The sequence below is a fragment of the Cynocephalus volans genome, chromosome 3 (genome assembly GCF_027409185.1).
Source record: "Cynocephalus volans isolate mCynVol1 chromosome 3, mCynVol1.pri, whole genome shotgun sequence".
Lineage (NCBI taxonomy): Eukaryota > Metazoa > Chordata > Mammalia > Dermoptera > Cynocephalidae > Cynocephalus > Cynocephalus volans.
Window position 1 is genome coordinate 33,497,810 of NC_084462.1, and position 122,417 is coordinate 33,620,226.

Genomic DNA, 122,417 nt, shown 5'->3' on the forward strand with positions numbered 1-122,417 from the left:
AACCAGTTGCCTGAGGACTCCAGGCAGTTGGCCTGGCTCACAGAGGACAGTTCCAGAAATGAAGGCCATGGCTCAATATGGAAAGCAGCTTCCCTGTGTCCAGCAGATGGCAAAACTCTCACAGAAGAAGAAAAGAAGAAACCGACCCTGTAGGCTGTGTTCCTGGCAGTAAGAGAAGAACTAGACACAGATAAAAGCCCCATTTGTGGGACAGATGCTCACGCCAATAGATTCACAACGTGGTTTAAGTGGTTCTTAGATAACTGGATAATAAAGAGGGTCCCTGTGTGGACTACTGCTCTTGGGAAATCTCTATGGGAATTTCAAAGGCAAATCAAAGCAGGGCACATTGACACTCACCAAAGAAAAAGCCATATGCCAGGGTCCGAAGGTGGCCGGAATCAGTGAAGTCATGCCCTGGTTCAATCTCATGCGGTGGCCCCTTGGGTCCCTATGAAATGAGGGGACTGGGGGCAGCTCAAGCCCGGCAGTGATGGGCCCAACAATGTCACCTAGTACTGCCCTGCTGAAGCTCACACTGTTCATAAAAACTGCCCTGTTCACCAACAGAACAGGCAACGTTTGCAGTTAAGTTAGCTCTGGAGATTGACAGCTGCCTACGGCCCTCCTGCAGTGTGTTTTGCAACATAACAGGACAAGGACTGCGGTGGGTCTCTGTTGGACACATGTTCATGCTTTCATGGTGGAACTGGGGAGGAGGGAGGGCGATGAGAGAGAATCTTCTGCGAGTCTTCCCTGCTTTACCACAGTTTGCTTTCTCAACACGGGCGTGGTGGTCTCCGAACTGGAACTGCCACAAGGGCTCCAGAGGCTGGTGACGATCCGCAACAAGACAGTGCACCTACTCATTTGAGCCTAATCACGAGGATTCCAAAGGATTGACGGGACTGTTGTCCTTTCCCCCAACCCGCCACGTTGGAGCTGACCGTCAGAAATGTTTTGCTGCCTAGCGGACGGGATAGTCGTATTTCTCTGCAGTGAACAGAAGGAGAAGCCCTCCCAGGCCTCACGTTACTATCAACAACATGGACTAGCCCCATGGCTGCACCAGAGGGTCCTACTCTCGAGGGAAAGGGTTGGATTAAAATTAATGACACATGGAAGAAGGTGAGACTACTGCAGAGTGGAAGGGAGCCAATAAATCACTGTTAAATGGAAAATCTACCATAAGCTTGATGCCTCCTGGATGCCCACAGCAAGAGAATGAACATGTTCTCTTAGCTTTGACCCAGAGGTCCCTTGGGGAAAATGGCTCTTTGCCAAAACCTCCTTTCTTTTGAAGAGCCAGGAAGTAAGCTGACTGCAGTGGAAAACACTTCGGCAGATCCTCAAAGAGTTGAACACAGAATTACCATATGATCCAGCCTAGGCCACTGAAGCACTTGAAGACAACTGCAACATCAAATACAGTCAAAGAAATCACATGGAGGCTACACTAGTGTGCTCACACAGAACCAAACCTTAAGACACCCTCCTCAACTGACACTACAGAACACATCCATAGGAAAGAGTCTCTCCCTTCAAAAGCTACACCAGAAAATTAGAAAAAGAAACTGTTGCACCAGATGCCCAGAAATCAACATAGGGATACAAGAAACATGAAAACTCAAGGAAATACAACATCCCTAAGTAATATAATAATGCTCCAGTACCAGACCCCAAAGAAAAGAAAATCTATGAAATGCCCAAAAGTAAATCAAAACTCGGTGAGATGCAAGAGAATGCAGATAGACAATTCAACAAAATCAGAAAACAATTCATGATCTGGCTGAGAAATTCAACAAAGTCACAGATATCATAAAAAAAGAACCAAGCAGAAACCTTGGAACTGAAAAATTCATTAAATTAAATAAAAAATACAACTGAGAGCTTAACCAACAGGCTAGAATAAGCAGAAGAAAGAATTTCTAGACATTTCTCAGTAGAAGACGTTCAAATGGCCAACAGGTATATGAAAAAACGTTCATCATCTGTAATCATCAGGGATATGCAAATCAAAACCATGACGAGATATCAGCTCACCCCAGTTAGAATGACTATTATCAAAAAGACAAAAAATAACAAATGCTGGTAAGGACGCAGAGGAAGGGGAACTCTTACCCACTGCTGGTGGGAATGTAAAAATTAGTACAGCCATTATGGAAAACAGTATGAGGTTTTCTCAAAAAACAAGAATACAACTACCATATGATCTAGCAATTCCATGCTGCGTATTTATCCAAAGGGAAGGAAATTAGCATACCAAGGAGATATCTGCACCCCCATGTTTACTGCAGGACTCATAGCTAAGATATGGAATCATGGCCATATAACACCAAGCTCAAGGGTTTGGATCCCAGTACCAGCCAGCCACCAAAAAAAAAAAAAAAAAGATATGGCATCAACCTAGATGTCCGTTGACAGATGAGTAGATAAAGAAAATGTGATATACATACACAATGGAATACTACTCAGCCATAAAAAGAATGAAATCCTGTCACTTGTAACAACATGGATGAGCCTGGAAGACGTTGTGTTAAGTGAAATATCAGACACAGAAAGAGAAATACTGCATGTTCTCACTCATACGTGGGAGCGTAAAAAAAAGTTGAACTTTTAGTAGTAGAGAGTAGAATTGTGGTTACCAGAGGCTGGGAAGGGGATTGGGAGAGTCGGTTCATGGGTGCAAAATTACAGCAAGATGGTAATAATAAGTTCTAATGGTCTACAGTAGTGCTAGGCATCCATAATTAACAATAATTTATTGTATGTTCTGAAACGGCTACAAGAGTGAAGTGCAAATGCAACTTCTATGTAGTTCTAGAATTCTCCAATATGACATTGTAATTCTTGTACTTGGCAGTTAAATGAGAACTCAGTGTCTGTCACTTCCTATGTATCTTGCAGTCATCTAAGTCTGGAGCTATTCAACTTTGCATGTGTTTACACCCTCCCATTTCTACTGGATTGTAAATAAGCTGAAGGCAAGGTTCAGGACCTGTGCACATTTACAGAATCTCCAGCACTATTCTTCATATGCAGCCTGGATTCAACAAATATTTAGGGCACAGAATTAAAATGGTTTGAAAGGAAGAACTTTCCTCAGACCACCTAATCCAGCCCCCCAACTGTTCATCTAAACACACAGAAAAAGAGGGAGTTCAGAATGAGCTGAAGTGATAAGGGAAAGTTTGCATTTGAAATATTTGTCACGCCCATTCATCCATCTGATGTTTCAAATCAGAAGACAGTGACCAGGGCACTGTCAACCACCACATAGCAGGTGTCTCTCAGTGCTTAGGGGAGTCTCCTGCATATTTATGAAAGCTACCCAGTCTTCTGGCTGCCACCCCAAATCCAAGCAACTAGACTTCTTTCAGTTTCATTGACCTTTTTTTTTTTTTTTTAAAGATGACCGGTAAGGGGATCTTAACCGTTGACTTGGTGTTGTCAGCACCACGCTCAGCCAGTGAGCGAACCGGCCATCCCTATATAGGATCCGAACCCGTGGCCTTGGTGTTATCAGCACCACACTCTCCTGAGTGAGCCACGGGCCGGCCCTAGTTTCATTGACTTTTTCTTAAGGGAGCAAGCAGTTCTCTTCTGGCAGTGAAACTGTTCAGCAGTGCGTAATTCTATAGAGGAAATGTAAACCAGACACCTACCCTTGCAGACAGCTCATTATTCTTTTAAAGACGGAGCAGCCCTCAGAACGTTCCAAGAGGGTGATTCCACCCCTATAGGTAGCATTCTGTGTTGGCTACCACAGAGAGGTCGCCTGGGAAACCCTATTCAGAGGCAGCTGAGTCACTTAAAACAAACTTCTCTAAGCACTAATATGTACTATTACAATGCTGTGTTGTGCTGTGGTTTGAATAGCTTTTGTTTTTATATTCTTAGAATAATTTCTTCCATTTTCTGATTATAAAATAACCATGGTTTCTATAAAGTTAGAAAAATTTAGAAATTATTAAAAAGGAAAATTAAATCCACCTATAATCCTTAAGCTATTGGGTAACTACTGCTAAGATATCTCTAGCCTGCCAGCCTGCCTTCTTTCTTTCTGTATACATTGCATGGGGTTTTAAAACAAATTTAGAACCATGCTTAACATTATGCTAGGATAGTTTTCTACATAATTATTATTTAAAAACTTTAAAATTTTGTTTTTTGTTATTGAATTATTTTCTATGCCTTTGATTGCTGATAAGATTGGATATTTCTCACCTGCTGTTGGCCATTTGCATGTCTAAATACCGAACTGTTTGTTCATGTCCTGTATGCATTTTTTTAATGTTTTAAAAGTTTTTTATTGTTTGGAAAAGTTTTTGCATGTGAAGGTTATTAACCCTTTATCTGCCATGTGTAGTTTATCATTTGTCTTTTGTTCATTTTGGTTTTGTTTTTGTCTGTTCTTTATTTTGTAAAAACTGTTTATTTTCTAGATGGGCATTACTGCTTATTAAACCACTGGTAACGTATGTGAGGTGCAGTCATACATTTAAAACATGGGAAGTCCACTGACACCTTGATGTATATGAAGACAAACTTCAGGAGACAAATATTAAACACACAGTACTCAACTTACCCAAAAGGATCCAGATTTAATTACAAATTGCTTCACTGGGAAAAGAATTAGTGTTTAGAAAATGTTTTTGCTGGTGTGAAAATAAGTTTAACAAAACCAGCATGTAAAGACATACTGATTTACAAAGCCAAAATATCTCTTAGTTCAAATTCTTACATTCCCACAATGAGATTCACATTAAATGAAAACAAAATGTTAAATGTCCATCAATATGTAAGAAAGGAATTTAATCAAGTAGTAGATTCAACTTCATATTCATTTTTTATCATTTATTAACCCTCACCTAAGGTTATTCACAGTAACGATATTATCACTGAACATGCTATGTCATCTGCTTCTGCTATTGCTTTTATCACTACAGTACAATATAAAATTTCCAACCCAATATTTTATGGCCCTGTTTTCAAGCTAATTAGTACCTTAAAAAATTAAGTTCTAGATATAGAGTTGGTGTCCTAAGGCTCAATTAACAGTAATCAAACAAACATGATAGATTTTCCTCATTAAGGGAATCTGACAGCCAAAGGTTTTTTTCTTTTCTTTTTCTTTGTATGTGTGTGGAGGGGTGGGCGGGGGGGTGGGTGAGAGTTTGTTTCATATTAGTGTATTCTGTCCAGTTTTTTTCCAGTAAGAAAATCGCAAAGAGATATAAGGATGGTAAATGGCCTCCAAGCCATTGTTATGGGTTTGTTTTTATTTTTTAAGCCAAAAACCTTTGAAAATAGGTCTTTAGGGGCTGGCCCGTGGCTCACTTGGGAGAGCGTGGTGCTGACGACACCAAGTCAGGGGTTGGGATCCCCTTACCAGTCATCTTTAAAAAAAAAAAAAAAGAAAGAAAATAGATCTTTAGTTCTGGCAGCTAATTTGAACAAATTCTCAAAATTTCACATTTTCTTCAAAAAATTTTAAATGCTGAGTTTTCATTCATACAACCTACAGGTCATATGCTTTTCACCCACGTGGCTGCAAACGTACCTCTCTCTCCAATTCACTCTCCTCTTCCAAAAGATCACACAGCTGCTGGCAAAGCCGAACCCTCAGGCCCCAGGTTCGGTCCATCTGGAGACCTCAGCTATCCTGATCTCTTGAGAATGCGGCCCGGGCGGACGGCGCACTCTCAAATGGAGCTCCTCTCCCTCTTCTGCTGCTTTCCCATGAAGCATATGTCCAAGGAAGTTTGAATTCTTTGTATTTTATTTTATTTTTTTAATTGACACATAATAATTGCATATATTTATGGGGTACATGGGATATTTTGATAACTGTGTAATGATCAAATCAGGGATATTAGCATATCCCTCACCTCAAACGTTTATCATTTCTTTGTGTTGGGAACATTCAAAATGCTCTCTTTTAGCAATTGGAAAACATAGAATAAACTGTCGCTAAGTATAGTCACCCTATGGTGCTACAGAATGCTGGAACTTACCCTCCTATCCAGCTGCAGTTTTGTATCCATGGCCAACCTCTCCCTCTTCCCTGCACCCCCAGCCTCTAGTAACCACTACTCCACTCTCTGCTTCTAAGACCAACCTTCTTAGTTCTCACATATGAGTGAGAACATGTGGTATTTCTCTTTCTGTGCCTGACTTGTTTCACTTAACATAATGTCCTCCAGGCTCATCCATGTACAAGATTTCATGACAAGATTTTATTCTTTTTTTGTAGTAAATGATGGGATTTCACTCTTTTGTAGCTGAGTGGTATTCCATTGTGTAAACATAGCACATCCTCTTTATCCATTCATGGCCGAGGGACCCCTAGGTTGAGTCCATGTCTTGGCTACTGTGCTGCAATAAACACAGGGGTGCGGATCTTTCCATGAGGTTTGAATTCTTTTTTTTTTTTTTTAAGATGACCAGTAAGGGGATCTTAACCCTTGACTTGGTGTTATCAGCACCACGTAGCCACAGGCCGGCCCCTCATGAGGTTTGAATTCTGACCCTGGTTTGGTACTGGGAGATCTTCGCAGCTCTCTTTAGAGTCCAATTTCAGGGTCTGAGTCACCAGTTGTACAAGTCACACATTTCATTGGTCTGGTCTTTCTGTGGGAGGAGCCCTGGGGCCCCCATCCGACTCTGAGCTGAACTTGCAGAGGACCTCAGCTGGTCCTCAGACAGCGGCTCAGTCCCCACTCCTGAGGGCCGTCTCTTGCCGTGCCTGCTTTAGATGATTTCTCACTGCTCCTGCGGGGAGCTCTCGGCCGGGGTCTTCAGTGTCATCCGACAGTGGAAGGACTGGGCGACGTGAGGAGCAGCCCCTGGGAACTCTTCCCGCTTTTCTTCCACCCTCACCGTGGAGACCAAGAAGGCTCCGACCAGAGTTGGCCCCGGGCACCTGCAAAACTGGGTGGATTCTGTCCTGTTTTTCTATCTCACGTCCACCAGCAAGTCGATCCTGGTCCTGCGGCCTTTGGTATTTGCTTAGGGACTGCAGAGGCTTCCCAAGGTCATTCCTGTCCCCAGTGACCGCATCAGAGGACTACGTGGGAATGAGGTCTGCCAGCTGAGCTCTGCACTGTCCTGCAGTCTCTCCCCCATTGCTGAGAAATTCAGTATCGCCTTTGCCTCCAGTTCATCAGAGGCACCCAGGTGTCTCGGGGATCCTCCGGCCCGAAGCCATCACTCAGTCCCTCCTTTCTGCAGAGAAGTGGGTACCCACCCTGCTGATCCTGGCGGGTGGCTCGCTGCCTGGCTCAGGTCTGGTTTGTAGGTGTGGCCTTTCAGACTGACAGGTGTCTTCAAGGAGCTGAGGACGCTGGTTTCTCCTGGGACAAACCCTTGTCTTCACCCATTGCCTATGTCTCAGGGCCCTAGGGAGAGTGGCTGGGAGGGGGTTACTTTATCATTTGACTCAGCCTCTCTCGAAACCACTGCAGCAATAGCCTTGGGTGGAGAGTCACCATTTTAAATATGAGTTTTGGAGGTTTTTGCCACTGCCCCCCAAGACAAGGAGACTGGGCAATTTATGCAAGCCTGGCTCGGGTGCTACTCACAGAGGCCTTTCTTCAGGCCTTTTGCTCTGCGATGTTCTCAGCAGCTCCCCCAGCGCCCGGCTGGAATCTTTCGGCATTGGGAGCAGCTTTGCTTCAGTAATCGATAAAGAATTCCTGTCTTCTGCACTGAATGGAGCTTCGGGGTGGCCATTTCTTAAGCTCAGCATCCCAGAGCCCAAGCGTCAGACTCGGGGTTGCAGGGTTAGTTTGAGAACAATTCAGGGATCATGGGATAGGCCACTGGCGAGCAGCTGGCCGGGTCACAAGGGCTCCTCAGCACTCTGCAATCCCTGGCTCACCCTCTTTGTTGATTGTTCTTGTTGGGGAAACATTATGCATTTTCAGATCTTGGTTAAAAATGTGTCATTCATGTAAATACGGCACATCCATGGCAGTCACAGCAAACTGCTGCACCCCTGACTTCCTCTGCCTGAGCTTTCTACACAGGTCGCCTTCTCTACAGAAGCCAGGATGATGTCCCTCCCATGACTCCTTGCAGGTGACAAAGTTGGGCTGCTTCAGCCGAGACAGAGCTGAGCTTCCTGTCCAGCAGGAGGCATTTTGGAGATTCAGTTTCTGTTTGTTTTTTAATTTATTTATTTGTTGTTATTTTTTTTTTAACATTCTAAGATGTTGCAGAGAAGTTGGGGTGGAGGGGGAGCGGGGTAGGGGGAAGGGGCATGGTTGAGGCCCATGGTACCCCCTTCATTCCAGCAGAGGAGCCCAGGGGGCTTCCAGCTGCAGCTGGGTCATGGCTAGGCTGGATGCAGACATCGGGGCAGGGAGGTGGGTGCATAGCTGAGGCCCTCAGCCCCCCCCCCAAGATTCAGTTTTTGATGCTACACCACCTGCCAACCCAAGGGTGCCACACAGGCATCCCCTCCAGCAGCTGCACCTACCTACCACTGCAGGTAGCAGCAGACAGCCAGGGGCCTGCTCCCGCATGGCCCACGGTTGGGATGCAGGCTGGCCCACAAGGACCACCAGCATACCCATCCATCTGCCTTTTAATCTGATACAAATTTGATGTGCAAAAGTACTATACTTTTATACATCCAGTGTAGTAGTTTCCTATCGCTGCTATAACAAATTACCACAAACTCCGTGGCTTTAGTATCTGAGTTCACAAATTTCATATCTTACAGTTCTGGAGGTCAGAAGTCCAAAATGGGTCTCCATGGGTGCTATGGACTAAATGAGCCCCCAAAGTTCATGTATTGAAAACTTGACCCCCCCATACTTACCTGGCAGGGGAGATACCATGATCACGAAAACTTGACCCCTGTTGTAACAATGCTAAGAAGGTGAGAAATCCGATTATGGTATTTGAAAGGTAGGATCTTTAGAAGGTGATTAGATTGTGAGGACTGTGCCCTCCTGAACTGATCGATCCATTCATGGAGTAATGGGTGTGGTTCTGATGGTTTTATAAGGAGAGCCAGTGAGTAGGTCAGTTCTCTCTTGCTCAGCCCATTCTCACCATGTGACACCCTGCATTGCTGTAGAGCCACCACCAGGAAGAAGCCCTTCACCGGATGTGTTCCCTGGACCATGGACTTCCCAGCCAAAACTAAGAAATAAATTTCATTTCTGTATAAATTACCCACTTTCAGATGTTCTGTTATAAGCAACAGAAACGGATTAACACAGGGGCTTAGAACAAGGGCCGCCTCCCCTTCTGCAGGTGCTAGGGGAGCACTGGCTTCCTGGACTCAGGGCCACTCCCTGCACTTTCAAGCCGGCACCTGGGGCTGGCGCCTCTCCCGCTGCCATCTCTGACTTCTCTCGCCTGCCTCCCTCTCCCACTCTGAAGGGCTTTGTGATTGCATCGGTTCCACCCAGACCGTCCAGGATAGTCTCCCTTAACTCCCCTTTGCCACGTGGCCTCACATGTTCACACATTGCAGGAACGAGGACAGGAACATCTTGGGATGGCCATTATTTTGCCTGACACAGCCAAGTTGAATAAAAATTTCCTTTTGTTTTGCCTTTGGTGTTATACATAGAATGAACGTTCACTAACACAAGGTAAAGGAAACATTTACATTTTTTTCCTCTTTGGAACATACATTCCACCAATGCAAGGTAAAGAAAACATCTTTAGTCCAACAGAAGTTAAAGGAAATATTTTCATATATTTTACTCTAGTTCTTTTACCATTTTATGTTTTAACATTTGTCTCTTTAATCCATCTGGAATTGAATTCATGATAGTGTGAGATGAAGCTACCTTTATTATTTTCCGAAAATTGGTACTTCCGTGGTGTACAATTGAGGACAGGGTGGCAATCACTTGTGAGAAAGGTCGAGAGCCAGGGAGCTGGCTGGGACTGTATCCCCTCCCCAGCCATTCTTATCTGGACTTCATGCTACCATTAAAGCCAGCTCTACCTAAGAGCATTGCACCTGGGCACTTGTCACATTGACAAGAAGCTGTGAATCACTGAAATAATATTTAACATTCTTTTCAAACTTTTAATTTTAAAATAATTAATGATTCACGAGAAGTTGCTAAAAACATTTGAGGGTGGTCTCCTATACACACCTTCCTCCAGGGGTAATGTTGCACGTAACTAGGGTACAACATCATAACCAGAAAGTCAACATTGGTACAATCTACAGACCTTATTCACATTTCACCATTGTTACCTGTGCTGTGCACACGCGCTTGTGTGCTGTTGTATGCAATTTATCACATGCATGAATTTGTGTGACCATCACCAAAATCAAGATCCACTACCACAAAACAGCTCCCTCGTGCTACCCTCCACCCTGTCCCTGACCCCAGGCAGCCACTGTTCTTGTCATTTTAACAATGTTATATAAATGGGGTCATACAACATGCCACTTTGTGAGACTGGATTTTTTTTTCACTCAGCCTATCCATCCAAGTTACCGTGTGTCAAGAGTTCTTCCTTTTGTATGCTGCATCGCATTGCATGTGTATTAGTCCACTTCTGTTGCTTATAACAGAATACTTGAAACTGGGTAATTTATTTAAAAAAATGGAATTTATTTCTTACCGTTTGGGAGGCTGGAAAGTCCAAAGTCCAAGGAATACATCTGTTGAGGGCCTTGGTGGTGGCTCTACAGCAATGCTGGGTGTCACACAGCAAGGAATGGCATGAGCAAGACAGAGCTGAGTTTCTCACACACTGACTGTCCTTATAAAGGCATCAGAACCATGCCCATTACTCCATGAATGGGTCAATCCATTCAAGAGGACACAGTCCTCACAATCTAATCACCTCTGAAAGGCCTCACCTTTTAATTACCAGAATAGGATTTCCCACCCTCTTAACATTGTCACAGTGGGAATTAAGTTTCAATGAGTTTGGGGTGACATTCAATCCACGGCACCATGGCATGGATGTACCACCATTAGTTTATCCATTCAACCATGGAAGGACATACGGAATGTTTCCAGTTTGGGACTATTCAAAATAAAGCTGCTATTAACATTTGTACTCAGGTTTTCACATGAACATGATTTTTCCTTTCTCTGGGATAAATGCTCAGGAGCATGGTGAGTGTACATTTTATAGGAAACTACTGAATATTTTCCGGGGTAGCCATAGCATTCTACATTCCACCAGCAATGTAGGAGAGATCTAGTTTCCTTGTATTACTTTATCCATTCTAGTAGGTATGTAGCAGCAGCTCACTGTGGTTTTAACCTGCATTTCTGTAATGGCTAATGATGTTGCATGTCTTTTCATGTGCTTATTTGCCTTCCATATAGATTCTTTTTTGATAGCCAATTCGTGTTTTTTATTTTATTTCCACAGCTATATAGTTGTTTATTACATGTTAGTTTTTGAGAAAGCAATTTATTCTATTAACATTTTTTTATTTTCTGATTCTGTGTTACTATTTATGGATTCATTTTCCCTGCTGTTTATTAAGCCTAGTTCCTTTTATGTCTTTTTTATATTTATTGTTAGATTTTCAAAAGTGGTGGCAAAATATGCATAACATAAAATTTACCATTTTAACTATTTTTAAGTGTATAATTCAGTAGCATTAACTATATTCAACATGTTATGCAACCATCAGCACCATCCGTTTTGAGAACGTTTCCATCTTCCCAAACAGAAACTCTGTGTCTATTGAAGAATTACCCCCCATTCCTCCTTTCCCCAACCCCTGCTAACCTTTATTCTACTTTCTGTCTTTGTGAATTTGCCTATTCTCGTTAACTCATTGTCAGGCTGGATCACAGATGCCTCTGTCCCATCCTGTGCAGGTTGCGAGTCAGGTAGTTGAAAGAAGATTCTGGCAGCCTTAGGCACAACAGATGTGCTTTATTCCAGATACAAGCTCTGCTGGCTCTTCCTGCTCTGCTGACCAGCAATTCAGAGCAGTTGTCTCTTTTATATCAAAAGTACACAATAGTGGCAACAAGCCAAGGAGTACATGGGCACACATGCACAGTTAAACTTCTCTTATATAACTTGTTCACAGCAAATGTGCTGAATCATGTCCTGCCTGATAAGAGGGGAGAGAGCCTGACTAAGCTGTTTCTATTTTCCTTACACTCATGTAAGTGGAATCATACAAAATTTGTCCTTTTGTGTCTAGCTTATTTCACGCAGAATAATGTTTTCAAGTCTTATCCATGTTGTAGCACGTATCAGAATTTCATTCCTTTTTATGGTTGAATAATATTCCATTATAAGGATATACCACATTTTATTTAGTCATTCATTGATGGACATTTGGATTGTTTCCACCTCTCAGTTACTGTGAATAATCCTGCTACAAACATTGGTATTCAAGTGTTATGGGCTGAATTGTGTCCCCACAAAAATTTATATGTTGAAGTCCTAACCCCTCGTACCTCAGAATGGGACCATATTTGGAGGTAAGATCTCTTTACAGATGTAATGAAGTTAAAATGAAGTAATTAAGGTGGGCTCTAATCCAATATAACTAGTGTGCTCATAAGGGGGAATTTGGACATAGACATGCCTAGAGGGCTCACCATGTGAAGACACAGGGAGAAGATGGCCATCTACAAGCCAAGGAGAGAGGCCTCAGAAGGACTTATTGACATCTTGTATCTGTCTAAATCCCTGCTTTCAATTCTTTCAGGTGTTATACCTAGAAGTTGATCATGTACCAGATCATATGCTCATATTATGTTCACCCTTGTGAGGAACCACCAAACCTTCTTTCAAAGGGACATTTTACATTCCTAACAGAAATAGACCAGGATTCCAATTTTTCCACATCTTTGCCAACACTTGCTATTTTCTGCTTTTTCAACAACAGCCATCCTGAAGGGTATGAAGTAGTATTTCATTGTGGTTTTGATTTGCATTTCCCTAATGACTACTGATGTTGAGTATTGTTTCATGTGCTTATGGGCCATTTGCATATTCTTTTTGGAGAAATATCCTTTCAGGTCCTTTGCCCATTTTTGAACTTATTTTTTTAGTTTTATTTGTTGTTGAGTTGTAGGAGTGCTTTATATATTCTGTTTATTGGACTCTTATCAGATATATGATTTGCAAATATTTTCTCCCAATCTGTGGATTGTCTTTTCACTCTTTTGTCAGTGTTTTTTTTTTTTTTTTTTGGTCTTTTTGTGACCGGCCGCACTGCGCTCAGCCAGTGAGCGCACCAGCCATCCTTATATAGGATCCGAACCCACGGCGGGAGCACTGCTGCGCTCCCAGCGCCGCACTCTCCCAAGTGCGCCATGGGGTCGGCCCTTGACAGTGTTTTTTTCTTATCCATTAGGCCACTGGGGCAGCTCTTGACAGTGTTTTTTGATGCACAAAAGTTTTAAATTTTGATGAAGTCCAGTTGATCTACTCTTTCTTTTGTTGCCTATGCTTCATATCCAAAAAGTTATTAGCATATCCACTGTCATGAAGACTTTCCAGTATGTTTTCTTCTAAGAGTTTCATAGTTTTACCCAGTTTCCCCAGCACCATTTGTTGAAAAGACTGTCCTTTTGAATGGTTTTGTCTACATCTTCTTCAATGAAGTTACTGTTCACATCTCTTGCACATTTTCTAATGGAATTCTTTTTTAACTGTTGACAAAGTTCTTTACATATAATGGATTAGTCCTTTGTTGGATATGTGATTTGCAAACATTTTCTCATAGTCTCTATCTTGTCATTTCATTCTATTAACAGAGTCTTTCACAGAGCAAAAGTCTTAAATTTTGATTAAGTGATTTTTTATTGATTTTTTTCTTTTATGGGTTATGCTTCTGGTGTCAGGTCTAAGAACCCTTGACCTAATACTAGGTCCCAAAGACTTTCTTCTCTGTTTTCTTCTAAAAGTATTACGGAAATTATAATACTTATAACTTAGTTGGGTGGAGGGGTTTTGGGTTTTGTTTCTGATTTTTGCCTATGGATGTCTAGTTGCTACAGCACCATTTCTTGAAAGTTTGTCCTTCTTCCACTGAGTTGTTTTTGTACCTTTGTCAAAAATCAGTTGGTAAGGCTGGTCAGTTAGCTAAGTTGGTTAGAGTGTGCTGCTAATAACACAAAAGTCCAGGGTTTGATCCCCGAGCCAGCCAGCAAAAAAAGAAAAAGAAGAAAAAAAATCAGTTGGTCATTAGTATCCGTGTCCATTTGGGGTTCTTTATTCTGTTCCATTAGTCTATGCGTCTGTCCCTCCACTAACACCGTACTATCCTGATTTCTGTAATTATATAGTAAAACTTGAAATTGGGTAGCTTGATTTCTCCCATTTTATTTTTCTCTTTCAAAATTGTTTTAGCTGTTCTAATTCCTTTGCCTTTCCATTTGAGCATTAGAACATTCTCATTACGATCTACAAAATAATCTTGCTGGGATTTTGATAGGAATTTTATTAAACCTACAGAGAATTATCTTTACTATGTTGAGCCTTCCAATCCATGAACACAGTCTGTCTCTCCATTTGTTTAGTTCCTTCTTGATTTCTTCATCAGTATTTTGTAGTTTTCAGCATAGATGTTCAGTACATGGATTGTTATATTTATACACAGGGGTACTTCAAAAAGTTCATGGAAAGACTATCTTCTTTTTTTTTTTTTTTTAGATTTCCACCATGGCTTACACATTGTCTTTTAATTCTATTTTCCTCCAAACTTTTTGAAGTACCTTTGTATAAAAAGTATTATATAGTATAAATTATTTCTTGAGAATTTGTACATAGTATTATATTTTATATTTAGTTTCCATCTGCTCGTTGCTAGGATATAAATATGCAATAGATTTTTTTGTGTGTATACATAATTTTATTTTGACTTAAGCAAAAGAGGAACAAATATTTAGCATTCCTTACTGCAGAGTACCTATTTACATTTCATTTATATTTGTATTCTTTGCTATACATATATATGTGTATATACATATACATATATTTGCAAATATTTACTCCTATATACATCTTAGAAAAATTACCAGGAGAACTTTAAGAAAACAAAAGGAAAGCTGTTAAATCATGTGTGGTGCATAGTCCTTAAAGCAAGTCAACTTTAAAAAATAATATCTTTGAAATAAAGACAAAAAACTTATAGTAATGCCACAAATCAGCCTGGACAATTTGCCTGGAAAATTTCAGAAGCTAAAAATGAGTTCCACAGCTGCTCTGATATTTTTAAAGCATATTGAAATGTAACTCACCTGAGCTGGCCAGTTAGCTCAGTTGGTTAGAGCATGGTGTTGCCAACTCCAAGGTCCAGAATTCGATCCCTGTACTCGCCAGCTGCCAAAAAAAAAAAAAGAGCCCTGTGTAGGTTAATTCTAGATGTCAACTTGGTTAGATGAAGGAATGCTGAGAAACCTGGTAAAGCTATCTTTTTAGGTGTGTCCGTGTAGGTGCTTCCAGCAGAGATTAGTATGAGAGTCTGAGTGAACTGGGTGGGGGAGACCCACCCTCACTGTGGGTGGAACCATCCAATCCGCTGGGGGTCCAGAGAGAACAAAAGACAGAGGAAAGAGGTGAAGCTCTCTCTCGATCCGCTGGAGCTGGGATTCACTCTTCTTCTGTCCTTGGACATCAGAGCTCAAGACTCTTCAGCTTTTGGGTTCCAGAACTTATACCAAGGACACCATCAGCTTCCTTGGTTTTGAGGCCTTTGGACTTGGACTGAGCCACGCTACCAGCATCCAGTTTATAGATAGCCTATCATGGGACTTTTCTTCATAGCCACGTGAGCTAATTCCCTAATAAATCCCTTTCATATAATTATAACATATCCTGTTGATTTGGTTTCTCTGGAGAACCCTGACTAATACAAGCCCCTCTGCCTGCAAGCAGGTGAGAGAGCAATGTCCAGTGTAATGGATTGAATTATGTCCCCCCAAAACTCACCAAACCTTGATTTGTGTTCCCCAAGTTTTATGTATTGGAAACTTACTCCCCACTGACCTTGGTAAGAGGGTGGGAAATCCTATTATGGTCATTGTAAGGTGGGGCCTTGAAGAGGTGATTGGATTGTAGGACCATGCAGTAGTGAATGGATTTAAAATGGTGGTCAAGGGCGTGGTTCTGAGAGCTTTAAAAGAAGAGGAGAGTCTCTCTTTTGCTTTCTCTGCTCTCTCTGCTTCCACCATCTTGCAGTGTGAGATCCCTGGGTCATTGTTGCCACCACCAGATGGATTTTGGACTTCCCAAGCTCAGAAACTGTAAGCAATACATTTTGCTTTCTTATAAATTACCCAGTTCCAAGTATTTTGATATAAGCAGCAGGAATAGACTAATATACCCAGGGTCCTAGGCAGGAGCCAAGGGCAGACACCCCCCCACATCCAACCCAGAAACATGCAAGAGAGCAATGCACAGGGTCCTAGGCAGAAGCTAATAAGGGCAGCCCTCTCTGCACCCGGAAGCAAGCAAAAGAGCATGCCAAAAACACCGCTGCTGCATGGGTGGCCCACCACATCCACTGCCACAGCCACAGTTGCCACAAAAGTTGCTTGACACCACAGCAGTAGCCACAGCCATTGTGCAGGCAGCGCACCAGACACTTGACTGCATTGACACAAGAAGAGTCACCAGCAGAGCCTGGAAAAAGAAGAGCACATCTCTCTCCTCAAAGCCCACTCCAGAGTAATAGAAGAAGCAGCTGCTCTACCACATCACCAGACATCAACACAGAGACACTAGAAGTACAAAAACCCAAGAATATATATTGCACCACACCACCAAAAGAATACAGTAATTCTCAGACCCTATCAAGCAGTAAAACATTGAAAAATGACTGAGAAGGAATTTTGAGCAACAATTTTAAGGAAACATACTGAGATATGAGAAGACGCAGTTAGACAAAAAAAAGTCCAGGATATGAAGGAGGAAATTTTCAAAGAGGTTAAAACCTTAAAAAAGAAGGTAGCAGAACTCATGGAACTGAAAGATTCACTCAATGAAATAAAAATCATAACTGATAGCTTAAACAGCAGGCTAGAAAAAGAGGAAGAAGGAAATTCTGATCTTGAAGATAGTCTTTTCAAAATAACCCAGATGGGCAAAAAGAAAAAAAAAAGAATTTTTAAAAAATGAAGAAAATCTAAGAGAGCTGGCAGACAACCTTAAGCCCAGAAACATTCAAATCATAGTTGTTCCAGAAGAGAAGGAGAAAGGAAAAGGCATGGAAAACCTATTCAATGAAATAATAATAATGAAAACAATAATAATAATAATGAAAGTAATAATAATGGAAAACTTCCCAAGTATAGGGAGAGACATGTACCTTCAGATCCAGGAGGCTCAAAGATCCCCAAACAGATTCAACCCAAAAAGATCCTCTCTAAGATGGATTATAGTCAAACTGGCAAAGCTCAAAGACAAGGAGAGAATCTTAAAAGAAGCAGGAGAAAAGTTTTAAGTCACCTGTAAGGGAGCCCCTATCAGACTAACAGCAGACTTCTCAACAGAAACTCTACAGGCCAGAAGAAAATCGGATGATATAGTCAAAATACTAAAAGAAAAAAACTGCCAGCCAAAAATACTATACCCAGCAAGGCTATCTTTCAGAAAAGAGGGAAAAAATAGCATATTTTCTAGACAAACAAAAGCTGCAGGAATTCACCACCACACAACCAGCCTTACAAGAAATCCTCAAGGAAGTCCTGCATCTGGAATCTGAAAAACAATATTCATTACCATGAATACACAAGAAAGAACAAAATCTACTGATAGAACAAAAATGTGAATGAGAAAGAGAAAGAAACGAAATCTTACCACCAGAAAAACCATAATGGCAATGTAATGATGTCCCTGCCTTATTTCTGATTTTAGCAATTTTGGTCTTCTCTCTTTTTTTCTTGGTCAGTCTAGATAAAGATTTGCAAATTTTGTTGATCTTTTTAAAGACTCAACCTTTGATTTTGTTGGTTTTCTTTATTGTTTTTTTAGTTCCCTATTTCACATATTTCTGCTGTAATATTTGTTATTACCCACTTATATTTGCTTTTGGTTTAGTTTGCTCTTCTTTTTCTATTTTCTTAAGGTAGAAGTTTACATTACTGATTTGAGATTTTTCTTATTTTTAATACAGGTGTTTACCAGTGTAAGTTTTCCTCTAAACACTGCGTGAGCCCTGCATCCTATCCATGTTGACATGCTGCACTTTGATTTTTATCTCAAAGTGCTCTCTAATTTCTCTATGATTTTCCTTTTCATCCATTGTTTATTTAGGAGAGTGTTGTTTAATTTCCACATGTTTGTGAATTTTCTAAATTTCCTTTTGTTGTTGTGGTCAGAGAACATATTTGCTATGATCTTAGTCTTTATAAATGTATTAAGACTTGTTTTGTGGCCAGAAAAAAACCAAAAAATATTACTCACCATGAAATTCACCTGTGTAAAGTGTACAATTTAGTATTTGGAGTATATTCCCAAATTTGTGAAACCATCATCACTATCTAATTCTAGAACATTTTCATCACCCCAAAAAGAAACCTGGCAGGCCGGCCTGTGGCTCACTTGGTAGAGTGCGGTGCTGATAACACTAAGGCCACGGGTTCGGATCCTATATAGGGATGGCCGGTTTGCTCACTGGCTGAGCGTGGTGCTGACAACACCAAGCCAAGGGTTGAGATCCCCTTACCGGTCATCTTTAAAAAAAAAAAAAAAAAAAAAAAAAAGCAAAAAGAAACCTGGTATCCATTAGCAACCACTCTTCATTCCTCTCTATCCCCAGCTCCTGGCAATGACTAATTTATTTTGTTTTTATAGATTTGCCTATTCTGGACATTTTATATAAGGAGAATAATAATATAGTATGCGAGCTTGTGTGTCTGGCTTCTATCAATTACCATAATATTTTCAAGTTTTATTCATGTTTTAGCATGTATCAGTATTTCATCCCTTTCTATGACTGAATCCACTTTATGGATATACCACATTTTGTTTATCCATTCATCACCTGATGGGAATTTGGGTTATTTCCGCATGATTTAATAAGTTTTTAAATCAAAATTTTTATTTTTAAATATTTGTAGATTAGCATGCCTCAGTAAGAAATGATACATACAGATCCCATGTACCGTTCACCCAGTTTTCCTCAATGGCAACATCTTGACATAACAATGATACAATATCACAACCAGGAAATTTACACTGATGAAATATACTGATTTTATATAGATTTATCCAGTTTTACATACAATCATTTCTGTGTTTGTGTGTGGCTTAGTTCTATACAATTTTATCACCTGTGAATTTGTGTAATCACCAGTCATGATACAGAACAGTTGCACACCTCGTGTCCATGCTGCTGCTCCTTTATAAAAACACTCAGCCCCCTCCACACCCTATCCTGGATGCTGTAAACCTCTAATCTGTTCCCCATCTCTATAATTTTGTGATTTCAAGAATATTATATAAATGGAATCATACTATGTAACATTTTGGGATTGGATTTTTTCAGTCAAGAAATGTCTCTTGAGATCCATCCAAACTGTTGTGTGTATCAATAGTTCATAACTTTTTTTATTGAGTGGTATTCTGTTCTGTGAATGTACCATAGTTTAACTATTTTCCTGTTGAAGAACGTTTGGGTTGTTTTTCAGCTTGGGGATATTATGAATATAACAGTGCTATGAACATTTGTGTACATAATTTTGTATGAACGTTAAGTTTTCATCTCTCTGGGAGAAATACCCAAGAATGCAACTTCTGGGTGGTATGATAATTGCATATTTAGTTTTATAAGAAACTGCCAAACTATTTTGCAAAGTAACTGTACCGTATTACATTCCCATCAGGATTGTATAAGTGATCCACCCCCTCCACATCCTTGTCAGCATTTGTCTGCAGATATTTTTATTTGGGACAACAGGGAGGAGGGGAAATACTACTGTCACTTAATTGGTAGAGGCCACGGATGCTGGTAAGTATCCTCCAATTCACAGGACGGCCCATTCCCCACCCGCCAACGTAACAAATGATTCTCTGGACCAATATCAATAATGCTGAGGCTGAGAAATCCTGCTGTTCCTACTGAGATAACCACATCAATCAATGTTATAATTTTTGCTTCAACTGTAAAGCATAATTTAAAAACTAAAGAGAAGGGCCGAGCCTGTGGCGCACTCGGGAGGGTGCAGCGCTGGGAGCGCGGCGACGCTCCCAGCGGCCGCGGGTTCGGATCCTATATAGGAATGGCCGGTGCACTCACTGGCTGAGTGCCGGTCACGAAAAAGAAAAAAAGAAAAAAAGAAAAAAAAAAGAGTAAAAACTAAAGAGAAGGGTAGTGTGTAATATTTACCCATATTTGTAACTGTTCCCTTGTTATTTCTTCATTCTGAATGTCCAGGTCTCCTTCGTTTGTCATTTCTTTTCTGTCTGAAAGAACTTCCTTTAAGCCATTCTTTTGGGGTAGGTCTTCTGGTGACAAATCCTCTTGGTTTTTCCTTCATCTAAGAATGGCCTTATTTCATTTCATTTTTAAAGGCTATTTTTGGTGGTTGTTGTAAGTGCTTGAAAAAAATGTTATTCCACTTCCTTCTGGTCTCCATGGTTTCTGAAGAGAAATCTAGTCATTCAAATCATTGTTCCACTACAGATATATCATTTGCTGTCTAACTACTTTCAACATTTTTTGTCTTTAATTTTGAGAAGTTTGATTATGACATGTCCTTGCATGGAGTTCTTTGGTTTTATCCTGTTTGTGATTCACTCACCTTCTTGAATCTGTAGGTTTCTGACTTTGGACAAATTTAGGATATTTTCAACTGCTATTTAATATTTTTTTTATCCATACACTCTTTCTCTTCTCCTTCTGGACTCCAATGACAAGCATGCTAGATCTTTTGTTATTGTCTCACAGGTCCCTGAGGCTACCTTTTAACATTTCAGTCTACTTTCTCTCTGTTGTTCAGATTGGGAATTGCTATTGACCCATCTCCCAGTTCACAGATCCTTTCCTCTTTTCCCTATTCTGATATGGAGTCCATCAGTAAGGTGGTTTTTTGTTTTGTTTCATTTTGTTTTTAATTTCAGTTTTTGTAGTCCTAAAATTTCCATTTGTCTCTTTATATCTTCAATGGTTTTTCTGGGACTTTTTCATTTGTTTCAAGCATGTTTGTCTTTGCTCATTGGTGCATTTTTACAAATGGCTTCTTTAAAAATCTTTGTCAGATAATTCTAACATATGTGTCATTTTGGTTCAGATATCATGAGTGATTTTTTTTAATTGTATCTTGAACATTGGGGGTATTAAGTTATGAGACTCTCAATCTGATTTGAATAATCCTTTTCAGAATATTTAAGACTCTGCCAACACCACTCTGGTGGGGAAAGGAAGGTGCTACCTCTTTACCATCAGGTGGACGTAGAAGTCCAGGCTCTGCACTCAGCCTCCACTGACACTACCCCACAGGGCACAGGGAGGTACACTTCATTCTCACCTATCACTCAACCTCTACTGACACTGTGGAGAGAGAAGCACCCCACATTTCCACTGAGCAGGGTTGGAGTTCCAGGCTCCCTGTTCAGCCTTCTTTAAGACCAGAGAGACAGAAGGGTGCCTCATTACCACTGGGCCAGTGTGGAAGTCCAGGCTCCTATATATTCCAGACTGGGTGTAGAAGAAGCCCACAACCCAAAACTGCCCACAGGAACCAACAAAGGGAAAAGGATGATCTACCAAATCAGAAGACATTATGACTACCCCACACTCCTCCAACCAAACACCATAGGAAAAACAAACAAACTATTCCCCATCGGCAAGACTATTATGAAGGGTCTTTGAAAAGTTCATGGAAAGATTCATAGTATCTTTTAACTGCATTTTTCTACAAACTTTTTGAAGTACCCTCATATTACCCCTAAAGATAGTAAAAATGTACTAGTATCATACAATGTACAATTCATACTCAAATTTACAAAGTTGTCCTCAAATTCTCTTTTATAGCTATTTTTTGCCCTCATTGGTTACGTCTCTTTAGTCTGATTTTAGAACAGTCTTACTTTTTTTTCATTACATTGACTTTTTTAAGAGACCAAGGGCAATTATCTTAGAAAATGTCACGTATTTGTTTTTGCAGTTGGCAGGTATAGGGATTCGAACCCTTGCTATAACACTGCACTCTAACCAACTGAGCTAAAAGTCCAGCCTGTCACATATTTTGGACTTGTGTCCACATTTTTTTCAATTTTCTGTAAACTGGAAGCTAGGTTTAAAGACTTGATTAGATTCCAGTTAAATATTTTGGCAACAATGCTTCATAAAAGGTGCTGTGTACTTCATGTACCTAACGTACTTCACATTAGACTTGTGATGTCTGCCCTGCTATTCATGATATTGTTTGATCTCTTTAAATTTATCATGTAACGTGGGGAATACTCTAGCACAGTAAGAATATCATTTTCTGCAACAACTTGCACCTCTGAATCTCTTGACCATTTTCACTCAAATCAATTTCATTGAAGATTGCCAATGTTTTTTTAAAAGTTCTTATTATAATTAAATACACATAACATAAAATGTACCATCTTAACCATTTTTAACATAGAGTACAGTGGTGCTAAGGACATTCATATGGATAACCATCACCTTATCCATCTTCAAGCATTCTTTTCACCTCCCCAAACTGAAATTCTCTATCAACTAAACACGAACTCCCTACCCCCTTCCCCAGCCCGACAACCACCATTCTATTTTTTCTGTCTCTATGAATTTCACTCTTCTAATTTCATGTAGGTGGAATAATAGAGTATTTGTCTGTTTTGGACTGGCTTATTTCACTTAGCATGGTTCACCTTAAGGTCCATCCATGTTGTGACGTGTCGGGATTTCCTTCTTTTTAAGACTGAAAAACATTCCATTTTATGTGTTTACCGCATTTGGTTTATCCATTCATCCACTGATGGACATTTCAGTTGCTTCCACCTCTTGGCTATTGTGAATAATGCTGCTGTGAACATTGGTAAGCAAATATTTCTTTGAGACCCCGTTTTCAGTTCTTTTCGGTATATATACAGAAGTAGGATTACTGGACCATATGGTAATTCCATTTTTATTTTTATTATTTTACTTTATTTTGGCGGCTGGCTGGGACACGGATCAAACCTCAACCTTGGTGTTATCAGCCTGATGCTCTAACCAACTGAGCTAACTGACCAGCTGTGGTAATTTTTTAAAATTTTTTGAGAAATGGCCATATTTTCATAGGAGCTGCACCATTTTACATTCCCACCAACAATGCACAGGAGTTTCAATTTCTTCACATCCTTGTCAACACTTGTTACTTTCTGTTTTTTGTTTTTATAATAGCCATCCTGAAGGGTGTGTGAACTGGTATCTCACGGTGGTTTTGATTTGTATTTCCCTAATGGTTAGCAATGTAGAGCATGTTTTCATGTGCTTATTGGCCATTTGTAGATCTTCTTTGGAGAAATGTCTATTCAAGTCTGTGGTTTAATAAATGTATTTGGTCTTTGTCCCCAGTTCCTGGCACAGAGCTCCTAAAACTTCCTCAGTGATAGGAGTGTCTTTAGTTATTCACAAGGCCCTTTAGATCACACCTGAGTTTATACTAATGAGATGACTTAGGATGGAGCGGGTCACCAGAAAGACCAAGTTAACTAGAGGGTTGGAACTTTCAGCTCCACTTCTGACCTCCTGTAATTGACTCCCAATCGATGGGCAGCTCTCAGCTGCCACTTGCCCACGGCAGCACTGGCCAACGTCATGCCCTGTCCCAAGACACCACCACAGGCATGCACACTCAAGCACAGCCATTCCTAGGTGCCCAGGCTCTGGCTAGAGAGGTCACAGGGTACCTGCTCTGGGCAGGTGGCAGAAGACAAGACCAGGCATGTGCCAAGGCTCCAAGCTCCCACTGCATGCTCCATTACCCCATCAGATTTCACTGACACAACAGAAATTCAAAGATGAAATTATTAACAATTTCAAGGTGGCAACCACAGAGCATTGCTATCATTTGTTCTATGTCATTTAATCCAGACAACAATCCCTTGAAGCAGGTACTATTATTAACACATTTCTCAGCTGAGGTACTGAAACATGAGAAAACTGCTCAAGGCCAAGAGCTAACAAGTAAGAGGCAGAATCAAAGCTGAAAACCAAATCCAAGCCTTCTAGCTCAAGTTCATGTCCTCACCACCAAACTATCTCTGTAATGATCAGATTAAATCCTTTTTCCTCTACCTTTATTTCTGTTTAAAGACTTAGTATCTTGGATAAAACTTTCAGAACAATGTTAATTGTGGTGATAGCAAATATCCTTACCTGGTTTTTAATTTTAACTGGAAAATGTCTCATTACAATGTTTCATTTTTAAGTATGATAATGATGGTTATAGCTTGAAAAGGAAACCTTTGAAAAATAAGAATATTAATGTATATTCTCTTAAAGAGCTAAAATCAATCTATTTGTTCGAGGAATAGATCATGAAACTTTAGTAATATGAACTTCTGTTCCAAAGCTTTATTCCAATAACATTTATAATCCATAAAATATTAACACTTTCTTTTGAGAAAACAGAAACTCTGGCCATTGTATTGATGCTGACTTAAGAGAAATATAAGCCTCTACATAAGGCAAGAGTCCATATCTGAAGAATTAGACCAATATGAGCTATCTACAAAAAATCAACACGACAACTTACTTTAAAAATATGTAAGAAATCCAAAGAAGCCAGCTTTTGCAGGAGGCTGATATGCACATATTATTTAACAAATATAATGTACAACAACTAAAAGAGCTGCATATTTCTAGGAGAATTAAGACTATGCATACCTAAATTAGCACCTAGAAAGTACACACAAAAAAGGGGAAGCTTTCTACTAAAATCATTTGGGCCAAGGTTGTTCTACAAGAAAATTCTTCCTGGCATGTGATAGTAACTCATCACCTCCCATGTGCACTTGTTGACAAGCTGACTTGGCTAACTGCTTCATGTCTTCGGTGCTTTATGACATTAGATGTGCCATACTTGATAGATTTTATATGTAAATTTAAATAAAGCATAAAAAGTTTTATAACTACCCTAGTTTTATTCCAAAATTACTACTCTACAATTTTGTGGTACACGTACACTCTTAGGAAGATCATGGGAAAGCCAGAGAACCTTTCAAACTGCTTGTGTGATGTGGCTCTGTTCAAGAACGGTGCCCGGGGAGTTACCATTTCACACGTACACAGATCACCTGCAGAGGTCCCTGACTGGAAGAAGCATCATCAGTGGTATATTTAGGCTATGAAGGCTCTATTAGCATTAGAAAAGTTTCCACACTGCAGGTAGCTGTAGGGCCTCACTGAATGAGGTATCAGTTAACACTGTAACTGTGCATTTGATGCCATGTTCTTTGGTTACATCATATTAACTACCAGGAGGATCATTCCCTCACTAACCAGAGATCAGTGGTTCTTAACTGGGGGCAATTTCACCCCCAGGAGACATTTGGCAATGTCTGGAGACAATTTTTCACAACTGTGGGGGCTGCTACTGGCATCAGGTAGAGGGCAGGGATGCTGTAAACACCTTACAGTACACAGGACAGCCGCCACCACAAGAATTTCTCAGGGCACAAATGTCAACAGTACTGAGGGTAAGAAACTCTAAAAAGGAGGGCTGGTCGGTTAGCTCCGTTAGAGCACAGTGTTATAACACCAAGGTTGAGGGTTCGGATCCCTGTACTGGCCAGCCACCAAAAAACAAACAAACCCTGAAAGAGGTTTATATGACATGTGTCTGGGTTGCCCAAAAGTTCACATTGGAGGCTGCAAGGCACCCCTGCACTCTACAGCTCTGAGGGAACCCCATCAATCCTCACCAGCAGAGCACCCTACTGCCATCTTCCACCCCACACCCAGAGCCAGCTCCTTTACATCAAAGAACGCAATAAAGAATTGCTGAATGAATGTAGAAAAAAGATGCTAGAAGTATGGTTCAAAGTCTTCAAACGATTACACTGAGAACAGCAACTTTACATGACCAAAAAATTATCCTGAACCTTAATGGTGTCATAGTCTCTGACTGTACAGGATCTCAAAGTTAGGGCTAACATACTGTTATGATGGAGTCCACATTTTAAGGGAGTAAGTCTAAACACTTCTGGATTCATTTTAGTAGGGTAAACCAAATAATATGGTGCTAAGGACAAACATTCAATATATTTCATTTTAAACTAAAAAAAAATGAATACATGAAATGCCATGCACAGCAGACACCATTTTTTAAAAAAATATTTACAATTTTACATATTTACTTATCAATATATCTTCTGTCTTTACAATTATAAAATTATTTCAAACTGTGGAACAGTGGTACCATTTAATTCCCTCAAATACACACTTTGTAACATTCATTTGTTTTATCCTTTAAAAGGCAATTATTTACCCAAAACCAAACCACAGTGAATGCCACAGAGGAAGTGCATAGGAAAATCATGGAGGAAAAAAAAGATTTAGACAAAATTTTCACACAAGCCTTAAATGAATCTATCTCAGCAACTCAAATAAATAGTAGCTTATTAATTACTAAGCTTCCCCTGCCAAGAAAAAAACAAAACAAAACAACCCCCACAAACTGTACCTTTAACAACATTCTGACCTTTACAAGCAATTAAGTTATATTCTACATCCCAATCAAGGGACTGTGGTAAGGGCTACCTACAATTTAGGCCCAAATAAATACTATCTGTGTCAATTTTTATCATCCTGCATAAACTTGAGGTTGCAATGGCGGAGGAAGTTTGTCATTTTCAACATTTTCAGAGTCAATAGCTGCTAATGACTGATTTGGAGGCTTAATTTCAAGCGGATATTTCTCAACAATGTCTTGAACCTCTTTTGCAATTCCATCCGTCCAATCAATTAGGTCCTTTTCAAGTTTCTTGGCCTCATTCATGATCCTTTCCTGTCTCTCATTCAATTGAGACAGGAGATCCAAGTTCTTATACATTTGCTTAACACCTAAACAAACATCAGGAGACCAATTCTCAGATTCTTGCTTCCTGGGAGAGGTCTGGCCAGACATGTAGCGGTCAAAATCTTCCTGACTCAAATTCAAAGACTGGGCATCTAATTTCTCAATGAAAGCCACGGCACAGCACTACAAAAAGAAGACAATGTTGTTATACTTATATTCGGAAAGTTATAAATATTCAAATAGATTTTTAAAAATCTTTTTATTATCGAGAATTTAAAACAGAAGCAAAAGTAGACAATGCAGTCTAAACACCATGCACTTCAGCTTCAAAAATTACCAATACACAGCCAATCATGTTTCCTTATAACCCCATCTGAAATAATACTTTTCTTCCTTTACAGCTATAAAAACCACTTAGTTAAATCCAGCTGCTAACCCCCACTGAGTCAGACTGTCAGGAATTCAGTCCTCTCCTTGGCTTGTTCAAAGGTCCTCAGGTCTTGTATAGGAGGTGCCTTTGCTGCTGTTCCACACTGGTAACTACAGAGCCACCCGTGCACAAGAACCAGATGTGTCCTTGAATTTGGCGGCTCTGCTTCTCTGCCGAGCTGCAGGGCAGAGGAACCACTGCTGTGGGTGGGCTTGCCAGGGCCCAGCATCTGGGGCAGCCTCCCTTCCAGATGCACCGTAAAGCCATTCCCTTTGGAGGGCCTGCCAGACCCACCCCATTGGCCTGCAGTGGGCAGGTGTCCTTGAGGGACTGGAGTGGCACACAGGCCTCAGAAAGATTTTAACATCAAATAAGAAAAAATAACAGCTTTGAAATCAGAGCACCTGAATTAACTATCACCTCCATCACATAACAGCATCAGTAGTGTGACCCTAGGAGAGTAGCACAAAGCACACATCCTCAACCATGCTGAGCCCTCACTCAGGAGTATAACCTAGCGCAGGCCAGTGTATGATACGCCACATCCCTAAAACACACAACTTCCTGGCTCTTCTCTATAAAACTGAGAAATGAAACCCTCACCAGGTTGGTGAAGTAGTAGCCATCCTCTCCAGTCATCAGTCGGCTCGGGTTGCAGAAGCGGGTGATATACTGGATATTGGACTGGAGGCGCGGCGGGTTGCCCTTCAGCACGATATAGATGAGAGTAGGCAGGAAGTCATCCGCGGAGGCGGGTTCGTTCTTGGTGATCTTGATGGCGTTGAAGATGTGCTTGCTGCACCTGGTGATGCAGGCCAGCTTATCACGAGGCACACGCTTCGAGTCCATTTCAATGATATCTATAAAGCAGAAAAGCCAGTGCTTCCCATGAAGACATTATCACAAAGAGAAGCAATAGAATTATCGTTCTTTAGCTATTAGGTTATAGAGGTACCCTCACTAACCTCTTCCCCAGCAGTTAACCTAGTGTATGAGAAACTTAGACCACCAACAGGAAATAGGAACTCACACTCGCAGGACACAGAGCCATGAGCCAGGCACTCCACAGCATGCTCTGAGAGTGTTTTCCTTTTAATCCTCAGATTATGTGATGGATACAATTATTATCCATCTTCTAGATGAGGGAATTGAAATTCAGAGAGGTTAAATGACTAGCCCAAGATGATCCAGACAGCAAGTGACGGAGCAGGAAGATGAAACCAAGGCTAAATGACTGTAAAGCCCATGCTCCTGATCACAAGGGCAAAGCGCCTCTAAGCTGCATGGAGAAGGAAGTAGCTTTAAAAGTAGCTTTTACTGCTTCTGTTCCTCTAATACATTTTAATACTACGTTTAGAAAGTCTCAATTTGCATATTGCTTTTTAGAAACATGGCTACCACACAAAGCAGTGGATACTGCCACTGAAATCCAACACACTTAGATCTGCAGTGGCCTGTCCTTGTAGCATGTAAATCCCACTAAATACAGACATCTACAGAACCTTTATGACACTTATAACTTGATGGTTAGCAGAGGGGATAAAGGAAGAGTATAAATTTAATCTCAAAATAACGTTTTATTTCTTTCAATGAAAAATTGCTTCACTGCCCTTCACTACCACTAAGTCCAACAAGTGGGCTCTTTCAAATGCATACCCTCTGTCAAAAAGACTAGGAGACACTGAAGAATGGTTAAGTACACACTGTCAGCACTGCTAGAATAACACAAGAGGAGGAGGGAATGTGCCTGTGGATGTACACGTCTGCTTTTTTCTGGGACATCATGAAAGAAAATAGCTGAGGCAGCTTAATTTGACAGCAAATTCTTGCCACCAGTAGGAATAAAAGTTTCAGACAGGCCAGATAGTGGTGCATGCCAAAGGGTTCTTTCAGCTCTCAGCAATCCTCTCTGAGGTCAGCACCCTGGGGAACCCTCCCGGGACCACCAGCATGGAAGACAGATGTGTGGGGGACAAATGCTAGACAGCGTGGCGGCCGTATTCACACTTTTATTCACCTACTTGTGAGTCCATTGTGTGAATTAGATAACTTTTGCATATTTTATTGTTTCCTTTAATTTTTTACTTCTTGGTTGTACTTACTGTTGCTATATCTCAATCTATTTCTTTTTCTACTTAAATAGAACTTATTACAAGAAAGGATTAGGTAAGATATTTTTAACCATTTTTACTACTTTTATTTATCCTATTTAGACTTCTAACATTTTATTGTTGATTTTTATTCTCTATTTTATTCCTAAATTTTTGGGGGTGGCTGGCCGGTATGAAGATCCAAACCCTTGCCCTTGGTGTTGCTGGCACCACACTCTGCCAAGTGAGCTAACCAGCCAGCCTTACTCTCTATTTTAAACTTTTAGCTACTTTCTCATTCGTCTTTATTCTTTACGGTTTTTTGAGTGAATGAAAGGTGAATTACTTCTTATCTGGATGCCGGTGTGGCTGCCACTGCTGTGGACAGGGCTGGATGTAGAAAGGGAGAGAAGGGAAGGGGGAGAAGGAAAGAGAAAAGCCCAGGTGTCCTCCCACGCCCTTCATCCTGCAGAGGCCCCTTCTGAGTGTCCTCCCGCCTGAAGGAAGTTTTTTGGGAATTCTTTTGGACCCCTGCCCAATGTGTAGTTCTATGATTTGCACCACCCTGAAGTCTAAATGGAGGATATGGGAGAAGAAAAAGCAAAAAACCAAAAAACTTGTGCTGTGTTAGTTGCTTTTTGAGTAATGATCTCCCTCCCTAACTTGTCTATTATTTACTTTTCAGAGTCCTCAGATAATTGCTTTATGTCTTCTGTCCAGGGCTTTAGAATGTATGCAACAGGAAAGATGGGGTTGAGTGTGTTCTCTATCTCAGCTGGATCCAGATGTCTTATTCTTAACAGAATTTTGAAAACAAAGTAGGTCTCGACATTGGCACTATGGACATTTTGGGCTGGATAATTCCTTGTTATGGGGCTGTCCTGTGCACTGTGGGACGTTTAGCAGCATTCCTGGCCTCTACTCACTAGATGCCAGTAGCATCTCCGTAGCTGTGACATTCAAAAATGTCTCCAGATGTTTCCAAATGTCCCGTGGGGGGCAACTAGTGCCTGGCTAAAAACTAGTGCTCCACCTGTGCAACTTCTGTCTGGCCGCAGCCCATGGCACAAAGCACATGGACACCTGACCAGAGACACTTGACCAGACATTGTGCTACTCTCCGGAGAGATGGCTCCTGGGGCCAGACAGGTGGAGCAAATGAGAAAAGGAAACTTCCACCACTGACTACAGGTCTTGACACTCACTAAACTACTGGAGTGCAGAGAAACTGACCATGGGATTCTCTGACTCATCTTTCCTTTAAGAAGCCATGAGGAGTGTCCTCATTCAATCTCATGGCAGAGGACATGGTGGTTGTCCCAATTTTATGCAGCCTAGAAAATGAGTCCCCTGCCCTAGAAGAATGTAGCCTACACTGCACAACGTGACTGGCAACACCTCCTTTATGGCCCCCCTGTTCACTGAAAACAGCTACACTTCCTGATCCCTTGGGCTGCCAACATTCACCGCCCACGCCTGCTCTCACCACTGGTCACACCGACACTCACCACCAAAGATGTTCCAGTGAACTGTGCCCTACCCAGGTGGAAGAGTTCAGAAAGCCTGGAGAAACCCCCATCACCAAAAACTGGATGTAAAGGCTGTCTTGGTTGGGAGGAAACTGGTTTCTCAGACTCAAGTTTGACGGCTTCTAGATCTGGTAGCTTCCTTGGAAAGAGTCTTCCAATGAGTAAGATTTTTTTCTCCTTGAATTTGACTAAAAGGTAAATCTTATTGTTTTAGCATCTCTCAAAGGGTTTTAAGATCATATCTGCAGAACTAAGATTTCAAAAATATATTTTTCTATATTCAAAGTTTTAGACTTTCCTCTAGCCATCAGAGACAAAATATAGGGGTGAACTGGTCATTACTCTCTGTGACTTCAGAGGACCCCTCACTCCTCCAGTGGGAATTTGTTTCTTCAGATTTTGACTCCACCCTGCATATGCTACATGGGATGTGTTTTAACCCCATGGCCATCTTCTCTAACATATGGAGCTAAATGTCAGCTTAAATGTCTCAAAATCTTTATTCATTGTATGTCTCCCACAATAGAGATAATTTTTGAAACCCCAAATGCCAAGATTGGGGTCTTTCTTGAAATCAAGAGGAAACAGATGACTCTTTTCCCATGGATCTTTCCTCTAGAGACAGATGTCAACTGAAACGGAAAATACCTCATTCAGTATATTTATAAGCAAAACTGTCAGTGCTTATTAGTAGCACATGAAATTATTTGGGGAAATTTAACTGGCATCTCCATATTTAAGACCACTGTTACAGGTTAGTATCCTCTCTGATTACTCTTGTACATAGGCTGATAATTTCAGATTAGAAATAAAGTGATCATGTAACCTTCAGTCCTCACAGAGCCCAGGATGTATCTACGTTTGGATGGACGAGATTAGGGGGCTAAGATGGGAGAGAGAGAAAGACGGCTTTTCAAATTTTGTTGCTGAATTTCTGCTGTCAAAAGATCTCTTGGACTGGCTGGTCAGCTCACTTGGTTAGAGCGTGGTGCTGTGAACACCAAGGTCAAGGGTTCAGAACCCCATATAGGCCGGCTGCCAAAATAAATGAACAAACAAAAAACGATCTCTTGAAACTCCATCTCAGATGCCCTGAGAGGAAAGTTTCACCTGTCAAATTGAATGAACAACTCTTTATATACTGAAATCCTCTTTTTTAGTTCTATGTTTAAGTAAACAGTGGTCTGGCACTTGTAATTTCTGATTTTATGAGGTCTGTCCTGTGGCTTCCAGGAAAGGGTACTCAACATTAATTCCTGTGCAATAGTGTAAACATAAAGCAGTTAGTCTTGGACATTCTAGTAAGAGTCCTTAGAAAAAACGCAAGTCCATCCCCAGGCTTTTGGAAGGTCCCCACTTTCAATCTCTTATGAGTGTCCTTAAGCAAAAGGTAGGGATGGAGGCAGACCTTGACCCAAAGGAGTCAATTCACAGGGTCTACAACACAGCCTCGCAGCAAAGCCTGGAAGAGCAAAGAGGACAGCACTTAGCTAGGCCAAGCAGACTCTACCTCCAGAACCTGCACAGGAAACTACAGAGAATAATTCATTTAATAACAGGAATTGAAATGCAAAGATATACAAAAGGAGGCAGAACCTGAGAAAGTAGAAGAACCTCATTAGCAGCAGAATGCTTGCAGTAAAGACACTCTTGCCATTGTAGAGGCAATAAGATCACCCAATCCCTAGAGGAGCCCTGGAGCCAAGTTCCTGTCAAGCCCTGCCTCCTTTACAACTCCAATAACATCTTTAGCAAACCTTCACTTCTTCCTGAAGCTTGGGGGAGTCTCTGGTTCTTATAACCAAAGAAGCCCATCTAATGGCCTGCCTCCAATACTGCTAACACCAGCAGATCCGCTTTAGTTCCCAACAGAACTGCATTAACAATTTCTAAACGAGCAAGTCTTTCCAGCTTCTCTCCCTAATTAAGGAGAAGCTGGCCAATGTTCGAGTCCTGGCCATGTTCGAGTTTTGGGTTTTTGGGTTTTTTTTAACTTTTGAGTTGCACTGCTGCTGGATTATTCATATGTACAAGAAACATACACCTTATTAGGAGCCTGGACCTTCTCAGAACAGCAGAGCCACATCACTTTGGGTCACTTCGTTTACTTCCTGATCAAACCAGAAAAATAATTCAAAGCACATCCCTGACTAATAACCACTCAGATGCGTCACCTGAATATGTTACTCCAGCTTGGGGATTACCTTGCCTTATGAATTCCCTTCCTCCATCCAAAGTTATTTTGAATATATACATGTGACTGAGTTTTAAGAAATTTACTCTAGCTGTATTTGACCTTAGTTTAGTCTCAAGAAATGAGATTTTGGACACTGAAAAAGAAGTGGAAAAAGAGTTTACCTGCTGTTCTGAATGCACCTAATCCATGAAACTGACACTCCTCGCAAATCACTTTTACTACATTCCGTTGTGTCTTTGGCAGTCTGCATTTTGCAAATACTTTAGTGACTGTTTAGTCACTCAAAAAAGTATAGACTAATACCACAGCAAACTGTTAAGTTCCAGGGGAAAACATCCAAACGCAGAAGCTCTAGGTTCCACTGACCTGTAATTGCTTTCACCACCATGTCAGACACTTCTGGAATTTCTTCATTAACAGGGACACAGAGCATCTGAGGTGTAACCCAGTGGAGGGCTCTACAAAGAGAGACAGTAAAGAAGAGTTCCAAGAGTGACTATGGTCATTTATCTTGTCATTTCCTTCAGTTCACGGAAAATGGGGTGCCACTGAGTAATCAGGCAACCCCATGCCCACGCATATCACCCCTGTGCATATTAGGAGCTCGACTGGCGTGATGAAGGAGCTAGAATCCTAAAATGAGACTTCTCTTCTGCATGTGTCACAAGAGCAACAGAAGACTCCTCTACTGGTTGAAGTGAGATGATACTACTAAGAGTGAAAAGCACTCAGTGTTTGAGAATGAAGATTTGGGAGGAATCTGTGACTCCTGATCCTCATTGTCCTTCACACTCCACCCTCAGCTCCTGAGGCATGTTGTGTGAGAGGCTACCCAGCACGCGTGCCCTCAGCCTGAGTCCTGGTGTGTTTCCTGGCCACTCCCCCATTCATGCCAAAGACTCCCACTGCCTCACCAACTGCTTGGTCAGTGCTCTCGCCCTGCACCTCTGTCCAGTGCCCATCTGGTTACTTCCAGCTCCTTATCTCAGCTGTGTCTTCCATCTTCCCAGTATCAACAATCACCTCTCATGTGACACCCCCCAGTACAGAAGCACTGATCAGCAACCCATTTGGGACCCCGTTTGGAATTCCTAGGCCCCCCTACTCCTGCTCAGCCCTAGGGCTAGGTGCTCCACTGCCCCTGGGGTACAGAGGCCAGGGCTCACTCTCCTGGGCCTGGAGGACAAGCTGAATAATACTTGTAGGGGTGAGGAAAGATGACACCTGCTGCTGCCTTGATGTGGGTATTCACAGCTTCCTGCCTAACCACAAGATGAGGAAACTGTCCGAGATCATGTAAAAGTCTCCATTTCCTTGATTTTTGGGGATGCAAAAAGTAAGAGTGTCCCATGGACTGTATGAGGCTCAATGTGTCCTGCTTGTAATTGTCCTTGTATCAGAAGATGAGCTTGTTGTAATTCCTCCCTTTTAAGAGGCCACTGCTCCACCCAAACAGGGGGTCCAGTAATTCATGCAGTTTGAGTGGCGGGAGTTTAGCAGTGGCCTTCATGATAAATTTGGAGGGGAAGTGCCTGTGTAAACATGCCATTGTGTAAGTAAATCTCTCCCCATAAAGTAACAGGGAGATCCATTATGAAAGGCACAGTAATGGCAGTTTGTCCCTCAGGTCCTATACATTTGAAAGAATATTTACTTTGGTGTGGGGTTTGTGTTCCTCCCAATACAGATACAGTCATGAAAGAGGAACAAGTTTTCCAGGAGGGAATCCAATTTTTGGAAGCAATTACAGTAAAATTTGTTCCTGAATCAATTAAATGTGTTAATGCTTTTTGATTTGTGGTGAGAGTGAGGAGGGGTAGTCCATTATTTATCTTTGTAATCCAATAAGCTTCAGTACTACCCAAACCCCTTGTTCTTCTTTATTTATATGGCCAGGGGTAATAAATAGTATTAATATTGACTGAGCAGTATGAATTCCTATGAGAATGACATGATACCCTAAACTAGCAACCATAATTTTAATTTGTCCAGTGTAATCTGAATCAATAAGTCCTGGTATTGTATGAATACCTTAACTAGAATAACTAGATTCTCCTAACATAAGTCCTGTTGAACCATTAGGCAAAGGCCCCCATATGTTTGTAGGAACAATTTTTTTATTTGTCGAGCCTCATCTAAAATTAAATCTTCTGTTATTGATAAATCAAGTCCTTCATTTTTTGTGATTTTTAAAGCAGTTGATAACAAAAGTAGCAACATTTTCATTGCACCTGTGTAACTCAGTGAAAGTTTATCCTCCAGGAACTGGCCAAGCGCCCAAAACATAACCTGCTCACCAAAATTGTCCATAGATATGCTTAACTTATCTGGAGACAGCCCGGCTCAAGAACTCGAGCCATTCTTCCCTTCAAGCCAAGCATGACGTTCCTGGTGGTACCCAGCACAATTCCCCTAGGGTGGGCCAGGCCCAAAGGAATTTGCATGTACACCAGTTGTCTATAAGGTTGTTAAATAATTAGTCGCTGCAGGCAATAGGCAAAGGAGATTTCTATGAAGACCTCAATTTTATTTCTTTTACAGGAGACTACTGTAAACAGTTTGCCATGGAGGTATGATGAATGTGTTTGGTCCCCTCTCCTTTGCAGGAGAGGATGCCCTATGGGGGTGGCTGACATACCATCAATATGATGAAATATTGTAATTGTGCTGGGCCTAGTCCACTTGGCTAGGTCCCCAGCCACCAAACCATGACAGATAATTGAGCTATGCAGATAACCTGGAAGCAACATTTGAAAAGTTCATTGTTTTCCTTCCCAGGCAAAGGCAAGCTGATCTTGGATATCAGCCAAGAGAAAAAAGAATTTGCAAAGTCCAGTACACAATGACAAGTTCTAACAAGATCTATGTAAGGTTCGGTAGGCCTTCGTCTAACAGTGGCAAAAAAGCCAGTAGGGGTATTTGTTTCTTGAATTTTATTCCATGCTTTAATAGCTGTCTTTGACAGTTAAGCAAACGCCTGAGGATGAAGTCTAGCTTGATCCTGAGGTTAAGATAAGACCCTTTTCCTACCAGCATATTTACATCTATAGGAATATTATTTAAATTTTCCATTGAAATAGTGGTGGTGGCATCACAAAACTCCTGAAGCCAAACACTGCATTGAGCTGTTGTTAATACAGTTTTAACAAGGGTTTTCCAGTCCTATGCTGTCATATCATAATTATTGGCTATAGATTTTACTATTTCTTTAATAAAAGAACTTTGGAGGCCATTTAATGTTATACTTTTCTGGAATTTCTTATAAACAGCAAAAGGAAGGCTCTCATCCTGAGGACCTTGATTTCCACCTCGGATGATAGGAAAGGCATGTAACATTTAGAAGCGGCTGCAGCAGAAACAGTGAGAACATCCTGTTTATCCACTTTAGCTATGGTTTTAGGACTTTGTGTTGGCCATAGGCAATTCTATATTAATTCCATGTTGTAAGATGAGAAGCATTTTTTAACCATTTATCAATATATTCCCAATCCTCTAAATCAAGACTCCCTTCTCAGGGATACCAAGAACATTGTTGTCTAATTACCAGTAATAGTTTTATAAGCTGGCATTCAGTTACTTTACATCCAGCTGCTTTCAAGAGACATTGAAGCTGTAATTTACATTGCATTTCTTTCCTTTTTTTTTTTTTTTCCCCGACAGTAAAAGAGAAAAAAGAGAAAATCTCTGGGTGAAAAAAAACTGGACCTTTCCGTAGACGTCCCAGGCTAACCCACAGTTGCCTATGTTCCTTACTTGAATGAATGACTATGTCAGATGTGCCCTTTACCCCTTCGGAAGGTTAGTCTCTGTTCAGTAGAGTACAGTTTCAGGCCGACCCGTGGCGCACTCGGGAGAGTGCGGCGCTGGGAGCGCGGTAGTGCTCCCGCCGCGGGTTCGGATCCTATATAGGGATGGCTGGTTCGCTCGCTGGCTGAGCGAGGTGCGGCCGGTCACAAAAAGACAAAAAAAAAAAAAAAAAAAAAAAAGTAGAGTACAGTTTCCTCACACAGGGCACTAGGAAACAAGAAAACAAGTCCTCCTGTTCCTTGGAAATTTTGGAAACAATCTCAAACACCAAACACGGTTCTTATCTAAAGCTGCCTGGATTCAGATGGATAAGCAAGATTACCACATTCCTCTTCTTTCTGACACGCAGAGAAGATTACATGCTAAGGATGGCAGGTACTTTAGCTGTTACTTTCTCTTAAGGTTTAAAACTCAGGTGCCTTATTTTTCCACAATACGTTCTTCCATTAAGAAGGCAGTAAACACAAGACAAAGCAAAACAAATGACTACCTGATCCTCTTCTGAACAGCAAGGTCTTTCTTCTCGTCATCAGTGGTTTCTGGGCAGAACACATATTTATAAAGGCGAGTCATGATGTACTTCTCAATCTGATCCATTATTTTCTCAGCTCTTTCTGGAGGCACTGAAATACCCAAATGAATATAAAAGGTCAGGAGAAGGCTGAACATTTTAAATTAAGAGTATGTTTTCATACTACTTTCTATGTAGCAATAAATTAATTTACTAGAAATACATTAAACACACCCAGAAACAAAAGTATATAAGATGTTACATTAAAAAATACCATTTATCAGCTCCTACAGTAGAGGAGTCATGAAAAATATACTGTTTAAAGAGTTGCCTCAACTTCTGCGACCGCCTTTTACAGAATCCCCATTTCTAACGTAAGCTGTTTTGGCAGGACCTAACAGGTAGACACCCTGCTACGTGGGAAGACCTCAGCACGGGCCACTCCCTCCTGCTACATTATAAACACGTTTGCAATTCCAACACTGATGCATGCTGTGCAAGACTTACCCTTTCATTTTTCTGAGTTTTACCATAAAACAGAAGAGATCTCTCTGGGCTCTCTAAGATCTCTGGGGCAGATTTCTCACTATTCACATGTGCTAAGTACATCTTAAAGTCCAACATCAACGCAAGTTGAATTCAAGAAGAATCCCTAAAAACCTAAAGCTCTAAGTCAGTGATTCTCAACTTGTCTTCTGACCCAACCCCCTTGAAGAATACATCATCATGAACGATGACTCACCAAAACAGTGATTCTGAGATGGGGGATTCATTTAGAAAAGTCTCCCATGAGTTTTAATCTGTTCCACCCCTGCCCCTAATGGAGTTTTTGAACATTACTCAATAAATTATCCAATTGCACTTGGAAAGGTACACAAGGTAGTATACAAAGGCACTGCTAAGTATAAGACCAGTCACCACAAGTCAGTGAAGCAGTTACAGGATGGAGTGGATAAACCAGCCCGGCCATCAGAGAAGGGGGGAAAGCACCAAGAGACTGAGTAGTCAGCCAGCCCCTATGCAACTACCAGCATTCTCTCAGTAGCCGACTAACAAAGTATTACCTTTCCCACGAGTCTGCATTCTTTCAGCCACATTCTGGTAAAAATCCTGAGTACACTCTGATTGTTCCTCAATGCTTAAATCCTGAAACAAAGGGAGAAAGAGGCTGCTTGGTAGGTGAAGAAAGTTCACGAGTACTGCTCTTAACCTTAAGAAGTTTCCGAAAACCACTCCTTGCACTGGTGCTAATCCTGAAAGTACTTACAAGTTATAGTAATTCTGAAAGGGAGAAAAACCTATCCACTAATATTATTTACAACATCCCATGACCTTTTAATTCTTTTTACTGTATGTACATATTATCCCATAAATATAATGCATGTTTTGATAATGTACATATTTATGTACGTTTACATTTATCTACTCTGGTTAATCATTTCTGGTAGCTTCACAGTACTCCACTACATCAGTCAGTTCTACCCTCCACCACTGGGCATCTGTGCCACTTCGATTTTTTCACTGTTTTGTACTGCAGCTATAAGCAATTTTTTGAAGACTGTTTCCTTTTGGGTTTCTTTGTGATACTTTTCCCAAAGTGGCACTAACAGTTTAGTAAGTATGAACAACTTTCTAGCCAGATACAATCCTCAGAAACCCCAGTATACACTATCATTAGCCATTTGTGTGTGGTTATTTCTCCATGGCCCCTATAACATTGGGCTTTCTAATTTTTATTTGGTTTTACTGGTTTTATAGGTAAAATATATGTATTTATTCCCAACTTTCTTCCAAGGAATGTTTAAAGTCTATATAAAAGATGACTATAGTTCAGCACAGTAATTTAGAAAATAAAAAGAATAACAAACAAACAAAAAAAACCATGGACAGAGACAGAAAGTAGAGCCAGGAATAACACAAAAATGTATTCTCTGAGGATGTATAAGTTAGTCAAGATTGAGCCCCTAAATTTTTCTCTAACAAAACTTTCTAGCAATCATCACGAAAATGAAAAGTTTAAAAATTGGGGGTTTAAAATTTAAAGGCAAACTGATTCTTCAGGTAAAATTCTGACTCCCAAATCAGAAATTTCTCCCTAGGCTTCTCATAGAGTTGTCACTGTAGAGGGGCATGGGTAAGGCCTGGACACATTCCTCAGCACTGTTTCTCATAAAACTTACCTGCACAGGCCAATGACACTACACACCCAGGGACAATAAAGCCCTATAGAAGCATGCAGCAGTCTTGACACTCTTGCTTAATTCTGAAAGGATTGGGGCACTCGGGGCCAGGATAGTCACGACACCACACCCATCTGCCTTCACATCTTCACATCTATCCTGTCCTGGTTTCACCCTCATTACCTCTCACCTGGAGCTCAGTTGCTCTCCCAGCCTTCAATATTTCTCACTTTTCAATGCATTTTGCATACTACAGTCAAACTCATCATCTTAGACTATGATCTGGTCACACTGCATCTCAAACCTCCAATCGTTATCTACCAGCTGTATGCTGAAGTATACACTCAGCCCAAAGTCTTTAGGGCTCAGTTCACATTTTACATCCTCTAAGAAATTGTCCCTCATTCCTTTAATGAAGATAATCTGGTAGGTCAGGTCTTCAAGCACTCACAGCACTTTGTGATCACCTGGACTGCAGCCCAGTTACTGTCTTAGATATCTACACACATGCCATTTGGCTGAATTAAAAGTGATTCCTCATCTAGAAAAGTCTAGGTACTACCCTTAGTAAATTTTACATATTTTGTAATATTAAGCTCTTATTTATATTCATCATAATTTCCCACTGTCACCTTCTGCTTGACCTGAGTTTTATTTTTCATTGCACAGATTTTTAAAAAGTCAATACCATTAAATCCTTTACCTGGTCATTAAAAACAATTCTTCAATAGTTCAATTTTAGCTCGTCTCCACAGCTGAAGTAAATATCCTCATCTGCTTTCTCCTAAATTTTTTCATGTTTAGCTCCTTAGCTTTTTAGCCTGGCAGGAACATAAGGTGCATAGTATGAAACACAGACCTACAACAGTTTGCACACAAGCCTACCTGTCTTCTTCAGCAGCCTTTAGTAAGAAGCGGCCCTGTTCCCCTTGTTTTCCAGTCATCATATAATTTGCTCCTGAGAAATTGAATCCATTTCTGGAATACCTGGTTTATTTCACTATTGTATATTTTTATCTTTTACCTAAATCTCATCTAGTTGTGATAACTTTCATTTTAGAATATATTTCAAAGTCTTCTAGATTGAGAAGCCTCCTCTCCAGAAATCCTTGCCTTTTTCCCCCTCGCAAAAAAATTCTATATTTGCTTCCTTGTTTTTATAGAATAAACAATGTAACACTGTAATTTAAATATTTTAAGTGTTTATATTGATTTATCTTTTAATTTTCTCTCAGCTAGATCCAAGATATAATTCTCAAACTGCCTTTTAATTCTTTGTATGAATTTCTAATTTTTCACATTAGATTAAGTTCTTAATAGTTAATGTTCTTTATTGCTATTATCTTTAAAAATTGCGGGGTTTTTTTGTCAGCTGGCTGGTATGAGGATCCAGACCCTTGACGTTGGTATTATAACACTGCAGTCTAACCAAGTGAGTAACCGGCCAGCCCCAAAATTGCTATTTTAAAAAAATGTGCTAGGTCTTTAATTTTTTATCACTGGCATATGCACTGTAACTGAATTTTGTGGACTGACCTTGTCATGTTGCTGAATTTATACCTCTAACTCTTTCCCATCTTGCAAGATAGCGGGTGACAAAGCTGAGAAGCCAGATGCTAAGGAGAAAACAGAAGCCAAGAAGGCTGATGGCGGTGGCAAGGTTAAAAAGGCTAACCTCAAGGCTAAAAACCCCAAGAAGGGGAAGCCCCACTGCAACGAAACCCTGTCCTCGTTAGAGGAATTGGCAGCTATTCTTGCTCTGCCATGCATTCCAGAAAGGCCAAGTACAAGAGGAAATACTCAGTGAATAAGTCCAGGATTGAAAAGAAGAAGAACAAGAAGATTCCTGCTACTATCACAAAACCAGTTGGTGGTGACAAGAATGGTCGTACTCGGGTGGTCAAACTTCGCAAAATGCCTAGATATTATCCTACTGAAGATGTCACTCGAAAGCTGTTGAGCCATGGCAAAAAACCTTTCAGTCAGCAAGTGAGAAGGCTGCGAGCTAGCATCACTCCAGGGACCATTCTGATCATCTTCACTGGGCGCCACAAAGGCAAGAGGGTGGTTTTCTTGAAGCAGCTGAGCAGTGGCTTGCTACTTATGACTGAACTTGTGGTCCTCAATCAGGTTCCTCTGCGTAGAACACACCAGAAATTTGTCATCGCCACCTCTACAAAAATTGATATCAGTGATGTAAAAATACCAAAACATCTGACTGATGCATACTTTCAGAAGAAGTGGCAGAAGCCTAGACACCAGGAAGGTGAGATCTTCGACACAGAGAAAGAGAAATACGAGATTACAGAGCAGCACAAGGCAGATCAGAAAGCTTTGAGATTTAATGCCTGCCCTGCTGGGATTCAGACTTGTTTAGGACCTGTTACCCCTTTCTTTTGGCCTATTTCTCCCTTTTGGAATGTGAATATGTACCCTGTTTGTCCCACCATTGTATCCTGGAAGTAGATAACTTGTTTTGAATTCAGATGGGACTTTGAACTTTGGACTTTTGAGTTGACACAAGTTAAGTCTTTGGGGATGAAATAAATGTGTTTGCATGTGTACAGGACATGAGTTTGGGGAGGCTAGGGGCAGAATGTAGTGGATTGAATTATGTCCCCCCAAAACTCACTGAAGCTGGACTGTTTCCAAGTTTCATGTATTAGAAACTTGGCCCCCACTGTGACTGTTAAAAGGACAGGAAATCTTATTATGGTAATTCAAAGGTGGAGCTTTGAAGAGGTGATTAGATTATAGGACTGTGCAATAGTGAATGGATTAAAAATAGTGGTCAGGGGTGTGGTTCTCAGGGCTTTAAAAAGAGAGTGAATGAGAAGGTTAGTCTCACTCTGCTCTCACTCTTCCTCCACCATCTTGCAATGTGAGACCCTGGGTCACTGCTGCCATACCTAATGTGTTACTTGGACGTGGACTTCCTGGCATCAGAAACTGTAAGCAATAAATTTCATTTTCTTTATAAGTCACCCAGTCCCTTGTATTTTGTTATAAGCAATAGAAATAGACTAATGCAGTATCTCTGAATATTAATATTGAGAGGTACTCTGCACACTTTCTAAACTATCTGGCTGAAGTCTTTTTTTCCACCTCCAGTTTTAAAAACCTGTATTTGACTATTTCCTTAATTATGTTTCCTTTGTATTTCACATGGAACTCCCATTATTAGAATTTAGGTCTCCATATTCTCGGTCCATTTAGTTTCCTTTGTCCTGTTGTTAATTATTTAATCTATTTAGATTTTATTTATTTATTTATTTATTTATTAAATTTTACTTTGTCGATATACAATGTGGTTGATTATTGTGGCCCATTACCGAAATCTCCCTCCCTCCTCCATCTCCCCCCTCCCACCCAACTATATCCTTTCTGTTTGCCTGTCGTATCAACTTCAAGGAACTGTAGTTGTTATGTCTTCTTCCCCCCTGGTTTTTTTTTTTTTTTTTTTTTTTTTTTGTGTGTGTGTGTGTGTGTGTGTGTGTGTGTGTGTGTGTGTGTGTGTGTGAATTTATTTATTTATTTTTAGCTCCCACCAGTAAGTGAGAACATGTGGTATTTCTCTTTCTGTGCCTGACTTGTTTCACTTAATATAATTCTCTCAAGGTCCATCCATGTTGATGCAAATGGCAGTATTTCATTCGTTTTTATAGCTGAGGAGTATTCCATTGTGTAGATATACCACACTTTCTGTATCCACTCATCCGATGATGGACATTTGGGCTGGTTCCAACTCTTGGCTATTGTAAAGAGTGCTGCGATGAACATTGGGGAACAGGTATACCTTCGACTTGATCATTTCCATTCCTCTGGGTATATTCCCAACAGTGGGATAGCTGGGTCATATGGTAGATCTATCTGCAATTGTTTGAGGAACCTCCATACCATTTTCCATAGAGGCTGCACCATTTTGCAGTCCCACCAACAATGTATGAGAGTTCCTTTTTCTCCGCAACCTCGCCAGCATTTATCGTTCAGTCTTTTGGATTTTAGCCATCCTAACTGGGGTGAGATGGTATCTCAGTGTAGTTTTGATTTGCATTTCCCGGATGCTGAGTGATGTTGAGCATTTTTTCATATGTCTGTTGGCCATTTATATATCTTCCTTAGAGAAATGCCTACTTAGCTCTTTTGCCCATTTTGTAATTGGGTTGCTTGTTTTTTTCTTGTAAAGTTGTTTGAGTTCCTTGTATATTCTGGATATTAACCTTTTGTAGGATGTATATTTTGCAAATATTTTCTCTCATTCTGTTGGTTGTCTTTTAACTCTATTGTTTCTTTTGCTGTGCAGAAGCTTTTTAGTTTTATATAATCCCATTTGCTTATTTTTCTTTGGGTTGCCCATACTTTTTGGGTCATATTCATGAAGTCTGTGCCCAGTCCCATTTCCTGGAGTGTTTCTCCTATGTTTTCTTTAAGAAGTTTTATTGTTTCAGGGTGTATAGTTAATTCTTTAATCCATTTTGAGTTCATTTTGGTATATGGTGAGAGGTATGAGTCTAGTTTCATTCTCCTATGGATATCCAGTTATCCTGGCACCATTTGCTGAAGAGGCAATCTCTTCCCCAGTGTATAGGCTTGGTGCCTTTGTCAAAGATCAGATGGCTGTAGGTATGTGGGTTGATTTCTGGATTCTCTATTCTCTTCCATTGATCAGTGTGTCTGTTTTTATGCCAGTACTGTGTCTGTTTTGGTTATTATAGCTTTGTAGTATAGTTTAAAGTCAGGTAGTGTTATGCCTCCAGCTTTTTTTTTTTTTGCTCAGTGTTGCTTTGGCTATGCGTGGTCTTTTGTAATTCCATATAAATGTCTGGATAGTTCTTTCCATTTCTGAGAAAAATGTCTTTGGAATTTTCATGGGGATTGCATTGAATTTGTATGTCACTTTGGGTAGTATGGACATTTTCACTATGTTGATTCTTCCAATCCAAGAGCATGGGATATCTTTCCATCTTCTTGTATCCTCTCTAATTTCTCTCAGCAGTGGTTTGTAGTTCTCATTATAGAGATTTTTCACCTCCTTGGTTAACTCAATTCCTAAGTATTTTATATTTTTGCTGGCTATTGTAAACGGGCAGGCTTTCTTAATTTCTCTTTCTGAATGTTCGCTATTGGAGAAAAGACATGCTACTGATTTTTGTGTGTTGATTTTGTATCCTGCTACTGTGCTGAAATCATTTATCACCTCCAAGAGTTTCTTTGTAGAGGCTTTAGGCTGTTCAATATATAGGATCATGTCATCTGCAAACAGGGACAGTTTGACATCATCTTTTCCAATCTGGATGCCCTTTATTTCCTTCTCTTCTCTGATTGCTCTGGCTAGTACTTCCAACACTATGTTGAATAGGAGTGGTGAGAGTGGGCATCCTTGCCTAGTTCCTGCTCTTAAAGGAAAAGCTTTCAGCTTTTCCCCATTAAGGATGATACTGGCAGTGGGTTTATCATATATGGCTTTAATTATGTTGAGATACTTTCCATCTATGCCTAACTTATAGAGGGTCTTTGTCATGAATGAGTGCTGAATTTTATCAAATGCTTTTTCCAGCATCTATAGAGATGATCATATGGTCCTTGTGTTTGATTTTATTAATATGGTGTATCACATTTATTGATTTGCATATGTTGAACCAACCTTGCATCCCTGGGATGAATCCCACTTGATCGTGGTGAATAATTTTACGTTTGTGTTGCTGTATTCTGTTTGCTAGTATTTTAGTGAGGAGTTTTGCATCTATATTCATCAAGGATATCGGCCTGTAGTTTTCTTTTTTGGTTATATCATTACCTGGTTTTGGTATCAGGATGATATTTGCTTCATAGAATGAGTTTGGGAGATTTGCGTCCGTTTCAATCTTTTGGAATAGTTTGTAAAGAATCGGTGTCAATTCCTCTTTGAATGTTTGGTAAAATTCTGCTGTGAATCCATCTGGTCCTGGGCTTTTCTTTGTTGGGAGCCTTCTGATAACAGCTTCAATCTCCTTTATTGTTATTGGTCTGTTCAGATTTTCTACATCTTCATGGCTCAGTTTTGAGAGCTTGTGTGTGTCCGGAAATTGATCCATATCCTCCAGATTTTCAAATTTGTTGGCATATAGTTGTTATAGTAGTCTCAAATGATTCCTTGTATTTCAGATGAATCAGTTTTAATATCACCTTTTTCATTTCTAATTTTTGTTATTTGAATCTTCTCTCTTCTTTTTTTTGTTAGCCATGCTAATGGTTTGCCAATTTTATTTATCTTTTCAAAAAACCAACATTTTGATTCGTTGATCTTTTGTATTGTTTTTTGGGTTTCAATTTCATTAAGTTCTGCTCTGATCTTAATGATTTCTTTCCGTCTGCTAACTTTATGTTTGGATTGTTCTTGTTTTTCTAGTTCTTGAAGGTGAAGTGATAGGTTGTTCACTTGCCATCTTTCCATTCTTCTGAGGTGAGCATTTAATGCAATAAATTTCCCCCTTAATACTTCTTTGGCAGTATCCTACAGGTTTTGGTATGATGTATCATTATTTTCAGTAGTTTCAATAAACTTTTTGATTTCCTGCTTGATTTCTTCTTGGACCCATATGTCAATAAGTAGAATGCTATTTAATTTCCATGTGTTTGTATAGTTTCCAGAATTTCGTTTGTTATTGATTTCTAGTTTTAATCCATTGTGGTCTGAGTAAATACATGGAATAATTCCAATTTTTTTCAATTTATTGAGACTTGGTTTGTGACCTAAGATGTGATCTATCCTGGAGAATGATCCATGTGCTGATGAGAAGAAAATATTCTGAGGTTGTTGGATGGAATGTTCTGTAGATATCTGCCAAGTCCAATTGGTCTAGAGTCTTGTTTAGATCTTGTGTTTCTCTACTGATTCTTTGCCTAGATGATCTGTCCAATATTGACAATGGGGTGTTCAGGTCCCCTGCTATTATGGTATTAGTGTCTACTTCCTTCTTTAGGTCTAATAGAGTTTGTTTTATAAATCTGGCTCCTCCGACATTGGGTGCGTACATATTTATGATTGTTATGTCTTCTCGATGGATCAGTCCTTTTATCATTATGTAGTGTCCCTCATTGTCTCTTTTTATGGTTTTTAGTTTAAAGTCTATTTTGTCCGATATAAGAATAGCTACTCCAGCTCATTTTTCTTTTCTGTTTGCATGGTAAATCTTTTTCCATCCTTTCACTCTTAGTCTATGTGAGTCTTTGTGGGTGAGGCGGGTCTCTTGAAGGCAGCATATAGTTGGGTCCTCCTTTTTAATCCAGTCAGCCAGTCTGTGTCTTTTGATTGGGGAATTTAAGCCTTTTACATTAAGAGTTGTTATTGAAATGTGCTGATTTATTCCTAGCATTTTATTGATTGTTGTTTGGTTGTCTTAGGTGTCTTTTGTTCCTTGCTTTCTGATTTACTGTTTGTTTTCTGTGTTTGTTGGTTCCTTAGGTTATAGACAGCCTTTTTGTTTGTTTGTTTTCTCTTCATGAATTCCATTTTTATTATACCAGTGGGTTTTGATTTTTCTTGGGTTTTTATGGCAGTGGTAGTTATTTTTCAGGAACCAAACCCAGTACTCCCTTGAGAATTTCTTGTAAGGGTGGTCGTGTGGTGATGAAATCCCGCAGTTTTTGTTTGTCTGAGAAATATACTATTTGCCCTTCATTTCGGAAGGAGAGCCTTGCAGGGTAGAGTATTCTTGGCTGACAATCTCTGTCTTTTAGTATTTTGAATATGTCATCCCATTCCTTTCTGGCTTTTAGGGTTTGTGATGAAGTCTGATGTTAGCCTGATTGGGGCTCCTTTATAGGTGATTTGACGCTTCTCTCTTGCAGCTTTTAAGATTCTTTGTCTTTGAGTTTTGCCAGTTTGACTATAACATGTCTTGGAGAAGACCTTTTTGGGTTGAATACATTTGGAGATCGTTGAGCTTCCTGGATCTGAAGATCTGTGACTTTTCCTATACCTGGGAAGTTTTCTGCCACTATTTTGTTGAATATGTTTTCAATGCAATCTCCTTTTTCCTCCCCTTCTGGAATACCCATGACTCGGATATTTGAGCGCTTAAGGTTGTCTGATATCTCTCTCAGATTTTCTTCAATGCCTTGGATTCTTTTTTTTTGTCTGCTTGTGTTATTTCAAACAGCCCATCTTCAAGTTCAGAGTTTCTCTCTTCAACTTCCGCAAGCCTGCTGGTTAAACTCTCTGTTGTGTTTTTTATTTCGCTGAATAACTTATTCAGTTCAGCAAGTTCTGCTACATTTTTTTTCAGGGCATTGATTTCCTTGTACATTTCCTCTTTCAGGTCCTGTATACTTTTCCTCATTTCATCATGATGTCTAAGCTGAGTTTTCTTGTATCTCATTCAGTTTCCTTAGAATTATCACTCGAAATTCCTTGTCAGTCATTTCAAGGGTTTCTTGATCTATAGGATCTAGAGCTTGAGAGTTATTATCCTTTGGTGATGTACTTTCTTGATTTTTCGTATTTCTGGTATCTTTTTTTTTGATGTTTATTCATTGTGGCAGGGGGTTTCATAGTCCACAGATTTGACACTATTGACTGACTAAGATGTTGCTATGGTTGCCAATTTGATATGGCTACCTCAGTGACTGCTCAGTTGGCCACTAGTGCCTTGCATGTGTGTTTGCCTCAGGTCTTGGGCCTCTCCGGGGAGCCACCTCTCTAGTCAGCTTGGACTCTGCCGAGCTGCTGGATCACGGGGCGGTACCTCAGGGTGTGTGGTCTCTGCTGAGCTTCCCCCTCCTATGCTGGACTTCTCCCTGTTCCATGCACTCTGGCCCAGGCTGCTGGGATGCGCCGAGGCACCGTAGAGCGTGTGGTCTCTGCAGAACTTCCCCTTCCCCTGCAGGATGTCTCCCTGCTCTGTGCGGGCTAGGCCGGGCTTGGGATGGAGCCGTCGCGGCAGTGAAGCCTACCTCCTGCTGGATCGTGTGGTGGCGGCCCCTCCCCCACAGGGTGTGTGGACTCTACGGAGCTTCTGTCTCCCTTGCTGGACGTTTCTGTGCTCTGTACGCATTGGGCCGGGCTGCTGGATCATGCAGCAGCAGTGTGGTCCCCATGGAGTTCCCGCGTCCCCTTCCGGACATCTACCTTCTCCGAGCACACTAGGCCAGGCTGGGAATGCAGCCGGGTGCCTGCGGTGAAGCCTACCTGCTGGATCACGCAGTGGCGGCCCCACAGGGTGTGTGGTTTCTGCAGAGCCTCCGTCTCCCTTGCCGGATGTCTCCCCACTCTAATCTATTTAGATTTTAGATTTAATGTCCATATTTTTGTATTTTTAATTTCTGTTGCCTTCCGTAATTTTTTTTTAGTAAAACAAATATATGAGGACTTTAATCCTCTTGAATAAAATTAAAAAGTTAAACATTAACATTTAAAGTGTACCAAGCATGCAGTCCTTATATTTTGAGAAAGTCCACCTCACCAGGGAATATACCTTGAAGTCATTAGTAACTAGTTGAATATACATTTAAACATTTCTACATTTAGATGAATCAAACAGAGCAAAAGTACAGTCATGTGCCACATAACAACATTTTGGTCTACGATGGACCATATATATGAAGGTGGTCCCATCAGATTATAATGACTATACCTCATCCCTAGGTGTGTAGTAGGCTACACCATCTCGGTTTGTGTAAGTACACTGTGATGTTTGCACAACAATGAAATCGCCTAACACACTTCTCAGAACATATCCGAGGTGTTAAGCAATGCATGACTGTACTGATTTTGTCAAACTCAATTATTAGCAAAAAAAAAAAAAAAAAAAAAAGGTGGTGAGAGCTGTTAAGGTACATATGTTCATTTCACATCTCCAAAGAAAAGCCAGAAGTAGATCATCTTTCACAGCTAGATAGTGAAATGAACTCACATGTGTTCTTCACAAAGGTCATAAAATTTTTTTAGTAAGAAAAATGTTTCAACTCTTGCTTTTCCTTCATTAAATAAAATGTGCAGCGGGCTAAATATTCCAGTAACTTGCATGTTGCAATGAGCTGCACAAGAGACACACACTGTAGGAGCGCCCAGGTAGCCAAAGAGCAAAATTCCTGAAGATGTTTCATTTGTTTAAAATACTTTGACATCACAGATATAACATTATTCATGATACTCTAGAGGTCCCGTGGTGGCCTGCTGGCCCTCTTCTCTAAGTATGTGGAACTATTAAACATGTGGTACTAAAAATCAGTGAACCAGACTTCTGAATTAGGGCTCATTTATGCAGTTGTGCAACTGGCTTTATTTTCTTTTTTTTTTTTTTTTTTTTTTTTTTTTTTTTTTTTTTAAAAGATGACCGGTAAGGGGATCTTAACCCTTGACTTGGTGTTGTCAGCACCACGCTCAGCCAGTGAGCGAACCGGCCATCCGTATATGGGATCCGAACCCGGGGCCTTGGTGTTATCAGCACCGCACTCTCCCGAGTGAGCCACGGGCCGGCCCAACTGGCTTTATTTTCTGTTTAACCAGTGGTTACTTAGGTTTTCCAACAAGGTTTGGGGAAAGGTCAAAAGCATTCATAGATGAGAAAAGATGAACTAGCCTTTCATGAATTATAGCAAGTGATTTTTTAAAAAAACAACCCTAAAAGAGGCAGCTAAGCTTCCTTCACCATCCCAACAGGGTGGGTCTCGGGGGCGCCCATGCAGCTTGTACTCCACCTTGTAGTAACTAGAACCACTGTGCTGGCTGCTTCCCCTCTTCCATCATGTAGAACAAGGCCTCAGTCAAACTTGGCTTTCACAAGGTTCAGCTTGAGTAAGCCGTGCTCCCTGAATGCCTTCTGAATCTGGGCCTCGCTCATTACAAGACCTTCACAGAAGTTCTCGGTGAGGGTTATATTGTCTTTAATCTCTTCTTCTGGAACACACTGTGTTGCCTTCTCCAAAATGTCTGCAACTTCCAACAAGTTCTTGCAGAAGCCCTGAATGCCAAGGGCTGGAGGAGTTTGCTGCCTCCACCAATGTTTGGCTCGTCTGCTCCAAGTTCTCAGCATCTGCCACAGCTCGCTTACACTGTTCTACCACCTTTCAGCCGCTCTTCTAACGTGACCTCCTCTATGGGTATCTTGTCTGTAGAGGGAGTATGCCCCTCTGTTTCATCTCGGCCCGTGCCCTCTTCCAAGTCTGGCCACTATTCCTGTCTGTAGCTGTGCACAACAGCAGAGGAGAGCCCTGCAAGGTGAGTCCAGCGCCAGAAACGGCATCCTGACAGCCCCTCAATAATGTTTTCAGTTTTCTCTCACACATCACTGGGCTCTTCTATTACGTTTTCTTTGTTATTTTTATTCACTCATCACTTTCAACACAATTGTCAACTCCACCTTTTAGCTACGTTTGTTTCTCAGAACTCATGGGCTGGCGCCAGCTCAGTCGGTGTTTTGTTCCTACTGCCTCATGTCTCCTCTCTCTGCTCTAATTTTAACATTAGGTCCTAGGTCACTCCCTACTCCCCCCCACCCCCGATTTTCTCACTGTAATTAAAGGCTGCTTTGCTGATTAAAGTTTCTTTGTTTTGGATGCACATCTCTTTTCTTGTAACAGTAGTTACATAGCAAGGCAAACTGCTCCTTGCATATACATACAGTTTAGAATAGCAAAATCATTTTAAGGTATAGGAGGAAACTTACCTTTCTATTTATTCTGGGAAAGGAAAAATGAATAAAGATATAGCTACACCTTAAACTACAATATTTTTTTCCTTCTCATTCAGGTGTGAAAAAAGTTTTTTCACAAGCACTAACACCAGAAAAAAATTTAAGTTTATATAATATGATCAATACCAGAATTTTACAGAATGACGGGCCAGGAAGAGAACAATGAAACAAGCAAAAGGTCTTACACTGTGCCTGACTGCTTCCTTAGGAGAAAGAGCTCATCAGAATGACTGCTAATAAAGAAATCTTGTTTTAAAAAATGAATTGAAAAACCTAGAAAATTAGCTAATTAAAAAGCTTTAGTGCAATATCCAAGAGATTAAAAGGTCTGTACTTTGAAGAAGTAAAGGGTTATCCCTTTTAAAAATAGAACAGGGTATACTTTGAGAATAAAGGAAAATGTATCTGAGGGATTTATTAACATTCACCGAGGGCAGGATTTAAAGTATAGGCAGCAAAAGAGTTTCTCCAGAAGTCTTACTCAGTCTAACTGTGTGTCTTGAAAATGTTTTCATGTAAATAAATTTGCAGAAAAAACATTCTTCACCAAGTTAGATACTATGATTTTCTAGTTATGATGTGAAAGATTAATGTTTAGTTGGGTCTACACAATGCTTTCCAGTTACTCTGGGCACATAAGGCTTCATCTAGAAGACAAAGGAAATCTCTACACCCTTCATGTCATGGGTGACCACATATACCCCTGAATTCATGGTCTCTCTTAGACCTATCTGAAGCTTGGTTCTTACAGTGAGATCCTTAAATTCATGTTATTTTGTAAAGATAAGAAGTTTAAAAGCTAAACTTTGTAAATTCTGGTTAGCTTCTTTTGCAATAACCCCTCTCCATTTTCTCGATAAAATTCAAATTCTTGCTATGGTGATTTCTAAGAAGAGAAAAATAGCTCAACATAAAAGTTAATGACCTAGCTGTCTGTCTTATTTGCAATGGAAATATCTCGTTTTGTGATGTATTGTAAAATAATACACACTTTAATACTAAGTAGCTAGAAGATTAGTTAAGAAGAAAAAAGGGTAAAATAAACAAGCTTCAGAAAACTATTAGCAGGGCTGACCACTTAGCTCAGCCGGTTAGAGTGTGGAGTTGATACATGAGCGTGGTGGCTGGTACAGGGACTGAACCCTGGACCTTGGTTCAATCCCTATACTAGCCAGCCTCCCAAAAAGAAAAACTATTAACAATCAACAATATTTGCACTTTTTTTTTCTTAGTAGCTGGACAGTAGGGGGATCTGAACCTGTGACCTTAGTGTTACCAACACCAGCCTCTCCCAAGAGAGCTAACCAGCCAGCCTGCAAACAACTACAATGGGTGTGAATTATGTAGGTGCTGAAATTTTAGCCAAAAAGGATACCCTTTGGGGATGATAAAATTAAAAAAAAAAAAAAGTCTGAGTGCAGATGAAGTATTTCCTGTGATAAAAAGGCTGAAAAAATTTTAATATAGTTCTGAAAATATTTAACTTTCTACACTTGCAGAAAAGGTTGTTCACTACTGGTATATAAAAGGATTGGAGAAAACAGGAATGTGGTGGGAAAAGAGTGGGTAAGAGTCATTCATTGTTCTGGACCTCAGAAGTTTTGTGAAGAATAATGCTGTGAGATGAAGCAGGAAGAATTACCAGTTTATGGCATGGTCGATGGGGCAGTTTTAAACAGATAAGAATGAATTTTCATATTGAGTAGGCCCTTAGAATAAGATCTAGAAAGTTTAGTTGGTGAGAATAACATTAAGTTAAGGTTTTTGAGTAGTTTTGGTGAACTGAATACAGAGGGCACCTTACACTATTACATACTTCACAATATCACAGGAACCGCCTTAAGTTGTACTCAGTCAATTCTCTCAAGAAATTTATATGATTAGTGGTTTAAAGCTGGTTAGGTTAGTTCAGGTGTAAAAGGTGTTTATTTATTTGAAAGGATATTATCTTGCAGCCAAAGGCCAGAAGGGCTTCCCTAGGGGCATTCAGTTTAAAAAACATCTGTTCAGTATCAGGTATGTGCCAGACATTGTGCTAGATGCCAAAGATGCACGAGATTCATGCACAGGACTTGGCCCCTTAGTCCAGAAATTGAAAATAGGTTGCATTGTGGGTCTTAAAACAGAGGAATCTGAGGTCAAATCCACGTCTCTGACATCAATTAGTGATGCTGTGAAAATAGTTAGGCATGGTGGTATCTGCACCAGTTAGTAACCTCTTTACTTTAGTATAATGACTAAAAAGTCAACTAAAAAGAGCATATTATGCTTCTGAATAAAAGGAAAACAAACCCAAGTTGTGTAGTTTTCTAAAATACAGCATTATACAGTGTATATGCTATACATACTATAGTATTTATACTAATTTGGTATAGACACTCTGAACATTTCATATGGGCTTAAGAATAAATAAATACAACACCTCAGTTTTTACTTCTGATAAAAAATGAAAGTTGTATGTCACATGAACTCTAAATTTTTCCATAGTAAGGAAGTCTGTCATTGTTTCTAACTCAAAAAATCAGTGATAGCTTGCTTGCTTGAACTCTAAATGTCACTATTTGTTCAGAAATACCTAGAGGAAAAGAGAGCTGCTTACTTTCACAGTGTAATTACACTCTTAAAGAGCAAGGAAAAAAGCTCCTTTTCTCCTTTATGAACTGAATTTGATATTAAAAAATATTTTGACAGAAGTCTACTGCTTATTAGTTTAATAACGTCTGACCACAGCTAGAATATAGCTAAACAGATAAACACCTTGCTTTTTTATAATTCCCTTCTTCTTTCTTGCTAAGATTTTCTCACTTCGTAGAATAGACTTTTAGAGTTAGTTCTGAGTTTAATGGCTGTAGAATGTTACAACAGAATTAATCCCAATTTACAAAACGAATTCCTTTACAGGCAGTCTTTGAATTAATTACAACTGAAATTATGGGTTAGAAATGTCTTTAAATTTAAATTTAAAGACACAGGTGTGGAAGTCATAAGTTCTAGTTCTAACATTGGCAAAAAATAGCTGTGTAACCTTGGACAAGTGACTTATCCTCTTTGGCTCTCAACTTTCTCATCTATAAAATAAAGGGACTGAAACTAGATAGCTGCTAAGGTCTTTTTCAATGTCTAAATTCTATCTGTCCCTTCTCTACCTGAACAAGGAGAGAAAAATTAAAAATCAAATACCAAAACAACAACAAAAAAACCTAAAATAACTGCTACTGGTCTAACAATTGTTACATAAAGTTAAAGGTCTACTATGGCAGTTTATACTATTTACAAGTTCACAAGGTAGGAAGACCTATTACTGAAGTACATAGTTCAAGTGGCAATGATGTCAGAATTTCCACGCAAAGATTATCCCAACACCACTGAGTTGCTGTGGAAAACTACTAGTGTGGGAGTCAGATTTTAACTTATTTCAGAGGCTTGTCTTAGGTAAGTAACTTAACATTTCTGGGTCTTGATTTTCTCCGGTATAAAATGACAAGGTTGCACTATATTATCTGTAAGACCTTTCCTAAAACCAAAATTCTGTGTTTTTAAGTGGTTATTCTCAACCTACCCTTTTGTAATGCATTCCTTCCAAAAACATCTTGGTCTGTTTATAGATTTCTTGGCCTGTCTTGTGGAAGGTCTTGAGAAATTCTATGAACTCCTTAGACACTCTATCCGTTTCAATGCTGGTTTGCCGGTTTATGGAAGGACTGGGAGCTTTTGCTTCCTGAATTTCTGCTGGGAAAATTAAACATAATAAGTTTCATTACACAGAAGATCCATGCATGGAATTACTTTAGTCTCTAACTTAAGGTTATTTAAATGATGTTTCATCAAAATTGAACTTGAATTCAAATCATTTTATGTTTAAATGTTTGGATGATTTTCCTTACCACACGCTAAAACTATTTTATGAGAAGGAAGTACAGGTAGACAGAACTACATGATCTAAAAGATATATTTCTATTCAAATAAAAGTTGCTCTATTAGTATTTTCTTAGCCAAAATATATCATGCTTTAATCTATATATTTAATCATTAATACTGAAATGGCACCATCATCTTGAACAACTTTCTGAAAGATTGCCTGAGTTTATAAAACTAGTCAACAAGTAAAATGACAATCGAAAGCACAAAAATGTTGGATGACTTATAAATTGTTAGATAACCTTTCCAAATCCGATTTTATGTGGCAAAAGGCAAAGCCTAATTAGTTTCTGTGTAGACTCACAATTATTTACCAACCACTCAGTTTGCAAGTCACACTGTTCAAAGTGAGAGAATGCACCCAAAGCAACACAGTGAGCATGAGAGCATAAAGCAAAGAGGCAAGGTAAGCAATCAGCACACTTTCCAGTCAGTCAGCCACAACTCTTTCCCCTCTTCAAATAAATATGCTGAAAGGAAAATGGGACCTTTGCAGAACAGAGGAAAGAGAACAGTGCTTTCAGAAAGTATGAACTATCACCTGGTCTCTGATCACATTCTATGCTCTATAATTCAGTATCTGCAAGGAATCAAAGTACCTCATATTCACATGATTTCCTTTTATACACACACGCGCGCGCACGCGCACACACAAATAATTAAAAAGAAAAAATATCTTTAAAAGATATTAAAATTGACCTACCACATGTTTTCTCATGTAATTTCTTAGAATCTTATTTTTGGAACTCTTGATTTTATCCTGGAGATCCATTTTAATAATGAGGTTGCAACAAAGTTTTAAGAAGATAAAAGAAGTACTCCCATACTAGAGTGACTGGTTTATTCAAGTGAGACAAAAACATGAAAATTTCCTAAAAGAATATACTATTAATTATGGCAAACTTAAAGAGTCCACCTCTCACTCATTATTGAATAACTGGTTATTAAACTAATGTGCTATTTCTTTGACTTACTTTCAAGCAAGACAGAAGTACAATGTTCAATCCATGCCCATCTGAGTGGATGAAGAAGTTCAGGCTGTGCAAGCACACTATAAAGGTCAGCAAATTGGCAAAGTAGTCCAGGTTTACAGGAAGAAATATGTGCTCTATACCGCGAACAGGTGCGGCAGGAAAAGGCTAGTGGCACAACCATCCACATGGGCATTCACCCCAGCAAGGTGGTTGTCACTAGGCTGAAACTGCACAAAGACCCCAAAAAGACCCTTGAACAAAAAGCCAAATCTCACCAAGAAAGGAAAGTAGGGAAGTAAAAGGGCAAATATAAGAAAGAAACAATTAAGATACAGGGATAAAGTAATCTTATATGCAACTTTCAATGAAAATTGCTAAGATGAAGAAAAAAATTTAAAAAAAAAAACTACCATGAGACGCCATTTAAAAAATTAACACACAAAAATCTCAAGTGTGGGCCGGCCCGTGGCTCACTCTGGAGAGTGGGGTGCTGATAACACCAAGGCCACGGGTTCGGATCCTGTAAAATTAAAAAAAAAAAAAATCTGAAGCATGAGCTTGATGAGGATATGGGAAAATAAGCACTCTCATGCTATGCAGATGAAATGTAAAATGATATAACTTCAATGGAGGACAATTTGGCAATAATCATGAAAAGTAAACACATTTATCCTATGGTACAAAATTCCTATTTCCAGAAATTTTCTACTGAAATAATTGCACATGTATGAAATTACATATGTACAAGGCTATTCATTTTAGCAAGACTTATAATAGCAAAAGACTAGAAACAACTGGCCACCACTGAGGGACAAAATAAATTATGTTTTAATCCATAAAATGGGATATTACATAGTTTTAAAATAAAGGGCTGGACAGTTAGCTCAGATAATTAGAACATAGTGTTATAACACCAAGGTCAAGGGTTCAGATCCCTGTACTGGCCAGCCACCAAAAAAAAAAAAAGCTTCTGTGTACTGATATGGAAAGAGATCTTAAATGTATTGCTAGAAAAAGCAGAGTATGTGTAGTGTGCTATCTTTTATGTGAAATAGCAGGGAATGGGTTAAGAATGTGTTTGTAAATGAGAACAAAAGCACAGAAGGATACACTAGAAACTGGTAACAAAGGTTTTCTGAATATGGGGGAAGGATGGTGGTATTGCTTAGAAACTAGATGGGCAAGGAACAAAGAGTGTAAAAGAAACTTTTGGCTGAACATTTTATTTTCCCACCATTTAGATGTACTAACTATTTTTTTAAGCAATTACAAATCAGGTACAATCTAACTCAAAACAGAAACGGCACTATCATTTCTAAGACATTTTTTATCCAATGGAAAGCCAAAGATTGTGTTGGCATCTTATAATTAGAAAAAATTATTTAACACTTGGAATTTAATCCTTCACTCAATCTGGTAATTCTGCTTCTAGTCATGATGAAATACCAGGAATCAAGTTTACCCTACTACCTTAACAACCAGAAGGTCTGACAGAATACATGAAATAATGGTTTTCAGAAAACGGACAATAGGCAGACAGCAGATTAACTCGTGCAAGAAGGGAAACAAATACAGCAAGTCCTACAAGAGCCCCAGCTCACTGCTGGGAGTTTTTAGGCCACGGCACAAGGAGAGCACACTTAAGCACAGGTTAACACATTTGCTGAATTGAGGAGACAGCATTTAGAGTCCAGGCAGGCCAGTGTGGGTAGAATTTGCATGGCAAAATACCAGAGAGGAGGGGGCTACACAGAAAAAGCTACAGGTATCTGCAGAGGGGCTCCCTGGAGTCTTTGGCTGAGTACTGCACCTGCATGTGAGCAAACTACCCAAGATTAGAAAAGAAATACTCAAGCCTGGGTAAAGGAGTAGGCAAAACAATCCCAAGAGCTCATACATGTCTGGAAATAGTTCATTCTTCTACCAGCCAAGGTGGAAAGGACTCCTAATATAAGACATTGAGTAGAATTCTCCAAATATTGCTTCCATAATTAGGTCATGGTAGCCCTGGACTAAACACAGTCCTGGATCTATTCTAACAAAGCTTAAAAGGTACCAAACTGATTCCAAGTAATCTAACTGCACCCCAGAACAAAGTCCAACAATATTTAAAGGAATGAAACAAAATTCAGAACCCAAAAACATAGAACTCAAAATGCCTGGCATCCAATCAAACGTTACCAATCACACAAAGAAGCAGAAAAATATTACCTATAAGCAGGATAAAATAAATCAATAATAACAGACCCAGAAATATCACAGATGCTAAAGTTAGCAGACAAGGATGTTAAAATAGCAATTATAAATATACTCTGTATGTTCAATAAAGTAGAGAAAAGCATAAACATATGAATGAGATGGAAAATATAAAAAAGAATCAAACCGAACTTCTAGAGATGAAAAATGCAGTATCTGAAATGAAAAATATACTAAATTGGATCCACAGCATATTAGACAATACAAAAAAAAAAAAAAAAGAAGACGACAACGTAATAAAAGAAATTATCCAAAATGAAGCACACAGAGAAAAAAGATTAAAGCAAAATGAACCGAGCATCAGCAATCTGTAGACAATGTAAACCAGCTTGACATTGGTGTAACTGGAGTCCCTGAAGAGGAGAAGAAATAAAAAAAATTTTTTAGGCAATAATGCCTGAACACTTCTCCAAATTTGATGAAAATTATAAAACCACTGATACAAGTTCAACGAGCTCTAAGCAAAAGAAACATGAAAAACCTATACCAAGACATATAAATAAACCACTGAAAACGAGTAATAAAAAGAAAACCTTAAGAGTAGAAAGAGGAAAAAGTCACATTACATAAGAGGAACAAAGCATGCAAGTCAGAAGACAATGAAGTAACATCATTAAATGCTGAAAGGAAAAAAACTGTCAACCTGGAATTTTATATGTAGCAAAAGATTTTTTTCAAAAATGAAGGCAAAATAAAGACATTTTCAGACACACAAAAGTTAAGAGAATTCATCACCAGCAGATCAGCACTGTAAGAAATGTTAAAAGAAGTCTTTCAGGCAGAAAGAAAATGACACCTATCACATGTAAAAGTAGATCCTCACAAAGGAACGAAGAGCATCAATAATGGCAAATATGTGGGCAAATATAAAAGAACTTCTCACACTTAAAAATTTCCCTTTTCAACAACAACAACAACAAAAAAAAAAAAAAACCCAGAAGAAACAAAACAAAAAAACAACAAACAACACACACATACAAAAATTTCCCTTCTGTCCCCGCCCCACATCCAGGCAAGCAACAGAGCCAGCTGACACCCAGGGTCTTGAGACAGGCACTGGGCCAGACCTCCCCTGCCCCGCAACCAGATCTTAGTGTACTTATTAATATGACATGTGTTTCTTTGGGGGCATGTGACTTATCTGCTCATGTCCTTCACCAAATTTCTGCTTAGATTTTTTCAATTCATTTTTAAGAGTTCTTTTTGCAATAAGTATGTTAATCTTTGTGTGTTTAAAAAAAAAAAAAGTAGAGAGCAGAATAATGCTTACCAGAGACTGGGAGGGATGGGGGTGGGGGAGAGGATGAGGGGTGAACTAATTGGGACAAAACTATGCTGTCTGCCCTAAGTGAATCATTGTGCAGTATATGCATGTATTGAAACAACACACTATACCCCACAAAAATAAATATAAATAAAATTGAATTTTAAAAATTTCCCTTAAAAGATACATAACTGTTTAAAGCTAAAATAATAATAACAGATTGTGCAACTTATATCATATTTAGAAATAAAATGCAGGACAACAATAGCACGAACAGTGGAAAGAAGAAATGTAAAAATATTGTTGTAAGGTTCTTATACGTAAAGTGGTATATTAAAACTAAAGATGTAGGGCTGACCCCGTGGCGCACTCTGGAGAGTGCGGCACTGGGAGCGCAGCAGCGCTCCCGCCGCAGGTTCGGATCCTATATAGGGATGGCTGGTGCGCTCACTGGCTGAGCGCGGTGTGGCTGGTCACAAAAAAAAAAAAAAAAAACTAAACTAAAGATGTATTTTGTAAATCTCAGAACTACTACTAACAAAAACAAAACAAAACAGAAGTACAGCTAATTACCTAATAACGGATCATAAAAAAAATAATCAATTTTTTTAAAAAGGCTAAAAAAGAGAAGAAAAGGAAACCAAACCAGATGAAATAAAAACAAAGAGCAAGATAGCAGGTTTAAACTCCATCTTATAAAAAGCACATTAAATTTAGGTGGTCTAAACAATCCTATCAGAGATTATCAGATTAGATAAAAAACAAGATTCCACTATATATGCTGTCTATAAGAAATTCTCTTTACCTATAAAGATACAGATATTTTAAACACTAAAGAAAGGAAAAGGGTATATCATCCAACCAGTCAAAAAGAGTGGCTAAATCAATGTCAGACAAAGTAAATTTCAGAACATGGACCATATTACCAAGAATAAAGAGAGGCATTTCATAATGAAAAGGGGTTAATTCTTCAAGAAGACATAGCAATCCTAAATGTGTATGTAGCTAATAACACAGCTTTAAAACACATGAAGCAAAAACTGAGATAACGGAAAGGAGAAATAAACAAAGCCATAATTACAGCTGCAGGTTTCAGTATTCCTCTCAGTGACAGGACAGGACAGACTACTTGAACAATGTTATCAACGGACCTGATCTAACCAACATTTACAGAAAACCCAACCCAACAAAAACAGTATACATGCCATCTGACAAAGTAATAATGGTAACAATTTGCATACAGTGAATGCCTATTATATGCTAAGTACTTTTTAGAACACTGTTTTGTATAATCCTCACAAATCTATCAGGTAGTACTTTTAGGATATTTACAAATGAGGATGCTAAGGCTTAAGGATGTTAAGTAATTTGAATAACGTTGTAGTTATTTAAGTGTTAAAGGCTGGAAATCTGGACTCTGGTCTGCATGCTTTAACTCTAGAGCCTAAGTTCTTTACTATGCTACAACTGCCTCTACAAGGACTGAAGACTCCTCAAAGGACCACCAATCCCTCTGACTTTGGAGGTTTGCCAGCCAGTCAAGGGTAAGGAAACCCTAACCATCTCATATGTATTGCTTTGCTTGGGCACACTCCTCTCCCACAAATACTTCTCCAGAGACAGATACTTTCGATTTTAAAAAATCCACTTTTAAGATGTAAAAGAAGATTAATTCTATTAGTTGGTTACAACTTAGAATAAATTACTAAAATGGACACTTGGTTGTTTCCTTCCAAGCTTCCTAAAAATCAACCCCTACTAAAAGTATAAGAGTTTGGATTAGAGAGTGGGAAGTGAAAGAGACACAGTTCAGGTGTCCGGTACTCAAGGAGGGAATGAGGCAGTTTTGTACAGCCAATGGATATTCAGTATGTAAGGTGAAAGAAGTAAAGAAGGAGGAAGATGGAAAAAACAACTTCACCCACAGTGACGGTTTTGGCTAGGGTGCAAATGACAACTGCTTGCTCTTCAACTTAAAATCACTTTGTGTTTTTAATACAGAAACAAAGCCTGTATTTCAAATATAGCCAGTCAACCATGATTATCAAGTTTTCCATTCCCCAATCTAAACACTCAGTTTAAAAAATCTTCCCAGCAGAACAACATACACTTGCATTATAATGATAATAATATTACAGCTACCATTCAATGAGAATTTTTTATATGCCAGACACTGTGCTCTACTATACATTCTCATTAATCCCTAACAATTTGGTTAGGTAGGTGGTATTACCGTTTTACACATAAACTGAGGTTAGAGAGGTTAAGTCACTTATGTGCCCAAAGTCACACACTAGTAAGAGGAAGAGCTGCGATTTGAATCCAGATTGTTTGATTTCCAAGCGCACATTCTTCACAACCACACCTTAATGTCCTCTTGTTATCACAGCATCTGTTTATTCCTATTTCAATCAGCCAATGAGTATCACTGAGCAACTGCTATGTAAGGCTGTCTGAAAGGCAGACCACATATTAAATCAAGTTAGATCTTTAATATAGGAAGACTATGAAAGTAAAATTTTCACTAATAAGTTTATTTAAAGAATAGCTGTGAAAGAGTAAAGATAATCTTAAATTCAATATCAAAAAAGAACATGATCACGCAGTAAAGATGCTTACCATCATTTCTAGTCTAGTAAAAACACATTTTATATCTCAACTTTTAAAAATTTACCAAAAACCCCACACATTTTTCAAACCATCTAAACAAAAAAGGGGCATCTCAGTAGAATATTATAGTTCTTCTGACTTTTTCAATCCTTCTGACTATTGTTATGTAATATGGACTAAAAGACAGAGAGTCTGTAGTATACTAAGAAATATACATTTGGTCTTTGCCCCCAGGTTCCTGGCATAGAGTTCCTAAAACCCTTGGAATTTCCTGAGTGACAGGAGCATCTTTCATTATTCATAATGAGCCCCTTTCAGTCCTATGCTTGTGGGCCTCTAGATAGCTTCAGGATGGCAGGGCTGGTTGGCAGAAGAACCAACAATGTGATTAGAGGGTCAAAACTTTCAGCCTCACCCCCCAACTTTGGAGGAGAGGAGTTGGAGATTGAGTTCAATCACCAATCGCTACTGAATTATCAATCATGCCTATACAATGGAACCTCCGTAAAAACTCCTAAACAACAAGGTTCAGGGAGCTTCCAGTACGGTGAACACATGAGGTGCTGGAAAGGCAGCACACCCGGAGAAGGCATGGGAGCTCCAAGCCCCCCCTCCATACCTTGCCCTATGCATCTCTTCATTTGGCTGTTCTTGAGTTGTATTCTTTATAATAAACTGGTAAACTTAAGCAAAATGTTTCCCTTAGTTCTATTAGTCATTGTAGCAAATTATCAAATCTGAGGAGGACTATGGGAACCCCTGGTTTATAGCTGGCAGGGAGATGAAAAGTACAGGTACCCTACTCCAGGTCGCTACTGGTCCCTGAAGAGGTGGCAGTCTTGTGAGACTGAACCCATGTGATCTGTCCTAACTCCAGGCAGTCAGTGTCAGAACAGGACTGAATTACTGGACACCCAGTTGGAGTCAGGGAATAAAAGACACCAAAGTATGTGCTTTCGGGGGAAAAAAACCTCATAGTACTAGGCAATGAAGGTCAGAAACTAATGATATTCCAAACACTTTCTGTTTGATACACTATAAAAGGTGACTTTATAAGATGAACATTATAAATAAAGATAAACAATCATCAGAGTAAAAAAGAAAGTGCAGGCTGGTCCAAAGGTAGACTTATTTCAATTGACTGTCCAGTCAGTTGCAGATCAAACTCCTTGTTCTACTCTTTCTCCCCTCACTACTGCACTTGACTTAAAGAAGAAAGAAAAAAGAAAATGCAACCAAGCTTGAGTTTACTTGAGAAATGTTTGTAAAAACAGGCATGAGTAAAACATCAGTTCCAAGTTCAGCTTGGAAAATCATCAGTTACCCAATTTCATCTAAGTGCCTGTAAGTAAATGCTGGACATAGACTTATTCCCCCTCCCCGTGCACCAGAGCTCCCCCTCCCCCCGGGAAACTATCCTGGCCAAGGTGGTTTACCCAAGGACAGGCATGTCTCCTTTAAGAGAAAGGGACGACTGGAGGAAGCAGGTACCCTAAGCAGATTAAGCACGGTGGTGTTAACACTGTGGTGCCAGGAGAGTAGCAAATACGTTACGTACCTACACATTCAGATCTCCCATGGGTTCTGAGTTGGGTGAAGGTCTACACATAAACATGCAAATGATTTATCACCTCTATTTTGATGTATTATAACTGTTGTATGTACCTCGTGGCGGTGCAGATTTGTAGCTGACCAGCCACCACCAGCACCTCCTGTAAGTCTAAATAAACCTATTGGCCCGGGTGAGTTCTCTGGAACTGGCAAACACTACACAAGTGCCCTCTCAGATTTGAGCCTCCCGCAGTATAGTGCCAGAGACCCTAATGATTAAAGTAGCAATTCATTAGTCGTTGTTTGCAAGATGTAATTAACACCATGTTTCTATTTAATTAACATCTGAAATTCAGGTCTTGGAATAGCACTGAATTCCGGAGGATTACAGTTTTGATTTTTTAAATTTTATTTTGAAGTATCTTTAAATTTATAGAAAAGCTGCAATTGTAAAGTTTCTTTATACTCTAAATCCAGACTGACCAAATTTTAACGTTTTGCTACATATCTGTGTATGTCATTTTTTCTAAGCCTTTTCAGAATAGACTGCATATAAAGCATGTTCTTTACCCCTTTAATATCAGTATGTCTTAACAAGGAATATTCTTTTACATAACTAGAGTATAGTTATCAAATTCAGAAAAATTTACATTGATACAACACTTTTACTTAATTCAAAATCCATATTCCGATTTTGTCAATTTGTTTTTTAAAAAGCCATGTTTTTGTTTATTTTGTTTTTCTGATATAGGATCCCATTCAGGGTCACACATTGCATTTAGAGGTCATGTATCTTTAGACTACCGCTAGCCTGGAAATGTTCCCCATTTTCACGACACAATATTTTTGAAGAGTACAGGCCAGTCATCTTATTGAATGCTGCTCAATTTGGGTTTCTCTGCTGTTTCCTCAGACTGAATTCAGGTTATATATTTTCAGCTTAAATATTTAATAAGGAATATTGCATTCTTCTCAAAATATCATATCTGGAGGCATGAGATATCTACCCCCACCCCTTTTATAGTTACCATCTCTCTATTTGTAATTAATAAATAATTAGTAGGGAGTTAATTTGACATCACGTTCATAGCTTATTCCTCAGGGAACTCCTTCCCCCATCCTAGATTTAGCATCTACTCAACAATACTTGCCTGAATCAATTCTTTGTATGATTGTAGTCTCTTTCTTATTTATTTCTCTATTTTATCAGTTGAATGGACTCATAAATTATTATTTTATTCAATCAGTTACACTCTATTTATTGTCCTTATTTATTTTGATACTCAAATTGTCCTGGATTTAGCCAGAGGGCAGGAGCAATCTCTTCAAGCTGGCTTCTCAATCTTTTGACATGTCCCCCAAGTTTTGAGGGGATCCTTCCTTCCCTGTTCCAGCCCCAGAATCAGTCGTTTCTCCAAGAAGCCCTGATTCACTTTTGTAAAGAACAGTACTTAGAATCTAAGGTCTGGGTGGAAAGATGGGTATTTTAATTCTAAAAAAAGAAAAGCTATTCCTCCTAGGAGCACTGTCTTCACATCAGTTTGTAAAAGAGGTACATAAGATTCCACTCAGGTGACAACATTCATATGACCTCTAAAAGAAAAGAGCACTTTGGAATGTATAAGTAAGTACCTCAATGTGACCAACCCACTATTTACTCTATAAGCTACAGCTCACTCACCCTTACTTCGGAGATTAAAAAAATATAAGTAAACTCTCTGAGTCTTTCCAGTCAAGCTGTTCTACTAACCTTCTGTGAAGAAGCACCCAACTCTGACAGGATGCTAAAACATTCCACAAATCCTATAAAAGGTTATTTGGGTTTTGTTTGCTACCAAGCTGCCCTGACTTAAGACCTTTCTTTTGTGCTACCAACAGAAGCAAGTAAAATATCAAGAGCAAGGGCATCATGTATTAAGGAAGTTAAATAAAACATATGGAATACAAGGGTTGGCAGGCTAGCTCAACTGGTTAGAGCGCTGCCGTGTAACACCAAGGTCAAGGGTTTGGTTCCCCATGCCAGCCAGCCACCCAAAAAAAAAAAAAACTCCATAAAGAATACAGAATACAAAACATCTCTTTCTAGCCTAGATTCAGTAAGTTAAAACTGCACTTAGTATAGACTAACCTTATCCACACACAGTAGCCAAACAGTCTGAAATGCAAAGTTCATCTGGCAAATTTACATGAGTAATCTGTAAAACAAACATCCAATAGCATCTTCTTTTCTAACATGAAATTTTAAAATACTTTGTGGTCTTTATCCCCAGAAACTTTCTACAGACAAAAAATAACGAAAGAATAAAAAATCTGAAGTACAAATCTATCATTCAAAAAGGAAAGAATAATAATAAAATTTTTTTTAAAAAGAAGGTAAAACCTGTTTGGTATACAAGTTTTTAAAATCATAGGAATCATTTCTTTCCAAAGTATAGCATCTGCAGTAGATTATGAGTCTTCATTCCACAATATAACCTATGCTGTACAGAGGCTTTTAGGATACAATTTTTTAAAACCACCAAGGAGAGTCAGAGAATGTACATGACTACTACGTAAATAACAGAAACTTCATTTTATATATATTTGTGTGTGTCTATATGTATTAATAAACTGGATTTCTGAGGTATATACAAATTTGAGGTAAAGAGGTATAATGGGAAAAAATAACCAGAAATGATGAGACCCGAGTTCTAATACACCAATTCATTATATAACCTTGGGTAAATTAGTTAACCTTGAAGGACTTTCATATTGTCAATAGTAAAATGAGGCAGTTAGAAGAGATGGTTTTATAATTTTTTTACGATTTCATTTGTTGTCATAACCATATACCATTTCACTACATATCATAAATTCATAAGGTTAATCAGACTTTCCCAAAGCAGGAAACAGAATTTAAGCTAAAAAGGAATGAACAGCTTTGATCAATGCCCTTGAGCTCCTTACTAGCAGAGATTATTCTATAAGAAAAACAACTTGCATTTTAAAATAGCTAATGCTTATTGGAGACTTAAACTGTGTGTGTCAGGCACCATGCTAAGGTCTTTACACACATCAACTCATTTAATCCTCATCGCATGCTTCAATATAGATAGGGCTCAGAGAGATTAGTTTGCCCAAGGTCATGCAGCTAGTAAATGGCAAAGCTGGGACTCAAATCAGGAGAGACTCAAAAGCCTATATTTTTAACCACCCTACTACACTGCCTCCTAATAAATCAGTAATGAGCTAAACATATTCTTATTTAACCTCTAACAGGTATAATCATTTTCCTTCTCAATTGGTAGACAGAAAATTACCACAACCGGCAGCCAATCAAGAAACAACTCCAAATTAATCATGTGAACAAAAGGATTTAAAGGTGGTCATTTCTTTTCTTTCTCTTTGGCGGCTGGCAGGTATGGAGATCTGACCCCTTGACCTTGGTGTTACAAGGCAGTGCTCTAACCAACTGAGGTAACCAGCCAGCCCAGGTGTACATTTCTTAAAGAGAAGTGCTATGTTTTTGGTTATAAGCAACCTTTGCTTTTAATAAAACAAAAAACCCCAGCAAGCCACTGTATCTAGAAGACCAGCAGGGATTTTAAGGGGTGATATTATTATTCATTCCCCTGCCTTTAGGCAGACCAAAAATCTCATCACAATTACCCCAGCGTGGGAACTGGGACAAGAGAGGGGGCTCCAAGAGAACAGCTCTTCTGATAGCATCAGTGTTGGTTCCCAGTCTCTCTCACTATCTCACATTTATTGAAAAACTCTCTGAGTACCAACATAAAGGTTCGGAGGCTGAGCTCTAATAGAGATTCTGTCTTGTTTTGTGCTGGGCCACTTCAGCTAGCTCACTAGTAGAACAGTTGTGAATTTAGTGACAATCTGCTTGCTGGTTATACAGCATTTTAAGAAGTAGGATGAATAATGTCATCTACATATAAATCCATGCACTAGAAAATACCTACTATGGGTTACTTTCATTCCCCCTAAGAGCCCAAAGTCAGCCTTTTCCTCTATGTTCTCTATGTAGTTCCTCAAGATACAAGCTATCTCTCAAACAAGCTCTCAGAGTCTCTGAGTCTCTCTCTCAGATGACTTTAAACCCTAGAAACAGCCACTTCTGATAAGCTACTGACAGTGATGGTAATATACAAAGGAGAACAAACCAGGATCCAAAAAGTAAAACATCCAAAGAGACAGCCATTTGGTTTTTGTTTGTTTGTTTTTTTTTGGCAGCTGGCTGATACAGGGAAAAGAGAAAACCATTTGTGTGGGAATTAAGTTTATAAACAAAACTACATCTTTCAATTCTCTTTAGTCCTCCTACAGAGTGAACAAGCTTCTCTAAAACACAAGGTCCTCCAAGCAAAGACAGTATTGATTTCATATGCTGTCTGATTCTCAAACCCAATCTGGGTCTCAAATCCAGGCTGTATTCTCTAGAATCTTGCAGAAATGAGAAAACTGAGTTCAGGTGCATCATTCATCTCCCCAGAAACTCACTCAAGCACAGAAGAAAAAGAGTATCAGAAAATTACCCTTTTTTGATCCAACCCTGGAAGAAGCACTGAAGAATTTCTTCACTGTGGTAACCTTGCGGGTCTTCTCATTAGTTTTCTTTTCTTCAAACTTAGAAAAAGTGAGGGATTGGGCCCCTTGGCTGCTCTGACTGCTGGCAAAGGCCTCTTCCTCCTCCCGCTGAAGTCTGTAATTCAAGAGAATAAGAATTGATCTAAATATTCTCCAAGTTTTCCTCCTATCTAAAGGTCATAACTCAATTAATTGAGCAGAATCTAAGAATTTTAGAACTAGAGGCTAAAATAGGTCTGAAGTCTCTGATAGACAGTTACATAGTATGAAACTGTCCTACATGCTACTACTGACTTCAAAACGGACCTTATCTGTGGATCATGTTCATTCAGCAGTTGTACTAGGGTTACATGAAAGAAAATAAAGTCTAGTCCTTTTTCCCTAATAAGCTGAAGCTTGGAAGGGAGAAAGAGGTAAGTAAATAATTACCATATAATGGGACAGTTCCTATAATAGAAAGTAGAAAGTGCTATGAGAACACAGGAAAGAACAATTAAATCTGCTGGAGGAATCTGAGGCTTTACAATGGTGACATTTGAGCCAGGTCTTTAAGAATGAATAGGATTCCACTAAGTAAAAGGACGTTAACTACAAATGTGAAAGCATGTGGTTTATTTCAGAACACGCTCAGTGTAGCCAGAGCATTGATGATGTGACAAACTATGATGCTGGATATACAGGGAGGCACTGGGTGGTGATGAACCTCGACTGCCAATCCCACTGTTGGTCTGGGTTTCACTGAATGGTGGGGAACCAAGAAAGATTATAAATTCAAAAAGTTATCATTATCAGATCCATGCTTTAGAAAGATAATGCAGATAAGCTGTGTGAACAACTGCAGGGGTAGAGAGACTAGAGACAGGGACAATAATTAAGAGTACATTACAAAGGTTTAAGTGAAAGAAAAGAGGAGAAGATGACATTCAAAAGACTTTTCTGAGCTGGAAAAAGCAGAACTTGCTCAAGTAGATGTAGGTAGCAAGAGTGGTGAAAAAGAAGTGAAGAATGACTCCAGGATTTTTTGGCTAACTGGATAAACAGAGATGCCATTAGCTGATACAGGAGGAGGGTTAGGAAGTACGGGGAGTGGAGAGAAGAGTAAATAAAAGCAATAAATTTCACTTTGGATTAGTTGCATTTGAAGTACCTATAATAAATCTCAAGCACTATCTATAGAATGATAGTTCTCAAAGTATGATTCCTCAGACAGCAGCAGTGGCATCACCTGTCAACTTGTTAGAAATGCAAACTCTTTGGTCCCACTCCCAAGCTATTAAAATCAGAGACTCCAAGGGTGAGGTCCAGCAATCATTGTTTGTATAAGCTTTCCAAGTGATTCTGATGCCTGCTCGAACTTGACAAATACTGTTGTAGGAAATCGCAGCAAAGTCATAATTGGCAGCAGGAAGAAATAGAAACAAAAATCACAGGTGGATCTGTCAGTCTTAGAATAGAATAGGGACACATCTCACTCTGAGACAGAAGAGGAATTAATATAAAAATATTAGCACATTTTAATGTGCAGAGGGGAGAAAGCTGAGGGAATTCATTCCTACTGGCTTCTACTTTCTTTGTGAAATAGGATCCACTACTGAGATTTATCAGGAGCGCAGTGGGAAGCCTAAGGAGTCATTAAGGTTCTGTGTCTACATTTTCTCTCTGACTGACTACAGTCACTGAAAGCAGTGAATGTGCTTTATAATTCTCTGAGTTCACAACAGATGCTAACAAAGTAGACACACTCAACAAATACTGGATGACTGGACACAAAATAACTAGCAAAAGTTGTCTGAGTTTGGTTCGACCTTCTCTTGAGACGGTTTTACAGTTTCTAGGATGCTTCACCAAAGGATTAACATTACTCATGGCATTATATTAGTCCCTGTGCTCACCAGCCATTCCATCTTTTAATTTTTATCATAATCATATTTCTGGATAATATAATTATCTTTGACTAACAAACCCCATTGTTAAGGAAAAGTTAAATTTCCACAATGCAAGGACTACATGTTCACATCAACAGGTTTCTACTACTATGTGTTTTACCGCTATGCCAGATGCCATGCTGGACATATTAAAAGAATGAGGGAAACAATGCTTGAGACGCACATGCCACACCCTGTGCTAGGTACATCTTCTATATCACCTCCTGTAACTGAAGTGTGCTTATCTCTGTTATCCTACTCCACAGAGATTATTGTCGGAGAACCAAGGCTAACAAACACCGAACACAAAAAAGTCAGAAGTTAAGACAAACTCAAAATGAAGAAATCACTGAAAGCTATTCATTAAGGGTTGACTCAGAAGAGAAAAAAATCTTTTCTCTTAATACTAAGCCAACTTGCCACTAGCTCAAAACAGAAGAGAAAATGTATTTGGACAATGACAGTTCTGTCACTGTTAAGCCACCCTCAGTTCGGTGCTTTACCGCTCTGCCAGTTCCCAGTCCTCCTGGATCTGCTTCTGCCTGGCTTTGTGGTACTCCTCCCTCCAGCACTTGGAGCAGAAACCCTGCCAAGCAGGGTTGCCATAGTAACCACATCCTTTCTTGCATAGGAGCTCCGACTGATCCACATGAATTCCTCGGCGTTCAGACTTAAGGCTCATCTTCTTCCTTCTAAATTAAGGAACAAAAAAGAAAGTGTTGTTGAAAATGAATTCGCTATCATCCTACTAACTAAAAGCATAGCAATTATGAACAAAAAAATGAGTGAGTACATGATCTTCAAGCTATAAGGGAGAGAAGGAAGTAATGAGAAAGGGAGGGACAGAGGAAGGGAAAAAGGGAAGGAAGAAGGAAGAAAAAGACATAGGTTAAATGTAGTAAATTCCTGACAAAGTCACATTAAAGAAAAAATTTCTCATTCCCTGCCCAAAATTTAAAGAACACCTTAGGAAAGGATGAATATTGGATTAAGAACTAAACATAAGACTGGAAACTATAAAACTCCTAGAAGACATAGGGGAGAAGCTTCCTGACATTGGACTAGGCAATGGTTTCTTGGATATGACACCAAAAGCACAGGCAACAAAAGCAAAAACAGACAAATGAGATTACATCAAATTTGCAAACTTATGTACAGCAAAGGAAATAACCAACAGAGTGAAAAGGTAAGCTACCAAATTGGAGAAGATTTTTACAAGCCATAAACCTGATAAGGGGTTAATATCCAGATTACATCAGAAAGTCCTACAACTCAACAACAAAAACCAAACAATCCAATTAAAAATGGACAAAGAACTTGAAAAGACTATATTCCAAAGAAGCATTCACATGAAACATATGAAATCAACAAACATATGAAAAATGTTCAACATCACTAAAATCAGGTAAACGCAAATCAAAACCACAATGATTATCATCTCACACCTGTCAGGATGGCCACTGTCAAAAATATCCAGAGCTCGCTGGTTAGCCCCCTATACAAGCCAGCCGCCAAAAAAAAAAAAAAAAAAAAGCCAAAAAAGTTAAAAGAAAAAAAAAAAAAACCCCAGAAAATGACAAGGAAGTGGAGAAATCAGAACCCTTGTGCACTGTCAATAGAAATATAAATTGGCACGGCTGCTATGAAAAACAGTATGACCACTCCTCAGAAAATGAAAAGTAAACTACCATATGATTCAGCAATCCCACTTCTGGGTATACAAGCGTACTTCAAAAAGTTCATGGAAAAACAGAATTGGGAGATAATAAGAATCTCTCCATGAACTTTTTGAAGTAACCTCATATATCCAAAAGAACTGAAAACAGGATCTCAAAGAGATATTTGTATACTCATGTTCACTGCAGCATTATTCACAATGGCCAAATAGTGAAATCAACCTAAATGTCCATCAGTGGATGAACTGATTAATAAAATGTGGTATACAACATATACAATGGAATATAATTCAGCCTTAAGAGAGTACATTCTGTCATGTACTACAACATGGATGAAACTTAAGGACATCATGCTAAGTGAAATCAAACTCTTAGAAACTGAAAGTAGAATGGCGGTTGCCAGGGGCTAGGATGAGGAGACAAAGGAGAGCAGCTGTTCTATGGGTACAGAGCTTCAGTTTTGCGAGGTGAGAAAGTTCTAGGGATCTATTGCATAACGAGGTATGTATAGTAAATACTACTGCACTGTAGAATGAAAAACAGTTAAGATGGTAAATTTTATGTTATGTGCTTTCTACCACAATATAAAGTGCATTTTAATTTTTTTTTTTTTTTTTAAAAAAGGACTAATAGATCCATCTTAGTTGCTACCAAAAAAAGCTTCACATTTTTATCCCAAGGAACAAAGTACAATCCTCTTATAATACTCTACAGCATTCTTAGTACATTATGTTGTTCGGCTCAAAAAGACAACCTCATTTTAATGATATAAAAGTGAACACTGTCTCAACTGAAATATTTTAACATTTACCAAGAGAGCGTATTTAAAGCATCATAACAGCGTTTTATCTGCTTGACATGGCATTCAAGGCCTTCAGCAATCAAGGACAAATTAACAGAGGCTACTACTTGCCACCACTTAACCACATGCCCAATATTGTGACAGGTACTTAATATAATTATTTAATTCTTACCAAAACCAAGGTAGATATTATCCCCATTTTATTAGATGAGAAAACAGGTTCAAAGACATTTTCAAAAGTATGTAAACTCTACTAAAAACAAGCAACAAAGAAGGCATTCAAACCCAGAAAAGATTCCAAAATTCTTTGTTTTTGTTGTTTTAACTTTTTTTGGTGGCTGCCCAGCATGGGTATCCAAACCCTTGACCTTGGGATTACCAACACCGTGCTCTAACCAATTGAGCTAACCCGCCAGTCCCCAGATTCCAAAATTCTTGAACTACATTGTCTCCAGTTGGCTTGTCCAAACTTACATCCTTAAGCACAAATTTCAATCATATCACCATTTCCCAAACGAATCATGCATGCTCATGCTACAGCCTGGAATTTTTTCCTATGCTTTTCTTCTGCTTTTTCTTTCTTTCTTTTTTTTAAAGATGACTGGTAAGGGGATCTTAACCCTTAACTTAGTGTTGTCAGCACCACGCTCTCCCAACTGAGCTAACCGGCCATCCCTATAAAGGGATATGAACCTGTGGTCTTGGTGTTATCAGTACCACACTCTCTCAAGTGAGACACGGCTGGCTCTGTTTTTTCAAAGACAAAAAAAAAAAAAAAAAAAAACTTTCAAAGCTCATTCTAAGGGGGCCATCTCTTCAATAAAGCTTTCCACAAGCACTCTCCATTGTAAGGGCCATCTCTTCAATAAATAAATAAAGCTTTCCATGAGCTCCCTCCCACCCTGATTTGCTCTGAGACTCCATTCTCATAGTACTGCTGATATGCAAACCAATTACATCATTCCACTTTGTTAGAAATAATTGTTTCTATGTCTTCTTCCTCCTGCTTAGATTAGAAGCATCCTGAAGAGCTGCTTCACACTCCTGACGGTATTTATTTAGCATGCACCTGAGGTGCTCAACATGCATGCTGAACTGCATGTGGAGAAAGGGCAGTTTTGAACTCAGCCTTCATTTGGGCAGTGAATAAGCTTCCCTTTAAGATTTGATACAAATCTGAGGACTTACGTAAGTTTATAAAGTTAGAAAGTTGTTTGGATAATAAGGACAAACCAATAAAATATGTCTTGAGTTGATTATGAAACCTGAGAAAACTTAGCTATGACTTTCCTTGTTAGACTACCATGAACATAATTTGGCTTTTCTGCAAAGCTATTCCCTGACTTTACCTGGCAAGTTAAATGTGACAAAGCAGTGTTGTCAGGTTGATTCACTAGATAAATCCCTATTTTCTTCTTGCTGCTACCATATTATATGAGTTAGGAAACAAAGGAGGAACCACTTAAGGACTCCTAAAAAGGGGGGCTCTTTCCCTCTGCTGATATACAGGAATGGATTAAACTGGTTTGGAAAGAGAGGGATAAACAGTTGTAGAAAACCTACTTGTGTTAAGTACTTACAAAATACAAAATCATCTACTCATCAAAACTAAGGAACTGGTATTCCCATTCAAAGTTGAGGAAACAAAGTTTGAAGCGATCAGATACTTGTCTAAGGTCACACATGTTAGAACTAAAATTTGAAAGAATATCTCAACAAGTTCCAATGTCAGTTTTCTTTTCCACTATATCAATTTAAATGTAATTGTTTATAGCTACACAATTTCCACTCTAACTGAAATCACAAGGTCCACATTATTCTTCACATAAGCAAATAAAAAACTGAACAAGCACTGAAAAAACTGGCACTCTACAGCGTGCATGCAAGAAACTCAAATGTTCAGACAAAATTAAGCCCTGCATCTTGAGGATCAAACCATTAATTCAATTCAAATATCTACTAAGTGCCAACTATGCGCAGAGAACTGAGCTAGATGTCACTGGTGATGCAACTGTGAAGCTCATGACCAAAACACAGGCAGACTGAAAAGAGCAGAAGAGGAGAAAATGCTAGGAAACGGAGGGGGGGGGGTGTTATTGTGACTTAGGAAGTGTGGAGAGACCAACTGGGGCAGGGGTTGGGGGGCAGACCTTAAAAATCCTTGAGTTAAAGGGTCTTGGAAAGATGAAGAGGGAGGAAATTGTAGACAGGAAGAACATCTTTCACAAAAGCTTAAAGACAGGAAAGCAAACGTAGAAAGTGAATAATGCAGTATAAATAGGAGGTAAACTGAAGAAGTCAGGTGTGAGGTCAAATTATGATAGCTTTTTAAAACTCCAGGCAACAGAGTCTGGATGGAAGCACCATTGAAAGCTCCTGCAAAGAAGAAAGCATGATAAAATCTCTATTTTAAGACCTGAAACTTGAGAGGTGGAGTTGTCTTCTAACATGATGAGGTGAGGAGGACAATAAACCTCTCCTCCAAAAGTAGGTACAAAGATGGACAAAACTTCCACTCCTGCTGACGTATCCATGTGCGGACCAAGGAATGCACTCAAACCTCAGGCATTTAAACCTGCTCTTATTTTTGGCAGGGCTCTCTCATGTCTCCTCTGTGTATGCACAGGCTCAGTGTGTCAGAGCATCACGGTGGAAGAAGGCTCTATCTGTCAGGGTGGCTACAGACATTTGAGCACAATCTCAATCGTTGTGTGAATAAACAACCACTTTTGGCTGACCATTCAGGTACGCCAATACACGGGTGGCCCCTAGAAGGACGCCAAGCATAAGATAAAATCAAGGGAAAAAACTGAACACAGACAGCAGCTGCAATTGTGAAGGAGAGAGAATTCACAGATTTAGTTAAGCTATAAAACCTGGACAGTATGCACTGAGCACTACGTTTGAGGATTCTCAAAAGCAAACAGAAGAATTGGGAAGACCAAAATTCAAAGTAGTATCACCAAACCCTCAGTGCAATTACCATTTCCTCCCCTCAATATCACTGGGCCAACCCAGCAACAGGCGCCCAGGCACAGAGAGAGTGCCTCTAGTTCTGGCTCAAGGCCTGAAAAAGGGAACTCCTAGCACTCAGAGAGAATACGATGATCCCTCCATTTTACTGTCTTTCCCCCTTCTCTGGAGCCACAGTGCCAAGCAATTGTGTGGTGTGTCTGCAGCAAAGGCTGGAATGAGAGACTGCAGAAACAAACTCTGAGGAAGGAGAACTATCAATTTTTCCCACCCTCTGTCCTCCCACTGCTTGGCCCCAAATGTGCAGACAGTCGTGGAAGTACATGGCAGAATGGGGTAACTAAATCCATAGTTTTCTGGACAGAGGAAAGAAGAGATACACCTCTAGGGAATAAAAAGTAAGGGAGAAATTGCTGAGAAAGAGAACTCAAGAAAGCAATTTCTGGGCTCAATGCATGGATCAGGAGTAAAGATGTTAAAAGTGGAACTAACAGAGGGACCACTGCGCAGGTCTCAGATGAGCGCACACATGAAACACATGGAAACGGCACTGCAAAGACTCTGAAAAATGAACTGATACTGGAACCACAGCCCACAGAACTTGCATCCTGAACTTGGCAGCAAAATAAAAACCTTTGCTCTGCAAATGGCACTGTTAAGAAAATGAAAAGACAAACTACAGACTGGGAAAAAAATACTTGCAAATCACATATTGGACAAAGGACTTACATATCCAGAATATATAAAGAACTCTCAAAACTCAACTTGAAGAAAACCACCCAACTAAAAAATGCACAAAAGACTTAAGCAGACACATTACCAAGGAGATGATATACACACACTGCTGTCCCACATTTCTTTTACAGAGGCCTTTGCGACAGACTGTCTCTTCAAAGACATCTGAATATCAAACATCCTTACAAGAGAAAATTGCTATCTCCTTCCAGAGCAAAGGGCAAGTGTGTATACTGTCCAAAACAATAAATACAACATTTCCCTCCATGTCAAAGGTCTGGCAGGTCTGTCTGCTGCCCATTATCCCCTCAGATGTGGGACCTGTGGGGAAAAGGTAGTCCATGTGAACATGAAGCTTATTCTGCTGATGTCCTGTGAATATCTGTCTCTGACCCAGGAGTCTCATGTCTTCTGCCAGCATCCATGAAATTGTGGCAGGCTACCTGGCTACTTATAAGCAGTGTAAAAACTCAGGTCCTTCACAGTTCTTAAAAACACGGATGTCAAGTAAGCACATGAAAAGTTGTCCAACATCACTAGTCATTAGAGAAAGGCAAATTAATACCACCATGAGTTATCATTCACACCTACCAGAATGGCTAAAATTAAAAAATACTGACAATACCAAGTGGTAGCAAGTATGCAGAGCAACTAGAACACTCTTACGTTCCTAGTGGAATGAAAATAGTATAGCCACTAGGGAAAACAGTTTGACAGTTCCTTAAAAAGTTAAACATAAATTTACCTGTGACCAAGCAATCCTATTCCTGGGTATTTCCTCTGGAGAAATAAAACCAATGTTTACTCAAAATTCTGTACACAATTTTTTTTAACCTCTGAGAAGTTATGAATGCATGTATACAAATGTTTAAAGTATTATTTATGGCCTGTGGCTCACTCAGGAGAGTGTGGTGCTGATAAAGTATTATTTATGATCATCAAAAAATGGAAACTGCCAAAATATCCTTCAATGGGTGAATAGATAAACAAACTGTGGTATATCCATACAATGGAATGCTACTCAGAAAAAAAAGGAGCAAAGTATTAATATGCCCAACAACTTAAATGAATTTCAAAGGCGTCATGTTTAGTGAAAGAAGCCAGTCTCTTAGTCCCTTCCTGCTGCTATAACAAAATACCATAAACTGGGGTAGCTTATAAGCAAATTTATTTTTTCACAGTTCTGGACACTGGGAAGTCCAAGATCACAGGCAGATCTGGTGTCTGGTGAGGACTTGGCCTTCTGGTTCCCTGAAAGTGCCTTCTCACTGTGTCCTAACATGGTAAAAAGGGAAGACTGGCTAGCTCTCTGGGGTCTCTTTTATAAGAGCACTAATCCCGAGTTGGCCAGTTAGCTCAGTTGCTTAGAGTGTGGTGTTGATAACATCAAGGTTAAGGGATTAGATGCCCATACTGCCGAGCCATCGGGAAAAAAAAAAAGAAAAGAAAAGAAAGAAAAATCACTAACTTAGAGACAGTTGCTATTAATATATTGGTGCATAGTCTTGTAGTGTTTACTCATCATTCATCCAACAAATATTGATACATTGATTTACTACTATATGACAGGCATATATATAAATGTAAGTAAAAATAAGCAGTTTTAGTCCTTGTGGAGCTTCCTGTCTAGTATGGGAGATATGACTGTGTATCTAGAAGGACTGAAAGAAGAAATTAGAACACTTTTATAAACACTGAGAATTAATTTAAAAATTGCTAAATTTGATTCAGATTGCTGTACTGGCCAGCTGCCAAAAAAAAAAAAAAATTGCTAAATTTCAATAAAGAATTCATATTTAGGGGTGGCTAGTTTCAGCTGGTAAGAGTGAAATGTTATAACACAACGGTCAAGGGTTTGGATCCCCTTACTGACCAAATGCCAAAAGAAAAAAGAAAGACTTTATGTTTATGTGAAACAAGCTAAATATATGTACATGAAATCTATAGAACTCTTATAACAGCTAAACAATAACAAGTTAGAAAATATAAAAAGAGAGCTCATTCACAATATTATCAGTATGTAAAAACACCTAGCAAATTTTTAACACCTAGAAAATTATGTGATCTACATAAAAATACTGAGAGATATAAAGAAAACTTGAGCGCTGGCTGGTTAACTCAGTTGGTTATAACCAAGGTCAAGTTGGTTATAATACCAAAGTCAAGGGTTCAGATCCCCTTACAGGCCAGCCATCCCTCCCCAAAAAAGTCTTGAATAAATGGTAAGATATACCATGACATGACATAATATGAGAAAATTAAGTATTACAAAATTGGCGAACATCTCAAAATTTATACATTTACTACAAATGACAATAAAAATCGCACAAGACTTTTTGGAACTCAACAAAATGATTCCATATTTCATCCGCAATAATAAAGAGTCTGTGAAGCTTATTCTCTACTGTATAATAAAAATAATAAACAGGCTAGGATTTTTTAATTTTCTAAATTAATTTTCTGAATTTTTATTTTCTGCAAAAAAACTAGTTAAAATAGTGTGAACTTAGAAACAGACCTGGCAAATCTCTACAGGATAGACTGACCTCAAAATAAATCCTAAATAATATATAAAATAATTTAACATTAGAGGAAGGAGGGAAACAGAAAATTGTCAATAAATAGTGTTGGAATAACTCTGATAGCAATCTGATATCCCTCAAATTAATTACAGGTATCTTAAAGAGTCAAAGATTTTAGACAAACAGAAAAATGGAAAGAACTAAAATAAGTATTTATGGAACTTGTAAAGAGGTGAGGATTATCTAAGCTTACAAGCCGCAGGAAAAAAAAAATCAATAAGGAAATGAAATTTGAATATATAAACTGAAATGTCTATCTAGTTTTAAAAATGCCCCAACTAAAGCCAAAATAGAAAGGCAAATAGACTACAGAAAAATATTTAAATAGGACAATGATGTATTTTATCATATTTTAAAATAATACTAATAAAAATAATTTGTAAACCTTTCATAGTTATGTAGAACAAGGATATGAGCAGACCACACAAAAAATGTGAAGATTCCTAGAAAGAGAAATGGAATGTCAAAGGGTATGTGTTTAAAATTTTGACATATGCTACCAAACTGGCATGACAAAAAGGTTGTATCCATTTATATTCCCAACTACAGTGTATGACAGAATCTACTTTCCCATAATGTCATAAATATAGCATTATTAAACTTTAATTTTTGCCAATCTGACAGGCAGACAAAAAAAAATTTCTTGTTTTAATGTGCATTTCCCTAAGGTTAACCATCTTTATAGATATTTATTGGTGCTAGTTTATTTTCTTTGAAGAAATGAACTGTTCATGTTCTTTGCTCATTTTTCTACATTATTAATATTTTTTCTTTTGATTTACAGGTGCTCTTTTTATATTATCTTTTAGTCCTCAACTTTATATGTTATGAAGACACCGCAGTTTTAATCAAATACAGCATTTCAAATCTGTATCCAAGTTTCACCAATTTTCTTATCATTAAATACATAGCTTCCAAAAGGAATATGAATGTCACACAGAGAATCAATGTCAGTGTCAGTGTCCAACACAACAAAACAAAGTATCCAAACACTGGCCTGCCCAAGTAATTCCAAATGATAATCAACCCCATGGAATAATAAGTAGAGTTTACTGCTGCTGGAATGAGCAGAGCCAGCAGAGCAGCATTCTTAAGGAGTGAGCTATAGACAACAATCTTCTATTGTTCTAAATCACAACCTCTTTGGTTAAGCAAAATTAAGACGCTAATCTAAGCATTTCATTGCCCAAGCTAATAGCTCAAAGTAACATTCAAAATAACCCAGCTGCTCTAGTCTACTTTCTACCATTCTCTGACCTCTCTTCCAGAGAAGCAGCCAATTCCCCAAATGGTCAATTTATTTCATAAGTAACTAACTAAAAATTATTTCTTTTAACTCCACCTAAAGTAACAGCAAACTGCAATATACAAGGTGGTCTCCACCATTAAAGATTTTTGTTTCAAAGTTATATCTTAGTTTTAGCTTTGCTTCAACCATTTCTCTCTTAGCAAATTGTGGCTGGGCAAAGTGACACACACACACACACACACACACACACACACACACACACACACACACACACACACACACACACACACACACACACACACACACACACACACACACACACACACACACACACACACACACACACACACACACACACACGTTAAGAGAAATACAAAAGGCAACTGCCTGGACTGAACATAATTTATTCAGATATATTAGATGGCACAATCAAATAAATATCTGTATCATGTTTTAAGCTTTTGAGAAGTACCTTGCATCTAAAACATAAGATACACACGTAAATGATGTTCAACTGAGCTAGACTGGCAACCATACTAAAAAAGGGCTATCACAAAACTGAAGCAAAATTGAAATCCACACTAACCATATCCCTCATCAATGACTATTAATTGCTAGACATAAAAAACTAAAGTTGATAAACTATTTGAGAAATTGAAACCTGAAAATGCCAAAACAAAATGATACAAACAAAACCAGTAAAAACTAAAAATTAAAAAGCAATCTGCATGACCTATTAAAATTCTGGTTACTGAAAATCATACTTTTCTGAATATTAAATATTAAATATATTAATAAGATAACCCTAGGTTTTGTGAAAGTTTTCAGAATTAAAACGGAGATGCTTGTGTTTAAAAAAATAAAAATAAAAATAACCCTAACAAATAGAGCTGGGTAAAGGCCATGAAGGGGAGAGCTCTCATGCACTATGCCTGATCAGAACTATGACAAAGGAAATTCAAAACCACAACCCTACACACAGGCCATCACAAAATTACACAAAAAATACTTCTGCAAAGACATCTGCCCAGCAACTGTCTGCCAACCTCAGACCGGAGTCACCCTTATTATTGATCCTTGCTGCCAAGGATAATTATCCCCAAACAATTATGTAATCCTCCATCACTTTTCCTTTAAAACTCTGTGTCTTCCTTTACCTCTTTGAATACACACATAGTTTGCTATGGCACATGTATTCGCATTGCAATTCCCTACTCCCAAATAAAACTTTTTTTTAGAGATTCGTGTCCATAATTTTTAGAGTTAACAGTTTCCTTAAATGCTATGAATCAAGTAATAAAAATTTAAACCAATTAAACTACAGAAACTTTCAACAACTGCTAAAACCATCTTATCTGTTGTGGGTTGAACAGAGTCCCCCAAAAAGACAGGCTGAAGTCCTAACCCCAACACCTGTGAATGTGATCTTATTTAAAAATAAGGTCTTTGCAGATGTAATTAGTTAAGATGAGGTCATACTGGATTAGGGTGCACCCTAATGACTGGTGTCTTTCTGAGAAGGCCAGGAAAGACAAACATTCAAAGAGAAGAAGCCACGTGGCCACAGAGGCAGAGGTTGGAGTGATGCACCTGTGAGCTGAGGAGTGCCAAGGACTGCCAGCAGCCACCTTCCTTAGAAGCCTTCAGAGGGAGCGTGGCCCTGATGACACCTCAATTTTAGACTTCTACCCTCCAGAACTATAAAAGAATAAAGTACTGTTGTTTTAAGCCACCTAGTTTGTGGCAATTTGTTACAGCAGCCTTAGGAAAACAATATACCATCCAATAAGAATTGTTGTAAACTCTATAAATAATTAAAAGAAATGAGTTCTCCACAATTTGACAAAGAACTGTAGGTTCACAACATCACTTGTGCTTTACAAACAAGGCAATCACACACCCCAGTTAGCAAGTAACAGTCCTGGCTTATGCCTGTTATTCCAGCATAAAAGCACCTCCTTTGATTCTCAAAAGTGACTTCCTTGGATAATAAATTGCACGGTCAACCAATTTATAAAAACACCTAGAATATTCTCCTGTTTGTCCACCTTTAAATCCTACCCTGTTCAAGTAACATCAAATAACATCTGACCCCATCTTCCCCACTGACAGAATAATTCTCTTGGTTCCTATAGCGTTTATAAATACAGCTATTATAATACTCATATGTTCTATCACAATTAAGTGCTTACATGTCCACTCCATGTTCATATGCACTCAGCACAGTACCAGGAACAGACTTATTATTCAATAGATGTTTTCTAAATTTATTAAATGAAGGGTGGTACTGACAACACCAAGGTCCAGGGTTTGATCCCTGTTTTGGCCAAAAAAAAAAGAAGGGTTGACCCCTTGGCTCACTTGGTAGTGTGGTAATAGTAACACCAGTGTCTAGGGTTTGGATCCCCATACAGCCAGCCTTCAAAAATAAATAAATAAACAAACAAACAAATAAATGTACTAAATGATTTATTCAGAAGACTGACAAAGCACCTACAGAAACAAAGTTTTCTTTCACTTTTGTCCCTTATACATTATTCAGGGCCCAGTGAAGGTAGGAATAAAAAATTAAATAACAAAACAACTAAGTTATAAAGCGATGGTTCTCAAACTTTAGTATACATCAATATCACTTGGAGGACTTGTTAAATAAAGCACAGAGATCAGAGTTTCTGATCCAGCAGGTTTGGTGTAGGGCCTGAGAATCTGAATTTAACAAGTTCCCAGGTGATGCTTCTGGAAACCACCTTTGAGAACCACTGCTTCACAGAAAGCACCACAACTTTGAAAAGATTCATTTCTTCTCATGACTTCATTCCTAGTGGGAGACTCCCTTTTCTGAATATGATAGAGCAGCTTTTGTCAGATCAACACTCCCGCTGAGAACTAGGAAAACTAGATACATTTGAAAAACCAATATTTAAAGGCATCAGGGCCAGCCTGTGGCTCACTCGGGAGAGTGCAGTGCTGATAACACCAAGGCCATGGGTTCTGATCCCATATAGGGATGGCCGGTTCGCTCACTGGCTGAGCGTGGTGCTGACAACACCAAGTCTAGGGTTAAGATCCCCTTACCGGTCATCTTTTTAAAATAAATAAATAAATAAAGGCATCAGAGAGCTGCTGAAGCAACCAACACTAGAAGGGTCTAGATTTTGGGAAAAAGAGGAACGTAGAGAAATTAAATAACATTTTTCAGTCACTTTTTCCACCAAGTACATTTGCTGATTCTAGAGCAAAAGGCTGAAAATCCAGGCTTTGCCGAGGCAGAGGAAATATGAGAGCTTTTGGAAGAGATAAAAATCAAGACTTTAGGAGCCCAAGATCCCAGTGAAAGAGGAGTTGAAGACCTAGGCCTAACACAAGGCTGGTTTTCCCCCAAAGACACTAAATTCTGCAGCTGCACAGGGAGGGCTTTCAAACAAAACTGAAAGCCTCTGAAAAATCGAGTGAAATTTTCAGCAATCTCACTGTTCTCAGGAGACAAAGATTACAGTATAAAACCCACGGGGAGAGGGATCTCAGTGGATTCACCAGACTATCAGTTAGAAGCCTTGGATGGGTACTTGCTAGGAGTAAGGGCAAACCACAGGGAAACAAAACTTTAACAAACCTCTAACACAATCCCAACCCTCAGCTCAGTCCCTAACAATATTAGGTGCTCAGCCCCCACTCTACCTGCCTAGAAAAAGGGAGGGTGGCTTTCTCTCTGAAAAGAATAGCATCATCTGGAGCCTTACTTTATTCACAATGCCCAGAATTCATACAATTGAAAACCAAAAGGAAAAAACAGACAATAGAAATAGATGTCAGATGATCTAGGCATTGATGTTACCAGAAAGACTTTTAAATAATGATTCGTATGTTTTTAAAACTAGAAAAAAGAGAGGAAAAACACTTTCTAAAAGATTAAGAATTTCAACTGAGAACTGCAATTTATGAAAAATCAAACTGAAATTCTATGTCTGAAAAGTACAACTAAAATTAAAATTCAAAGGGTGGAAAGATTAAGAAAAAAAAATAGTAGTACTCAAAGGGTAGATTTAACCGCAGACCAGACCCAGCAGAAGAAAGGATTAGTAACTGGAACACAAGTCAATAAAATGTGTCCAAACTGAGGCACAAAGAGAAAATCTAATAGAAAATACTGCGGAAAAAATGGGTAAAGAGAATGTTCAACATTGTGAAAGGGTCTAACAGGCATGTAACTGGAGTCAAAAGGAGAGGAGAAAGTGAATGGAGCAGAAGCAATATTGACAGGAAAAATGCATTTTCAAAACTGAGGAAAAGACAGTAACCCACAAAGTCAAGAAGTTCTGTGAACACCAAGCAGAATTAATAAAAGAAAATCACATAAAGACATATTATAATTAAACCTGGTACTCAAAACAAAGAGAAACTCTTAAAAGCAACCAGAGAAAAAAAGACACATTATTTATACTTTCTAAGGAACAATAAGACTAAACTTATTTTTTTTTAAATAAAAGAATTTACTATAAAAGACTTTCATTGAAAGAAATACCATATGGATCTCTTTAAATCAAGAGAAAAATTACCTTATCCCAAACCAAAAAACAGAAATGTAGGAAGGGATGAAGAACAATGGAAAGAGTAAATATGTAAGTAAATATACACAAATAGTAATTATACAGAATAATTTCTTATGGGGTTTAAAATATATGTGGAATTAAAATGGGTAAAACACAAAAAAGTAAAGCATCCACTGAAGAATAAAATTGAAATCTTTTTGTTCCACTAACCTAAGGCAGAATCAGTATCATAAATACTATTGGCTACGTTTGGGGCTAGAACTGGTTGGACCTGCACTGCAATCCAACCTGATAATCAGTTTTTCTGTCAGAATCTGAAAACCTTAACATCAAAAGAATCTCAACATTTTATGTACACATATATACGCACACATACACAAGGTACTTCAAAAAGTTCACAGAAAGATTAGTATTATCTTTCAAATCTATTTTTGAAGTACTCTCGTATATGTATATACATACACACATTAATATATTTATATATAATAGTGCTTGAAAAATTTTATGTATATATAGTTATATACATATATACACTTGTTCCACTACTGGAGTGAAGTACTGTAGTGAAAAGGCAAAAATTCACCTTTAAGGAAATAGCCTACATCCTACAAGTGCTCTTCTGAGTAATGAAAAAACCATTTCTGCATTTGTTCCAAATATGTCCAAAAACAAAAGTAGGCTCTTGGGAGAAAGTAGTATCTACCTAATATAGCTGATATTTAAAAGACTTAAATACAGATTTTCTATATTGTCTCGGTCACAAGACATTCTATTTCCTGGTACAGGCTAAAATCATAACAAGGTTTTATAGAAACATCAGCAGTTAGCATGAGTATGAAAGCACTTTGCCAGTCTGATTATTTCTCTCATAAATCATATTAAGATATATCATCCATGACTATACAACATTTGAAAGCCTAGAGAAATAAATCTACACACTTATCACACTACAATCCCAATTGCAATGGCTAATAAATTTACACAAATAAAAATACGATCCAATTTGCTAAGTAGGAGCTAAGCATATTATCCCCGGAGATACAAATTATGATGAATTTTAGTTCTTCTAGTTCATTAAGCCTACGTTTTTTTTTTTTTTTTAATACTTTTTATTTGCATTCTTCTTATAATATCCTATTTAAAACTGGTCACTAGCCCAACTCATTTTTTAGGACTGCATTTAAAAAACAATGTCAAAAGCTCTACGGAAATGTAATTAAGGAACCGCAACATTACCTAACTAAATTTAGGCAAGGACAGTTCCAACCACTGTTTACTGTGTAAGGATGAATAAGGATGGTCTCTATTAGCACAGTGCCTGGCCCATGCCACCATTTGATAAATTTGAACCATTATTACTTGAAAGGGCAACTCACTTTAAGCAAATTATGGACATAAAAACTGACTGTACATTTCATCTAAGATGAATAAATCTGTTCCTGTAGTGGGTTAGAAATCGTGATTCTCGTTTGATTTTAGAATAAGGTTTTTAGGTAAATGCATGTATGGGGCAAAAGCCCTCGGACAGGGGGCCACAGCCCATAGAGAGTGTGGCCAAAGCCCATCTAATCAACTCCTAATCACTGGTTAGGTACGAGACTGTATACTTTAATTATTTTAGAGATGACACATAGTTGTCATACTGGTTCTGTTAAGAGATCTTAAGAATTGCTGAGAGCGAAGTTGTGGAATAGATGTTTGCTAGAGGCAAGCTGTCTGTTGGGGGAAACTTTAGAGATAATTGCATTTAGATTTTATCATAAGAGTTTAACTTTTGTTTAAGGAGAAGTCATACTTTAGATAATGAGCCAGTTTGACCAATTTAGCCCTTTACTAATTGTACTTTGGAATGTCACTTTAATTTATTGATGTTACTAGTTTCCATTGTTAAGCTATACATAGCCATAGACAACTTTTGTAACACTGCCCATGTCCTTATGTCCTACTTTGATGATTGAGTTCACTGATTTTTCTTGTAAAACTTCCTTGTCTTGTCAATAAAAAGAAAGGCTGATTTTGGATCGGGGCTGCTCCCCGTATGGGAAGCAGTCCCTCCAGGCCTCATTGATTGTATTTTGAGCGAATTCTTTCTTTCTCTTTTCTCCGTCTTGGTTACACAGAGGAAAGTGTAACACGTTCCCATCTTAAAAGTAGGGCTGGCTGGTTAGCTCAGTTGGTTAGAGCATGGTTCTGAGAACACCAAGATCCAGGGTTCAATCCCCATATGGGCCAGCTGCCAAATAAATAAAATGCCTGGGCTTTTCAAGCCAGTGCTCTCTGTGCTGGAGCTAACACCCCAAAACCTACTTCCAGAAATGAATCTTAGGTCTGTTGTGTGCTATTCCCTCAGCCCACCTGTGTGTGGAGGTGAGGAGGCTTTCATTCAAATACGTGTCCTTGTCAGACTCTCCATTTTCATACTCCCCATGATAAAGCATGCCTGTAAAAACATATGGCTCTGTGATTAACCAGCAACATAAAATAGATGTACTTGAGGTCACAGGAAGCACAAATTCAAACCCCACTGTTGAAAAATTCATTACAAAAACTCCACTGAGAAAAAGAACATTTATGGAAAGTAGCCTGAAGAATATGTAATCCGCCTACTCATGTAAATAATCTAAAACAGATCTTTATATCAAATCAGTCTAGAAATCTAAGTATCGGATCACATTATTTTGCCCACACCAGAACTGCTTTTACTGAATTCTGTTTTGATGTTAGGTCACCAATCTACGCAGTGAGGCAACGAAGGCAAGGAGTTTTACTAAAACACAGAGTAAAGCACGACATAGCCCTTTGAAATGCATGCTGTATTTACTTAAGGATGTAGCTGAGGAGTTTCTCACTACAAAGAGTTCTGGAAATCCAAAGGAGAAATTGATGCAACTGATTATATTTCTCTCTGAATTGTCTACTGAAAAGGAAAGCCACCAAAAAAAAAAAAAGTAAAGTCAAATTTGTGGCCCTCTAACAAATACTTAAGACTTCAGTCCGAGCACTTTGTGTACAGAGCTCACTCCTGTTTTCATCTTAATTTTTCCCCCAGTCTTGAATTCATCACCACCTATCTCTAACAATATAGTATATGTATCTTTGTAAGTCATTATGAATCCTTTCTGACACAAGATGTGGTATAAGTAAAAAATATGTTCTACTTAGAAAAAGAACTATAGCACACAAACAAAAAATAAAAATAAAAACACAAAAAACCACACACACAAAAAGAAAAAATAAAATTGTAGCACAAGAAGACATTTTCTTCCATTAAGAAACATTTTATGAGTTATACTTCTAAAGGCATATTCTTTTAAGTGCTCCAAAGTGACTTCTAAAGGAAAAAAGAAAGAATTTTACCGAATATTATGCCTAAAATTAGAAAATTCTAACAGAGGAACTACAAAAATAAAACACTTTCATTATGTATTTTTAACTTAAGAGCACACAGAAAATTATAAATATACCTCTACATAAAAATCCCCCAAAAGCCATCTTTACTTTTAAAATACAGACCAAATCACCATAAATGCAATTACAATTTAGTATTTATTTTAAACAGTAACTGAATAGACTAAATTCAAAAGTTGTTCATAAGATTTTTGTACAACTCTTTCTGAGCTGTCCTGTGCCTAGTACAGAGGATGTTGCTAACCATTCCTTGAGGTGAGAAAGACATAGAATTTAGAATCCAACAGCTCCTGCTACCCTTCTACTTCAGGGATTTCAGCAATTTCCTTGTTCTTGTTAGGGGAAAATAAAAAGCTTAAGACTCCCCCAGTGTATAATGGTTTACCCATTCATGAACACACACCATTCTGATCATAACTCCTAACTTTTAATTATATCTTATTAATTGATCATAATCATGGTTCTTGGACCTCCTAGTGACCATAAACAAGTGAGCCATGCTACCAGAAATAAGTAAAAATGTTCTACTATGCAATAAAAATTATACTTCCTACCCCACTGGCCAGTAACTTCAAAAACAAAAATCTCACAGGGAACCTGAAAACAGCAGTATTTAAGTACAATCTTTTTTTTAAAAAAGGCATTTTAGCAACTTTAAACATCAAACAAATAAAACACAAGTTACACAATATTACTGAGTGGGATACAGAGAAGTCAACTGTTATTTCCCATGTTTATTTAACAATAGTCTAGATTATTTCAAGGCTTTTCAGCCATATGAAATGGTGCTTCATGATGGACATGAGCATTTAATAAGACTTACAAAATGTTTGGTGTCCACTGTGAAATTCTTGTTTTTTGGTGTGATAACTTTTATTGAGAGGCTAAGAAGCCACTCAGTAGCATGTCTACTCTGACTCACAGGTATTAGGTTACACAGGTATCTCCTACATTTTAGGGATGCCTCATCTCTGCTACAGATGTTTGTTTACTTTGCAGCCAATAAAAACACAGGCACCAGAAATTAAACTCACACAGTCAAGAAATTCTATGTCTCTAACCAAAGACTACAAGTAAATGAAACAGGATCTTAGTTCTATATGTAGATATTACAATGACTAAGCACTGACCAAAACTTTTTAAATTAAAAACCAACAAAGCTCAGTTGCTTAGAGAGCAGCCTTATAACACTAAGGTCACTTTACGATTCTCCGTACTAGCCAACTGCCAAAAAAACAAACAAAAAAGACATCAATGAAATCAAAAAATTATTCTCATCAAGTCAACAAGTACTTATTGAACACTTGTGAATGCCCAACTGGACTGAGAATGCAAAGAGATAAAAGCAGAATTCTTGTTCATAAAAATTTACAAATTAGATGGGCAGATACTCTTACACATAGAAAAAACTAGCAAATGAGTATACAACTCAACTCAAATATTTAACAAGCAGAAAAGATTAAAGTACAAGTTTGATCCCTGTACCAGCCAGACGCCAAAAAAAAAAAAAAAAGATTAAAATACAAGATAGCATATACTCAAGCACAATCTTTTTTTTTTTTCCCTTAGCGGTTGGCCGGTACAAGGATTCGAACCCTTAACCTTGGTGTTACAACACGGCACTCTAACCAAGTTAACCAAGTGAGTTAACCGGCCAGCCCTCAACCACAATCCTTATCAGCCACATAGCAGCTTATGTGTAAGAGCTACATAAGATTCATTCATTCATTCATTTATTTTGGTGGCTGGCCAGTATGGGGATCCGAACCCTTGAACTCGGTGTCATAACACTGCTCTAACCAACTGTACTACAAAATTTCATATTAATCATACAGTGATCCTGCTTAAAACGCTTTCCCGGTTCTGTCACCATGAGTTAAAAGCCCAAGCTCCCGCGTCTCTGCTCTGCACTCTTCCACTTCAACGATACGCTCCTCCTTGTAGTTCGGAGCCTCCTTCCTCTCTTTTAGTTGCCCCTTCTCCCGCATTCCCACCATCTCCCACCTTGTTAGTCTGCGTATCACTCACTCTTCAAGACACGCCCAGGAAGTATTCCCGATCCCCTCCTCCGCCTTCCTCACCCAACAGGACGGCCGGCGCCCCTGCGCCGAGAGCATCTTCTCCGTCCAACGTCCTAACTTGCAGAGAGCGGAAACGCGCCTGCTCGGAAGGTCAGTCACAACTCACATCTTCAACACTTCTGGACTCTTGAAAGTTATTTATCATTAAACGGATTAACAGTGTCATCAATCTTCTTGCACTTCTGGCAACCTGTCTCCGTACAATTTTAATTAACAGACTTTTTAAAAAGCAGCTCTAGGTTTACAGTGGGGACGTACAACTATTTTTTAATCTTGGGGGTCTCTTCAGCCAGAAGCCTGCTCCTCAGGTAACGCTGAGAGCCCGTCCTGGCACACTTCGCGCCCCGTGTCCTCGCGGCCGAGCCCGCGGCCGGACCGCGCCTGCCCTGCGGCGCTTCCGCGACGGGACGGCTCGGACGCCGGCGCCGTGCCCTCGCCCCGCCACTGCGCGCGGCAGGCCCGGTCCCCAGACCCGTCGCGTTCCCACGGCCCCTCCCCGCCCGCGGCGCTGCACCCCGACACCGCCAGGCTGCGGTCCGGAGGGGTCCCCGAGGGGCCCTGGGCACGACCCGGCGGACAGGGCGGCGAGGAGAGAGCCGGGCAGAGGAAAGCCCTCCAGGAGGGCGGACGAGGCAGGAGAGGGCCAGGAAATGACGGCGCCTGTCCGGCGGGCTCGGCCAGGCAGCGGCGAAATTGGCAGCGATGCCTGAGAAGGGCCGGCCGAGCGCCGGGAGCACCAGGGACCCGCGGCGGCGTAGGGCCGGCAGGGCCCGCCGTGGGACGGAGGACAGCAGGAGGCGCGACGCGAAACGGCCCCGGCCGGTGGACGGCACCGACTAGCGACCCGACAGCCCCCGCCAGGACGCCGCGCCGCTCCGCCCCGGGAGCTGGGAACGGCGCCGCCCGTGCCCCCGTCCGCCTGTCCCGTACCTTGTCGGCGGCTCCCGGGGCGTCGCGACCGCCGGTCTCCCCGCGTCGCTCGAATACGTCCGGCCCGGCCAGTCCACTCCCCGCCCTCTCACCCGCCTCCCGCCGAAGCCCCACCCCGGCGCCGCCAGCGCGCGCACGCCACGTACGCGCGACGTCACTTCCGGGGCCAACGAGGGGAGGGAGCTGCGGGCTTCCGGGGGCGGGGGGGGGGTGCTGCGCTGGGTGGGGCGAGGACCGGGCAGGCGGGAAAGACTGCACTGACGGCGTCGGAGGGCCAAGGGGGCAATGCGGGGCGCCGGCCTGGGGCATTCGTGAACCGCGAGAGAGCCGGCATTTCGTCTTCTGCTCAGTCCCTGCTTGCTCCCGGCGCTCCACTGCTGTGTGGCGCGGAGACCTCTCCGGAAGCTCCAGAAAAGCTTCCAGCCGAAGGGAGGCGGCCACTTGAAAAACTGTACCTAAGGATTTTTTACCAGTGTTCGGGTTAAAGGATCTTTAAGAGATTGGTTGATCCACAAGCCTTTTTTTTTTTTTCCCCGCCCTTTGGTGCTGGCCGGCATGGGGATCCGAACCTTTGACCTTGGTGTTATCAACACTGTGCTCTGTCCAGCTGAGTAACCCACCGGCCTAAAAGTCATTTTTAACAGCTGAGCATAACTGAGACCCAGAAGTTAAAGTAGTCAGTGTCACACATATTAATGGCCGAGGCACAAGTGGAATCCAGTTCTGGTGATTCCCATTTCAGGAATGTTAAAAACAGCAGCTAAATACTGACTGCCTGTGTATTCTGGATGCCATCTATGACTTAAGGTGCTGTCACAGCAGCGGGGAAAAAAAGAAAATACTATGCTGTGTCTGGGAGGCAGACCTGCATTAGAATCTCAGCTTCCCTAATTGTGGGCTCTGTGATCTTGGGCAGGTTGCCTAATTTCTCAGTCTTTTCATTATTTGCAAAGTGGGAATTAATTGATTTTGTCCCCCAAATTCTTCCTAAGTGCCTGATGTGTACTGGGTTGAGGATAAAACAGAAGTACCTGTGCTGATTGGTGGAGGAACCAATAAACAATAAATTTACAGTAGTACATTAGATGGTAGTGATTGCTATTGTCAAAAGACAAAATAACAAATTTAGTTTAAAGATGTTAACTGGATTTTATTTTTATTTATAAAATAGAATGACTGTTCCAATTAGCCAAGCAGAGGAGGTTGGTTTTATAGACAGAAAAGGGCTGAGGAAAGTATAAAACAAAAAGTGGATTGGTCCTTTCAAAGATACTTTTCTTGTAAAGGTTAAAGCAGAGGGGACTTCCTTATGCCGGCTAAAACTGGCCTGTTTGGGGATTTGGCTACTATTGCTCTCTCCTGATTTCTCAGAAAGTCAGATGAACAACTTAGTCTCAGCTTGTTGATGTGGACCTTCAGCATGAGGTTCCATTTGTGTTTGGTCCGTTGGGTTTGAAGTGCAAGAATTAGGTCCAAACCAATGAGCTCCTATGCATTTTACTTAACGCTATAAAGAAAAATAATTCAGGGAAGGGGGATATAAAGTGCAACCAAGAAATTGGCAGTTGTAGCATGGACAGGAAAAACCTCACTGGGGTGACTAGAATAAAAGGTGAGGGAGCCAGCTATGCTGCTATGCAAATATCTGGGCAAGAGTGTTCTAGGCACAGGAAAAGGCAAGTGCAAAGGCCCTGGTGATACCTCCAATCTGTGTAGCTACAGCAGAGTGACTTAGGGGGAAGTGGAAGAGGTCAAAAGGTAGTGGGCAAAGCAAGGGACTAAGCCCTAAGTCAGTATTGGAGGGAACCAGCAAGAGCATGGACACCAGAAGACCTGAGTCACTGGGAACATTAATGGAACAATTTACCACATATGCCTTTATTTTTCAACTGCTAATTTTGATGTTTGTTAAGAAAAGAAATTCTTTATCATCTTAAGTGAGTACTTTCTTGTGTCACTCAGGAATGAAAACTTGTTCCTAGGTTACTATCTTTACATGTAATTTAGTTAAAAGACTGGCTACTTCAATATCAAAATGACTGATAATTTAGGTGTGTTTATGAATTCCCTTTGTCCAATCTTGTCAGCAGTTACTGAAACTGAGCAGGTACCAATCCTCAGTAAAGCCCCTCCAAAAACTTAGATGAAAGTGAGCTGTGGTCTTGGTCCCCCAAATATGAAGTGATTTAGAATCTGGGAACTAGGCTCTCTAACTTGCAATTAAACTGAGATTTACAGCTAGCCATTAAGGAAGAGAGAGAGAGAAGCAGCTGGGCAAATGGGATGGAACCTAAGCAATAAGGAGTGCCAAAAATCAGAGCCACTAGACTCTAAGGATCAAAGACAAGCTCAACACATACCCTTGAGATGTTTTTGATGGATCTTGGATGCGACCAGCACCATATTGCACACAAGCACAAAGTGGCCGTCAGCCCCTCCCTTTGTAAGAAACCTCATGATTTCTGAGAAACAGAAACCCTTTTGCTTCTGCAAGAGCGCAATTCTCCACCATGGTCACATAGCTTCCACATTAGCATAATGCCCCTCCTTGATTGTATCAGCCAGACTTTGGCACCCTATATAAGCTCTCCTACCCCCACACCTGGTGCTGTCCTCCATCTTGAGGACAGCCCCAGAGGCCCTCCACTTTGAGCGCAGCCCAGCAGACTCTTTTCCTTTAATAAAGCTTGATCAGTACTTGGCATTTCAGCTCACTATCTTTCATTTTGGGGCTGAAACCTGGGAAGGGTCCTGGCCAACATTCTCAGACAATCCTCACCTAGGTTGATTGATTGGCCCTTGGCCACCTTTCCTGGAACTGCTGAACTGGGTACCTCTGGGACTCTTTCCTTTTGCCATTTCAGACCAACGCATCCAACATCGGCCTCAATTCAGGGTGAGTCAGTGGGTCTGTCCTGCTTATACAGGTTCCCCCAACTACTCTCTATGACTATGGTCTCTACGAAGCCCAGGAGAGGGAACTCCTCTCATGCTCCCCAACTATTAGAGGATGCTCCTCTAGCCGGCTGGTGGCTTTTCTCTCAAAAAGAAGGTGCACAGCAAAGAGGATGCTCTTTGCTTGCACTCTTCTTCCACCAGGACTGCCCATTTCCTTTCTCACCCTTCACATGGATCCTCATAATCCAAACCTCCACACTGTATGCTCTTGGGCTGTCTCCTGGCCAATTTACCCCTTAGCCTTCAGGGAGACATTAAATCTAAATGTCTCATTTTCTACTTTACTCCACGCTCTATGCCTCTGGGCTGTCTCCTGGACAATCTCTCAGCCTCCAGGGAGACATTAAAATCCCAGCCAGTTCCCAACCTGCTTTGCTGAGGCCCTACATAAATACACACATATAGATCCAAACTCCCCTGAAGGCATGGCCCTCTTACACTTTCATTTCATTACCCAATCAGCCCCTGACATTAAAAAAAAACTAGAAAAACTTGAGGATGATCCAAATATGACCCAATGAGACTTCCTCAGTGCAGCTTCAAGATTTTTAACAATAGGGAGGAGGAAGAGAAGAAAGATCGTTTTAAAAGAGAACAGGCCAAATACCAACTCCTGGCTAATGCCATCCATGGCTCACATACTCCAAAGCCGGCTGCCTCTAGGGGCAAGCCACCCGGGAACTTCTTCAAATGTGGTCAACCAGGCCACTGGGCACAGGCCTGTTGTAACCCCAGAATTCCTCCTGGGCCCTGTCCTCACTGCAAACAGCCAAATCACTGGGGGGCTGACTGTTTCACTAACCAGAGAGGCACAGCCTTTGGCTTCATGGCCATCCCTACCAGAGCTGCTTGGCTTCACCCAAGAGGAGGACTGATGATGCCTAGGGCTCGGGGCCCCCATGGCGATCACCACACGTGAGCCTACAGTAACTCTACTTGTAGCAGGTAAGTCAATCTCTTTTGACATCGATATGGGGCCACTTACTCTATCCCTCGTGAATATGCAGGACCAACAATCCCATCCTCTACCACAATAGTAGGGGTCACAGGATCAGAATACCACCCATGGATCACTCAACCCCTTTCCTGCATCCTACATCACACCCAATTCACACACACAAAAATTTTTTTTTTAAAGATGACTGGTAAGGGGATCTTAACCCTTGGCGGGGTTGTCAACACCATGCTCAGCCAGTGAGTGAACTGGCCATCCCTATATAGGATCCAAACTCACGGGCTTGGTGTTTTCAGCACCACACTCTCCTGAGTGAGCCACGGGCCAGCCCTCACGCACAAAATTTTAATAATACCTCAATGCCCCACCCCCTTACTGGGATAGGACATTCTTTTCAAATTCAAGCTACTCTTACCCTAAACACTTTAACTCCAGCTACAATACTCCTGTTACAGGCTACCCAGGCCTGGACCCTGATGCTTCCACCTTCCCCTCCCCCTCAGACAAGGCTAATCCCATTCTATGGGACACTTCTTCTCCCTTCATTGCTATGCACCATCCCCATCCTTGTTAAATTGTGGAACCCCTCTTTGTTTCCTGATGTCCCACAATACCTCATCGCTAACAAACAACTAATAGCCTTAAAACCCATCATACACAAACTCCTTTCTTCTCACCTCTTATGGCCTACCCACTCACCTTTTAATACACCCATCCTTCTGTTTATAAAGCCTAACAGCCCATATCATTTAGCACAGGACTGATCCTGACATGCACTGTTCCCAATAACTTACTTGGACAATTTTGCCCCAGGGATTTTGGGATAGCCCCCCTTCTTTGGCCAGGCCTTAGCTTAAGACTTATCTGAACTTCCTTCAACCTCTGGCACTTTAATTCAATATGTGGATGACCTCCTTTGTAGCCCCTCCTATGAGGATTCACAGGCCCACACTGTTGCTCTCCTTAATTTCCTGGCCTCCAGGGGATATCGAGTGTCCCCAGCAAGGCCCAAATTTCTTCTCCTTCAGTCACCTACTTGGGAGTCCACCTCACCCCCAACACCAGAGAAATAATGGTGGATCACAAGAGTCTAGTTTTCGAACTCCCTACTCCTACCACAAAGGGTGAAATCCTTTCTTTCTTGGGGCTTGCAGGGTATCTTCACCTATGGATTCCTAACTTTGGTGTGCTAGCAAAACCACTTTATGAGGCAGCGAAAGAGGATCCTGTGATTCTCTAAGATCCCACAAAGCCCATTCATTCTCCCTTCCAGCAATTAAAAGCCTCTCTCCTCACAGCTCCAGCTCTATCCCTCCCTAACTTATCTCCTCCTTTTATCCTATACATCACCGAAACCCAAGGATTGGCAGTTGGGGTTTTGGGACAAGAGGCAGGAGATATTTTCTCCCTGGTTGCATACCTCTCTAAACAATTGGACGCCACAGCCCGGGGATGGGCCCCTGTTTATTGGCCTTGGCAGCAGCCACCCTTTAACACAAGAAAGCTCTAGACTAACTTTTGAACAACAAACAGTCAAGACCTTCTCAGGGCAGGCCTGTGGCTCACTTGGGAGAGTGCAGTGCTGATAACACCAAGGCCATGGGTTCAGATCCTATAGAGGGATGGACGGTTCGCTCACTGGCTGAGCGTGGTACTGACAACACCAAGCCAAGGGTTAAGATCCCTTTACTGGCCATCTTTAAAAAAAGAAAAAAACCTTCTCAGCCATAAGGCTAAGTCAATTCTCTTCCCTTCCCGCCTACAACTTATTCACCTTACTTCCATTGAAAACTCCCAGTTCTCCTTCAAACCTTGCCCTCCCTTAAATCTTGCCACTCTCATCCCAAAACACTCATGACCCTTAGAACACAATTGCATGGAGGCGTTAGACCTCTTTCTCAATCCCTTTCCACACATTCCCCCACACCCTATCACGCAACCTAACCTACACTGGCCTCAGTCATCAGGCAAAGTAGAAAAAGCCAGTCACCTCATAAAAACACACCTCAACAAGCTGTCCATGGAACTTCACCTCCCTTGAACCCAACTTCTCCCTCTAGCACTCACTCGCTTGCAAGCTGCCCCCTGCAAATGCACTGGCCTCAGCCCCGTTGAATTTATGTATGGTAGATCCTTCACTCTCACACCTCTCCCTTCCAGCTCATCTCCTTTAGGCCAGTATCTCCCTACTCTTTTGCTCATTAGGGATCTTCTTAGGGAACAGGCCAACCTTCTATTACTTCATCCTTTCCCCATCATAACCCTTCAGACTTTAAACTGAGCCTGGGATAGCAAATGTATATTAGGACGCAAATCCCAAAGCCCCTCTCACCATGTTGGAAAGGGCCTTATACAGTACTTCTCACCACCCCCACAGCAGTAAAAGCACTAGGAAAGGCCCCTTGGTATCACTTATCCTTGGTAAAACTAGCACCTGAGACTTTACCCAAAGAATCTGTTAACACCAAGCCAGAGGGGTCCCTCTGCTCAACCCCCAATCCAACATCTCCTTACACTTCGTCCATTTTAGGACCCACAAAACTGAAAATCTCCAGGACCTCCACTCTTCCCCCAATCCCAGAAGAAGGATGCTCTTTCTCCCAGTGGTTATCCTCCCACTCTTGCAGGCCTGATTCACGTCCTTCACAAAGGAGCTACTCCAAGACTGGTCTCAATCTGCTATCACGGGTTAGCCATCGTGGGACATGATAAGTATATGCCACCCCGTGTCCCTAACCTTTATTATACTGCCTGTACTAGTACTTGCTACAGGATTGGCCAGTGTTGCCCTTTAAATTCTTTTGGCTCCCTAACCCTTCACATCCTTCCCGTGTTTTTCCTCCTACCTCAATGCTCCCCTTACCTGAAACATGGAGGTTCCAGGTCCTCAGGGATGACGGAGTCCTCAATGAATCAGACTGGTCCCCGAGTGACTCATCTGTCTCCCACTTCACAAGAAACTTTTTGTGCTCACCCCCCTCCCTGTCGATGCAGCCCACAGCGTTTCCACAAATGTCTCTTCACTTTCCTCTAATCTCACCTCAGTGGGGACTGTCAGCATTATGCGGGGCCTGCCCACACTCTGCCCTACTAACACCACTAAATGCTACCACTCACTTACCCCCTCCTCATCCATGCCCTAAAACTGGAATATATTTCCTGTGTAAAACTATGTTATCCTGTTGCCTGCCCCCCCTAACATGACTTCTTGCATATTCATTTGGCTCATCCCGGACATCACCATCCAGACAGATGGAGGGATGGAGACGGGACTGGAACTAACTTTGGCTCCCCTCTCAGGAAGTGCCCCCCACTCCCATAGGGCACTAATTGTACCTTTTTCATTGGGGCAGGAATCCTTCCTGCAACTGGAACTGGCATAGCGGACACTGCTACTGCCTCTCAATTCTATCAAAAACTCTCAGAAGAACTAAGTTTAGTAGCATCTACCCCCTCCAGCGACAGGTCACCTCACTCGTGACAGTTGCTTTACAGAACCGTCAGGCCCTTGACCTCCTTACAGCCGAGAAGGGAGGCACCTGCCTCTTCTTGGGGGAGCAATACTCTTATTACATAAATGAGTCCGGGGTGATCCAAAACAACTTAAACCATTTAAAAGCAAGCATCGATCACCAACGAAAAGGGTTATAAAATACAAACACACCTTGGAGGTGGCCCCAGTCACTGAACCCTTGGATACCCTGGCTTATGCCCCTACCAGGACCCCTAACTGTGCTGGGAATCATCCTACTTTTTGGTCCCTGTCTCTTTTGGTGTTTCTCTAATTTCCATAAACAGGCTTTCACCAAACAAAGGGTTGCTGAATTGTTCCTGCGAGGAGGATATCAGCCCCTCAGAATCGGCGACCCTTCCCCAGAATAATACAGCCTCCCCACTTGAAACCAATACCCCATCACCTAATTGTTTTACCTGCCAACATAAATCTTTTATTTTTTCTTTTTTATTTTTCCTTAATTTTATTTTGTCAATATACAATGCGGTTGATTATTGTGGCCCATTACCGAAACCCCCCTCCCTCCTCCCTCTCCCCCCTCCCACCCAACAATGTCCTTTCTGTTTGCTTGTCGTATCCACTTCAAGGAATTATAGTTGTTGTGTCTTCTTCCCCCCTCCCCGGTTTTTTTTTTTTTTTGTGTGTGTGTGTGTGTGTGTGTGTGTGTGAATTTATTTCTTTATTTTGAGCTCCCACCAATAAGTGAGAACATGTGGTATTTCTCTTTCTGTGCCTGACTTGTTTCACTTAATATAATTCTCTCAAGGTCCATCCATGTTGTTGCAAATAGCAGTATTTCGTTCGTTTTCATAGCTGAGTAGTATTCCATTGTGTAGATATACCACACTTTCTGTATCCACTCATCCGATGATGGACATTTGGGCTGGTTCCAACTCTTGGCTATTGTAAAGAGTGCTGCGATGAACATTGGGGAACAGGTATACCTTCGACTTGATCATTTCCATTCCTCTGGGTATATTCCCAGCAGTGGGATACCTGGGTCGTATGGTAGATCTATCTGCAATTGTTTGAGGAATCTCCATACCATTTTCCATAGAGGCTGCACCATTTTGCAGTCCCACCAACAATGTATGAGAGTTCCGTTTTCTCTGCAGCCTCACAAGCATTTACCGTTCAGAGTCTTTTGGATTTTAGCCATCCTAACTGGGGTGAGATGGTATCTCAGTGTAGTTTTGATTTGCATTTCCCGGATACTGAGTAATGTTGAGCATTTTTTCATATGTCTGTTGGCCATTTGTATATCTTCCTTAGAGAAATGCCTACTTAGCACTTTTGCCCATTTTTTAATTGGGTTGCTTGCTTTTTCTAGTAAAGTTGTTTGAGTTCCTTATATATTCTGGATATTAATCCTTTGTCAGATGTATATTTTGCAAATATTTTCTCCCACTCTGTTGGTTGTCTTTTAACTCTGTTAATTGTTTCTTTTGCTGTGCAGAAGCTTTTTAGTTTGATATAATCCCATTTGTTTATTTTTCCTTTGGTTGCCCGTGCTTTTGGGGTCGTATTCATGAAGTCTGTGTCCAGTCCTATTTCCTGAAGTGTCTCTCCTATGTTTTCTTTAAGAAGTTTTATTGTTTCCGGGTGTGTATTTAATTCTTTAATCCATTTTGAGTTGAGTTTAGTGTACGGTGAAAGATATGGGTCTAGTTTCATTCTCCTGCATATTGATATCCAGTTCTCCCAGCACCATTTGCTAAAGAGGCAGTCTCTTCCCCAGTGTATAGGCTTGGTGCCTTTGTCAAAGATCAGATGGCTGTAGGTTGTGTGGGTTGATTTCTGGATTCTCTATTCTATTCCATTGATCAGTGTGTCTGTTTTTATGCCAGTACTGTGTCTGTTTTGGTTATTATAGCTTTGTAGTATAGTTTAAAGTCAGGTAGTGTTATGCCTCCAGCTTTTTTTTTTTTTGCTCAGCGTTGCTTGGGCTATGCGTGGTCTTTTATTGTTCCATATAAATGTCTGGATAGTTCTTTCCATTTCTGAGAAAAATGTCATTGGAATTTTGATGGGGATTGCATTGAATTTGTATATCACTTTGGGTAGTATGGACATTTTCACTATGTTGATTCTTCCAATCCAAGAGCATGGGATATCTTTCCATCTTCTTGTATCCTCTCTAATTTCTCTCAGCAGTGGTTTGTAGTTCTCATTATAGAGATTTTTCACCTCCTTGGTTAACTCAATTCCTAAGTATTTTATATTTTTGCTGGCTATTGTAAATGGGCAGGCTTTCTTGATTTCTCTTTCTGCATGTTGACTATTGGAGAATAGAAATGCTACTGATTTTTGTGTGTTGATTTTGTATCCTGCTACTGTGCTGAAATCATTTATCACCTCCAAGAGTTTCTTTGTAGAGGTTTTAGGCTGTTCGATATATAGGATCATGTCATCTGCAAACAGGGACAGTTTGACTTCATCTTTTCCAATCTGGATGCCCTTTATTTACTTCTCTCCTCTGATTGCTCTGGCTAGTACTTCCAACACTATGCTGAATAGGAGTGGTGAGAGTGGGCATCCTTGTCTAGTTCCTGTTCTTAAAGGAAAAGCTTTCAGCTTTTCCCCATTCAGGATAATATTGGCAGTGGGTTTATCATATATGGCTTTGATTATATTGAGATACATTCTGTCGATACCTAACTTATAGAGGGTCTTTGTCATGAATGAGTGTTGAATTTTATCAAATGCTTTTTCAGCATCTATAGAGATGATCATATGGTCCTTGTGTTTGATTTTATTAATACGGTGTATCACATTTATTGACTTGCATATGTTGAACCAACCTTGCATCCCCGGGATGAATCCCACTTGATCGTGGTGAATAATTTTACATATGTGTTGCAGTATTATTTGCTAGTATTTTAGTGAGGATTTTTGCATCTATATTCATCAAGGATATCGGCCTGTAGTTTTCTTTTTTGGTTATATCTTTACCTGGTTTTGGTATCAGGATGATGTTTGCTTCATAGAATGAGTTTGGGAGATTTGCGTCTGTTTCAAACTTTTGGAATAGTTTGTAAAGAATCGGTGTGAATTCCTCTTTGAATGTTTGGTAAAATTCTGCTGTGAATCTATCTGGTCCTGGGCTTTTCCTTGTTGGGAGCTTTCTGATAACAGCTTCAATCTCCTTTATTGTTATTGGTCTATTCAGATTTTCTACATCTTCATGGCACAGTTTTGGGAGCTTGTGTGTGTCCAGAAATTCATCCATTTCGTCCAGATTTTCAAACTTGTTGGCGTATAGTTGTTTATAGTAGTCTCGAATGATTCCTTGTATTTTGGATGAATCAGTTGTAATATCACCTTTTTCATTTCTGATTTTTGTTATTTGAATCTTCTGTCTTCTTTTTTTTTGTTAGCCATGCTAATGGTTTGCAAATTTTATTTATCTTTCCAAAAAACCAACTTTTTGATTCATTGATCTTTTTTATCTTGGGGGGGGTTTCAATTTCATTCAGTTCTGCTCTGATCTTAATGATATCTTTCCGTCTGCTAACTTTAGGTTTGGATTGTTCTTGTTTTTCTAGATTTTTAAAGTGAAGTGTTAGGTTGTTCACTTGCCATCTTTCCATTCTTCTGAGGTGAGCATTTAATGCAATAAATTTCCCCCTTAATACTGCTTTGGCAGTATCCCACAGGTTTTGGTATGATGTATCATTATTTTCAGTAGTTTCAATAAATTTTTTGATTTCCTGCTTGATTTCTTCTTGGACCCATATGTCATTAAGTAGAATGCTGTTTAATTTCCATGTGTTGGTATAGTTTCCAGAATTTGGTTTGTTATTGATTTCTAGTTTTAATCCATTGTGGTCTGAGAAAATACATGGGATAATTCCAATTTTTTTGAATTTGTTGAGACTTGATTTGTGACCTAGATGTGATCTATCCTGGAGAATGATCCATGTGCTGATGAGAAGAAAATACTCTGAGGTTGTTGGATGGAATGTTCTGTAGATATCTGCCAAGTCCAATTGGTCTAGAGTATTGTTTAGATCTTGTGTTTCTCTGTTGATTCTTTGCCTAGATGATCTGTCCAATATTGACAGTGGGGTGTTCAGGTCCCCTGCTATTATGGTATTAGTGTCTACTTCCTTCTTTAGGTCTAATAGAGTTTGTTTTATAAATCTGGCTGCTCCAACATTGGGTGCGTACATATTTATGATTGTTATGTCTTCTCGATGGATCAGTCCTTTTATCATTATGTAGTGTCCCTCATTGTCTCTTTTTATGGTTTTTAGTTTAAAGTCTATTTTGTCCGATATAAGAATAGCTACTCGAGCTCGTTTTTCTTTTCTGTTTGCATGGTAAATCTTTTTCCATCCTTTCACTCTTAGTCTACTTGAGTCTTTGTGGGTGAGGTGGGTCTCTTGAAGGCAGCATATAGTTGGGTCCAATCCAGTCAGCCAGTCTGTGTCTTTTGATTGGGGAATTTTTTTTTTTTTTTTTTGTTTTTGTCGTGACCGGCACTCAGCCAGTGAGTGCACCGGCCAGTCCTATATAGGATCCAAACCTGCGGAGGGAGCGTCGCTGCGCTCCCAGCGCTGCACTCTCCCGAGTGCGCCACGGGCTTGGCCCTTGATTGGGGAATTTAAGCCTTTTACATCAAGAGTTGTTATTGAAATGTGTTGATTTATTCCTAGCATTTTATTGATTGTTGTTTGGTTGTCTTAGGTGTCTTCTGTTCCTTGCTTTCTGATTTACTGTTTGATTTCTGTGTTTGTTGGTTCCTTAGGTTGTAGGTAGCCTTTTTGTTTGTTTTCTCTTCATGAATGCCATTTTTATTATACTAGTGGGTTTTGATTTTTCTTGGGTTTTTATGGCAGTGGTAGTTATTTTTCAGGAACCAAACCCAGTACTCCCTTGAGAATTTCTTGTAAGGGTGGTTGTGTGGTGGTGAACTCCCGCAGTTTTTGTTTGTCTGAGAAATATACTATTTGCCCTTCATTTCGGAAGGATAGTCTTGCAGGGTAGAGTATTCTTGGCTGACAATCTCTGTCTTTTAGTATTTTGAATATATCATCCCATTCCGTTCTGGCTTTTAGGGTTTGTGATGTAAAGTCTGATGTTAGCCTGATTGCGGCTCCCTCCTAGGTGATTTGACGCTTCTCTCTTGCAGCTTTTAAGATTCTCTCTTTGTCTCTGAGTTTTGCCAATTGGACTATAACATGTCTTGGAGAAGACCTTTTTGGGTTGAATACATTTGGAGATCATTGAGCTTCCTGGATCTGAAGATCTGTGATTTTTTCCTATACCTGGGAAGTTTTCTGCCACTACTTTGTTGAATATGTTTTCAATGCAATGTCCTTTTTCCTCCCCTTCTGGAATACCCATGACTCGGATATTTGAGCGCTTAAGGTTGTCTGATATCTCTCTCAGATTTTCTTCAATGCCTTGGATTCTTTTTTCTTTCTTTCTTTCTTTTTTTTTTTTTTTTGGTCTGCTTGTGTTATTTCAAACAGCCCATCTTCAAGTTCAGAGGTTCTCTCTTCAACTTCCGCAAGCCTGCTCGTTAAACTCTCTGTTGTGTTTTTTATTTCACTGAATAACTTATTCAGTTCGGCAAGTTCTGCTACATTTTTTTTCAGGGCATTGATTTCCTTGTACATTTCCTCTTTCATGTCCTGTATACTTTTCCTCATTTCATCATGATGTCTAGCTGAGTTTTCTTGTATCTCATTCAGTTTCCTTAGAATTATCACTCGAATTTCCTTGTGAGTCATTTCAAGGGCTTCTTGTTCTATAGGATCTAGAGCTTGAGATTTATTATCTTTGGGTGGTGTACTTTCTTGATTTTTCGTGTTTCTGGTATCTTTTCTTGGATGTTTATTCATTGTGGCAGGCAGTTTCACAGTCCACAGTTTTGACACTATTGACTGACTAAGAGGTTGCTGTAGTTACCAATTTGGTATGGCTACCTCAGTGAGTACTCAGTTGGCCACTAGTGCCCTGCGTGTGTGGTTGCCTCAGGTCTTGGGCCTCTCCAGGGAGCCACCTCTCTGGTCAGCTTGGACTCTGCCGGGCTGCTGGGTGATGGGGCGGTACCGCAGGGTGTCACTCCTGCTGCTGCCACTTCCCCCGCTGCTGCCGCTGCCACTGCTCATGCTGGTGCCGCCGCTCACGCCGCTGCCGCCAGCACTGCTGCCGCCGGCTCCACTGCCACCGGCTCCACTTCCGCCACTTCTCCTGCTCCCGCCGCTGCTGCCGCTACCACTGGTGCCGCTTCCCCCGCTGCTGCCGCTGGTGCCACTACCACCGGTGCCACTTATGCCGCCCCCAGCTCCTCCGCTGCTGCCGAATCTTTTATTTTTTCCATATCTTTGCCCATCTCCAGCAGGAAGTAGCTTCAGAAGAATGAAACCTTCACTCCTTTTTCCCTTCTCCTTATACTTAAAAGACAGGGACAATGGATCTTGGACGTGACCAGCGCCATTTCGCACACAATAAGCACAAAGTGGCCACCACCCACTTTGAGTGAAGCCTAACAGATTCTTTTCCTTTAATAAAGCTTGATTGGTACCCAGCATTTTGGCTCACTTTCTTTCAGTTTTAAAGACCCATGTTTCCCAGCCCTTGGAATTTGCTGACCAGATGTGGACTGCAAGGACTCCAGACTGATCAGAGCCAGGAGAATAAGCAGAGGCCCAGAGCCATTTCTTTGTCTTTAGAGAGTCAACCAATTGGAAACATTAAAAATCCTTACTTGTAAGCTTTTGGGGAGCTTGGATTTTTTTAGCATTAGCTGCTAGACCTCCAATTGCTTGGCCTTGTAATTAAAGCTTAATTTCCCTCACTGTAACTTGGTGTCAGTATCTTGGCATTAGCTACACATCAGGCGAATGGATCAATGTTTGGTTCAGTATCATTACTGTTACCAAACCTAATGGAGTTTGCCCATGTGCAATGGAAAGCCAATCACTGAAGCACACAGGTCTTTGCAGTAGAGAAAAAGTTTTATTCATACAGACACAAACACACACACCCACACCTCTCAAATCCGTCCTACCAATGGTGGCGAGTGAGGTATATTTAAGGCAAAGTGGTCAAGAAGGGAGTGAAGGCATGGGAAAAGGTGATTGGTGGAGGCAGAGAACAAAGAAACAGGAATCTGGAAAGTCCCTTGAGCATGTGCAGCAGTCTCATCATGCTTTTTCATGGGATGCCTGTTCAGAAATGGCGTGTTAGCATGATCAGGAGGTACACAGGGGTTAGGCCCTCTGACGTCACTAGATCACACATTGGGCACTCAAGCAGACCCAGTGGAGGGGTCTGTGGTTTTATCCAGTTTGAGCTGGTCTGGGCTGGTGGAATCTGCTCCTAGGGTCTGCAAAACATCTTAAGACAAACAGCTATTGATCTATTTGTCAGTGATGTTATCATTAGAGCACAAAAGCAGGAATCTCATCCTGTGATTCCTGGCTTAACAGCTCTTACTTAATCATTAACCTCTGGCTACGTGACAAAATCAGCAAAATCAGCATCTACAACACTTTTGAACTATACCTAGTTTAACATCTAAATTTAAGCTAAATTATAAAATTAAATCTATCTCTATTTAACTGTCATGTTCATTATTACAACTGAGACTGGATAGGGATGGGACTTGGCCCCTCAACTCAACACTTCACCCCTATTTTCAAAGAATCCAGCACACCCAGCTAAGCTAGTTTCACAAACTAAGAGAAACAACTTTTTTAACCACACATTTCCCCCAGGCAGTCAGCTCACCTCCCACATGGGCACAAAGCTTCAAGGTGACCACTGCAACTACCCTCCTGGAGTGGCAGTAGTTAGCATCACCACCCTCTTGGTCCTACTGAGCAGGTACAAGAACCAAAGCCCTAACTGAGCATGTGCCCATGCCACAACCAAGAAGAACAGAATGGACCACCTCCAGAGGCACAGAATGAAGATGCTGGCCCTCACAATTTGCCCTATAAAGGACCCTGAACAGCTCTCCTCAGGGAGCTGGCTTCACTCTTGCTACCTCCCTTATGCATAAACTCTCTTCTCTTTAAATAAAGCATTGTCTGCTATACTGCTAGGTGTATTTTTCATTTCTATGACTTTGAGACCCAAGAACCCAGTGGTAACACAATGTCTGAATCTCTGTGTTTTCTTGTCTCCTTGTCTCTCTCCCTCCCTGTGACCACTGCATTCCCTATACTCTCTTTTCCATACCTTTTGTTTTGTCCTAAAATACCAGTGGGATGGGAGGGTCAGGAGAAAGAATTGCCTTGGGGAAGAAGACATCTCAGAGGTAGGTGGAGAATCCTCAGATCATGCCTTTCCCTGTGGGCTATTAGATATTAGGAAGAAGTAATTATACTGAGGTGTGTTTTCCAAGACTCAATCTTACAAATTTTCTTAGTATCAAATGGATTTTCTTTTGTAGATTTCTCTAAACAGAGAAAAGCACCATCATGTTAGTGCCATGTTGAAGATGTTAGCATATCACCCTGCAGCAAGGCTGTTGAATCAGAACCCAAGAACCATGACTTTCAGCTTTGTCTTCCTCTTAGTGATTGCAAGTGATGTCTTTCTGCCAAACAAAATTATAAGCAAAATGGATATTTTGGGTCACAATGCAGCAAAAAATATATAACTACATTTTCTTCAATAAATCTGCCCTATTCTGCCCCAATAAAAATATACAACCTATGATAATTGATGTTTTCACCACTAAATTATACTATCTGCTTTGAGAAGAAATGTTCTCACTTCAAAATTAGTTAACCATCAACATAACATGAAATAACTTGAAAACAGTGTCATTTCACAAATATATTAACTCATGCAGATTTGCTGGATAACAGCTAATTTTCTGTGAAAGGAATAGTCATTTTGTCTTTGATATACAAAAATGCATACATTTTAGAACAATATACATAGTTACATTTAAATCTGATTGCTGAGCTCAAATAAACAACAGTTTTCAGAGGCCATTTTGTAAATGAAGACAGAGGTGACAAAATGGAACTTTAGATGGATCTGGGGTGATGGAAAGCTAATTTTAAAAAAAGAGAACAATTTATTTATTTGGGCAATTGATTTTACTCTACTGGATTACACAAAGTTTTGATTTTCCAGTGCAATCAATCTGTGTAAGTTCAACTGAAGCATTAAAAAATGGGTAATGGGACATCAGATCATGTTGAGTCTTGTTGGCCATTGTAACAACTTTGGTTTTTTGCTTTTTTGGGTTGTTTTGGTTTGGTTTGGTTTTGGTTTGGCAGCTGGACTCTACAGGGATGAACTTTGGTTTTTAATCTGAGTTTAAGAAGCCATCAAGGCTAGCTGGTTAGCTCAGTTGGTTAGAGTGTGATGTTGATAACACCAAGGTCAATGGTTTGGATACCTGTACTGGCCAGCCACCAAGGAAGATCAGAAGCCATCAGAGAGTTTTGAGCAGAGGACATGATCTAAATTAAATGCTTGCAATCTTCAGAACAGACTAAGGGAGTAAGAAAAAAGTCAAGGATGACTCCTGTTTGGAGGGTTGTGACTTTTACGAAAATAGGGATAACGCAAAAAGGAAACAATTTTAAGAAAAAGATATGTTTAGCTTGTAATATATTGAATGTGAGGTGACTGTAAGACACCTGAGTGGAGCTGGATATTAGAGTCTGTTGGGGAACTATATGCATTCAAGGTAATAGATTGGGTAGTTGATGGAGTTTGGATGTATTGTCCTCCCAGAACTCATGTGGAAATTTGATCCCCAATGTGGCAGTGTTGGAAACTGATTGAGTCATGGGGGCAGATCCCTCTTGAATGGATTAATACTCTCCCTAGGTGGGGGGATTAATGAGTGAGTTCTCACTGTATGAGTTCCTGCAAGAGATGGTTGTTTAAAAGACCCTCGCACCTCCCCTCTCTCTCTCTTGCTTCCTCTTGCCATGTGATCTGCTTGTACCCACCGGCTGCCTGCCACTTTCTGCCATGAGTAGAAGCAGCCTGAGGCCTGTGCCAGATGCAGCTGTCCCAGAATCGTAAGCCAAAAAACCTCTGTTCTTTATAAATTACCCAGTATCAGGTATTTCTGTCATAGCAACACAAAACAGACTAAAACAGGAGTCATAATCAATGAGGTCATGAGAGTGAATGTAATCACCTAAAGGAGTATGTAACATATAAAACATATGTGTGTATTTGTATTTATTTGTGAATGATAAACACCACATAATGATTCTGGCTTCCTCTGGAAGAAAGGCGATGCCTGGACAGGGGTACCAAAGGTATATTTAACTTAGAAGACAATGTTTTAGTTCTTGAGCTGGATGACAGATATATAGATATTCACTGTAGTATTCTTTGTTTCAACTTACGTATTATTTTTGCATATTAATTTATAAAAATCAGTCCCCTTGGTAAAAGTGAATACAAAAGAGTGCTAAGAGTGGATCCTGAAGTGGGTCAAAAGGAACCAACAAAGAGTGGGAAAAAAAACACAGAAGCAAGAGGAAAGGAAGAAAAGAGGAGTAATTTGTAAGCCAAGAGTAGAGAGAGAAAGCCAAGAGATTGATCTGTAGTACTAGATTCTGCAGAAAAGCTGGATAAGGTGAATCTACCCAAGAGTAATGAAAACATGTGTCCATACAAAAACTAGTCATGAATGTTCATATAAGCATTATTCATAATAGCCAAAATCCATCAACCCAAATATCCATCAGCATTGATAAGTAAAAATGTGGCATCCCCATCCAATGGATAAATACATACAGTAAAAAAGGAACTAAGGGGCTGAGCCCGTGGCGCACTCGGGAGAGTGCGGCGCTGGGAGTGCGGCGACGCTCCCGCCGCAGGTTCGGATCCTATATGGGAATGGACGGTGCACTCACTGGCTGAGTGCCGGTCACGAAAAAGACAAAAAAAAAAAAAGGAACTAAGCATTGCTAAAGGCTACAACAAGGGAGAACCTCAAAATTACTATGCTAAGTGAAAGAAGTCACACACAAAAGACCACATAATGTATAATCCTATTTACATGAACTGTTCTGAAGAGGTAAATCTACAAAGACAGAAAGTAGATTAGTGGTTGCCTATGATTGGAGGTAGGTATGGAATAACTCCAAATGGGAAAGTGGGATCTTTTTTTGTAATGATGGAAATGTTCTAAAATTGGAATGTGGTGATGGTTGTGCAACTCTGTAAACTTACTAAACAAACATTGAATTGTACACTTAAAATGGGTGAATTTTTATGGTATGTAAGTAATATTGCAATAAATCTTTTTTTTAAAAAAAGACACAAAAGTGAAAAGGTAAGCCACAGTCTGGAAGAAAATATTTGTAAAACATATATCCAACAAATAACTCATATCTAGAATATATAAAGATCTCTGACAACTCAGTGATAAGACAACACAATCTGTTAAATGGACAAAATATCTGAAAAACACTTCACCAAAAAAGACAAACAGGCAGTAAATAAGCCCATCAAAAGATGCTCAATATAAAAAAGTTCTCCAACTTCTGGTCAAGATGGCAGAATAGATGGTCCCCAGTGTCACTCTCTCCCACAAATCAATCAATTTACATCTATGAAAAAGCAACAACAGCCAAGCTGGGGCTGCTAGAGCTCAGGAGAAGAGGAGGAGAGACCTATGGAGTGCATGTAGGTGAGAGAAGCCATGATGAGAGAAAGGAAAAACCCCTCAAACTGTTTCGAATCCCGGCCATTTCCAGGCTGGAGCTGCTGAGTGCACAGAGCAGGAGCTGGAAAAACACTGCAGATGTGCCTTTCAGCACAACCCAGGTGCACCAGATTTCACTAGAACCAGAAGTACCTACAAAGCCAATCATTAAAACCTGAGCTGCACAAAAAGCCTTCCCTAGGGAATCAGTAGCAAAGCAGCAATTTAGCTCAACCACACAGCTCAAGTACTGGTCCTCACAGGAAGTTCCCCCATTTCAGAAGTAAGCAAAGGACAGCAAGTTAGTTCCAGTGCAGAGTTTGAGTGGTGGGAACAGCAAATAATGCAACACAGAACTGAAAGAAAAAACAAAGTACCCACAACCAGAGACTAAGTTTGATATTAACTAGTAAAGATCTTATTTCACCAAAGAACACCTGTAACACCTAGAAGGACTGGAAGTCCCTTCAGCTACCAAACCAGAAAGGAGGGAGGGCCGGGGGCCTCAGCCATGCCCAGCGACAACCACTGAGCCACTGCAGGAAGTGCCCTGGGCTCTCCCAAGCTGGGGCAGTGTGGGGCTGAGAGCCTCACCCACGCCCCCCGCCCCTACAGCTAGCCCAGCGATGACCACCAATCCACAGAAAGAAGGGCCCCGGGTTCCGGAGCTGGGGAGGTGGGAGGTGAGGGCTTTTTCCACACACCCCTGACATCTGCACCTAGCCCAGCAATGACCAAGCCACCGCTGGAAGCCCCATGTCTCCCCTGTGAGAATGTGGGAGGTGCTGCAGGCCTCAATCCCACCTCTCTTCCTTCCTCCATCCCATTTCCTTCCCCTTTCTCCTCTTCCCCTTCCTCCCAAATGCTCTACAATAACATCACAGAATGTAAAAAAATAATAATAGTAAAATAAAAGATGCTCAATATAATCAGTCATGAGGAAAATGCAAATTAAAATCACAAGGAGATACACTATGTATCCACTAGAATGGTGGAAATTAAAAATGAATATGAAAATGAATATACCACTGTGATCTATTGAGAGTCAGCCCTCAACACACACACACAAATAATGAGTATACCAAAGATGTGGAGCAACTGGAACTCTCACGGGCTGCTGGCAGGAATGTAAAATTGTACAACCACTCTGGAAGACACTTTGGTAGTTTCTTAAAATGTTAAAGATATGCCTACAATATGACTCAGCCACTCCACTCAGGTATTTACCCGAGAGACATGAAAATGTATGTCCACACAAAAAGTTGTATTTGAATGCCTATAGAAGTTTTTGCTTGTTTGTTTTTTTAAGTTGAAGTGCAGCAGTGGAAGTAGAGAAGGAACAAAGAAATCTAGAAATTTGTAACTGGTTGTGATCAGTTAGCTGTAAACACCAAACACCATTGCACTCAGGCTGGCCTCCTAGCAGCTTTATTTGTAATGATCCAAACTGGAACAATCCAAATGTCTACCAACACATGAATGGATAAACAAGCTGTGATACAATCATACAGCGGAATACTGCTTGACATTTAAAAAGGATCAAATTATTGCTACATCCAACAAGCATACATCTTGAAATAATTATGCCAAATTAAAGAAGCCAAACGAGTACATGCTGTATGATTTGTTGTGTAAAATTCTAGGAAATATAAACTAATCTATAGTGATAGAAAACAGATAGATGTTTCCATGGGTATGATGCGGGGAAGGTGTGGGGAGGGAATGGAGGGAGGAATTAGAAAGTGGCAGAAAAGGAGCAGAAAATCTGATGAAAAGCAGAGGTCAGAGGAGGAGGGAAGATTTGAAGATGCTACACTTCCGGCTTTGAAGATGGAAGAAGGGGCCACAAGCTAAGGAATGCAGGCAGCTTCTAGAAGCTGGAAAAGGCAAAGAATGGAGTCTTCTCCAGAGCCTCCAGAAGGAACTCAGTCTTGCTGACATCGTGATTTTATCTCAGTGAAACTGATTTCAGACTTCTGACCTCCCCAACACTGGCCAGTAAGGGGATCCGAACCCTTGACCTTGGTAAATTTACTCTTTTACGGATGTGTATAACGTACATGCAGGAATTTCACCAACCATATATGTATAGCTCAATGAATTTTCATCCATGTAACCAGCCACCAAATCAAGAGATAGAACTAACCAGCAACCTCCCCTTGTGCTGGCCTCCACACAGCTTCCCCTGCCAAGGATAACTGTTGTACTGAATTCTAGCACCATAGATTAGTTTTGCCATTCTTGAGCATAATACAAATGGAATCAGATGGTATGGAGGAAAAAAAAGAAAATGGCAGAAAAGTTTTGAGGGTAATGTATGTTTATTATATTAATTACGGTGATGTTTTGACAGGGTATACATACCTAAAACTTCATTATATTGGCCAAACAGCTGTATACTTTAAATTGAGTTTATTTACATCAGTTCCTCCAATAAAACTGTCAGACAACATGGGATGGGGATGGGGTGATGATGGAGTTTGGATGTGTTGTCCCCTCCAAAACTCATGTGGAAATTTGATCTCCAATGTGGCAGTGTTGGAAACTGATTGAGTCATGGGGGCAGATCCCTCATGAATGAATTAATGCTCTCCCTGGGGGGGGTGATTAATGAGTGAGTTCTCGCTCTATTAGTTCCTGCGAGAGCTCGTTGCTTAAAAAGACCCTGGCACCTTTTCTCTCCCTCTTGCTTCCTCTCTCTTGCTTCCTCCATGTGATATGCTTGTACCCGCCAGCTGCCTGCCACTTTCTGCCATGATTAGAAGCATCCTGAGGCCTGTGCCAGATGCAGCTGTCCCAGAATCGTAAGCCAAATAAACCTCTTTCCTTTATAAATTACCCAGTCTCAGGTATTCTGTTATAGCAACACAAAACGGACTAAAACAGGTGACATGAAACTTTCTGAAATAACTATCTCAAAAGTCTACTGGTCCAATAATTCAGGAGGGAGGGAAGGCCCAACCCATTCTTCAAATTCATAGATAATCTCTTTGTATTTATTCTGTGTACCAGAGCCTTTGTGTAACATACATTTCTTTTTTAACCTTCTTAATTGATACATAATTGTGTATGTTTAAGGGGTATATGTGATAATTTGATACATGTATACCTTGTGTAATGATCAAATCAGGGTAATTGGGATATCCACCGTCTCACACATTTACTATTTCTCTGAGTTGGGATCATTTCAAATCTTCTCTTCTAGCTATTTTGAGACATACAATAAATTAATAACTATAGTGAACCTACTGTGCTATTGAATACAAGAACTTCTATCTAACTGTATTTTTGTATTCATTATTTAACCTCCATGAGATCAACTTTTTTAGCTCACAAATGAGTGAGAACATTCAATATATGTCTTTGTCTGCCTGACTTATTTCATTTAACATAATGTCCTCCAGGCTTATCCATGTTGCTGCAAATGACAGGATTTTATTCTTTTTTATGGCTGAATATTCCATCATTTTCTTTATCCATTTATTTGTTGATGAACACTTAGGTTAATTCCACATCTCAGCTAATGTGAATAGTGATGCAATAAACATGGGAGTGAAGATGTCTCTTCGATACACTGATTTCCATGTGTAACATGTTTCTATTTCTCTTGGGTAAATATAGGAGTGGAACAACTGGGTTACAAGCTTGTACTACTTCCCACCAGCAATATTTGAGTTCCAGTTGCTCCACATCTTCACCAAATGATACTGTCAATCTTCTTAATTGTAGCCATTCTCATAAGTGTGTATTGATTTCTTACTGTGGTTTTAATTTTCAGTTTTCTGATAACTAATTATGTTAAGCATCTTTTCCTGTGCTTATTAGCCATTTGAACATTTTCTTTTGTAAGGTGTCTGTTAAACCTTTTTTTTTATTGTGTTGTTTATCTTCTTCTTATTAAATGGTAAACATTCTTACCTAGTCTGGATCCTTGTGTTCTTTTTTAAAAGCAAGAAAAATTTTTCTGGACTTCTCCAATAGATTTCCCTTGAGATTACGTAACATGCCCATTTCTCCATTCATTTAAGAGGGATTTTTTTTTTTTTTTAAGTTTAAAGTATATGATGAAAAGGCTCATTCCAACCCTGCCCTATCCTTTCTCCAAAACATTTGCCCAGTTTCCCATGTCCCCAGCCAGACAGGTTCTTGGATATCCCTCCAGAGGGTATTTATGAAAATAAAGCATATAAATTCTTACACCCCCTCCTTTTTTTCAAACAAAAGGCATGCATGGCCATATCTAAACTAGTCACTGCAATCATCATCTTATTTGCCTTAGCCAAATCAAGATGCATCCTGGGGGCTGGGAAAGGGTAAGCAAATCACTGTGTGAGCCAATTTGTATGTACATATTTATAGAGGGAGATCTGGAACAACATTCTCTAAAGCTAGCAATGGTTATTTTCTTGTGTTTTCCTTTCTTCTTCTTTGTGTTTTTCTATATGGCTTTATTACAATCTTCTCCCACCCCATCTCACCCCCCTCTTTTAAAAACTATATTTGGATCCCTTAAGAACTTACATAAGTGCTCAACAGAGACTTCAGAATTCCATAATGTTAAACAAAGAAAGACTCGGTCTCATTTGCTCCTGGGACAATGAAAAATCTCATCATGTACCAGTGATCCTACAATACAAATCCTGTCAACATTTCTGCCTCGAATTAGACTGCTTAATGGTGTTATTTAATACTCATCATTTACATGCTTTCCTATTGGGATAAAAAATATATGTAACATAACATTTGCCATTGTAACCATGTTTAAGTGTACAATCGAGTGCCATTAAGTACATTCACAACAGTGTGCAACCATCACCATTACTTCTAAACATTCTGTCATCACCCTAAACAGAAGCGATGCACTCATTAAACAGTAACTCTCCACTCCTCCCTCCCCCAACCCCGGGTAACCTCTAATCTGCTTTCTGTCTCTGTAAATTGGTGTATTCTAGATATTTCATATAGGTAGAATCATACAAAGTTTTTCCTTTTGTATCTGGCATATTTAACATAGCAAAATGTCTTCAAGATTTACCCATGTTGTAGCAAGTATCAAAACTTCATTCCTGGGCTGGCCAGTTAGCTCAGTTGGTTAGAGCGCTGCCTTGTAACACCCAAGCTAAAGGGTTCAGATCCCAGTACTGACCAGCTGCCAAAATGAAATTCCTTTTTATGGCTCAATAATATTCCACTTTATGTGTACACCATATTTTGTTTAGCCATTCATCTATTGGCAAATACTTTAATTTTTTCCCACCATTTGGCTATTGTGAATAACAATGCTATAAACATTCACATGCACATATCTGTTTCAGTCCTGTTTTCATTTCTTTTGGGGATATACCTAGGAGTGGAAATACTGAGTCATATGGTAATTCTAAGTTTATAGTTTTTTAAGAAACTGCCACATTTTTTTCCAGAGTGGCTGCACCATGTTACATTCCCACCAGCAATGCACAAGGGTTCAATTACTCCACAACCACACTAGCACTTGCTATTTTCCTTTTTTTTTAGTATGGCCATTCTACAAGGTGTGAGATTGCATTCACTGTGTTTTTATTTGCACTTCCCTAATGACTAATGATGATGAGCATTTTTTCATGTGCTTATTGACTATTTGTGTATCTTCTCTGGAGAAATATCTATTCATATCCTATCTTAGTCTGCTGAGGCAGCTATAACAAAATACCATAAACTGGGTAGCTGAGAAACAACAGAAATTTATTTCTCACAGTTCTGGAGGTTGGGAAGTCCAAGATCAGGGCACCAGCAGATTCAGTGTCTAGCGAAAGCCCACTCTCAGGCTTAGACACAGCCTTTTGCTGTGACCTCCTCATATGGTGGAAGAGGCAAGGAGTCTCTCTCAGGCCTTTTTTATAAGGTCACTAATCCAATTATATTTATATATACAGTGTAAGGTAAGCATCCAACTTCTTTCTTTTGTAGAAAGGTTTCCCCAGAACCATTTATTGAAAAGACTCTTCTTGCCCCATTAAATGGTCTTGGCAGCCTTGTCAGAATCAGTTGGCCACAGGCACGAGGGTTTGTTTCTGGGCTCCTCATTCTATTAATATGTCTATTGTCAATATGTCCATTTTTATGCCAGCAGCACACTGGTATGGTTGCTGTAGTTTTGTAGCAAATTTTTAAATTGAGAAATGTGAGTCCTCCAGCTTTGTTCTTTTTCGAGATTGTTTTGGCTATTCTGAGTCCCTTGAAATTTCATCTGAATTTTAAGATGGGCTTTTTATTTCTGCAAAAAAAGTCATTGGGATTTTGACAGTGATCAGATTGAATCTGCAGGTAGTACTGATATCTTAACAATAAGTCCATGAACATGATATGGTTTACCATTTATTTGTGTATTCAGTTTTGTTCAACACGATTTAGTCATTTCTGTGTATGCTTCTTGTACCTATGTGGTGCTTTTAAGTATTATTTTTTGTGGGGAGGGGAGCTGGCCAGTCCCAGAATCCAAACCTGTGACCTTGGTGTTATAAAACTGTGCTCTAACCAACTGAGCTAACCGGCCAGCCGTACATATTTTACTCTTTTTGATGGTATTGTAAATGCATTGTTTTCTAATTTCCTTTTCAGATTGTTTATCGGTGTACAAAAACACAGCAGATTTTTATGTATTAATTTTATATCCTGCAACTTTGCTGAATTCATGTATTAGCATTAACTTTTTTATTTTTTTCATTTGGTGGATGGCCAATATGGGGATCCAAACCCTTGACTTTGGCGTTACAAGAAGGTGCTCTAACAAACGGAGCTAACTGGCCAGCTTCCTTTTTTTTTTTTTTTCTTCATTTTTTTTGCAGCTGGCCAGTACAGGGATCTAACCCTGGACCTTGGTGTTGGAACTTGGCTCCCAAGTGAGCCACAGGTGTCCCTAAAATTTAAAATTTTTTGCATCAGAAGACACCATCGGAGTGGCCTGTTAGCTCAGTTGATTAAGAGTGCAGCCTTATAACGCCAGGGTCACGGGTTCATATCCCCATACCGGCCAGCCACCAAAAACCAAAAACTCAATAACAGACTAACAACTCAGTTTACATGAAATGTGTTTTCACTTATTTAGGTCTTCTTTCATTGCTTTCAGCAATGTTTTGTAGTTTTCAGTGTATAAGTCTTTGACCTCCTTGGTTAAAATTACTGCAAAGTATTTTAGTATTTAAAAAAAATTTTTTTTAAATTTATTTTTGCAGCTGGTATGGGGATCCAAACCCTTGCCCTTGTTGTTACACCACACACTCTAACTAACTGAGCTAATGGGCCAGCCCTGTTTTATTATCTTTGATGCTACTGTAAATAAAATTTGTTAGTGTGTAAAAATACAACTGATTTTGTGTATGTTAATTTTGTATCCTATTACATTGCTGAATCTATTAGCTCTAACAGTTTTTCCCCCATTTTAAATTTATTTTTCTTACCCAGTTGTTCTGACTGGAACTTCTGATGCTATGTTGAATAAAATTTGCAAAAACTGGTGTCCTTGCCTTGATCTTGATCTTTGTTGAACTCTTTCACCATTGAGTATGTTACCTGTAGGTTTTTCACATGTGGTCTTTCTTATATTGAGGTAGTTTTCCTCTATTCCTAGCTTGTCGAGTGTTTTTAATCATAAAAGTGTGTTGAATTTTGCCTAATGATTTTTCTGCATCAGTTGGTATCGTGTAGTTTTTTTCCCCCTTCACTTTATGACTATAGTGTATTACATTGATTTTTATATATTTAATTATCTTTGCATTCCAGGAATATATATCACTTGGTCAGTTTATAATCCTTTTAATATGCTGCTGAATTCAATTTGATAGTATTTTCTTGAGAATTTTTTATCAATGTTTATAGGAGATATTGTTTGGCAGTTTTCATTTCTTGTATTTTCCTTGTCTGGCTCTGTTATCAAGGCGATGCTGGCCTCACAGAACTAGTAGAAAGTGTTCCTTCTTCTTCAATTTTTTGGAAGAGTTTGAGAAGGATTGATACTAGTTTTCCTTTAAATGTCTGGTAGAATTCACTGGTGAAGCCATTAGGTCAAGGACTTTTCTTTGTTGGGAGATTTTGTTTACCATTTTAATCTCCTTTCGAGTTATAGGTCTATTCAGATTTTCTGTTTCTTTGTGATTCAGTGTTGGTAGATTTTTGTCTCTCTAGGGATTTGCAAATCATTTGGTTATTCAGTTTCTTGGTGTATGTTCACAGTATTATTTTTTTATTTTTTAAATTTTTTTGGCAGCTGGCCAGTGCAGAGATCAAATTCCGGACCTTGGTGTTATGAGAACCACATTCCAACCAACTGAGCTAACAGGACAGCTTCTCTTATAATCCTTTTTATTATTTATTTATTTTTTAAAAATTTTTGTTGTCTAGTCGGTACAGGGTATAATCCTTTTTAGTTTTGTAAAGTCAGTAGTAATATCCCCATTTTCATTTCTGATTTTAGCTATTTGAATCTTTTTTTTCTAGTCAGTCTAGCTAAAGAGTTCTCAATTTTGCTGACTTTTTAAAAAGCCAGCTTTTGGTTTTGATTTTCTCTATACTTTTATTTTTCCATTCTCTATTTCATTTATTTCCTTTTTTTTTTTTTTTTTTTTTTTGTCTTTTTTTGTGACCAGTAAGGGGATCGCAACCCTTGGCTTGGTGTCCCCCGCACCGCGCTCAACCAGTGAGGGCACCTGCCATTCCTATATAGGGTCCGAACCCGTGGCAGGAGTGCCGCTACGCTCCTAAGCTCCGCACTCTCCCAAGTGCACCACGGGCCGGCCCTCATTTATCTCCATTCTAATCCTTATTTCCTGCCTTCTGCAAGTTTGTTCTTTTTCTAGTTCCTTTAAGGAGTACAGTTAGGCTACTCATTTAAGATCTTTCTTCTTTTTCAATGTTGATGTTTACAGATACACATTTCTCTCTGAGCACTGTTTTCACAGCATCCCATAACTTTTGGTAGGCTGTGTTTTCATTTTCTTTCATCTCAAAGTATTTTCTAATTTCCCTTGTGATTTCATCTTTGACCACTGGTTGTTGTAGTGGATTGAATTATGTCCCCCCCAAACTCACTGAAGTTTGAATTGTGTCCCCTAAGTTTTATGGATTAGAAACTTGACACCCACTGTGACTGCAGAGGTCATTATGGTAATTGAAAGGTGGAGCCTTAAAGAGGTGATTGGATTGTAGGACCGTGCAGTAGTGAGTGGATTAAAAATGATGGTCAAGGGTGTGCTTCTGAGGGCTTTAAAAGAAGAGGAGAGTCTGTCTTTCTCTCTCGCTCTCTGCTCTCTCTGCTTCCACCATCTTGCAATGTGAGACCCCTGGGCCACTGTTGCCACCACCAGATGGACTTTGGCCTTACCAGCCTCAGAATCTGTAAGCAATAAATTTTAATTTCTTTATAAATCACGCAGTTTCAGGTATTTTGTTATAAGCAACATAAATGGACTATTACAGTTATTTAAGAGTGTGTTTAATTTCCACCTATTTGTGAGTTTTTGAGTTTTCTTTCTGTTACTAATTTCTATGTGCATTCCACTGTGGTTATAAAAGAAACTTTGCATGATTTCAGTCTTCCAAATTTTATTAAGGCTTGTTTTGTGGCCTAACACACAGTCTACTCTGGACAATGTTCTATGTGCACTTGAGAAGAATGTATATTTTGCTGTTGTTGGGTGGAGTGTTCTATAGATGTCTGTTAGGTCTAATTGGATTATAGTGTTGTTCAAGTGCTCTCTTTCCTACTGCTCTTATTTCTGTTCTATTATTGAAAGTTAGTTGGGCCGAGCCTGTGGCGCACTCGGGAGAGTGCGGCGCTGGGAGCGTGTCGACGCTCCTGCCGCGGGTTCGGATCCCATATAGGAATGGCCGGTGCACGGTCACGAAAAAGACAAAAAAAAAAAAAAAAAAAAAGAAAGTTAGTGAGGTCTCCAACTGTTGTTGTAGCACTGTCTATTTCTCCCTTCAATTCTGTCCTTTTTGGATTCATTGTTTGGTACTCTTGACAGGTGCCTATATATTCATAATTGTTATATCTTCTTGTTGAATTAAACCTTTTATCAATATATAATGTCCTCATCTCTCATAACCTTTTTAGACTTAAAGCCTATTTTGTCTAAAAATATGGCCACTCCAGGTCTCTTTTGGTTACTATTTACATGTAATATATTTTTCCGTTCTTTTACTTTCAACCTCTTTGTGTCTTTGTATCTAAAGTGAGTCTCCTTTAAAAAAAAAAATCTTTCCAGGGGTAGGCCAGTTAGCTCAGTTGGTTAGAGTGCCACCTGTAACACCAAGGTCAAGCATTCAGAACCCCATACTGGCCAGCCACCAAAAAATAAATAATTAGAGTATCTTATAGACAGTATATAGCACATGTAGTGGCTCGTTTTTTTTCTTTCTCATAATACATTCCACCAATCTCTGCCTTTTTTATTTTTATTTTTTTGGTGGCTGGCCAGTACCAGAATACAAACCCTTGACCTTGGTGTTACCAACACCATGCTCTAAACAAGTGAGCTAACTAGCCAGCCCTCTGCCTTTTAATTGGAGAGTTTAATCCATTTATATTTAAAGTAATTACTGATAAAGAAGGACTTACTTTTGCCATTTTGCTACTTGTTTTCCGTATGTCTTATGTTTTTGTTCCTCGATTCCTCCATGACTACATTATTTTTTTGAATTTCATTTTTATGTTTTTGTTTTTTGTAGCACATCTTTTTGATTATTTTCTTCCCTTTCCTGTATATTTTTATGTTATATTTTTGTTTTTAAATAAAGTATAAAGTTACTTTCTTAGTGGTTACCTTTGGGATTACAATTAACATCTTAAATTTATAACAACCTAGTTTAAATAACATCTACTTATTTAAAAATAGTATACAAACACTCTGCTCCTACACATCTCTGTCTCCCCCACTTTATATTATTATTGTCACAGATTATAAATTCTTTATACATTGTGTGCTCACTAACATAGATATATAATTAATGTTTTATGCATTTGCCTTTTATTTTATTTACTTGTGGCTCACCATTACAAGGATCTGAACCCATGACCTTGGGGTTATAAGGCTGCACTCTAACCAAATGAGCTAATCGACCAGCCACATTTGTCTTTTATATTATACAGGGGGAAAAAAGGTGAATTATAAACCAAAAGTGCAATATTGGCTTTTATATTTACCTTTACCAGTATTCTTTATTTTTTTATGTGCCTTTGAGTTACCATCTAGTGTCCTTCATTTTCACCCTGTAGAACAGCTTTTAACATTTCTTATAGGGCAAATCTACTAGTAAAAAACTCCCTTAACTTTTTTTCTTTTAAATCTGAAAATGTCTTAATTTCTCCTTCATTTTTGAAGGATAGTTTTGATGGACATAGAATTCCTGGCTGACATACTTTTCTCCCAGCACTTTAAAAATGTCATCCCATTGCCCTCTGGCCTCCACAGTTTCTGATGAAAAATCAACCTACACTCTTATTGAGGAATTGCTTCTCAATACTGATACCAGAGCCAGACAAAAACACTATAAGAAAAGAAAACTATCAACCAATATCTGTTATGAAGATTGATGAAAAATTTCTCAAAAAAAATTATCAAACTGAATTCAGCAGCAAATTAAAATAACTATACACTGTGACCAAGTGAGATACATTCCTGAAATGCAAGGATAGTTCAAAATACAAAAATCAATCAATGTAATACACTATTCATAGAATAAAGGGAGATAAACACATGATCACAATTGATGCAGAAAAATTGTATGACAAATTCAACACTCTTTTATGATTAAACACTCAACAAACTATGAATAGAAGGAAACTAACTCAATATAAGAAATACCATATATGCTACAGGTGGTGGGAAATGAGAATCTAAAATTAATTTTTAAGTAGGTAATGTATTCACATGGTTCAAAATTC

At 39.7% G+C, this 122,417-nt stretch overlaps 1 protein-coding gene and 2 pseudogenes across 2 annotated transcripts; 1 reads left to right on the plus strand and 2 right to left on the minus strand.

Annotated features, from left to right (window-relative positions):
• Positions 1–21,441: 21,441 nt before the first annotated feature.
• On the minus strand, positions 21,442–91,501 carry RABGEF1 (RAB guanine nucleotide exchange factor 1). Of its 2 annotated transcripts, none has more exons than XM_063089719.1 (9): positions 91,421–91,501; positions 70,938–71,126; positions 68,458–68,624; positions 54,915–55,081; positions 38,565–38,646; positions 37,480–37,612; positions 33,549–33,640; positions 27,970–28,226; positions 21,442–27,119 (listed from the first exon to the last, which is right to left on the minus strand). In XM_063089719.1, the coding sequence occupies exons 2-9, from the start codon at positions 71,114–71,116 to the stop codon at positions 26,721–26,723; spliced, it is 1,476 nt and encodes a 491-aa protein (XP_062945789.1). In that variant the 5' UTR covers positions 71,117–71,126; positions 91,421–91,501; the 3' UTR covers positions 21,442–26,720. The 2 variants fall into 2 exon arrangements, with proteins under 2 accessions (XP_062945789.1, XP_062945788.1); XM_063089718.1 differs by having other exon boundaries at positions 54,915–55,084.
• Positions 39,508–46,086, plus strand: LOC134371682 (large ribosomal subunit protein eL6-like; annotated as a pseudogene).
• Positions 50,253–50,948, minus strand: LOC134371683 (grpE protein homolog 1, mitochondrial-like; annotated as a pseudogene).
• Positions 91,502–122,417: the final 30,916 nt, after the last annotated feature.

Coding starts and splice junctions, on each gene's coding strand:
- RABGEF1 (XM_063089718.1), bottom strand. CDS start 71,116: ATGAGCCTTAAGTCTGAACGCCGAGGAATTCATGTGGATCAGTCGGAG. Junction 68,625..70,937: donor GACTGGGAACTGGCAGAGCG/GTAAAGCACCGA, acceptor CTTGAATTACAG/ACTTCAGCGGGAGGAGGAAG. Junction 38,647..54,914: donor AAGGAATGCATTACAAAAGG/GTAGGTTGAGAA, acceptor CCTTTGTTTCAG/GATTTAAGCATTGAGGAACA.